The 144,179-nt window shown below is 43.8% G+C and overlaps 1 protein-coding gene across 1 annotated transcript; it reads left to right on the top strand.

The window, feature by feature from the left end:
- The first annotated feature begins 55,315 nt into the window (after nucleotides 1-55,315).
- LOC147725944 (uncharacterized) lies at nucleotides 55,316-140,050 on the top strand. Its single transcript, XM_086960070.1, has 4 exons — nucleotides 55,316-55,395; nucleotides 87,356-88,205; nucleotides 90,439-90,619; nucleotides 139,705-140,050. Exons 1-4 carry the CDS (start codon nucleotides 55,383-55,385, stop codon nucleotides 139,900-139,902), a joined length of 1,242 nt encoding a protein of 413 aa, XP_086816196.1. The 5' UTR covers nucleotides 55,316-55,382; the 3' UTR covers nucleotides 139,903-140,050.
- Nucleotides 140,051-144,179: the final 4,129 nt, after the last annotated feature.

Below are 144,179 nucleotides of genomic sequence, written 5' to 3'. Positions count from 1 at the left end.
GTGACAATCACAAACACCTTTTCATACACTAGTAAAATCTTTCAGCACTCTTTGTAAAATACAGAGTATCATATTTGAATCCATTGTCACAGCAATACAAGTATCTAAAAACCCACTCAGTGATTCATAGATCTATACACACATCTAATCACTTACCTATAGATTCACTCATACATGCTGCAAATAAACAATAGAACACTATCAAATATACTTATACACCTATATCGACATTACACACCAGCACACATCCTATTCACATATGAAGTCCTCCTACTCACTTATGCAAACAATGGATCATACTTACATATTTACTTAGCTACACACTTATACAAACACCACTTCATCTATTCATTTAGATAGTAAGTCATACTTAGTGAATTATAAAATCATTATTATAAGTATACAGTTAGCCATACAGTCACTCACACAATCATTGAGTCTTCTGTATACTTATTTATATACAACAATTGACACATACACTGCCTTTTATTTTTCTAGTTTGTTGGACATGTACCATTGAGAAATATATTTGCTCATCACCACACCCATAAAGAGATTCACTCACCTAAACAACTGTTAGAACATGTAGTTTTAACTTCATATATCTACTGAATCAACTATTCACACATCTTTGGACAGTCACACCACCCCCCCCCCCGAACCACACATACTTTCACTCTCCCATACAAATACTCAGTTAACTAATCAATAACTAATATAGACTTTCACATAGCTAGTAACCAACTGTAGAACCAGTTTACACAACTGACAAAGTGATACAGATATTCACACAGTTTAGTCACTATCCACTATATTTAGTGAGACACTATAAATTGGTCAAGTAAACAGTCAATTACACTGCTACTAAATCCTCCATCCAAATAATTATTTATTTATATCCACTCATTCTTCAATGCAAATTGCAATATATATAATGCATATTTAAATAACGAAGCAAACCACATTCACTGTATGATGTCATCAGTGATGTCATTTGAGATGTCATCAGTGATGTCACTGACCATGTCATGAATGATCTAATATGTGACATCCTCAGCAGTGGATTGCAGGTGCGCGAAATATAGTTAGTACAACTAACTATATAGGTGCAATTTCAATGGTTTTGTATGAGTGAAATGTCCAGCTAACTATAACACCCCTAAAACTTATAGTTTTTTGAGTTAATTTCAAAGGGGTTTTAAATGCTAATTCCTAACTATATAAGGCCTGAAACCTATGGTATTTTCAGTGAATATATATATATATACTTATATTACCTACTGGCGGTCGCCAGTAGGTAGTTATAGTTAGGACTTTTTTCAATGCAAAATCTCAAAATTCTATTTGGAATAACTTTGGCGCCGGTTGACGAATCTGCCTGAAAATGTCCTCGAATTTGCCTCAAGGAGCTCCGGTCCTTCCTTGAAAGTTTGGGGGGGATTCGTCAAGCGGGAGCCGAGATAAAAGGGGGGTCCTAAAACGTGTTTTCCCCATGTTAATTTCCATAGGGCGGTCGACCTCACTTTTAGCCCGAACGGCTGAATGGATTTCCACCAAACTTGGCAAAATTGTAGGGACTGGTAGCCCGATGTGCCTTTGCTATGTCTCAAGATATGTGCTCCAGTGGATTTTGAGTAATTTAGGTTCAAAAAAATATATATATCTATGGCAGCGCCCCGGTACGCGCACCGGGGAGCGCACCGGGCGCGCCATGCGACTTGCGCACGGAAAGCTGATTGGCTCTCGGGTGTCTGTAAACATTCGAAACAGTCGGGAGCGGCCGCCATCTTGTGTCTCGGTAGGATCGAGACACAAGAGGTGGCCAAAACAAAGGAGGAAATGACCATAAGGGGGCAGGGTAGACCCCCTGACCCTCTAAGTTTGATGTGGGGGCTATAAAAGGGCCCTGCGGGGCAAAATAAAAAATATTTTTTGTTCGATTTTTGCAGGTGGAGCGCCCAGTACGCGCACCGGGGAGCGTACCATGGGGAAAAAAGAATGACAGACTTTTCCAAAATTGTATGTTTATTAATTGTTCTTTTTGTTGTTTTTTTTTTATTAAGTACCAACATGTAGGTACCAATGCAGAGTCTAAAATTTAATATACACCGTCTCCTTTGTAGATATCTTGCATGTTGTTACAGAAGTTATTGCGGTATATGGAATTCATACCATAGTCTGTCAGGAAAGCAGAAACAACATGGAGGCAGGAGATTATAAAGAGATGTTAAATACACATTGGAGATAATATAGTGGGAGAAAGGAAGTAACTATGAGCAAACTTACTATGTAACACGAAAAAGTTGCACAGTATATTTTAAGTGTCACTTTATATTATATGTATTTTGGTACTATTTCATAATTTACATATAAAAAAGAATAATGTCTCAAACAATTTTTTATTTTAAAATAAAAATTTATTGCTGTGATTTTTCAAAATCTAAAAGAATTTCCAACATTAATTCATCAGGTATGTCCTCATTTGGATTCCATGATTCAATTTCTTCTGCACAATTAACTAAGTCTTGGTCCAGAGAGTGATCCAAAAAGTCTAATTCATCAATGTCTTCCTTAGGATTGTTTTCCATATCAATTTCAAATGAAATATTAATTCCATTTTGTTGTCCTTCCATTTTCTTGCTGTAAATTGCATAAAAAATAAATATATCAGTAGAGATAGGGCACTGTTGTGAGTTTTTAACAGTGAAGTTATCTTTGGGCAGTGTATGGTTTCAGGCAGGAAGTAGAACTATTAAAAAGTGCCTGTGATGAAGCCTAAGTAAATTCATAATTATACCAGAGAAGCCTAACTCAATCCATAATTATAATAGACAAGCCTATCTCAATATCTAACTCTTACCGAGGAACAGTATATAACTATCTGAAAACGTTTTCCCAAATTAACTTAAAGTGCATAACATAGTTCTCCTTTCAAATTAACAACTTACCTATTTCAAAGTAGTTGAAGTTTTCTGTCAAAATTCTTTCCAAATGTACCTTAGGTAGTGTTAGTCAAAATGGCTGTGTTTCCCTCTCATTTTTCATATATATTCATGTACTTAACCAATCAAATGTCAGCACATAAAAGTACAAAATGTAAGGAACATTTTAATTGGTTGAAAATTCAAACAGTTTTATATGTGTTTTTGTCATGTAATTTACCTCAGGATATTTAGACAGGGCTACAGCCCAAATGGCTCAATGGAATACCACCAAATTTGGGTAAATGGTAGGGACTGCTATGTAGTAGGGCCTATTCTATATTTGGTGTAAGTGTCTCCAGTGGTTTTTATGTAAATTACTTTCCCACATTTTTTTGAGGAGCGCTTACCGGTGCGCGCCCCGGTACGCGCACCGGCAGTCCCCCATTTTGTGTTTCGGTAGAATTGAAACACAAGATGGAGGACAAACAACGTTGGGAATGGGTAGAAGGGGGCACGGTAGACACTTCCTGACCCTCTAGGTTTTCTTAGGGGGGTTTAGATGGCCCATTTATGTCCCCCCCCCCCCCAAAAAAAAGATTTTAATTTTTCGCGGGGGGAGCGCCCGGTACGCGCACCGGGGAGCGTACCGGGGAGCGTACTTCGGTGAAAAAGTGAAAAAAGTTAGAAAAAGAAAATCATTTTGAGTGATCAGAGGTAAGGTAGCTCTGAAAAGAGCTTTTGGGTTCTGTGGCTGATTTAAGTACCTACAAGTAGGTTCCAATGCACAGTCTTAAATTCAGGAGGAATATTCTATTCCCCTCATCTGAGAAGTGCACACCATCTCCTCTGTAGATGTCTTGCATGTTGTAACGCAAGTTGTTGTTGTATAGTGAACCCATTCCATAGTCTCTCATGTAAGCAGAAACAGATTTATTCACATGTTTTCGTGCTTTCTCAAATTGTGGACAAAATTGGTTGGACCAGTTCCATTTCTGTCTTTGGCATATATTGGAATATACCAAGGCAGTTTGTGGAAAAAGTGTCATCAATTGATCAAAGGTGTCCTTTAAAAGCATTTCCAAACCAACCCGAGTCATAGTGCCCAAGTCATTTCCACCACAGTGCACTATTAAGAGGTCAGGGTTTGGCAGATGCAAAAAGGTTATCACCAATGGTATCAATTGGTGACATCTCAATCCTCTCTGGCCAATCCACTTGATTTCCACATTTGCTAAATCAAGGTTGTGAAAATTTCTGCTAGCTGCATACCTGTGAGCCCAGTGGATGTAGCTATGTCCAATAATCCACTCAGAATACATGATGAGAGAAGGTTCTGGTGCAGTCAGATGAAGTGTGGGAATGAAATGGCAGTTGGAACAGTAGGAGTTTACAAAAAAAAAAATTGTGGAGTTTCCCTGCTGTTGATTCACAAGCAATGATTGGTGGATTCAGATAGTTGAAAACTGAAAGTTAGGGTGCATGGTTGTGTTGTGTGTAAGAAGCAATTTGAATGGTTAAGAAAAAGTCACTAAAAGCAATAAGCAAAAGCGATAAGCTGGTGTATTGAGAGGTCAAACATCCTTGCTGACTTACTTTGCAACATTGTAGAATAAACTTTTGAACCTGAGAGTTCAGTTAGGAGGGAGTTGCTATGGTAACAGATAGAAAGGTCTGAGAGGGGGAAGGGTGTTGGTTTGAAAATAGTGAGGGAAGACTTTTGATTGGTTGAAATGAGGCATATGTGTGTAGAATTAGAGGTTTTCTATGCCAGTCTTGGTTTCAGTGTATTGAGTGCACACCTTTTGCTCTGCTAAAGAAAAATTGGTGTGTGTGTCTGACACTGTTCTCAATCTCCCAAAGCATTTGTAAAGGTAAGTAATGATTCATTTAATTTAGATAGAGACTTGTTTGCTCTATGGAGAAGATTTGGAAGCAGATAGTGAAGTTTCAGTAGTGAAATTGAATGCTTGTACATAGGACTTGTGCTGTGTTTGTAAAACGTTATTTAAAAAACGATTTTGGGGTAAAAGAATGGCTTTTATATTTTTGAGAATTAATTAATAGTGTCTGCCTCTGTAAAGAAATATATTTGAACCTTTTAGAATGATGTCACCTGCGTTACCTCAAATTAGGAAGCAGATTGAGATTCTTTCTTGTTGGTTTGTGGCATGTTTTTGGGAAATGCTTGATATTAAAATATGCAAGATAGAGGAATTGTCTTTTGTGAAATAGTGAAGTTTTAGTAGAGAAATTGAATGCTTGTACATAGGTCCTGTGTTGTGTTTCTTAAATGTTATTCCAAAAACGATTTTAGGGGTAAATAGATGGCTTATATTTTTGAGAAGAAATTAATAGTGTTTGCCTCATTAAATAAATATATTTGAAATTTTTAGAATGATGGATTCGTATTTTGTGAAACAGTGAGGTTTCAGTAGTGAAATTGAATGCTTGTACATAGGATCTGCGCTGTGTTTCTAAAATGTTGTTCAAAAAACGATTTTGGGGGCAAATCAATGGTATTTACATTTGGGCTTCATTTATGATTGCCTTGTGCTGCCGGTGCATCACTTTAAACATGGGAAAAAAGTGACGCTCTGGTGGCGCAAGGCTTTCATAAATAAGGCCCTGAGTTTCTTTGCTGTTGGTTTGTGTCTTGCTTTTTGATAATGTTTGCTATCAACATTTGCAAGCTAGAGGATTCGTATTTTGTGAAACAGTGAGGTTTCAGTAGTGAAATTGAATGCTTGTACATAGGACCTGCGCTGAGTTACTAAAATGTTATTCAAAAAAAGATTTTGGAGGTAAATCAATGGTATTTACATTTGGGCCCTATTTAGGATTGCTTTGTGGCACTGGTGTGTCACTTTTAACATGGGAAAAAAGTGACGCACCGGTGGTGCAAGGCCTTCATAAATAAGGCCCTGAGTTTCTTTGCTGTTGGTTTGTGTCTTGCTTTTTGATAATGCTTGATATCAACCTTTGCAAGATAGAGGATTTGTATTTTGTGAAACAGTGAGGGTTCAGTAGGCTTTTTCACATGGTAAAATCACCTTAGAACACACCACAATTCCTAAAATGAGTATGGTACCATCAACAAATGATTTATAATGTAACTAAAGTCCTAAAACCCGCTATTAACTACAATGCTTTTTAATGAGGTGCTATCATGTATATTGGTCCCAAGATGGCTGCCAACACTTCTTGGATGAAGTGCTGACAGCCAATCAGATCAGATGTGTGGTTAGGCTCTGCCCAGATATATATATATTTTTTTGAACCTAAATTACTCAAAATCCACTGGAGCACATATCTTGAGACATAGCAAAGGCACATCGGGCTACCAGTCCCTACAATTTTGCCAAGTTTTGTGGAAATCCATTCAGCCGTTCGGGCCAAAAGTGAGTCCAACCGCCCTATGGAAATTAACATGGGGAAAACACGTTTTGGGACCCCCCTTTTATCTCGGCCCCCGCTTGACGAATCCCCCCCAAACTTTCAGGGAAGGAGCGGAGCGCATAGAGGCAAATTTAAGGAAAATTACAGGCAGATTCCTCAACCGGCGTCAAAGTTATTCCCAATAGAATGTTGCGGATTTCCTATAGAAAACAATCCTAACTGTAACTACCTACTGGCGACCGCCAGTAGGTAATATATATATATATATGGAAAGAAGTTGAGACGAACTCGCTGCACAATTGATACCATCAATTTATTTTGAGCAGTTGAAAGGGCAATCCTGATGCGTTTCGTTTGTCATCAAACTTTTTCAAAGGTCAGCCCTGGCAATGGAAGGCTGTGCATGAGTCACAAGGATTGTTTTATATGCAGTGCCGGCCCTCTAGTGGACACCTGCTGTCTGGTGGTTGGCGCAGCATGCTGGTCTTTGTGGTCTCTCAGCCCTCCGGTAGGTTAATGCCGATATTTTAACGGTCTCACTGGGACAAAAGTTCCCAGTTATGTAGCTCCTCAGTGCAGCCCGTACTTTTAAAAGGTTGCTGAGGAAACATCCCAAACTCCTGTTTCTAAGAGTTCTGACCTTCATGAGGTGCCGCTCAGGTCCCTGGACCCTTGAAAAGACCTTCAGCTCTTTAAACAAAACTTTTGAACTTTTCATGACTGCAAACAGGGCCGTTTGCTCCTGGACCTTGTTGCTCACATGAAGGATCAGCACGAGCGGACCCCTGTTCCTCTCTTTGCAAAGCAGAATAGCCACTCATGATTGTTAGGCCCCAGCCAGTCTGTCTGCGATACCTGGTGGCTCATTGCACCCCATGGACAACTGCCAGTGATGCTCACCTTACTCCTGACAAACTTCTTTCCGGCAAACAGGACTTTTGGCACCAACCTTGAGAAGGTAAAACTTCAGCAGAACTTAACTGGAACTGTATCCGACCCACGCTCCATTGCGGTTGGCCTGAACCCGATGTCCCCAGCTCGCGATTTATGACTCTAAGCACTACACTTGGATTTAATATTTACGAATGTATAACTCCAAATATACTAATTGGTTTTTTGTTGTTTTTGTTTCGTTGTACTCACAAAAATGTAAGCTATTCCTCTAACCCTGTATGGAGTATATTTGTGGTATTTTCATTGTGTTACTGTGTATGTGTGTTTTAAAAATACTTTACACATTGCCTCTTTAGATAAGCCTGGCTTGTCTGTGCCAAGCTGGCAGGGAGTGAGCACAGGTTATCTTGTGTTGTGTATCTAGCCTACCCTGGTGGCTCCTGCTTGTACAGGGTGCATACTTTGACAACCAGAAAGCCCATATCTAACACTACACTATTAGAAAGTAGCCCAAAATCAGCAAAAGGTCTTCCGCAAAAAGCCAAAATTTAGCCCAGCCCTCAAACATCATTAAAAGCAATGAGACTCAAAGTATGACCTGGGGGCAGCATGCGGCCTCCTGACCTTTACTTTCAGCCCCCAGGTCAATAGCAGCCCTGGGTCGCGACTCAGAAAGAACATTAAGGCGCTAAATAAACGGGCATTCATTTATTTATTTCAAGGTTAATTTAAGCTTAAGAAATAAAGTCGTTAAGTTGCCCTCCACAGCCTAAATTTAGAAATACCTTTTAAAATAAGTATGATAAAGTCTGTTCAAAAGTGTATATCATTAACATACAGAACTGTTTCACCTTAGTCCATCAGATATTATATTGAGAAATATATTTATATATTTTTAAAGCGTTAGTTTTCATAATGATTTTAGAAACCTTTATCCTCCACTCCCACACCAACAATGCCAACAGTGAACTAAAAGGCAAGTCAGTTGTTACATGCACTCTTTGGGTGGGCTGGCTTTATAATATATATGAACAACATGATGGTTTATTTAGTCAAACACAGGAGTAGGTTTTTTACAGCACAAATCCTGAAGTTATGTATTTCGAGATCCTCATATGTGATAGTGAAAAAGGAAGGAAAGTATATGCTTTGCTTCTCCTACACCCACTTTATTGCCAAAGGCCAGAACTCCTGAAGGCTACGCTACTGGCATCAATGCGGCCCCACGTCACATCGGAGACCAAGCTTGGTGGACCCTGGGAAAATGTTTGTGAGTACCCATAATCAAAAGGATGATCATTGACATTAAAAAACAATGTAGTTTCATGAGCAAAGAAAACATTCATGTAACATGCATTAAAAACAAACTGATTTTACTATACCGCCAAATATTCCTAGGCTGCACCACAACATATCTCTGTGTCACATCATGAAGCTCTTAAAACATAAGTTTGATTTCTGCATTTCTTATTATAATATTTTACTCAAGGATTGGACTGGACTATAAAGGAATTGGTAGGGCTGGTCTGATAGGTCAGTGTTCTGGTCTTTTTTTTGGACATTTGTGCGCCTGTTCATGATCTGTTGGGCCGGTTTTTACTGTTGATTTCCCTATTAAAACAAATATTGCCTACATCAAGTTTAAATCCATGTACTCTTCCATACATTGCAAAATAATTACACAGTCTGTCCTTACATGTTCGAAATTCCCCTAATATACAAACATGGGCCCTTTCTTTCAGCTATCTAATTCATTTAAGTGGCACCACTTTTAGTTTTGGTGCTTGGGCCTACTTTCTGTCCCAATCTGACACTGATTATATTAACAGAAATGGATTTATGCAAAATTAATTTTACTGTATATTTGACTGCAAACAACTTAGCTTAATTAATGCACTTATATTTGTACATATTTCTGTGCATGTGTATACGCACTCACTTTACAATTACAAGCATTACTATTTACTAGATGGCCACGCCTTGCCATTGTCTGGAGTGATTTTCTTCTTCATGTCCAGCTAAATATAGACCTCTTACACAATGAATAGCTCTGTAATAGCTCTTACATGTATCTCTCTGAAAAGAAAGTAATAATTAATAGGCAACAGAGTTATGGTTCAATCCAATCGCCAGGTAACAGCGGTATAAAATAATAGTCCATAACATCACCACCACACTTGTGTCCTACATGAAGCCGACTTGGCAATCATCTTGAAAAGATAGCCTGCTGTGCAAATATTAAAGCATTTGCTGTTTACTGTATTTTCGGTATTGATAGATTTTACTGCCTCTACATTTGCATCACATGATCTATTTTGATGGAACCAATGATGACAATGGTGTGGTAAACATAATTTTCTTTATTTTTAACCTTATTTCAAGTAAACTCCACACTTTGATCTGTTCCGATCTTATTTTACTCAATATTTTGTTTTAAATTTCCTCCATTTTGCATATGTTATCCCAGAATCTTATATTTTTGCACACTTTATCTCAAATTCGTCATATTTGAAAGTTGATTTGCAGAGGTAGGCGTGACTTCAATGTATACATGAGAGGCCCATTAGACAGTCATACTAAAAGTCAAAGGTTAAACAGATGTTGTGGTGTCAGCAATAGGTGATGAGGAAGGCAGTCAAACAAAAAGAGTCTGAGGTGACGTAAAGCCCCTAAGGCCCAACTCTATCTTGAGTAGGCCGAGACTCCCATTTCTCGATTTTTGCATAATCATTGACATGTCCGACTTTTAGAATGGCATCTATACGACACCTGATATGCAAGCAATAACTCCCATAAGACACCTGATGTGACATCAGTCTGTAAAAAGTGCCTTGTTATCTCTATTTCAAGTTCAGATAATAATAATATAAAGAGAGCAGTCTAAATTCATGTATTTTCAGCTTGTTTATGAGAATGAGTCTAAGACTAGCATATTGATTCTCACAGGTTATTTCAGACATTTCTAAGGTTATCCCAGAAATTCCGATCTCAGGTAGTATAAAAGGCTCACCAATTGACCACTTGTGAGGGGAGGTATATCCCCCTAGATTATTGTGCAAGTTACTGCCAGAATCTTAGATTGCTGTGATGCTACTGCATCCTGTATTGCATGAAAGCTGATACCTAGCAAAGTCCAGGAGGAAAGAAACTGATGCCGATGTGTGCTTACCTTTTGAGGGTATTTTGAGGCTATACTAGCTCCCAACTAATGATAATTACAGCGTTTGCTGTAAATAGGTTAGTGTGGTGGATCTCCCAAGAAGCTCTAGATGCAAATTAGGCTACTCCATGCTCTCTGAGTATAGCAAATAGAAATTGGTTTTAGGATGGAAAGTTGCTAGAAGATTTTTAAACAATGGTAGACATTTTTATATTATTTTCGTTGTTTGCAAAGTGCATTTCTGCTGTTTCAATAACATTCTTTGTGGTTAGTTTAGATGTGCTAAGCAACAGCATGCGACCGCTGAAATAAACACTTTTTTAGTTAAAGGGTCCTTTTGTAGTGCAGTTCTTGTGTCGGCTATTGTAAAGAATGAAATTGGGCTTCTGGATTACCACTCTAACTGTAGACACCTGTTTAGGTGCTATTAGTAACCTAACGACAAGGACACCATTTGAACTATGCATTGAGTGAGGTTTTGTGGGGCTACAACAGCCTGCTTCTTCACATTCAAACGCTGGTGCATCAAACTAAGTTCACTCATGACACCTGTGGGTGTGAGAACAAACCTTGTATTGGTAAAACAGAGTCTTAGTTTACACAACAGTGACATCTAGAGTTCAAACATGTATCTCGGAATGTCTTGGAGTTAATGCATACATTTTAGACAGAAGAAGTCGGAAACAGAGAGGATAGCTAACCTCCATAGAGCTGATTACCACCTGACCTACTAGTGAGGTTACATCCGACATACATACATTTTAAACAGAGTGTAATTTTCTGAGCTGTTTAAGTCTGTGTGAAATTTGCTTCTGCTGGCATATTGTTGTGTAATTTCCTGAATTTTATTACACTTGCTGTGTATAATTCCTGAAATTACACCATTATGCCACTTCGCCTTCTTTCAGTTTAAATTATGTAAAAATCCCATTGAGGGACCACAGGAACAACGTAAATGAAGATCGAGTAAGCAGCTATTATCCCCATAAGTATGAGCACAAAGCTGTGCCAAATTTGAAAGCCCCACGCTATGCCATTTTCAAAACACTGGGATGTGCCACATTTACAAAAATACGGCCCACTCCTGTCTTTTTCCTAGAGTTGGTGCTAAGATTAGCTGCCTAGCGCCAGCACAGGCACCTTGCACCATAGTGCAAGGGTGCCTGTTCTGCAGGGAATGATTGTTGAGGTACAGGAAAGTGTACCTCCCTGCACATAAACAATCAATAAAGACAATTTTTTACTTCTATGTGTGCTACAGTCTGCAGCACACAGTGAAGTAGCATATTGTGATTATTTAATGATTGTTTGCATGCAGGAAGGTGCACCTTCGAGCATGGACTGATTGTTACCAAATAACAGTGACGAGTGATGATCATTGAGTGATACACAAATCAGAACATGTTATAGGATTTTGCAGTTAGGAGTAAGTGATGATGAAAATCTGAACATGCCCTCGGAATTACTGAGTGAAGGGACAAGTTGAACAAGTGAACATGCATAATGGTGGTAAGTCATAACATAACCTGTGTATTCCCATTTTGTTCAGGGCTCTCATCCCATTTGAGGCTCAGCCTCTGTCCCATCAGAGCCTCATCCTCCATCCCATTTCACCATCAGCGTTCATCCCATTTAATCCTCTGCGTTCGTCCCACTTCAGCCTCAGCCTCCATCTCAGCCTCCGTCCTAGTTCAGCCTCTGCCTCCTTCTCATTTTTCCCAGTGCTTTCATACGATGTAAGCCTCGGCCTCTGTCCCATTTAAGCCTCTGCCTCGGTCCAACTTCAGCCTCGGCCTCTGTCCCATTTTAGCCTCAGCCACCATCCCATTTCAGCCTCTACCTCCATTCTATTTCAGCCTCAAGGCTCCATCCCATTTCGGCCTCCACCTCCACCCCATTTCATCCTCGGCCTCCATCCCATTTCAGCCACTGCCTTCACCCCACTTCGGGCAGCCTCCATCTAATTTCAGTCTCTGTATCCATCCCATTTCAGTCTTTGACTCCGTCCACTTTAGCCTCAGGCTCCTTCCCATTTCAGTCAGTGCATTCATTCAGTCAGTCAGTCAGTCAAAACACTTTATTTGATTAATTAAAATCATAAAAGACAATATAACACATTTGTAAAACATTTTAAAACAGTTTAAAACACTCTATATCACGTTAAAAAACAGATATACCTAAAATCCCTACAAATACAAAAATTAAAATTCATGTGCGATCTTATCGGTGATAGAAAAAGGCATTAATATCTATTTAATATATACAATCATAGTTAGCTTACATGTACACCCCTTCTGTTTTTGAGCCTGGCAGCGGCCACTAGAAAGCTGGCCACGCTATAAATATCTCGCGTACTCCTAAGCATTTGTAAATACATCAGGGCCGGCCTAACTTGAACTAAGCCTTTTTCTCTCAGCATGGGGGTTAGGAATTTCCTGCGTGGCTCAGAATAGAAGTCACAAAGCATTACAAAATGCATGGAGTCTTGTTGCGAAAAGTTATCGCAGGCACATGGTTTTACCAATTCTGGTTTTCCCCAAGGGGGATAATCCCCCAGAGTTAAATGTATCAAATTAAGCCGGAACCCGACGAACAAGTAGCGATGGAACGGCTTTGTCACAATTTTTAAATATGGTTCCATATTCGGTGAAGTTGTTAACAAATATTTGGCTTTGACACATGGCTTCTCTAACTCCAGATTTTCCCGCTCCACTTCTAACATGTTCCGATAGCTATGCGTGATCCAGCTTATGTCTTTTTTAGTTATACAGTCAGGTGATGAGAACAGTTCAGGACACCCTAGTTTGATGCACGCCGCTCTAACGTACATCAGCCAGGGAATCCTGCTTACCATATCCAATTTAAGACAATCCCCCAATATTTGGTGATTTAGAGTAAGTTCATTAAGCCATATATTTGCCCAAGCAATCAACGGTGCCAATTTTAAAGAATCTGAAATGTACCCCAAACCAAGTTCAGTATGTAGGGAATAGGTAGGGGTCGAATGGGGAACTGACAGTAGAGATCTGAGAAACCTATTTTCCACCACTTGTATCTTGGATGTTGGCGTGTAGCCCCATAGAGAAGCACCATAGGATGCAATGGCCAAACATTTGGATTTATATATTTTTAATATTGCTTCCATTGGTCTCCCTCTAAGCCGATTACAAAACCCGAAAAGAGCCGCTGTTGACCTGGCTACCGTATTGCTTTTCAACTTGTGTTGGGGTCCCCAGGTGCCTTTTTCGTCAAAAAGGACCCCAAGATAAGTAAAAACTGGGACTCTTTATAATACAGAACCGTTACAGGTAAAGGATTTTGTCTTGACCTTCCTTCTGCTGGACCCTGCCACCATGACATGCAATTTTTTAGCATTTACTTTTAAATCTAAAGTATCCATAAAGCCACCGAAATTATCCAGCAGCCTCTGGAGACCTATGCCAGTACGTGAGAGTAAAACTGCATTGTCTGCGAATAGGAGGACCGATATAACCGAATCCCCTATACGCGGCACATCCGGTGTAACCACCCCCAGTGATTTCTCCAGGGCATTAATGTATATCGTAAACAGAAGAGGGGCCAGGATACACCCCTGTCTTAACTCCCCTTCTGAAATTAAATTGATTGGTACATCGACCTTCTCTAGTCACCCTGACTGCGGATAAGAGTTCCCTATGCAAATCGCTTAAGAAATTAACAAGTGGGGGGTCCAACCCTATATTAAGCAGAATAGCCCACAGTTTCGATCGGTTGACTAGGTCGAATGTGGACGAGAGGTCCATAAAACCCATATAAAAATGGCCCTCCTTCGCTCGAGTGTACTTGTTAATAAGGAGGTGTAAATTTAAGCATTGGTCAAGGGTGCCCCTATGTTCTCTAAAACCATATTGTAGATTGGAGAGGACCCCCCTGCCCTCAAGCCAATCCCTCAACCAATGTAGGATCACTCTGCCAAGGATTTTCACTGCAGAGTCCAGGAGGGAAATTGGCCTGTAGCAAGCCGGGTAACCTCTGTCCCCCTTTTTAAAAATTGGGACTATGATAGATCTAGACCAAGATGTCGGAAATCCCACTGTACTGGAGGCATTAAAAACATTGGTTAGGATCTATGCCCAGAAACCCGGATGGGAACAATATAGGTCTGCTGGTACCCCATCAGGACCCAGTGCCTTTTTTTTCGACATTTCTTTTATAGCTTTCTCTACCTCACTAGCCATAAATGTTAATGTTCCTACACCTGGGCCATCGGCTACCATATTATGGTTAGCCAGTGCATCCATGTGTCCTCCGCCATAAATTTCGCTAAAATGAATGACCCACCCTTGATCAGGGATGATCCAGTCCATATCAGCGTTATCTTGGCTAGAGAGGAAGGGTTGGTTTATGGTGGACCAAAATTTCTTGCTGTCACGCAGCACCTCAGTAGCGAGAAGGTTATCCCACGCTTCCTCCTTTAGTTGATTTTTCCTCGCAACTATGGCTAGTTTGTATGACTTACGGGCATTTGCAAACACTCTAAGGCTTGTATCAGGGCCCCATGTGCCTTTGTGCAGCTGCTATAGAACCATCTATACTCCTTTTTCGGGTTGCTTTTGGACTCTAACTCTAACTTCTTAGCAATCTGTCCACAGATTTCTTCATATGCCCCAATGATCTCAGAGCTGGGAGCCGTGCTATCTAGGCAAGTTTCCAAGTTCATATTAGCCTCTATAGCCAGTTCCTCCAAAAAAAACGCTGGTACCACTCTGTCCCATTTGATCCTTCTTCCTTGATCTGATGTAACCAACATTTCCACCCCCCCCTTACCAACCCATTTGAGCTACTCCAGTCCCCCACATCCATCTCCAATAGAATTGGGTTGCGATCACTAAATGTTGAGAGGACTGTCCTGTACACTTGGACCTTGCCTAATATCCCAGACGAAATGAAAATATAGTCAATAATTGTAGAGGACCCTCTTCCTACAAATGTGGGAACTCTTTCCAGCCCTTTCTGGCCACCGGGTTCAAATAAATTCATATTTACTAAAAATTCTTCGAGGGCCTCACCCTGGGGACTGTGCTCAAAGTGGGGAACCACTGCCCTAGGTGGGTCACAGGACTCACCCATATTGCACTCCCAGTTACATGGATGTATATTAAAATCTCCCATTAGGATCAACTCGAAAGCAGTGTTTTGATTAAGTCTATATACTGACAAAAATGTATCCAAAATGCCTATATGTTCATTACGATATGAACCGGCTATGGAATTATAAAAATGTATTAAAAGATACTTTTGTGAGTTTACACAACTCCACTCAAGTATCAAAATATTGGGGGTCTCTAATTCCAGCCTTCTAAACACACCTTTAATATTCAGTGAGATTAGGAAAAGTAAACCTCCCTTCGGTCTGCCCGGTAGCCCTCCCACCGCCAGGACGGCAAAACTTGAGTACCCATCCATATTAAAGCTAGTACTAACGTCCCACGTTTCCTGAAGGGCTATAATACTGCGTAGTTTTACAAACTTCACCCAGAGCTCATCTTGTTTCTTAGATCTGATCCCCGCCACGTTCCAGCTAAGGAATTTACAGGGTACCATGGATTTAACACCCTCCTCTATATCCCCCTGGCATTGCGTCAACGCTTCATGTCAATCATTTTGATCCAGATGTGACAGCGGGGAAAAACGATTTGAGAGCCCTATATCCATATCTACCTGGGGTGGGGGAGATCTAGCAACAATTAGGGCTGGGCGAACTATATCCGGCCTTTGTATCATCCCTCGTACTTCCCTAGACCAGATATGAGAGTTGCTTCTAGTGGGTCTGTATGTCTTTTTTAGTTATACAGTCAGGTGATGAGAACAGTTCAGGACGCCCTAGTTTGATGCACGCCGCTCTAACGTACATCAGCCAGGGAATCCTGCTTACCAAATCCAATTTAAGACAATCCCCCAATATTTGGTGATTTAGAGTAAGTTCATTAAGCCATATATTTGCCCAAGCAATCAACGGTGCCAATTTTAAAGAATCTGAAATATACCCCAAACCAAGTTCAGTATGTAGGGAATAGGTAGGGGTCGAATGGGGAACTGACAGTAGAGATCTGAGAAACCTATTTTCCACCACTTGTATCTTGGAGGTTGGCGTGTAGCCCCATAGAGAAGCACCATAGGATGCAATGGCCAAACATTTGGATTTATATATTTTTAATATTGCTTCCATTGGTCTCCCTCTAAGCCGATTACAAAACCCGAAAAGAGCCGCTGTTGACCTGGCTACCGTATTGCTTTTCAACTTGTGTTGGGGTCCCCAGGTGCCTTTTTCGTCAAAAAGGACCCCAAGATAAGTAAAAACTGGGACTCTTTATAATACAGAACCGTTACAGGTAAAGGATTTTGTCTTGACCTTCCTTCTGCTGGACCCTGCCACCATGACATGCAATTTTTTAGCATTTACTTTTAAATCTAAAGTATCCATAAAGCCACCGAAATTATCCAGCAGCCTCTGGAGACCTATGCCAGTACGTGAGAGTAAAACTGCATCGTCTGCGTATAGGAGGACCGAGATAACCGAATCCCGGCACATCCGGTGTAACCACCCCCAGTGATTTCTCCAGGGCATTAATGTATATCGTAAACAGAAGAGGGGCCAGGATAAACCCCTGTCTTAACTCCCCTTCTGAAATTAAATTGATTGGTACATCGACCTTCTCTAATCACCCTGACTGCGGATAAGAGTTCCCTATGCAAATCGCTTAAGAAATTAACAAGTGGGGGGTCCAACCCTATATTAAGCAGAATAGCCCACAGTTTCGATCGGTTGACTAGGTCGAATGCGGACGAGAGGTCCATAAAACCCATATAAAAATGGCCCTCCTTCGCTCGAGTGTACTTGTTAATAAGGAGGTGTAAATTTAAGCATTGGTCAAGGGTGCCCCTATGTTCTCTAAAACCATATTGTAGATTGGAGAGGACCCCCCTGCCCTCAAGCCAATCCCTCAACCAATGTAGGATCACTCTGCCAAGGATTTTCACTGCAGAGTCCAGGAGGGAAATTGGCCTGTAGCAAGCCGGGTAACCTCTGTCCCCCTTTTTAAAAATTGGGACTATGATAGATCTAGACCAAGATGTCGGAAATCCCACTGTACTGGAGGCATTAAAAACATTGGTTAGGATCTTTGCCCAGAAACCCGGATGGGAACAATATAGGTCTGCTGGTACCCCGTCAGGACCCGCTGCCTTTTTTTTCGACATTTCTTTTATAGCTTTCTCTACCTCACTAGCCATAAATGTTAATGTTCCTACACCTGGGCCATCGGCTACCATATTATGGTTAGCCAGTGCATCCATGTGTCCTCCGCCATAAATTTCGCTAAAATGACTGACCCACCCTTGATCAGGGATGACCCAGTCCATATCAGCGTTATCTTGGCTAGAGAGGAAGGGTTGGTTTATGGTGGACCAAAATTTCTTGCTGTCACGCAGCACCTCAGTAGCGAGAAGGTTATCCCACGCTTCCTCCTTTAGTTGATTTTTCCTCGCAACTATGGCTAGTTTGTATGACTTACGGGCATTTGCAAACACTCTAAGGCTTGTATCAGGGCCCCATGTGCCTTTGTGCAGCTGCTATAGAACAATCTATACTCCTTTTTCGGGTTGCTTTTGGACTCTAACTCTAACTTCTTAGCAATCTGTCCACAGATTTCTTCATATGCCCCAATGATCTCAGAGCTGGGAGCCGTGCTATCTAGGCAAGTTTCCAAGTTCATATTAGCCTCTATAGCCAGTTCCTCCCAAAAAAACGCTGGTACCACTCTGTCCCATTTGATCCTTCTTCCTAGATCTGATGTAACCAACATTTCCACCCCCCCTTACCAACCCATTTGAGCTACTCCAGGCCCCCACATCCATCTCCAATAGAATTGGGTTGCGATCACTAAATGTTGAGAGGACTGTCCTGTACACTTGGACCTTGCCTAATATCCCAGACGAAATGAAAATATAGTCAATAATTGAAGAGGACCCTCTTCCTACAAATGTGGGAACTCTTTCCAGCCCTTTCTGGCCACTGGGTTCAAATAAATTCATATTTGCTAAAAATTCTTCGAGGGCCTCACCCTGGGGACTGTGCTTAAAGTGGGGAACCACTGCCCTAGGTGGGTCACAGGACTCACCCTTATTGCACTCCCAGTTACATGGATGTATATTAAAATCTCCCATTAGGATCAACTCGAAAGCAGTGTTTTGATTAAGTCTATATACTGACAAAAATGTATCCAAAATGCCTATATGTTCATTACGATATGAACCGGCTATGGAATTATAAAAATGTATTAAAAGATACTTTTGTGAGTTTACACAACTCCACTCAAGTATCAAAATATTGGGGGTCTCTAATTCCAGCCTTCTAAACACACCTTTAATATTCAGTGAGATTAGGAAAAGTAAACCTCCCTTCGGTCTGCCCAGTAGCCCTCCCACCGCCAGGACGGCAAAACTTGAGTACCCATCCATATTAAAGCTAGTACTAACGTCCCACGTTTCCTGAAGGGCTATAATACTGCGTAATTTTACAAACTTCACCCAGAGCTCATCTTGTTTCTTAGATCTGACCCCTGCCACGTTCCAGCTAAGGAATTTACAGGGTACCATGGATTTAACACCCTCCTCTATATCCCCCTGGCATTGCGTCATGTCATAATAAAAAACAGAAAAGGAGGCCTCCTCAAGAAACCAATCCATCCATGATTTTTGAAAACAGATTTTATGATTCAAAGTTCATTACCCAAAAATCACCAAATTTTTCGTGAATACTGGTGACTGGACTACAGCACTTTATTCACATTTAAAATTATGATCTCTCTTGTTCAGTGGGTGGTACTAGTCACCCGGTGGTACATATTATTGAGAAATATGAGGTATAAATAAAGGTCGCACTATAGGAGAATGAAGTACAAATACATTTTGTCTTACAATAATGAAGTATTCTTTTTAAGATTCGCTCCTAATCCAGAAGCATACTTTATAAGATTCGTTCCCAGTCTTCTTTACTATTTAGCCCGGTTCTCACGGTATTAAATCGGGACATAAAAAATTGTTCCCGTTTTTTTCTTTTAAGGTCTATGTCACCTCCTCTTAAGTTCATTCGGATACTTTCCACTCCACACCACGCAAGATCATTGATTGTGTGGTTGGCTTCTTGCCAGTGTTCAGTTAAAGGTGCACCTCGTTTTCTTGTTCGGATCGCTGATTTGTGTTCCGTTATTCTCAGTCGTATCTCACGACTGGTTTCCCCTACATATATTAAATTGCATGGGCATTTGATCATATAGATGAGGTTTTTTGACCTGCAGTTAATAAATGAGTTTATTTTATGTTTTACCTTGTTGTGTTCTATGTGGTCTCCTTTAATGATGTTTGCACAATTGCAGCAATTCCCACAGGGAAACGTGCCAGTGGGCAGAGGGGCATTATTTATGCTTAGTTGTGTGGTTTTAGGTAACTCTCTGTAGGTGTGGACCAAGCTTTTCTTGATGGTTGGGTTGCGTCTGAACGCAAACATCGGTTTAGCTACTTTCTCTTTGTTTGGTTTATTAATCAGCTTCCAATTGCGATTTATTATATTTTTGATTTTATTGCTGATGTTGCTGTAATTAGTCACAAATATTAGGCGTTTTTGCTTCTTGTATATTGTCTTTTTTTGCAAAAAGATTCTCCCTATTAAAATATTTAGCTCGCTTATAAGCATGTCTAATCATGCGCTTGGGGTAGCCTCTTTCCTGAAACTTTTTGGTTAGTACGGCTGCATGTTTATCGAAGTCTCTCATATTACTGCAATTGCGTTTTAATCTTAAGAATTGCCCAAAGGGTATATTATCTTTCTGGCAGGGTGGGTGGTGGCTGGAATAGTGGAGCATAGTGTTCCTGTCTGTCTTTTTAGTGAAAAGCTCCACTAGGAGTTTTCGGTCTTCATGCTTGATAATGATGTCAAGGAATTCACATTTGTGGGCGTCATAGTTTGCAGTGAATTTCAAATTTGGGTCACCCAGGTTTAGCCACAAAATAAATTCTTTAAGAGTGTCCTGGGATCCTGACCAAATAAAAAAACGTCATCAATATATCTGGACCACTCCGATATATTTTCATAAAAAGGGGCTAAAGGATTAAAAATATGGACGTTCTCGAATTGTGCTACATAAAGACAGGCCAGACTAGGAGCGCAGGTGGCTCCCATACTGGTCCCCTTAGTTTGTTTGTAATATTCCTTATTAAAAATGAAGATATTATTTTTTAGAACAAGGCTAACACAATCAATAATAAAAGTTTCCTGTGGGTTTAGGTCTCTATCTGTTGGGCACAGAAGTTCTTTAATCATGTTTATTGTGCTATCTTGAGGTATGTTTGTATACAGTGCCTCAATGTCGAGGGTCACTAGATACTGGGTTTCTGGGTTGAATGGTAAGGTTTCTACTTTTTGGATTATGGCTCCTGTGTCTTTAATGTACGCCTGTTGTTTTGTTACGTAAGGTTGTAGAAAGATATCCGCGTATTTACTGAGTGGCTCCGTCAATGAGCCAATGCTAGCCACGATCGGCCTCATTGGAGGGTCATGGATATTCTTGTGGACTTTGGGTAGTCCATACAGAGCCGGGGTTACAGGGTTACTGTTCCATAGAAATCTATACTCTTCCTCGCAGATCACGGAATCTTCTTTTGCTAAGTCAAGTGTACATTTTATGACTTCCTTTAATTGGATCCAGTCATCCCTACTCACTTTTTGATAATGATCCTTGTTCTCTAGCATCAGGGTCATTTTTTCATTATACTGGGCGGTATTCATAATGACGATACTTCCGCCTTTGTCAGCAGGTTTGATGGTTAATTCGGGGCAGTTTTCTAGATGTTTTAGAGCCTCTTTCTCTTCTTTACTTAGGTTATATTGAATCCAATTTTTTTGGTCTAGAAGGTCCATTACACTTTTCTCTACAATCCTTTCAAAGGCCTCTATATCTTTATTAGTTTGCCCAATATGTGGGGTCCACGTTGATTTCAGTTTGAGACCTGATTTATTGGAGGATGGAGTTCTCTCTTTACCATCAAAAAATGTTAAAAGTCTAATTTTTCTAAAAAAAAATTGTAAATCTCTTTCCAAATTAAATCTATCTATTGGACATGCTATGGCGAAGCCCAGCCCTTTTTCTAAAAGTTTTGTTTCTGTGTCAGTGAGGATAGTATCTGATAGATTTATAATAGGGGCTTGCTTTACTTGTTCCATGTTTTCTGGCTCCTGGTGTAGGGGCGTTGATATGCTTGAGGTTGAGGGGCATAGCTCCCTCTCCCTCTGCCTCTCCCTCTCTGTTGTCCGTAGGATTGGCGCTGTGCTAAAAAAGGAAGTGTGTCTTTTGTATTGCTAGATGTTCCTTCTCTATCTCTATTAGTAGTTCTACTTTCATCTTGAATCTCGGCCTCGGAGTCCGTGCTTGAGTAAGAAGTGTCAAAAAATCTTACTTTTTTGTTTTTTTGAAAATTTTGATTCTGATTTTGCTGCCAGGGTCTACGATTGGCGAAGGACTCTCTCGGGCGATCATAAAAATCTTTTTGGAGATAGGGATACACATGTTCCGGGTTATACTTTTCTACATCTTTCACAAATTTATTGCTCTTTTTATTGAATAGGTAGTCCCTATAGCTATTTACATCGTTCTGTATGTCATCTAGTTTTTTTCGGGCGTCCTCTAAGGCTGTACTGTCAGAGAGTTTTTGTTCCAAATCTTTTATTTCTTGCCTCTCCATGACTAAGATGTCTGTCGCTGTTTCTATAATTAAAAGCATCCAGTCACGGCTGCACCTGTTGGCCACCAGGGTCCAGTTTTCTATAAATTTTTGATTATTTATAAATATGCCAGGTTCATTATTGACTTGGAGGCCTTTTGGAATTATGCCTCGTTTACAATAATCGATAAGAAAGTCTGAGTGTAGCTCAGTTCTTATCGTTTTCTTTTTAGCATTCCAGAGGTTTCGCCATTCATCCTCATTGGAGTTGTCTATCCTGACGGTAGAAATATTTTTAACCGTCCCGTTAATAATTTTGTTGAATTGTTCTTCGTTATAGCTAAGGGTTTTTATACCTTCCATAATGACTGAGGGGTATGATTACCCAGAGGTTACAAACACAACCTCCCCGGTTAACAAACCGTAAATACAATAAAAAACAGAAAAGGAGGCCTCCTCAAGAAACCAATCCAGGGACGAGGAGCTAAAGAGCAGAAAAACAGGGTGGTCCCTCTTTAGTAATTTAAGAAGAAGGGGATAGACCTTGTTTATATCGTGTCACCTTAGCTCAAGAGATCTACACAAATGAAGCCACTAATAACAATTGTCACAAAATACAAATACAATTCAAATAAAATATCTCACAAATTTATTACAAAAGATTTGTACAAAATAAAACTGCGTCATGTCAATCATTTTGATCCAGATGGGGACAGCGGGGAAAAACTATTTGAGAGCCCTATATCCATATCTACCTGGGGTGGGGGAGATCTAGCAACAATTAGGGCTGGGCGAACTATATCCGGCCTTTGTATCATCCCTTGTACTTCCCTAGACCAGATATGAGAGTTGCTTCTAGTGGGTCTGTATGGGGGGTAACCAAATTGAGAATCCACTAGGGGGTTACTTTGGAGGGCATATAGGGGGGGCCTTGATGGCGGGTAAAAATAACCTAGAGGGACCGGTCTTATGCCTGTATTGTCTAAATCTGAGCCGTCCCAAAATAATCTATCCGCTACTGAGCGTGAATTAAAATTGACCACCACGCAATCCCCAGTAATATGTTTCGGGCAACGCCCAATCCATGCAACTCTTCTTGCCATAATAATGGCTTTAGAGACATCTAAGCCCCCACTACTGTGCTCTTCACACCTGCGCCCAGCTGTCCTCATAAGGTCATGTGTTGATTCGTAAGCGCCTTCCCCCACTGGGGGGACCCCCGTGAAGATAGCTACAAATGGTGCCGCTGCTGGTGGTAAATCCAAGATAGAACCATGTATATTCCCCTGTCTTGGGTGGGGCGGGACTATGGTTTTAATGTTATTTGCTACATGATGTATGTTCCCTTCTTTTACATTATTTACCGAGCCAGATTGGCTGCATACAGTATGATTTAGAGTAACTCCCTTGGCTACCCTTAGATCATGTGGGGTCTTCTGTGGGTTTGCCGCCCTCAGATTATCTCCTTGGGAAACATTTGTCTGGGTTGGGTTACAATTATTGGCTCTCTACTGAGTAATGAATTGATCAATATTTTCACATTTTCTTAGAAAACCCACCACGCACTCTTTTGGTGTATCTACGATGTCATTGGCAATAGCAATTAAGGCTGGCTCCAACCTTGCAGTAAACAATTCCTCCACCACTTGAGCCACAAGATGCCTGCTAATAGTGTCAGAACGTACAGGTGTAATAGATTTAATTAGTCTTTTGTGGGGTTTCTTAATCCGCCTACGCTTATGCGCTTGCGTTTGCAAAGATATATCCTCAGTTTCATCCCTATGCTCCTTCGGTACAACCTCAGCAACAGTGGGAATAAGATTAGAGGCAGGAACTGATGGTGGTTTTACGATAACAATGTTTGGCTTCATCAGTAATCCAGGAGTCTGCACTAAGTCATTTTTGTCTAGATCACTATCTGCGCAACCCAGTCCAAGTTCGATTTCCGCATTAGCTATTTCTTTACTGAGAATCCCAACAGCAGAATTCAAGTAGGATATTATGGAATCGGTTCTCCTAGGGACCTTAGCATTTTTGCCCTTCTGTGCCCTGGACATCTGTTGCTTTCTCTTACCCATCACAGATGAAAGAAGATAGGCCCAGCCCGGCCTCTCCTGGCCCTGGATGGCCACGGATGGCCCCGCCCTTGACCCGGGGTTCTCCCGGCGCTGCCCGCGCGCGTCCCGCGAGGCGTTCCTTGCTTTTAATCCGCCTCTGGGCGCGTCGGGAGCGTCTCTGCAGCTGAGCCGGACCCCGGAGCAGCTGGGAATTGTAGTTTTTCCCGCTGCTACCAGGACCGGCGTGGTGACCCTGCAGCCGTTTCCCTCACGGCGCGAAGAAGGGTGAAGATGCCGTTGCCCTCACGGCAGGAAGCAGATATGATGAGCCGTTGCCCACACGGCTTGGAAAGAATCTCTTTCTGTGTCCCATTCATTCAATTTCAGCCTCGGCCTCCATCCCATTTCAACATTAGGCTTCGTCTCATTTCAGCCTCTGCCTGTGTCTCATTTCAGCCTCAACCTCCCTCCCATTTCAGCTTAAGGCTCCATCTCATTTCAGCCTCAGGCAACATCTCATTTCAGCCTCTACCTCCCTCCCATTTCAGTTTCTGGCTGCATCTCATTTCATGGAAAACAGGAAGAATAACTGTGGGTCTAAGACTATAGGAAAGCTATGTGAGTGGAAATGGCTATGTGTAGGCTTCCAAATGTAAGCAGACTACTGGACAATTACCTATTGTGAGTAAGTGTGCATCAGTTACTCTTCCTGTACTGCCCAATTCATCATGTGGTCTACTTCACAGTAGGTAGTCCAAGTTTACCGACTCCAAAGTTGTTGTTAGGAGATGGTTAATTATGATGATGTAATTTACAGGGTGATTGGTGGATGTTGTTTGTAACTGAAAGCAGTGCAAGTGTGATTAGTGAATAGTGATAAAGAAAGGTGTTTATAGTAAAATTGGATAGTGAACGCAATATAACTTTATTCTGGAGTCGTGCACTTCCAACGATAAAAACAAATAGAGTGCAAAAAAGTCAGATGGTTTAAACAAATAACTACTGACTGGGTTATCTGGTCGACATGTTTCTGCGGACATTTAAAGGTCCACATTGGTACCAGCCACTTCCTCAGGACCCATAAACTTAGTTGCTACTGCTCTTGTGATAAGTTAAAAAACAATAGTGAATGAAACTGGTAAATATCAACTGTTCACCTCTGGATTTCCTCCTGGTAAAATGGAAGAGTTCCAGATGTCGAGTCGCCATAACACACACACATAGACAGACATAAGAACAAAAATAGGATAACATACCATCATTAGTATGGGTTACCACCATAATTACTGGAGTATTGTTCTTACACGGCATTTGAAATAAATATTATCAAAATGTCATAGGCTCACCTTTGATTCAAGGAGAAAGTGTTTCTCCTCACCTGGCAAGCAGCTCAGGACAATGGAGAACTGCTCTATAGTACAGAAAATTTAAAAAGCTTATGATAACCTGTGTGGCCACTCTGCAGTTAGATACTCATAGGGTCAAACAGAGTTAAAAAGACCGGCCTGTAGTTAATTTGTCTTAATTATGATTAAAACGTGGGCCTGTTATCTCTTGAAAATCTGGTTTAGAATGGCAAACATTCTATTGGTGAGTGAAGCCTGTCTTAGCACTAGATGAAGTGATTATTGTTCATTCGTCAGAAACGGCCAACTCACTCAGATATTGATGCGCACGTTTTGTATTGTAATATAGAGTGCGCGATGCAGTTTCTTTTATTATTATTCATAGACTAACGCGTTGTAATGAGTTTTGCACGTCTGTTAAGGCTAGGACCTGTATACTCAGTTAAGCTCATTAATTTGTACAGTGCTCCGTGTTTGTAGCCGTGAAGCCAGCTCACATATTAAGTTCGCGAAGCAGTTTTTTTCTGTAATTGTTTATGGAATGGCGTGGTCCGATAAGTTCAGCGCCTTTGTAAGAGGCTGAGAATCGTATGTTGTGCCCTGGCGTCGATCCCCTGTGGAAATACGAGGCCAGTCACGTATCACACTTCAAAATCATAACTCAATTCCTTACGCGCATTTTTCAGACCGCATGTATCGTTACTGCCATTGTTTATAAACTATGCATTGAAGCACGATTCGCGCTTCTCCTGATGCTCGGATTTGTGTATCATGCCGTGTTGGCGGTTCACGATGAAACTTTAAGGTCAGGTTGCTCTCAGTCTTCAGAGCGGAAACTGCATTGCTTGCGCGCATATTGTAAACATTTGTACATCATTTCCCTCCTATGCATGGTCTCACCCTTACCTCTCCGTCGGTACTCCTGGCAGCCTTCTGGGCTGTTTGGGGAGGTACAGCTGGAAAGAGGCTTGCTACTTCCTTATTGACTGTGACTTGGTTCTCATTGGATAAAGAGGACCACATGTTCCCACAGCTGCTAGTTATGGGAAATGTAGTCCACAATTTTGCCCTTCTCAGGTTTATTCGGTCTGACCATGTATACAGTTAATTAAACACCTCTTTAATATCAAGTGGTGGCCAGTACTCTTGATTGTAATGATGCCCTTTTGGCATTTCAACAAAATGTAGGAAAATTAATTGTGAAAAGAATTTTTGATAAACTTTTCTAAAATTAACAAGCGGCTTATGCATGTGTTTGCGAGGCAGAGATCGGCAGGATTGTATACAGCACCTTAGCGAATACCTATATTATATGTAGTTGAGGACAAGTGTCTCAGTTTGGGAAGATGGCAACTTAGTTGATACACACTGGGGTTAATCATATTAAGGTGGTATGGCCGGAGGCTTACATAGATGTTTGGGTTCTATTGTGTTCAGATAAGGACAGTTTCTTGGGAACAGGTGTTTCATAGTGACATCCAAGGGATATCTTCATTAAGGCCAGCCTTGTCACAGTTTAACTTGTACACCCATTTTTGCTCTATCATGAACAGATGTTTGGACACGTCAGTTATATGTGCCGGGATATTTGGTTGTTCCAAAACGGTCCATTCGAATTCGGTTGGTTTGTGCCCTACTTCTATGAAGTGATTTGTTAGTCTGGTCGCCTGCTTTTTGCACCCGATTGTGCTTTTATGTTCGGAAATTCTTGTTCTTATTTTCCGAGTCGTCATCCCGACATACCTAAGTGAGCAGGGACAGGTTATTAGATAGATCAGTTGACTACTATTACAATTGGTGAAGCGTCTTTGTTCCCAGGGCCAACCTGTCCCTATATCAATGGTTGTGGAGCGTTTGGTCTGAGGGCAGGCAGCACAATTCCCGCAGGGATGGTGTCCTGTTACAGGAGGCATGTTCCAGTGTGCCTACTAGGTGGACCTCTCTCGTTGGTGGTCTGGTGTGTACCAATTGATCTCTCAAGCTGGTACCTCGCTTGAAAGCAAAGAGCGGTTGTTCAAGAGAATCAGTTCCAGTGTTTAGGATTCTCCAATGTTTTCGAATGGTACGCTGGATTGCATTAGATCTTGTACTGAAGGTATTGACCCATGTCATTCTTTTGTTTGTCTCCTTCGGGGCAGCAGGCTCTAGCAGGGCTTCCCGGTTATTGTTGGCTGCTCTCTTTTTGGAGTGTTTGATGAGTTTTTTGGGATAATTCCTTTCCTCAAGTTGTTCTTCCGAATCCTTGGAATGCTTATTGAAATCCTCTTTGTTTGAGCAATTCCGCTGTATCCGTAGAAACTGCCCAAATGGCAGATTGTCACGTAGTGACTTAGGGTGACAGCTGTTATATTGTAACAGGGAATTACGAGCCATAGGTTTCCTGTATAACTCGGACTTAAGACCTTGTGATGTTACTGTAATTAATAGGTCCAGAAAAGCCAATGAATGTTGGTTGTATTCAACTGTGAAGTGCAAAAAACCATTGCGGTTGTTCAGCCATAATGGTTTTTTTAAGTCCGAGTTATACGGGAAGCCTATGGCTCGCAATTCCCTGTTACAATATAACAGCTGTCACCCTAAGTCACTACGTGACAATCTGCCATTGCTGACCTGTTGGTGTGTGTGCTGAATCGCTGCCCAGACTGCCGTTCTTCCGTGCAGGTAAATGGTGTGGTAAACATAATTTTCTTTATTTTTAACCTTATTTCAAGTAAACTCCACACTTTGATCGGTTCCGATCTTATTTTACTCAATATTTTGTTTTAAATTTCCTCCATTTTGCATATGTTATCCCAGAATCTTATATTTTTGCACACTTTATCTCAAATTCGTCATATTTGAAAGTTGATTTGCAGAGGTAGGCGTGACTTCAATGTATTTTTAACAAAGAAGGGAGGTAGAGTACAACGTAGGATTCCTACTCCACGGGCACTGATAAATAAACAAGAAGAATCCTACTACCAGTGTGAAACAGAAGGGGGGAACACTCAGTGTTGTGTAAAATACCCCTCACACACCAACAGGCCCCTTGGTGTCATGCTTCATCATCGGGGTCTTCGCACCCCGCTAGAGGGATGCGGCACGCTGCGACCTGCGACTACGCGGGAGCGTTGACAAATTTAGACTATGTGTGGTGTGTGTTGAGTGTGAGTGAAAAGGGGGATTGGATGTGAGTGGGAGATGTGATGAGAAATTTAAAAAGTACCTGGCTAGTGGGTAAAATGAAAAAAACTTTATTTCGTACCCCTGGCTGGTGCTATTAAAAAGTGTGCAAAGAAAACGAGTTTTTTTGTCTTAATTAGGGACAGAACCTCTGGTGTGCGTCGACATGTTTCGGTACGTGTGTACCTTCTTCAGGACGGGGCACAACTTCCCAACCCTACTCACGTTTTTCTATAAAAAATGGGGATTATTTTAATTTTTCTAAAAAGTGATAATACTCATTAAAGATGGCTACAATGTGCCTACAGCGGTTCTCTGGATCATGTAATTACATGTCCTGAAAAAAAGAAAAAAACCATTAGGTTTGGTTACCATGTGGTATTGGCTCAGACAGGTGCAGTCACCTGGAGCCCCAAACAGTTAAATAAACCTGTAAAGGAAAAAGACATACTAAACACACAACATATAAGACACATTTAGGTTTTTTGTACTTATTGTCTTTGGACATACTCGTGGTCTTTGCTGTCTATTGCCTCATGAGCAAGTCCTGAGCATCAAGGTAGGTAGGTGGATCCACAATCTATAAAGATAGAGAGGTGGACTCAGTGTTGTTGCTTTTACTCACTTTTTAACTCCGCCATACACCTAGATAGGCTGGATTCTGTTTGAAAGAATACTCACGAAATCCGCCTCTATTGGCCTCCTTCTACCACCCTGTGCTGCTCCGCCGTAAATGAAATACGGACGAGTTAAGTGGTATATAAAGGGTGACTGGATGTGTTCCCATTGGTTAATTAGCGGAAATAACCAGAGACCATGTATGGAGAATACCCATGTTGCCGCCTCTGTGCATGTGGTCTCATCACATGTAACATGTAACCTCCTGTTATTTGTTCGTTGCCGGGATGTCCAAATATGGACTTTCCGCTCATTAGCCACTCACCGACTATTGTTATGACTCGTGCTAATCGAGGACCCATTGGACGCAGCTGCCGCTCGACTGTGTCTCATGCGCACATGCGCATAAGTGGATTCCCCGTTCGTTCTTCGCGCATGCGCGAAGCCGATTGACGGCAGCGCATGCGCAATGATGTTTTTGTTGGTAGCGCTGGTCCCTATGGGTGCCATGTATTCCATCATAGAGGGTGTATCGGGGTTCCGGTTGTCAGATAGGTTCCTTGACAATAAAAGCGAACGCTGGTTTTATGCTTGGTTATGTTCCTTTCCATGTTATACTTTTGTTTGGAGGGATATACCAATCGGATGTATGCTCTGCTGTGATAACTCGATATCCAGATTTTGGGTGGTACATCAATCGACCCAGTGGTTAGTGTTCTGATCACTGATGTAGTTTCCTAGGTGTCGAGGTTCCTGTTATATCCCGGGGATGATCAAGTGGTCCTATTACATCGCAGGGATAATCAAGTGATTTGGCTCCACGGTATATCATCATTCAGTCCTGTGACATGGGTTCCCAGGCGGAACACCCAACGTTGTTCCTTTTGGAACAGGCCTGCTTCTGAAGGTAGTCGTTCAATGATAGTCCAGCGTAGGTCGTTGATGCAGTGTTGTTGTGACAGAAAATGTGATGCCATCTTAGTTGTCGTTTTTTTACAGCGTATATTGCTTTTATGTTCCCCTATCCTTATTTTGACGGGTCTGGTGGTCATGCCTACATATTCCAGTCCGCATGGGCAAGTTATTATGTAGACCACGTTTTTCGTATTGCAGTTGGAAAATTGGCGCTGTTCCCATGTCATGCCATTTCTGAAGGTGAGGTTCTTGCTTTTCTGGGTTTGGTGACAGCAGCTGCAATCACCACATGGGAAGTGACCCTGTATACTGGTCAAATTTTGTCTTGCAGCCTGGTTTTCCCGTGGTCTAGTGTGGACCACGATGTCTTTTATGTTCTTGCCCCTCCGACGTGCATGCATCGGTTTCTCAAAATTTAGGTCTCCACAGTTCAGTATACCCCAGTGCTTATCGATGACCTTTGATACCTGGTTCGATATGGTGGAGTCACCGTCACCGTTTTTCATCATTTGGAACGGTGACGTCAACAGCGCCAAGAATTTTGTGACCTGGCTAAATAACCAGAATGAATATCTAAAATTCACCAGCACCGTTTCAAACAGATCGATGGTCTTCTTGGATCTGAACATTTACAGTGAGGAGGGAAGGCTAAAAAGCACTACCCACTTTAAGCCCACCTCCAGGAATTGTCTGTTACGCTACGACAGCTTTCACCCCAGGCACCTAGGAGAAAATCTGCCGTACGGACAGTTTCTGAGATTACGGAGGAACTGCACAGAACTGAGTGAATTCAATCGATAGGCAAAAGACTTAAGAACGAAACTTATGGAAAGGCAGTACCCCACCAGGACCATCGATAAAGCGATGAAACGCGCAAAGAACAATCACAGGGAGGCACTCATAGAAGAAAATCCCAAAGAAAAGGAAACAAACAGGAGACCTATCTGTGTGACAACTTACTCCACCATATCGAACCAGGTATCAAAGGTCATCGATAAGCACTGGGGTATACTGAACTGTGGAGACCTAAATTTTGAGAAACCGATGCATGCACATCGGAGGGGCAAGAACATAAAAGACATCGTGGTCCACACTAGACCATGGGAAAACCAGGCTGCAAGACAAAATTTGACCAGTATACAGGGTCACTTCCCATGTGGTGATTGCAGCTGATGTCACCAAACCCAGAAAAGCAAGAACCTCACCTTCAGAAATGGCATGACATGGGAACAGCGCCAATTTTCCAACTGCAATACGAAAAACGTGGTCTACATAATAACTTGCCCATGCGGACTGGAATATGTAGGCATGACCACCAGACCCGTCAAAATAAGGATAGGGGAACATAAAAGCAATATACGCTGTAAAAAAACGACAACTAAGATGGCATCACATTTTCTGTCACAACAACACTGCATCAACGACCTACGCTGGACTATCATTGAACGACTACCTTCAGAAGCAGGCCTGTTCCAAAAGGAACAACGTTGGGTGTTCCGCCTGGGAACCCATGTCACAGGACTGAATGATGATATACCGTGGAGCCAAATCACTTGATTATCCCTGCGATGTAATAGGACCACTTGATCATCCCCGGGATATAACAGGAACCTCGACACCTAGGAAACTACATCAGTGATCAGAACACTAACCACTGGGTCGATTGATGTACCACCCTAAATATGGATATCGAGTTATCACAGCAGAGCATACATCCGATTGGTATATCCCTCCAAACAAAAGTATAACATGGAAAGGAACATAACCAAGCATAAAACCAGCGTTCGCTTTTATTGTCAAGGAACCTATCTGACAACCGGAACCCCGATACACCCTCTATGATGGAATACATGGCACCCATAGGGACCAGCGCTACCAACAAAAACATCATTGCGCATGCGCTGCCGTCAATCGGCTTCGCGCATGCGCGAAGAACGAACGGGGAATCTACTTATGCGCATGTGCGCATGAGACACAGTCGAGCGGCAGCTGCGTCCAATGGGTCCTCGATTAGCACGAGTCATAACAATAGTCGGTGAGTGGCTAATGAGCGGAAAGTCCATATTTGGACATCCCGGCAACGAACAAATAACAGGAGGTTACATGTTACATGTGATGAGACCACATGCACAGAGGCGGCAACATGGGTATTCTCCATACATGGTCTCTGGTTATTTCCGCTAATTAACCAATGGGAACACATCCAGTCACCCTTTATATACCACTTAACTCGTCCGTATTTCATTTACGGCGGAGCAGCACAGGGTGGTAGAAGGAGGCCAATAGAGGCGGATTTCGTGAGTATTCTTTCAAACAGAATCCAGCCTATCTAGGTGTATGGCGGAGTTAAAAAGTGAGTAAAAGCAACAACACTGAGTCCACCTCTCTATCTTTATAGATTGTGGATCCACCTGCCTACCTTGATGCTCAGGACTTGCTCATGAGGCAATAGACAGCAAAGACCACGAGTATGTCCAAAGACAATAAGTACAAAAAACCTAAATGTGTCTTATATGTTGTGTGTTTAGTATGTCTTTTTCCTTTACAGGTTTATTTAACTGTTTGGGGCTCCAGGTGACTGCACCTGTCTGAGCCAATACCACATGGTAACCAAACCTAATGGTTTTTTTCTTTTTTTCAGGACATGTAATTACATGATCCAGAGAACCGCTGTAGGCACATTGTAGCCATCTTTAATGAGTATTATCACTTTTTAGAAAAATTAAAATAATCCCCATTTTTTATAGAAAAACGTGAGTAGGGTTGGGAAGTTGTGCCCCGTCCTGAAGAAGGTACACACGTACCGAAACATGTCGACGCACACCAGAGGTTCTGTCCCTAATTAAGACAAAAAACCTCGTTTTCTTTGCACACTTTTTAATAGCACCAGCCAGGGGTACGAAATAAAGTTTTTTTCATTTTACCCACTAGCCAGGTACTTTTTAAATTTCTCATCACATCTCCCACTCACATCCAATCCCCCTTTTCACTCACACTCAACACACACCACACATAGTCTAAATTTGTCAACGCTCCCGCGTAGTCGCAGGTCGCAGCGTGCCGCATCCCTCTAGCGGGGTGCGAAGACCCCGATGATGAAGCATGACACCAAGGGGCCTGTTGGTGTGTGAGGGGTATTTTACACAACACTGAGTGTTCCCCCCTTCTGTTTCACACTGGTAGTAGGATTCTTCTTGTGACTTCAATGTATACATGAGAGGCCCATTAGACAGTCATACTTAAAGTGAAAGGTTAAACAGATGTTGTGGTGTCAGCAATAGGTGATGAGGAAGGCAGTCAAACAAAAAGAGTCTGAGGTGACGTAAAGCCCCTAAGGCCCAACTCTATCTTGAGTAGGCCGAGACTCCCATTTCTCTATTTTTGCATAATCATTGACATGTCCGACTTTTAGAATGGCATCTATACGACACCTGATATGCAAGCAATGACTCCCATAAGACACCTGATGCGACATCAGTCTGTAAAAAGTGCCTTGTTATCTCTATTTCAAGTTCAGATAATAATAATATAAAGAGAGCAGTCTAAATTCATGTATTTTCAGCTTGTTTATGAGAATGAGTCTAAGACTAGCATATTGATTCTCACAGGTTATTTCAGACATTTCTAAGGTTATCCCAGAAATTCCGATCTCAGGTAGTATAAAAGGCTCACCAATTGACCACTTGTGAGGGGAGGTATATCGCCCTAGATTATTGTGCAAGTTACTGCCAGAATCTTAGATTGCTGTGATGCTACTGCATCCTGTATTGCATGAAAGCTGATACCAGGAAAAGTCCAGGAGGAAAGAAACTGATGCCGATGTGTGCTTACCTTTTGAGGGTATTTTGAGGCTATACTAGCTCCCAACTAATGATAATTACAGCGTTTGCTGTAAATAGGTTAGTGTGGTGGATCTCCCAAGAAGCTCTAGATGCAAATTAGGCTACTCCATGCTCTCTGAGTATAGCAAATAGAAATTGGTTTTAGGATGGAAAGTTGCTAGAAGATTTTTAAACAATGGTAGACATTTTTATATTATTTTCGTTGTTTGCAAAGTGCATTTCTGCTGTTTCAATAACATTCTTTGTGGTTAGTTTAGATGTGCTAAGCAACAGCATGCGACCGCTGAAATAAACACTTTTTTAGTTAAAGGGTCCTTTTGTAGTGCAGTTCTTGTGTCGGCTATTGTAAAGAATGAAATTGGGCTTCTGGATTACCACTCTAACTGTAGACACCTGTTTAGGTGCTATTAGTAACCTAACGACAAGGACACCATTTGAACTATGCATTGAGTGAGGTTTTGTGGGGCTACAACAGCCTGCTTCTTCACATTCAAACGCTGGTGCATCAAACTAAGTTCACTCATGACACCTGTGGGTGTGAGAACAAACCTTGTATTGGTAAAACAGAGTCTTAGTTTACACAACAGTGACATCTAGAGTTCAAACATGTATCTCGGAATGTCTTGGAGTTAATTCATACATTTTAGACAGAAGAAGTCGGAAACAGAGAGGATAGCTAACCTCCATAGAGCTGATTACCACCTGACCTACTAGTGAGGTTACATCCGACATACATACATTTTAAACAGAGTGTAATTTTCTGAGCTGTTTAAGTCTGTGTGAAATTTGCTTCTGCTGGCATATTGTTGTGTAATTTCCTGAATTTTATTACACTTGCTGTGTATAATTCCTGAAATTACACCATTATGCCACTTCGCCTTCTTTCAGTTTAAATTATGTAAAAATCCCATTGAGGGACCACAGGAACAACGTAAATGAAGATCGAGTAAGCAGCTATTATCCCCATATGTATGAGCGCAAAGCTGTGCCAAATTTGAAAGCCCCACGCTATGCCATTTTCAAAACACAGGGATGTGCCACATTTACAAAAATACGGCCCACTCCTGTCTTTTTCCTAGAGTTGGTGCTAAGATTAGCTGCCTAGCGCCAGCACAGGCACCTTGCACCATAGTGCAAGGGTGCCTGTTCTGCAGGGAATGATTGTTGAGGTACAGGAAAGTGTACCTCCCTGCACATAAACAATCAATAAAGCCATTTTTTTACTTCTATGTGTGCTACAGTCTGCAGCACACAGTGAAGTAGCATATTGTGATTATTTAATGATTGTTTGCATGCAGGAAGGTGCACCTTCGAGCATGGACTGATTGTTACCAAATAACAGTGACGAGTGATGATCATTGAGTGATACACAAATCAGAACATGTTATAGGATTTTGCAGTTAGGAGTAAGTGATGATGAAAATCTGAACATGCCCTCGGAATTACTGAGTGAAGGGACAAGTTGAACAAGTGAACATGCATAATGGTGGTAAGTCATAACATAACCTGTGTATTCCCATTTTGTTCAGGGCTCTCATCCCATTTGAGGCTCAGCCTCTGTCCCATCTGAGCCTCATCCTCCATCCCATTTCACCATCAGCGTCCATCCCATTTCATCCTCTGCGTTCGTCCCACTTCAGCCTCAGCCTCCATCTCAGCCTCCGTCCTAGTTCAGCCTCTGCCTCCTTCTCATTTTTCCCAGTGCTTTCATACGATGTAAGCCTCGGCCTCGGTCCCATTTAAGCCTCTGCCTCGGTCCAACTTCAGCCTCGGCCTCTGTCCCATTTTAGCCTCAGCCACCAATCCCATTTCAGCCTCTACCTCCATTCTATTTCAGCCTCAAGGCTCCATCCCATTTCGGCCTCCACCTCCACCCCATTTCATCCTCCGCCTTCATCCCATTTCAGCCACTACCTTCATCCCACTTCGGGCAGCCTCCATCTAATTTCAGTCTCTGTATCCATCCCATTTCAGTCTTTGACTCCGTCCACTTTAGCCTCAGGCTCCTTCCCATTTCAGTCAGTGCATTCAGTCAGTCAGTCAGTCAGTCAAAACACTTTATTTAATTAATTAAAATCATAAAAGACAATATAACACATTTGTAAAACATTTTAAAACAGTTTAAAACACTCTGTATCACGTTAAAAAAGCAGATATACCTAAAATCCCTACAAATACAAAAATTAAAATTCATGTGCGATCTTATCAGTGATAGAAAAAGGCATTAATATCTATTTAATATATACAATCACAGTTAGCTTACATGTACACCCCTTCTGTTTTTGAGCCTGGCAGCAGCCACTAGAAAGCTGGCCACGCTATAAATATCTTGCGTACTCCTAAGCATTTGTAAATACATCAGGGCCGGCCTAACTTGAACAAAGCCTTTTTCTCTCAGCATGGGGGTTAGGAATTTCCTGCGTGGCTCAGAATAGAAGTCACAGAGCATTACAAAATTCATGGAGTCTTGTTGCGAAAAGTTATCGCAGGCACATGGTTTTACCAATTCTGGTTTTCCCCAAGGGGGATAATCCCCCAGAGTTAAATGTATCAAATTAAGCCGAAACCCGACGAAGAAGTAGCGATGGAACGGCTTTGTCACAATTTTTAAATATGGTTCCATATTCGGTGAAGTTGTTAACAAATATTTGGCTTTGACACATGGCTTCTCTAACTCCAGATTTTCCCGCTCCTCTTCTAACATGTTCCGATAGCTATGCGTGATCCAGCTTATGTCTTTTTTAGTTATACAGTCAGGTGATGTGAACAGTTCAGGACGCCCTAGTTTGATGCACGCCGCTCTAATGTACATCAGCCAGGGAATCCTGCTTACCATATCAATTTAAGACAATCCCCCAATATTTGGTGATTTAGAGTAAGTTCATTAAGCCATATATTTGCCCAAGCAATCAACGGTGCCAATTTTAAAGAATCTGAAATATACCCCAAACCAAGTTCAGTATGTAGGGAATAGGTAGGGGTCGAATGGGGAACTGACAGTAGAGATCTGAGAAACCTATTTTCCACCACTTGTATCTTGGATGTTGGCGTGTAGCCTCATAGAGAAGCACCATAGGATGCAATGGCCAAACATTTGGATTTATATATTTTTAATATTGCTTCCATTGGTCTCCCTCTAAGCCGATTACAAAACCCGAAAAGAGCCGCTGTTGACCTGGCTACCGTATTGCTTTTCAACTTGTGTTGGGGTCCCCAGGTGCCTTTTTCGTCAAAAAGGACCCCAAGATAAGTAAAAACTGGGACTCTTTATAATACAGAACCGTTACAGGTAAAGGATTTTGTCTTGACCTTCCTTCTGCTGGACCCTGCCACCATGACATGCAATTTTTTAGCATTTACTTTTAAATCTAAAGTATCCATAAAGCCACCGAAATTATCCAGCAGCCCCTGGAGACCTATGCCAGTACGTGAGAGTAAAACTGCATCGTCTGCGTATAGGAGGACCGGGATAACCGAATCCCCTATACGTGGCACATCCGGTGTAACCACCCCCAGTGATTTCTCCAGGGCATTAATGTATATCGTAAACAGAAGAGGGGCCAGGATACACCCCTGTCTTAACTCTCCTTCTGAAATTAAATTGATTGGTACATCGACCTTCTCTAGTCACCCTGACTGCGGATAAGAGTTCCCTATGCAAATCGCTTAAGAAATTAACAAGTGGGGGGTCCAACCCTATATTAAGCAGAACAGCCCACAGTTTCGATCGGTTGACTAGGTCGAATGCGGACGAGAGGTCCATAAAACCCATATAAAAATGGCCCTCCTTTGCTCGAGTGTACTTGTTAATAAGGAGGTGTAAATTTAAGCATTGGTCAAGGGTGCCCCTACGTTCTCTAAAACCATATTGTAGATTGGAGAGGACCCCCCTGTCCTCAAGCCAATCCCTCAACCAATGTAGGATCACTCTGCCAAGGATTTTCACTGCAGAGTCCAGGAGGGAAATTGGCCTGTAGCAAGCCGGGTAACCTCTGTCCCCCTTTTTAAAAATTGGGACTATGATAGATCTAGACCAAGATGTCGGAAATCCCACTGTACTGGAGGCATTAAAAACATTGGTTAGGATCTTTGCCCAGAAACCCAGATGGGAACAATATAGGTCTGCTGGTACCCCGTCAGGACCCGGTGCCTTTTTTTTCGACATTTCTTTTATAGATTTCTCTACCTCACTAGCCATAAATGTTAATGTTCCTACACCTGGGCCATCGGCTACCATATTATGGTTAGCAAGTGCATCCATGTGTCCTCCGCCATAAATTTCGCTAAAATGACTGACCCACCCTTGATCAGGGATGACCCAGTCCATATCAGCGTTATCTTGGCTAGAGAGGAAGGGTTGGTTTATGGTGGACCAAAATTTCTTGCTGTCACGCAGCACCTCAGTAACGAGGAGGTTATCCCACGCTTCCTCCTTTAGTTGATTTTTGCTCGCAACTAAGGCTAGTTTGTATGACTTACGGGCATTTGCAAACACTCTAAGGCTTGTATCAGGGCCCCATGTGCCTTTGTGCAGCTACTATAGAACCATCTATACTCCTTTTTCGGGTTGCTTTTGGACTCTAACTCTAACTTCTTAGCAATCTGTCCACAGTTTTCTTCATATGCCCCAATGATCTCAGAGCTGGGAGCCGTGCTATCTAGGCAAGTTTCCAAGTTCATATTAGCCTCTATAGCCAGTTTCTCCAAAAAAAACGCTGGTACCACTCTGTCACATTTGATCCTTCTTCCTTGATCTGATGTAACCAACATTTCTACCCCCCCCCCCTTGCCAACCCATTTGAGCTACTCCAGTCCCCCACATCCATCTCCAATAGAATCGGGTTGCGGTCACTAAATGTTGAGAGGACTGTCCTGTACACTTGGACCTTGCCTAATATCCCAGACGAAATGAAAATATAGTCAATAATTGTAGAGGACCCTCTTCCTACAAATGTGGGAACTCTTTCCAGCCCTTCCTGGCCACCGGGTTCAAATAAGTTCATATTTGCTAAAAATTCTTCGAGGGCCTCACCCTGGGGACTGTGCTCAAAGTGGGGAACCACTTCCCTAGGTGGGTCACAGGGCTCACCCATATTGCACTCCCAGTTACATGGATGTATATTAAAATCTCCCATTAGGATCAACTCGAAAGCAGTGTTTTGATTAAGTCTATATACTGACAAAAATGTATCCAAAATGCCTATATGTTCATTACGATATGAACCGGCTATGGAATTATAAAAATGTATTAAAAGATACTTTTGTGAGTTTACACAACTCCACTCAAGTATAAAAATATTGGGGGTCTCTAATTCCAGCCTTCTAAACACACCTTTTATATTCAGTGAGATTAGGAAAAGTAAACCTCCCTTCGGTCTGCCCGGTAGCCCTCCCACTGCCGGGACGGCAAAACTTGAGTTCCCATCCATAATAAACCTAGTACTAACGTCCCACGTTTCCTGAAGGGCTATAATACTGCGTAGTTTTACAAACTTCACCCAGAGCTCATCTTGTTTCTTAGATCTGACCCCCGCCACGTTCCAGCTAAGGAATTTACAGGGTACCATGGATTTAACACCCTCCTCTATATCCCCCTGGCATTGCGTCAACGCTTCATGTCAATCATTTTGATCCAGATGTGACAGCGGGGAAAACGATTTGAGAGCCCTATATCCATATCTACCTGGGGTGGGGGAGATCTAGCAACAATTAGGGCTGGGGGAACTATATCCGGCCTTTGTATCATCCCTTGTACTTCCCTAGACCAGATATGAGAGTTGCTTCTAGTGGGTCTATATGGGGGGTAACCAAATTGAGAATCCACTAGGGGGTTACTTTGGGGGGCATATAGGGGGGGCCTAGATGGCGGGTAAAAATAACCTAGAGGTACCGGTCTTATGCCTGTATTGTCTAAATCTGAGCCGTCCCAAAATAATCTATCCGCTACTGAGCGTGAATTAAAATTGACCACCACGCAATCCCCAGTAATATGTTTCGGGCAACGCCCAATCCATGCAACTCTTCTTGCCATAATAATGGTTTAGAGACATCTAAGCCCCCACTACTGTGCTCTTCACACCTGCGCCCAGCTGTCCTCATAAGGTCATGTGTTGATTCGTAAGCGCCTTCCCCCACTGGGGGGACCCCCGTGAAGACAGCTACAAATGGTGCCGCTGCTGGTGGTAAATCCAAGATAGAACCATGTATATTCCCCTGTCTTGGGTGGGGCGGGACTATGGTTTTAATGTTATTTGCTACATGATGTATGTTCCCTTCTTTTACATTATTTACCGAGCCAGATTGGCTGCATACAGAATGATTTAGAGTAACTCCCTTGGCTACCCTTAGATCATGTGGGGTCTTCTGTGGGTTTGCCGCCCTCAGATTATTTCCTTGGGAAACATTTGTCTGGGTTGGGTTACAATTATTGGCTCTCTGTTGAGTAATGAATTGATCAATATTTTCACATTTTTTTAGCAAACCCTCCACACACTCATTTAGTGTATCTACGATGTCATTGGCGATAGCAATTAAGGCTGGCTCCAACCTTGCAGTAAACAATTCCTCCACCATTTGAGCCACAAGATGCCTGCTAATAGTGTCAGAACGTACAGGTGTAATAGATTTAATTAGTCTTTTGTGGGGTTTCTTAATCCGCCTACGCTTATGCGCTTGCGTTTGCAAAGATATATCCTCAGTTTCATCCATATGCTCCTTCGGTACAACCTCAGCAACAGTGGGAATAAAATTAGAGGCAGGAACTGATGGTGGTTTTACGATAACAATGTTTGGCTCCATCAGTAATCCAGGAGTCTGCACTAAGTCATTTTTGTCTAGATCACTATCTGCGCAACCCAGTCCAAGTTCGATTTCCGCATTAGCTATTTCTTTACTGAGAATCCCAACAGCAGAAGTCAAGTAGGATATTATGGAATCGGTTCTCCTAGGGACCTTAGCATTTTTGCCCTCCTGTGCCCTGGACATCTGTTGCTTTCTCTTACCCATCACAGATGAAAGAAGATAGGCCCAGCCCGGCCTCTCCTGGCCCCGGATGGCCACAGATGGCCCCGCCCTTGACCCGGCCTTCTCCCGGCGCTGCCCGCGCGCGTCCCGCAAGGCGGGAGGCGTTCCTTGCTTTTAATCCGCCTCTGGGCGCGTCTGGAGCGTCTCTGCAGCTGAGCCGGACTCCGGGGCAGCTGGGAATTGTAGTTTTTCCCGCTGCTACCAGGACCGGCGTGGTGACCCTGCAGCCGTTTCCCTCACGGCGCGAAGAAGGGTGAAGATGCCGTTGCCCTCACGGCAGGAAGCAGGTATGATGAGCCGTTGCCCACACGGCTTGGAAAGAATCTCTTTCTGTGTCCCATTCATTCAATTTCAGCCTTGGCCTCCATCCCATTTCAACATCAGGCTTCGTCTCATTTCAGCCTCTGCCTGTGTCTCATTTCAGCCTCAACCTCCCTCCCATTTCAGCTTAAGGCTCCATCTCATTTCAGCCTCAGGCAACATCTTGTTTCAGCCTCCACCTCCCTCCCATTTCAGCTTCTGGCTGCATCTCATTTCATGGAAAACAGGAAGAATAACTGTGGGTCTAAGACTATAGGAAAGCTATGTGAGTGGAAATAGCTATGTGTAGGCTTCCAAATGTAAGCAGACTACTGGACAATTACCTATTGTGAGTAAGTGTCCATCAGTTACTCTTCCTGTACCGCCCAATTCATCATGTGGTCTACTTCACAGTAGGTAGTCCAAGTTTACCGACTCCAAAGTTGTTGTTAGGAGATGGTTAATTATGATGATGTAATTTACAGGGTGATTGGTGGATGTTGTTTGTAACTGAAAGCAGTGCAAGTGTGATTAGTGAATAGTGATAAAGAAAGGTGTTTATAGTAAAATTGGATAGTGAACGCAATATAACTTTATTCTGGAGTCGTGCACTTCCAACGATAAAAACAAATAGAGTGCAAAAAAGTCAGATGGTTTAAACAAATAACTACTGACTGGGTTATCTGGTCGACATGTTTCTGCGGACATTTAAAGGTCCACATTGGTACCTGCCACTTCCTCAGGACCCATAAACTTAGTTGCTACTGCTCTTGTGATAAGTTAAAAAACAATAGTGAACGAAACTGGTAAATATCACCTGTTCACCTATGGATTTCCTCCTGGTAAAATGGAAGAGTTCCAGATGTCGAGTCGCCATAACACACACACATAGACAGACATAAGAACAAAAATAGGATAACACACCATCATTAGTATGGGTTACCACCATAATTACTGGAGTATTGTTCTTACACGGCATTTGAAATCAATATTATCAAAATGTCATAGGCTCACCTTTGATTCAAGGAGAAAGTGTTTCTCCTCACCTGGCAAGCAGCTCAGGACAATGGAGCACTGCTCTATAGTACAGACAATTTAAAAAGCTTATGATAACCTGTGTGGCCACTCTGCAGTTAGATACTCATAGGGTCAAACAGAGTTAAAAAGACAGGCCTGTAGTTAATTTGTCTTAATTATGATTAAAACGTGGGCCTGTTATCTCTTGAAAATCTGGTTTAGAATGGCAAACATCCTATTGGTGAGTGAAGCCTGTCTTAGCACTAGATGAAGTGATTATTGTTCATTCGTCAGAAACGGCCAACTCACTCAGATATTGATGCGCACGTTTTGTATTGTAATATAGAGTGCGCGATGCAGTTTCTTTTATTATTATTCATAGACTAACGCGTTGTAATGAGTTTTGCACGTCTGTTAAGGCTAGGACCTGTATACTCAGTTAAGCGCATTAATTTGTACAGTGCTCCGTGTTTGTAGCCGTGAAGCCAGCTCACATATTAAGTTCGCGAAGCAGTTTTTTCTGTAATTGTTTATGGAATGGCGTGGTCCAATAAGTTCAGCGCCTTTGTAAGAGGCTGAGAATCGTATGTTAAGACCTGGCGGCCATCCCCTGTGGAAATACGATGCCAGTCACGTCTCACACTTAAAAATCGTAACTCAATTCCTTACGCGCATTTTCCATACCGCCCCTGTAAGAAGCTGAGATGTATATGTTGTGCCCTGGCGTCGATACCCTGTGGAAATACGAGGCCAGTCACGTATCACACTTCAAAATCATAACTCAATTCTTCACGCGCATTTTTCAGACCGCATGTATCGTTACTGCCATTGTTTATAAACTATGCATTGAAGCACGATTCGCGCTTCTCCTGATGCTCGGATTTGTGTACCATGCCGTGTTGGCGGTTCACGATGAAACTTTAAGGTCAGGTTGCTCTCAGTCTTCAGAGCGGAAACTGCATTGCTTGCGCGCATATTGTAAACATTTGTACATCATTTCCCTCCTATGCATGGTCTCACCCTTACCTCTCCGTCGGTACTCCTGGCAGCCTTCTGGGCTGTTTGGGGAGGTGCAGCTGGAAAGAGGCTTGCTACTTCCTTATTGACTGTGACTTGGTTCTCATTGGATAAAGAGGACCACATGTTCCCACAGCTGCTAGTTATGGGAAATGTAGTCCACAATTTTGCCCTTCTCAGGTTTATTCGGTCTGACCATGTATACAGTTAATTAAACACCTCTTTAATATCAAGTGGTGGCCAGTACTCTTGATTGTAATGATGCCCTTTTGGCATTTCAACAAAATGTAGGAAAATTAATTGTGAAAAGAATTTTTGATAAACTTTTCTAAAATTAACAAGCGGCTTATGCATGTGTTTGCGAGGCAGAGATCGGGAGGATTGTATACAGCACCTTAGCGAATACCTATATTATATGTAGTTGAGGACAAGTGTCTCAGTTTGGGAAGATGGCAACTTAGTTGATACACACTGGGGTCAATCATATTATGGTGGTATGGCCGGAGGCTTACATAGATGTTTGGGTTCTATTGTGTTCAGATAAGGACAGTTTCTTGGAAACAGGTGTTTCATAGTGACATCCAAGGGATATCTTCATTAAGGCCAGCCTTGTCACAGTTTAACTTGTACACCCATTTTTGCTCTATCATGAACAGATGTTTGGACACGTCAGTTATATGTGCCGGGATATTTAGTTGTTCCAAAACGGTCCATTCGAATTCGGTTGGTTTGTGCCCTACTTCTATGAAGTGATTTGTTAGTCTGGTCGCCTGCTTTTTGCACCCGATTGTGCTTTTATGTTCGGAAATTCTTGTTCTTATTTTCTGAGTCGTCATCCCGACATACCTAAGTGAGCAGGGACAGGTTATTAGATAGATCAGTTGACTACTATTACAATTGGTGAAGCGTCTTTGTTCCCAGGGCCAACCTGTCCCTACATCAATGGTTGTGGAGCGTTTGGTCAGAGGGCAGGCAGCACAATTCCCGCAGGGATGGTGTCCTGTTACAGGAGGCATGTTCCAGTGTGCCTACTAGGTGGACCTCTCTCGTTGGTGGTCTGGTGTGTACCAATTGATCTCTCAAGCTGGTACCTCGCTTGAAAGCAAAGAGCGGTTGTTCAAGAGAATCAGTTCCAGTGTTTAGGATTCTCCAATGTTTTCGAATGGTACGCTGGATTGCATTAGATCTTGTACTGAAGGTATTGACCCATGTCATTCTTTTGTTTGTCTCCTTCGGGGCAGCAGGCTCTAGCAGGGCTTCCCGGTTATTGTTGGCTGCTCTCTTTTTGGAGCGTTTGATGAGTTTTTTGGGATAATTCCTTTCCTCAAGTTGTTCTTCCAAATCCTTGGAATGCTTATTGAAATCCTCTTTGTTTGAGCAATTCCGCTGTATCCGTAGAAACTGCCCAAATGGCAGATTGTCACGTAGTGACTTAGGGTGACAGCTGTTATATTGTAACAGGGAATTACGAGCCATAGGCTTCCTGTATAACTCGGACTTAAGACCTTGTGATGTTACTGTAATTATTAGGTCCAGAAAAGCCAATGAATGTTGGTTGTATTCAACTGTGAAGCGCAAAAAACCATTGCGGTTGGTCAGCCATAATGGTTTTTTTAAGTCCGAGTTATACAGGAAGCCTATGGCTCGCAATTCCCTGTTACAATATAACAGCTGTCACCCTAAGTCACTACGTGACAATCTGCCATTGCTGACCTGTTGGTGTGTGTGCTGAATCGCTGCCCCGACTGCCGTTCTTCCGTGCAGCGCCTCGCGGAACCCGCTTTGCGGGTCCCGCTTCGAGGAGAGTATTGCTGTGGACCTTTGGAGCTCTCTAGTGGTTTGTTCATCCAGGCGGAGACTGCTGTGGGGGTGCGAGTGCGTGGGCAGGGCTGCGAGCTGCAGGACCGGGACTACCTCTCCCAGGAGTCCCCGCCAGCCCTAATTGCAACCATCTGGGCCGCTCTCGCAGAAAAACGCTTATCGCTTGACTTAGTCATGGGTAAGCGCTCTTCACTAGGGAAAATTTGTGAGGCTGGTTCCCCTAACACAATTGGATTCTACAGTCAGTAATGTTATAGCTATAGATATTGTGACTGTTGACCATGAGTTGGAGTTGGAGGGGGGTGCTGATAAAATCGTCCTAGATTCTACATTGGAAAGTAGTTCTTTATACCACAACTTAGCTAATATTGAGACCGATGTTTCGGCTTACTCTAGTATTGTTTTAAGCCCAGAGCCCGAAACCGACCCCCAAATTTGGAGAACACGAACACACATCAATCTAGTAAAAGGAAACGGGTAGATTCGTCACAGAAGGGGGGCAATAAAAAGGTTCAGAGAATCAACAACACAACTTCTCCCCCAAACAGTGCATCAGTCCTGCTTTCAAACCCCCCAGTGAATAACAAAAACACAGAAAATGATGCAGAAGGTATCCTTTTGGATAAAATCGAGGTGTTGATTAAATCTCTTCTTTTGCCCCCATTTGAACGGACTAGGGTATTAAACGTTAAAATGGACCTCATGGAAACCCTAGTAAGGGAAAATGTGGGCATTTTGAAAAAGTTACAACAATCTACTACCCCCAAGGGGTCAGAACTAACGTGCGCACAGCAAAAAGCGTTGATTAATGGGGACAAGGGGAAAACGGCCAAACCTGTATCATCTTCCTTCAGAGCCCCCCAGCAGAAGCCTGCCACCGATAAAAACAAGCAGACTTCCGAGATGACTATATCACGTAAGGGAGATTTAGTTAACAATTCACGCGACCTCCAGAGGTTTACCCAAACCTACCCGCCCGATAGATCCTAACACTCAGGCCAGAAAAACTGTTCCGCCTAGAAAACCATGTGTGAACCTCCCTCCCGAGTCACTGCCCTATACTGTAATTCTAACTGGAGTGGCTCCATTGGGAGAGGGAAAGGTGGAAACTCATAGAGAATTACATAATAAAGTACATTTTTGGTTAAATAAGAACTGACCTCTTCCACCATTGTCCAAAACAGAAATAGAAATCCTTAATGTCAGGAGAGTGGACTGGGTGGGATTTAGTAAAAAAGACCTTGAAGGGGACTGTGTTGTCATTAGTTTTAGGAAGCCATGGGTAGCGGATTTTATCTGCAGGGAACCAAGATTCGGAAGAGTGGGTGATGTCCAAACTTTGTCCCTGCACTATTTCTACCCTAAACTTAGTTTAGTGAGAGATTATCCCCGACAAAACCATCCTAACCAAAACATCAGATTTAGAGGAAGACATCCCCCAGAAGTGGCTACTTACCCTATGTTTTTGCCCCACCTCTGGAATCGCTTTGCACCTTTATGTGGGCTGGACGGTGTCGACTGACTTAATAGGGGGTTAGCGGAACAAGATAATAGGATGTCCAGATTGTCCATTGGAGTAATGTCCCCTCATTCCTTAAGCACTCAGGTGATGGACAGTAGCACCGAAAGCCCAAGAAATAACGTAGAAGTTTTTTTGGGAGATCAGATAAGAAATGGCCCTAATGTAACAAATTCGGTAGATGAATGCATAAGTAGCTCCTTACTAAATGAGAAAAGTGACACCAGTAGTTCTTGTAAATACACTTAGGATATTATCCTGGAACATTGCGGGGCTGAAGGGGAAAATGGACCTGACAGATTGGGGGGCCTTTATGGAGCAATTTGATATTGTTGTATTTCAAGAAAGTTGGTCAATTGACGCAGTTTTACGTCTTGGTTATTTGAACTTTTTTAAACCAGCACATAAAGGGCCAAAGGGTCGCCCGTCTGGGGGGCTTGTTATTTGGATTAAACAATCATTATGCTATAGGACCCACGTGTTATCTGTCCCAAATGCCGACTTACAGGGACTTAAACTTAGCAGAGCAAATTATCGGGACTTGTGTTTAATTAATATATATGCAAGGGGTCAACCAGGAGGTAAGAGTCCCAGAATTATTGAGGACTTAGAACTCCTATTGAATAATATTGGTAGAGATAAGTGTGTAACAGTGGCAGGGGATTTAAACTGTACGTTTGAACCTCTACCTACTATGGAAGACAGTTGCTATGGCGAGGCAGACCAGCTATGGAATATTCCCAGCCTGGCCATATCACCAATAAAAAAAGTTACTGAGGCCGTTTTGCAGTGGCTTGGTTTATGTTTGGAGTGGGACTTAAGGGCAGTAAATGGGAGGTCTATATCTGATAAGGCGGGAAACTCCACTTTAGATAATGGCTACAGTACCAGCCGCATAGATTATTTCCTAATTAAAATGGAGTTTTGGAGCCTACTAGGGGATATGGAAATAATCGATAGACCAGAAAGTGATCACAATCCCCTATCAATAAACCTGAAAGTGGATGGCGGCCTGCTCAGAAAAAATGCAACAAATTATATCACAGCCGAGGCAGTCCTCACTAACGACTGTCGTAGGGTACGCTGGGGCCGGGTTTTGGAAGTTCCTGGCACCATTGAAAGAATATCACTAGAAGTAGCAGCAGCGACTAAAAAAGTGAAGCCACTACTGGATAATGTGGGGTCATTGGAGCAAATTAGCTCAATCCATGAGTCCCTTTTTGCTAAACTCAAATCTTTCCTAATAAAACCGGTCGGCTCGTCGAAAATTGATAGGAAATCCCTGGGTGCCAAATGGTATGATAAGACCTGCCGTAAGGCACACAGTTCTTTGATAGCGGTTATTAAAACCAGGGTGACATTGGACATCAAAATAGAGAGGGCCAAATATAACAAAGTACTAAAGCAAGCAAGGATAGCATGGGATGACCAACGTTGGCTGGAACTTTATGAGGCTAGCCTGTCCACTAACCAGCTTAAATGTTGGCAGGTAGTGAAGTGGGGAGGGTCATGGGACTTGCAAACCCCAGTTAACCATGTTTCAGCCGAGGACTGGGTTGAATATTTCTCCGCCCAGTTCTGTGGCATGGTGACAGGAAGACCTAATGTAGGGGAGAGTAACCCGCCTCCTACTCCTGTAGCTATTTGTGAGAGCATAGTTTTTAAAGAAAACGAGGCAGAGATTGCATTAAAGCAGGTCCAAAATGGCAAAGCACCTGGTATGGACTGTGTCCCTGCGGATCTCTTTAAGCATGATATAGAAAATTGGGTTCCTTATATAACCACTCTAGCTAATGCTATCGCCAGAGGCGCCAGAGTACCAGACTCCTGGAAAGGGGCTGAAATCCTCCCTGTATTTAAAAAAGGTGATAAGACCCTCGCGGGGAATTACCGCCCTATAAGCCTTATCGACGCCTTGCAGAAAGTTATTGCTAGAATGTTGTTGGGTAGAATTCAGTTCTGGATGAGTGAAGAAAATATACTATCCCCGCTGCAACCTGGCTTCAGGGCCAGTACAAGCACTGTCTACCAAGTGCTCAGATTTATTATGATCTATTGGAAGACAGTGCATTTAGGCGAAGGCACTATATACGCAGCGTTCGTGGATCTTAAATCTGCGTTCGACCTGGTCCCCAGAGAGAAAATGTGGGTAGCCCTAAGGAGAATGGGAATGCCACCCGAATTGCTTGAGCTTACCATCAGGCTACATGAATCTAACTTTGCCAGAGTTAGATGGGGCAGCCAGGGCCAGGTGACGGAGCCCTTCCCAGTGACCCATGGAGTAAGACAAGGTTGTGTCTTGGCACCAACCTTGTTTTTACTCTTTATTAACCAAGTAGTGCAGTTTTTTTCATCTACCCCGACAGATGCGCCAGTTTTGGGTGGGGCTAGGGTCCCCCTTTTAATTTTTGCCGATGACACTCTGATTCTGGCAAAAACACAGGTGGGTCTCCAGACTGCAATAGATAAGTTTGTGGAGTTTTGTAAAATAAATGACCTTGAAATTAACGTTTCAAAAACCAAATTCATGGTTCTGACCAAGAACAAACCGCTAAGGGGTCATGTAACTGAACGGTACCATCTTGGAACAAGTAGGGGTGATGACCTACCTAGGGGTGGTTATAGACTACAGGCTGCGCTGGAAGGAGCAGATCGAGGCACTTCGTTTAAAATGTGCCCGTTTATCTGGATGCCTTGTTAAAGAACAGCGTTGCTCCCAAACTAAAAGAGTTTTGCCAGCGCTAAAAATGTATAATGCTAAAATCAGCTCAGCCATCCTCTATGGCTCGGATCTGTGGGGTAATGTAGATCTTGCCCCATTAGATAAAATCCAGAATACGTTTTTCCGTAGTTTGGTAGGTCTCCCATTATCGACACCATCACTCCCCCTTATGTTAGACATGGGCTGCTAATCCATCAAAAACCAGGCACAATACAGGATGGTAGCCTTATGGAGACGTATTTGGTCCACTCCAGAACTTTCCATGTTCGCTAATGAGATTCTTGACGTGAGATCGATATTAGGGTCAGGGAATCTATCTTGGTTTAAAAACGTGAAGGCTATACTCTACAGAATGGGTCTTCACATGCAGTGGTCAGATCCGTGAAACCAGGCATTCCTGTCGAAAAAAGAATTCAAACTACTGTTTTGGGCTACTGTAAAAGAATATTTGGTTTTGCTCTCACAGAATCCCAACCTGACAGGTATTTTTTTACTATATAAAGTGGTTCCTCACACTAAGACATATTGGGACAATATTACCAAAAGTGCAGACAGGAAACTATCACCAATTTAGAGTTGGCACGCTGCCAATAAAGAAGTTTACCAACAAATGGCATAACCAACCGTCTTTGCACTGTCCCTGGTGTAGTTAGCTAAAGGAATCTATGGGCCACTTTCTTTTTGCTTGTCCATCATACTGCGCACCACGTCAGAAATGGCTAAAACCCATCTGCAGAAGGGTCAATACACGGGTGTGGGAAGAAGCGTTGCTTATATTAAGATCTAATACAGCAGAGTGGATTTCCATAGGTATGGCGAAATACCTCGGATGGGCGTGGATCATCAGAGCTAGGCACCTTCAAGGAGATAACTGAGATTAATGAGTTAATTGTATAAGTAGGAACATACTCACTGTAGCTGCTTATTGATTGAATGAATGAATTGTGAACTGTAAATTTTTTATTGACCTTCAAAAACGTCTTTTGATGCTATTTAATCAATTTTTTTTTTTAAAGTAACGATCGGTTGTAAAGAACCTTTTTAAGATCTGTACTAACTATGTTGTATTTTTGTATATATTCTTATCTGTTGTCTTTTATGAATAATAATAATTCGAAATAAAGCCGTTAAAAACTGAAACTGATAGAGCAAAAATGGGTGTACAAGTTAAACTGTGACAAGGCTGGCCTTAATGAAGATATCCCTTGGATGTCACTATGAAACACCTGTTCCCAAGAAACTGTCCTTAACTGAACACAATAGAACCCAAACATCTATGTAAGCCTCCGGCCATACCACCATAATATGATTGACCCCAGTGTGTATCAACTAAGTTGCCATCTTCCCAAACTGAGACACTTGTCCTCAACTACATATAATATAGGTATTCGCTAAGGTGCTGTATACAATCCTGCCGATCTCTGCCTTGCAAACACATGCATAAGCCGCTTGTTAATTTTAGAAAAGTTTATCAAAAATTCTTTTCACAATTAATTTTCCTACATTTTGTTGAAATGCCAAAAGGGCATCATTACAATCAAGAGTACTGGCCACCACTTGATATTAAAGAGGTGTTTAACTGTATACATGGTCAGACCGAATAAACCTGAGAAGGGCAAAATTGTGGACTACATTTCCCATAACTAGCAGCTGTGGGAACATGTGGTCCTCTTTATCCAATGAGAACCAAGTCACAGTCAATAAGGAAGTAGCAAGCCTCTTTCCAGCTGTACCTCCCCAAACAGCCCAGAAGGCTGCCAGGAGTACCGACAGAGAGGTAAGGGTGAGACCATGCATTGGAGGGAAATGATGTACAAATGTTTACAATATGCGCGCAAGCAATGCAGTTTCCGCTCTGAAGACTGAGAGCAACCTGACCTTAAAGTTTCATCGTGAACCGCCAACACGGCATGGTACACAAATCCGAGCATCAGGAGAAGCGCGAATAGTGCTTCAATGCATAGTTTATAAACAATGGCAGTAACGATACATGCGGTCTGAAAAATGTGCGTAAGGAATTGAGTTATGATTTTGAAGTGTGATACGTGACTGGCCTCGTATTTCCACAGGGGATCGACGCCAGGGCACAACATATACATCTCAGCTTCTTACAAGGGTGGTATGGAAAACGCGCGTAAGGAATTAAGTTACGATTTTTAAGTGTGAGACGTGACTGGCATCGTATTTCCACAGGGGATGGCCGACAGGTCTTAACATACGATTCTCAGCCTCTTACAAAGGCGCTGAACTTATCGGACCATGCCATTCCATAAACAATTACAGAAAAAAACTGCTTCGCGAACTTAATATGTGAGCTGGCTTCACGGCTACAAACACGGAGCACTGTACAAATTAATGCGCTTAACTGAGTATACAGGTCCTAGCCTTAACAGACGTGCAAAACTCATTACAACGCGTTAGTCTATGAATAATAATAAAAGAAACTGCATCGCGCACTCTATATTACAATACAAAACGTGCGCATCAATATCTGAGTGAGTTGGCCGTTTCTGACGAATGAACAATAATCACTTCATCTAGTGCTAAGACAGGCTTCACTCACCAATATGATGTTTGCCATTCTAAACCAGATTTTCAAGAGATAACAGACCCACGTTTTAATCATAATTAAGACAAATTAACTACAGGCCGGTCTCTTTAACTCTGTGTAACTGTTTGACCCTATGAGTATCTAACTGCAGAGTGGCCACACAGGTTATCATAAGCTTTTTTAATTTTCTGTACTATAGAGCAGTGCTCCATTGTCCTGAACTGCTTGCCAGGTGAGGAGAAACACTTTCCCCTTGAATCAAAGGTGAGCCTATGACATTTTGATAATATTTATTTCAAATGCTGTGTAAGAACAATACTCCAGTAATTATGGTGGTAACCCATACTAATGATGGTATGTTATCCTATTTTTGTTCCTATGTCTGTCTATGTGTGTGTGTGTTATGGTGACTCGACATCTGGAACTCTTCCATTTTACCAGGAGGAAATCCAGAGGTGAACAGGTGATATTTACCAGTTTCGTTCACTATTGTTTTTTAACTTATCACAAGAGCAGTAGCAACTAAGTTTATGGGTCCCGAGGAAGCGGCAGGTACCAATGTGGACCTTTAAACGTCCGCAGAAACATGTCGACCAGATAACCCAGTCAGTAGTTATTTGTTTAAACCATCTGACTTTTTTGCACTCTATTTGTTTTTATCGTTGGAAGTGCTCGACTCCAGAATAAAGTTATATTGCGTTCACTATCCAATTTTACTATAAACACATTTCTTTATCACTATTCACTAATCACACTTGCACTGCTTTCAGTTACAAAAAACATCCACCAATCACCCTGTAAATTACATCATCATAATTAACCATCTCCTAACAACAACTTTGGAGTTGGTAAACTTGGACTACCTACTGTGAAGTAGACCACATGATGAATTGGGCGGTACAGGAAGAGTAACTGATGGACACTTACTCACAATAGGTAATTGTCCAGTAGTCTGCTTACATTTGGAAGCCTACACATAGCCATTTCCACACACATAGCTTTCCTATAGTCTTAGACCCACAGTTATTCTTCCTGTTTTCCATAGTTTGTAAGGGGGATTATAACTGTGCCGAGGCCGGTAAACATTCCCCCGGACCCTCTTCCCATCCTTTTGTTTGTTGCATCTCATTTCAGCCTCAGACACCATCTCATTTAAGCCTCAGGCACCATCTCATTTCAGCATCGGGCACCATCTCATTTCAGCCTCAGGCTCCATCTCATTTCAGCCTCTTCCTCCGTCCCACTTCAGCTTCCATCCCCTTTCGGTCAGTGAATCGATCGCACTTGAGGGTCTGTCTTAATTCTGCCACAGCCTCCATTCCATTTCAGCTTCTGCCTCCTTCCCATTTCAGCCTCTGCCTCCCATTTTAGCCTTAGGCTCCATCTCATTTCAGCCTCAGGCTCCCTTTCATTTCAGCCTCAGGTTCCCTTTCATTTCAGCCTCAGGTTCCCTCCCATTTCAGCCTCAGGTTCCCTCCCATTTCAGCCTCAGGTTCCATCTCATTTCACCCTCTACCCCTTCCCAATTCAGCCTCAGGTGCCATCTCATTTCAGCCTCTGCCTCCCTCACAGTTCAGCCTCAGGTTCCATCTCATTTCACCCTCTACCCCTTCCCAATTCAGCCTCAGGCTCCATCTCATTTCAGCCTCTGCCTCCCTCACAGTTCAGCATCAAGCTCCATCTCATCTCAGCCCCAAGCTCCATCTAATTTCACCCTTTGCCTCCCTCCCATGTCAGCCTCATGCGCCATCTCATTTCAACCTCATGCTCCATCTCATTTCAGCCTCAGGCTCCATCTCAATTCATCCTCATTCTCCTTTCTCCATCTCATTTCAGTCCCAGTCTCCGACCCATTTCAGCCTCTTCCTCCCTCCCAATTCCGCCCAGAGCACCACCTCAGGAGTTGTGGATCGAGTCTCGGCATCGGCTCAACATCCCGTGATTCTGGGCCAATAACTTAATCTCTGCGTGCCCATGGAGAGCGCCTGCAAAATGCATACCCTCATAAATTAACTAACTTCAACGTACACCTCGGCCTAGGGTGACCAACCGTCCGTAAATTTCACGAACTGCCCGTAATTTGGGCCTCCTGTCAGTTGTCCGTAAGGGTTTCTTCCACGGACTCCTTTTTGCCCGTAATTTCAGACATTGGCGTGAGCTGTGATCTGTGGCCTGCAGCAGCCCCTTTCCGACCTGGCACAGACTGATATCATGCCCATTATCATTCTGTATGTTGGTCTAATTATCACACACAGAATGATAATGGGCTTCTCTGCCCATTGACAGCTTTTCGGATCCCGTGGGTTTTTTTTTCAGTGGGGGAGAGGTGGCAAGTTAGATCCGAGAAGCCTTCAGCTTTGATCTTTTTCTTCACTTTTTTTTTTGAATATGCAAACACAGGTGTTTCACTCGCATACACAACAGATGCATTTAGTGCAAGGTTCTCTCAACCTAATAGACACTTATTTTGACTTGTGCTTGCGTTAGTTGTCGATTTACTTATGCACTATTGTGCGACTTCCTCTGATGTGTATGCAAAACGTACCTTTTGTTCCGAATTTTCGTCCTGAATTCTGACCTTCTGTCCTGAATTTTTGTCCTGGACTTTTGCACTCACTGTCCTGAATTTGCACCCATGCCAGTTGGTCACCCTACCTCGGCCCCCATTTCAGCCTAAGCCATCGCCGCATTTTAGCCTCGGTCTCCCTTCCCTTTCGGCTAAGACATTTATCAAATGTCATGCTCGGCCTCCTTCCATTTGGGCCTCGGTCTCATCCCACTTCAGCCTCTGCCTCGGGCTTCGTCCCCTTTCAGCCTCGACCTCTATCTCATTTGCCCACAGAGTTCATCCCAACAGTTCTCTGTGTTGAAATCTGTGATATTATTTCCAAAATCCCCATCGGTGTCCTCTGGGAGATAGGGGGTCACCCCTCCGAAGCCCCGCCGTGCAGAGCCGGGGTCGCCGCCTTCCCATGCTCGCTCTCCCGGTCTTTGCAACGGACGCGTCATGGTCAATAACTCTGGATGCAAACAGCTTTCGATGGCACGAGGGGCTCCGTTTCGAGGAGGGGTATCGAGAATCACACGCGGTGATTGTGTGTGCGCCACACGGGCCTGGAGGCGCGCGCCTCGTGTGAGGCGGTGTCACCGTCCGCCCTCGCCAGGGACGGCAGCGAACGGGTGGCGCAGCTGAGGGGAGAGTCAGGTGGACGCCGGCGGCTGTTGACTTTATGTAAATGTAAGAGTCAGTGTTAGGATAAATTCGGGCGCCCGCCTTCCGTCGGTACCTTCGCCTGCCCCTCCTGCCAGCGTGAAGCCTCCGAGCGCGGCCTCCCGTCGCCATGCCGAAAGCAGGTAGAGTAGACGCGCCGCGGCTCCCTCATAGGTCCGACAGGCCCTGTGGGCCAATCAGGCAGCAGCTGGAGGACTAGTCTGACAGGTCAGTGGACCAACCAGGCAGCGCCTGGAGGGCTGGTCTGACAGGTCAGTAGGTCAATCAGGCAGGGCCTGGAGGGCTGGTCTGACAGGTCAGTGGGCCACTCAGGCAGGGCCGGAAGCGCTGGTCTGACAGGTCAGTGGGCCAATCAGGCAGAGCCTGGAGGGCTGGTCCCACACATCGGTGCCTGGGCACGTGTTTGGCTGTTTGTGGGTCTGATTTATGGTCTGCTGGGCCGGTATTTACTGGTAATTTCCCTGATGTTAAAACAAACATTATCAGCAACCAACAATGAAGAGAAACATATAGGTCTAATTTTGCATAACCACTTTGCTTAGCGCTGCACTTTAAAATACAGAGAAATGCTCAGAGCTGGCAGGGATGCAGCACCGTGAGAACCTCGTCCGATTTATCAATTCTTTGCGGTTGGGTAAAGCTACCAAAAGTGAGACACAAGACGCAAACGGTGGCACAGTCTTCAATTGAGTTTTACTTTCCAGCGCAAATGTGTTGTGCTGGAAAACAAATTGTCTGAAATGAGAGGGATACCGAGGCTGAAATTAAATGGAGGCTGAAGATGAAATGGTGGCGTTTCATGGATCACATGGGCATTGCTCTGCTTACCTTCCTTTGGGGCATATTTATAAGCCCAGTGTGCTGCCGAATGTCAATTTGTGTGATGTTCCAGGGGCGCACCAGGCTTGGCCATATCTACAAGGCCACATAACGCCTGCATGGTTTTTCATGGCATTGTAGATATGTAGTAAAGTGAAGCAGCGTAAGTTGCCGCCTTGCCTTACTCTGCATGAAAGAGACATTCCAAGGGTGTTGCTGTGGGTGTTGCCACCCATGTACTTTTAACACCGGCCCAAATTTATAACATCTGGTAAACCTGAGGCAGCTCCAAAACCTTGCGCCTCCCTTGAGGAGACCTTGTTTTTTTTCCCTTTCCATGTGTGATACATCCAAGTATTCTGCATCACACATAAAGAGGAAAATATTCTACTGATTGTTTGTGTGCAGGAAGGTGCCCCTTCCTGCACAAAAACCATTGTGTCAACAACACAGACACCCTTGCATCATGGTGCAAGCGTACCTGCATTGGCGCACTGCTGGAAAATGTGCGCTGGCTGGTAGGGCAGGAATACACTGCATCTTGTAAACACAGTGAATTCCTGTCCTTTCGAATTGGCGCAGGGTTGTGAAGCAAAATGATTTGCGACCCTGCTCTACACCAATTCCTTAAAAGTATGCCCTGTAGTTTCTGTCACAACTTATTATTAACTTTTATAGCTAGAAATTAGCACCACAAAATTACACCATCTTAAGGCACACCGCGAGTTGGACAAATAGTTTTATTTATTCAAACTTTTCAAAATGTCCATGTGTGCTGCAATGTACAGCACACATACAATGGTTGCAAAGTTTTAAAATGTGTTTAATCTGAGGCCCAGATGTAATAAGGGCTTGCATCACCCTGGCGTCATTCAAGGCAACACAAGCCAACGTAAGCCCTTATGTCAGACTTACTAAGCCACGCAAACCAAAGGTTGCTTTTTGTTGGTTTCATAAATCTAGAATAATACAACGCAGCACAAGTCTCTGCCTTGTGTTACTCATACGTTGCCAATGCAATCCATGAGTGGAGTATGGGTGTCCCACGCATCGACCCATGGATTTTGGCACATTCGCAGATTTACTAAAATAGCAGACCTGAGAATGCGTCAAAGTGGTATGCCATCTTAACAGAGGCGTAACGAGAATTTGTTTTTCTCCATTATTTAATCGTGCTTTGAGTACCACATTCTGCAGGAAAAAGGAAAATGCCAATGAGAACTGTTTTGGTGCTGGAAGGTGCCCCTTCCTGCACATAAACAAACCAACCTGTAATTCAGACATCCTTGCACCATGGCACGAGAATGCCAGTATTGGCACTAGGCAGCAAAGAGAGCAGGAAAGCACCATATCCTAGTAAATATGGTGCATTCCTGCTCTCTCCCATTGATGCGGTGCAGCAATTATTCTTGCTGCGTTGCACCAAATGTTAGGAAAGTTGGTAAAGCTTTCGTTTTTTGTACTGGAAGTATATTAAAAACGTACGCTAGCCATGAAGGAACGTTCATTGCTGTGCTGCATTGCATTACTATTTAGTAAATGTGCCCTTCTGTTTGAATGTGGGATACAAACGCTTAGTATATCTGGCTTATGCCTCTGTGTTCTGCAGGACGTGTGTGAGAAATCTAAGGTAGAAAGTCTCTAATATCATCATAAAAGATCATACAGATTCTAACACTGCAGAGACCAAAAAATGTAATTACAGGTGTAAGATTTATATATGTGCTTCCTTTAAATTCTCTTTATGCAAAATGGCACGGTGTGTCTCCTGTATGTAATTTCTGCCATAATGATGTACAGAATCGCAATCATGTTTTGTTTGTATGTAAGGTATTGCGTCCTTTTCGCCTCAAATGGCTAAAACCAATTTGTCTACAGCTAGGAATTTTAAATGTACATACTTTCCTCCATGCACTTTATAGCCCACCTAATGAAATATTTTGCTACAGAATTTTTAACCTTTTTAAATGCTTTTTAGATATTTATTAATAATGCACAAGATTGGCTGAGGACTGCGAGACTAATGACTGTATGTTCTACATTGCTTTTTTAAGACTGTAAGACGTTATCTTGTTGACTTTTTTTGTGATGTATACTGTATGTTTTATTTTATGTGGCCCTCATTGAGAGCCAAAACATAATAAACTTTGACTATATGTCTCAATAACTTTTTTATACTGCGAACTGTGACTGAGGAATTGCCCCATATACTCTGAATCAGAGAGCATCTTTTAAGAACCCCTTAAATCACCATTCTAATATTTTACTTAAAACCAAAAGGGCAGTTCCTGAGGCTATGTTCAAGCCTTACTGCTGGACAATGTTGCTGTGTCTGTGGTTGTTCAAAAATGTCTGTGCTACACGTTTAATGTCCTCAACTATAAGGTAATAATCCATTGATTGAATGTCAGCAGGTGTGGAAGGGTGGGGCTTCAAGATGCCCAGTCAGAGGAGAGGCTAAGGGATGTGATGCCAATTTTGTCAGTGTATATAAAAAAGTAAACTCCAGGAGCATTTGCTAGAGTTTGAAAACCATGCAGCAATTTTGGCACCATATATCTTACAGCTAGGTGCTCATTCCCAAGTTGTATGTCGACCAGGAGCAAAGAAGTACGAATTGTACAGAAAAGATGCTCAGTTCATAAGTTCCTAACTTTATGCTTAGTTAGTCAAAGTAATTCCTTACATACACTTTTACAGGGTCGCAAAACTCACTGGAAGTTTTCTTTCTACGTGAATGGTAAAATGTTAAGTTGTGATGTATGTATGCGTAAGTTACGCTTGTGTAGACTCGGTGTTAATGTAGTGTATGTAAATTAGTAAAAAAAAAAAAGTCATAGATCGCTCTCTTGTTTACCAAAAACCATACTAATCATGGGACTGAATTTCTAAACTAGTTTGTAGTTGCAAATGCTGCAATTCGCAAAGTAAGTGCATTTATGTGTGCACAATAAGTTTTAACTTCATACTAATTCCATTTTAGGAGTCAGTTACCTTTAGGCATCACCTAAAATGGAAGTGAGAATTAGTATGCAATATATAAAAGTTTTGCAGCTGTAGTCCATTAGCAAAATACTGAAAAATGACAGACTCCTGCGTGTGGTGGTGAACCATTTGCAAAAGGGAAAGAGTCGTTGGTTTCCCTTCCATTTTGTGAATGTTAAAAAAAAAGTGCGGGAAGCAGGCAGGGGCTCAGGGGACCACTGCAAACTCTAAAACAAATTTTGAAGAAAAATTAGACTTTTTTTTAACGCAGGCCTGTTTCCGTATAGGAAAATGGACCTTATATAAAAAATTCTGATATATTTAAAGGTAATTACAGACATTGTGGTCAGCTTACTCTATCAGGCCATCATCCATGTGTTTGTGACCAATAAAAATGAGTCACAGATTTCAACCTCCATACAGATTCATTAGGCTGGGTGGTCTGTGACACCCTACAAATTCTTTATTTTGTGAACTGACCTATAAGTCAGTAAGTTGGCTTGCAAAATGTGATTCCATTCTCAAGACGCTGGTGTACAATTTGCAAGCACTTTTTTGCTAATGTATGTTGCATGTATTTGTAAGAACATTGATCTTGTATGTCCGAAGAGTACGGTGCCGCGGCACTGCTTTCAACATGCACTGCTGTGATCTTTCTATCTTGCACAGCTCGCTCTGATCTACACAGCTGCGTGTCATTGCTCGTGTGGTGTCTGGGGGACCATTGAGGTGGACATTCGAACCATCTAGATGCTAGAGTGCGAGGGCTTGAATAGCAGTCCTGGCATGGTATTTGAAATGTACAGATACAACTTTCTTTCGCCACAGCACCCTCTTTCATCACTTTTTTCCTGAAATGTCTTTCATTGATGCACCTTTTAACATAAAATAGCATAACGTTTATTCGTAAAGAACACGTTCACTCAGAAGGGTATCTTGCTGCTGAATAACATATTTTTATTGTACCCACCTCAAGGCTACTCATTATATGGACCTCAGAAGGATGAAAGGCTGAGCAGACCCACCAGGTTTTGAACCTATGACCATATGGTCAAACACAGGCTCCTACACTGGTAGCATTAATCCACTAAGCCACCAGTGCTGGCTTTTACCCGAACAGTACTTTGTGAGTTTATTTATCAACACAGCTGCATTGTACCCAGGTGGAGTGTTATCAGTCTACATTTCGCTTGCACTGTTGCAGCTCAGCACAGTCCACTAACGCTGTTGCCACTCACACAATCTCACCATTGAGTGACAAAATGTCTTTCTGTACTTGTATTTGCTTTATGCCAAAAAGAGATCAAGTTGCAGATGCCCCATTCACAAAGAGTATTTGTGCATGTGTGACCTATGCTACCCACAGCCATTTGCTGTTTCTTCAGGTTTTGAGAGGGATTGCAAGAACCTTTCTTCTGGAGTTCTAGGGCAATCAGTATTTGCTTGGCTTAAATTGTTACAAGCACAGCCTTTTGCCACTGGTGTCTTGGGACTTAACCCTACTTCATGACCTAAAATGAGCACAATATGCACACCTTTAGCAGTTGTCCCTGAGCGTAACAAAGTTCAAGACTAACAGACTCAGAACCCACTACAGGCTACACCATCCATCGTAATTTATAACTCACTAGCACCCCTTCCCGACATTGTCCGGGTATGAATTGCTTCCGGCCAGTAGTATATTGTTTTGTAGGATTTCATTTTGATAGCATTTCTTAACTGTGACAGGCCTGTGAAAAGCTCCGATTCACAGTGCACTGCTGATGCACTTAAGAGTGCGCGTTCAGTAGTGTGTGAACTCGAGTTTCCCTACTTTATTTTTCCTTGCAATATTACATAGCGCGAACTCGACAACATGGCATGAGCACAATTTACATTACAGAAGAACACATTCATTTGTTGTAGGCACGGGGAGACAAAGCAATTTGCCTGGAATCACAGGATGTTGAGCTGATGCCGAGATTCGAACGTAGCTCCCCGGCCAGCTCTAAAGTTCGCAATTCTTAAACTTGTTGAAGGAGGTGTGTCTAAAAGTGTATGTCAGTGCTGGCCATCAATGAGAGAGACCTGTGCATTTTTGAAATGGGTGGTGAAAAAATATGAGTATGTTGCTGGAGATGTGGGCCGCCGTGCCACCAATGTACTTACCGGGGGAGGGTAAACATCCATTATTACTCAACTTTCTTTCCGCATACCATCACTCCGCATACTTTCATTATGAAAGTACCATGACTCCGCAATGCCATTATAACGCATGGCATTACATTTATATGCTTTTTCCACGCATACATTTACAAGGAAATTCGTTGTAAATGCATGAATGGTAAAAGCATGTTTTGTTAATGTTTGGATAAGGTAAGTATTGGTATAGGGGTATATGTTTTGGGGTACTGAGGTATATGTTTTGTGGGTGTTTGGGTATTTTAAGCGTTCAGATATAGTTTTGGGTTATGGAGTACAGGGGTAGTTTTAGGGGTTAGGGATAGGTATTGGTTTTGGGGTATAGTGGTATTTTTAGGGTTCAGGGCTAGGTTTTGGTTTTGGGGTATAGGGGTATTTTTATGGTTCAGGGGTATGTTTGGGTTTTGGGGTAAAGGGGTACACGGGTGTTTTAAGGGTTCAGGGCTAGGTTTGGGTTTTGGGGTACAGGGGTATTTTTAGGGTTCAGTGCTAGGTTTGTGTTTTGGGGTAAAGGGTATTTTTAGGGTTCAGGGGTAGGTTTGGGTTTTGGGGTACAGGGTTATTTTTAGGGTTCAGGAATAGGTATGGGTTTTGGGGTACAGGGGTATTTTTAGGGTTCAGAGGTAGGTTAGGGTTTGGGGGTACAGGGGTATTTTAAGGGTTCAGGGCTAGGTTTGGGTTTTGGGGTACAGGGGTATTTTAGAGTTCAGGGGTAGGTTTGGGGTTTGGGGTACAGGGGTATTTTTAGGGTTAGGGCTAGGTTTGGGTTTTGGGGTACAGGGGTATTTTAGGGTTCAGGGGTAGGTTTGGGTTTTGGGGTACAGGGATATTTATAGGGTTCAGGGCTAGGTTTGGGTTTTGGGGTACAGGGGTATTTTTAGGGTATAGGGATAGGTTTGAGTTTTGGGGACAGGGTATATTTATAGGGTTTAGATGGGTTAGTGTTTAAGGGTGTTGGGGTATTTTAAGGAGTAAGGGTGGGTTATGATTATGGGTTGCAGGGGTATTTAAAGGGAGGAGGGTGGGATCAGCACACGATATGAGACATGGCATGAAGGGCGGAACGTACCGCACGCCCCCATATTTATCATGCCCCCAGCACACGCCCACAGCACAACGCAGACACGCCCACAAGGGACTACTTTGCTGGCACAGTTCTTTTACCTTTTAAATGTATATGGTGGGCGTCTGCATAGCCTATGTCCTTCTGCTGCAACTGCCCTTTCCAACGCTGTATTGGGTGTTGTGATTGGTACTGTGGTTCCTGAGATTACCCGCCTCAAAGGTTTGGGCTCTCTCTTTATTATATTTGTATAGATTGTTCAGACAGCGCTTAGCCTAAAAAAGTATTTTACTATTCATACACAACATAAAACTGTGTATGTATATATACATATATCCATACTAATAATATAAAGAGAGGGACCAAACCTTTGAGACGGGTAAGCTCCGGAACCACTGCGCCAACCGGAACATTGCATACCACATTGGAAAGGTGAGGCAAAGCAGATGGACATAGGCTATACACTAGCGCCACATATGCTTTGGAAGGGACAAAGCACGTTGTGGGGCAAAGTAGTCCGTTGGAAGTAGCACTAGCTCTGAGGTGGGTGTGTGAGTACGTTTGGAGCGCGAGAATAGCGTTCTATCGCGTTGGAAATGTGTGGCGGCTGAGTATGCCGCGGAGCGTGAGAATAGAGTTCTATCGCGTTAGAAATGTGTGGCGGCTGAGTACGCCGTCGGATGATGTTGACGCGGCGTGTGGCGTCTCAGTGCACCACGCCATGTTGTTTAGTACGCGCCATGAAGTGTGTGAAGAGGCCAAACAGAAGACACCCGGGCACGATAAGCACGGCAGGACGGCTGTGCAGCATTTGCAGACTGTGAGGCCAGAACTTCAGAGCAGGTACACGCGCGTCAGCTCCTTAATCAGCAGATGCACAATGTGCATGGCAGGACGTCAAAAGGCACATATCGCTGGGGCGCTTTCGAATTGCAGACATTTCTGTCATACCCGGACATCACCTTCAGAGCTTATCATGCACAAGGACCTAGATATCTTTCCAACAACTTCAAATGACATCTTCCAACTCGGAATCTGAGATCCTCCCACCTTAACCTGCTAGTGGTCCCAAAATTCAGACTAGCGACCAAAGGTGGAAAATCCATCGTGGTGTTAGGCTCCAGAGCCTGGAATAAACTTCCTCCCGCACTTCGTCAAATCTCAACAGAATCTCTGTTTAGGAAAGCCTTAAAGACCTGAGTTTTTACGCTCACTGACACTGCCTGTGAGGCTTTGGTGTAATGATTCATCTCTGAGAGCTGTTCCAGCCTACTCACCCTTTTCTATTCTGGGGTGGCTCACAGCGCCAAGATGCTCCTTGGAGTGATAGAATGCGCTATACAAAAGGCATTTTACATTACACTACATTACATTACATTACATTACATTACAAGTCGGGATGGGCCGCTAGTATATATATAAATACACACACACACACACATATATATATATATATATATATATATATATATATATATATATATATACATATATATATATATATATATATATTCACTATTCACTGAGAAAACCATAGGTTTCACACATGTTATAGTTAGCTGGACATTTCACTCATACAAAACCATTGAAAATCCCCCGTTATAGTTAGTTCAGCTAACTATAACTCGCGCGCTGGCAATGCACTTCTGATGACGTTACATATTACATTACTTATGACATGGTCAGTGACATCACTCATGACATCACAGATGACATCTCAAATGACATCACTGATGACATCACTGATGACATCATCCAGTGAATGTGTGTCTTTCTGAAAAATGCATATTTTTTATATATGTATATCTAAAGGTTGATGGAAGAATAAATGGGTAAATACGTGTCTAAATGTTTTTTTGTTGTAAAATTGATTGTATAACTGACTTATTAAGTATATCTTAGTGAATACATAGATTAGCGAGTAATGTTTAAATATGTAAATGTCTGTATCAGTGTATCACTTTGTGTATACGTGGCTGCATGGGTTAGTGAGTAGCTACATAAGTGTCTATATGGGTTATTAGTTGTTTTTTGAGTGTCAGAATTAGTGACTGTATGGTTTGGTGGTGTATTACTTAGCGCACAGATGCATGATTGACTGACTCACTGTTTGTATGTGTTTTAAAGACAGCATGTGTGCAGGACTGTATGGGTGGATGAGTGTGTGTATGGGTGTGTTAGTGAGTGAATGACTGACTCAATAGTGTCTTTATGAGTAAGTATATATGTTTTAAACTAGTATATGTGAGTATTGATGTATATAAGTAAGGATATATGACAGTGACAGATTGGAAGAGTTCCTGTATAAATAGGTATGTGTTTCTGTAACTGATTGTTTAAGAGAGTAAGCATGTGTACGGTTCTGTAGAAATAAGTGTAGTGGTGTCCCTAGAGCTGTATATGCAAGTAAATGGATGTTTGATAGTTTATTTGCATGTGTGAGTATATGTGTGAATAACTCTATGTTTAAGTGTAGGTGTGTAACAGGATGTATAGGTGTATGAGTACATGTATTCGTGACTATATAGCACTATTGGTGAATGAGTGGATGTGTATGTAGATTTTGGAATTACTGAATAAGTTGTTCTAACTGGTATTGGTATCTCCATTTTTTGGTGAACATTTTAGGTTCTATTTTTGAATGTGTGTATCAAAGGTTATATTAGGGTGAGAGGAGGTCTGCCACTCTTTCACAAGGATGATGTCATCAGTGATGTCATCAGTGATATCATGAGTGATGTCACTGTCCATGTCATGAGTGATGTAATATGTGACGTCATCAGCAGTGCATTGCGGGTGCGCGAGTTATAGTTAGCGGAACTAACTATAACAGGAATTTCAATGGTTTTATATGAGTGAAATGTCCAGCTAACTATAACATGTGTGAAACCTATGTTTTTTTTCAGTGAATTTGAAAGGTTTTTGAAATGCTAATTCCTAACTAAAACATGGCTGAAACCTATGGTTTTTTCAGTGAATTTCAAAGGTTTTTTAAATGCTAATTCCTAACTATAAGGTGGCTGAAACCTATGGTTTTTTCAATGAATTTCAAAGGTTATGTAAATGATAATTTTTAAATGTATTAATTGCTATATTTTTATACTAATTTACTACATTGTTTTAAAGTATTTATTTTTAGATATTTTATTTTTTAAATTACATTACATATTTTAAAGATACATTTTTTTTAATATTGAAATTGTAATATTTATTTTTTAAATTAATTTTTTTTTAATGTATATATATTTTATATAGCAGGCAATGATATCCTATTGAAGGAAATTCAAGTTACTGGTAAGTACAGTTAAATTTACTTTTCAGGAATAGTAGTGAGCTGAAAGATGCAGCACTGAGGTATCTCTTGATAACAGGTGAGTAAATTGGAATTCGTAGTTCAACTGATTTTTTAGGAATTTTTTTAAGTTCCAAAACTCCACACTTAGAAAAATTTCCAAGTGAAGCCAGTCAATATTAGCCTATGGAAGGAAATTCAAGTTACTGTAACTACGATTAGAATTACTTTTTAGGGTCAGTAGTGAGCTGAAAGATGCATCACTGAGATCTCTCCTGATAACAGGTGAGTAAATCGGAATTCGTAGTTCGGCTGATTTTAGAGGAATTTTTTAAAGTTCCAAAACTCCACACTTAGAAAAATTTCCAAGTGAAACCATTCAATCTTAGCCTATGGAAGGAAGTTCAAGTTACTGTAAGTTTGGTTAGAATTTCTTTTCAGGATCAGTAGTGTGCTCAAAGATGCAGCACTGACGTTTCTTGCGATAACAAGTGAGCAAATCCGAATTCGTAGTTCGGCTGATTTTACAGGAATATTTTGCTCAATAGTGAAGGAAGGGGGCGTGGCCTGAGGTAACATGTGTGCAAACACGCCCTGTGGCACGTTTTAGATTGGGTAATTAATTCCTCTTCAATCCTGAGGTCCCCTTTGAGCCAACTAGCCCACCAGGTACCTCCAGTATGCGCCAGGCAGCTGTGTTGCAGAGAGGTGTTCAGAGGGCACCCCCCTTTTTACAACACTCTGCAACACAACTCTGTGGAGCTTACTGGAGATACCTGTTGGATCAGTTGCCCCCTAGGGGACCTCTGGATTGTAGAGGAATTAATTCCCCAACTTAAAACCCGCCACAGGGCATGTTTGCACTCACATCACTTCAAGCCCCGCCCCCTACCTTCACCACTGTGCAAATGCGCCCTGTAGCATGTTCTAATTTAGGGATTAAGTCCCCTTGCATACTGGGGGTCCCTGGGGGCCAACTAGCCCACGAGGCACCTCTAGTATGAGCCAGGGGGCTGCGTTGCAGAGAGATGTAATGAGGCCACGCCCCTTTTTACAACTCTCTGCAACGCAGCCCAATGGTGCGTTTGCAGAGGGGGAACTAATTCCCTTTGCTTACTGGAGGTCCCTGGGGGGCAACTAGCCCTCCAGGAACCTCCAGTATGCTCCAGGGGGCTGCCTTGCAGAGAGGTGTAATGAGGCCACGCCCCTTTTTACACCTCTCTGCAACGCAGCCCCCTGGCGTGTTTGCACAGGGGGAACTAATTCCCCTTGAATACTGGGGGTCCCCGGGGTCCAACTAGCCCACCAGGAACCTCCAGTATGCACCAGAGGGCTGCATTGCAGAGAGGTGTAATGAGGCCACGCCCCTTTGTACACCTCTCTGCAACGCAGCCCCCTGGCACATTTGCAGAGGGGGAACTAATTCCCTTGCATACTGGGGGTGCCTGGGGGGCAACTAGCCCACCAGGAACCTCCAGTATGCACCAGGGGGTTGCATTGCAGAGAGGTGTAATGATGCCAAGCCCCTTTTTACACCTCTCTGCAACGCAGCCCCCTGGCATGTTTGCAGAGGGGGAACTAATTCCCCTTGCATACTGGAGGTCCCTGGGGGCCAACTAGCCTACCAGGAACCTCCAGTATGCGCTCAGGAAGGTACAGAGTACAGTGCAGAGTACGGTACTTCATACCCCGTGATTTAAATAAAATAAAAAATTTGGGGGCCTTGTTGGACCTCCTGAGCAGGCCTAAGGGGTCAGGGTGTTTCTACCCTGCCCCCTTTGCGTGTTTTGCACATTTGTTTCACTGCTTTCCTGTGCCTTGGTTCTACCGAGGCACAAGCTGGCTGCCAACACTTCCTGGTTTGGAGTGTTGACAGTTGACAGCCAATGACCATGCAGCTCGTGCTCGGGAAGGTACAGAGTACAGTACAGAGTACGGTACTTCGTCTCTAATTATCACTATTATTTTACATTTGATTTTCTCAGGAAATACTGAACGGATTTACACCATTTAACAAAAAACACAATCTGCAAACCGAACTCTACCTTTTTGCCAAATTTGGTGTAATTCCGTTCAACCGTTTGGGCTGTAGCCCTGGCTAAAGGTCCTATGGAAAATTGCATGGGAAAAACAAGTTTTGGGACCCCCCTTTTTTCTCGGCCCCCACTTGACGAATCCCGGCCAAACTTTCAGGGAAGGAGCGGAGCTGGCCATTTTCTTGGAGAATTTCGCGAAGATTCGTCCACCAGCGCCAATGTTATTCCAAATAGAATGTGGTGGATTTCCTATGGAAACTAGGTTCTAACTAAATCTACTTACTGGCGACCGGCAGTAGGTAATGTGTATATATATATATATATATATATATATATATATATATATATATATATATATATATATATATATATACACACACACACATTACTTACTGGCGGTCGCCAGTAGGTAGGTATAGTTAGGAACTCATTTCTATTCAAAAAGCATTTTTTCTTTTGTCAATATCTTTGGCACCCTTTGATGAATCTTCGGGAAATTTTCCAAAAAATAAAAAGTTTTACTCAGGTCATCTCCTGTCTTGAAAGTTTCGGGGTGATTGATTCATTAAGCGGGGGCTGAGAAAAAAAGGGGTCCCAAAACGCGTTTTCCCCATATTAATTTCTGGAGGAAATTTTATGACAGGCTGCAGCCAGAACTGCTGATCGGAATTACCCCAAATTTGGCAAGAGGTAGGTCTTGGCCCAGAAAGCGATGTTTTTTTAAATTGGTGTAAATCCGTTCAGTATTTCCTGAGAAATTAAAAAAAATATATATCAATAGCTGAGCACCGAAGAGGGTTTACGACCCCTCCCAAGCACAAGCTAAATTCTGATTGGCTAAGGTCATCTCCTGTCTTGAAAGTTTCGGGGTGATTGATTCATTAAGCGGGGGCTGAGAAAAAAAGGGGTCCCAAAAGGCGTTTTCCCCATATTAATTTCTGGAGGAAATTTTATGACAGGCTGCAGCCAGAACTGCTGATCGGAATTACCCCAAATTTGGCAAGAGGTAGGTCTTGGCCCAGAAAGCGATGTTTTTTTAAATTGGTGTAAATCCGTTCAGTATTTCCTGATAAATTAAAAAAAATATATATCAATAGCTGAGCACCGAAGAGGGTTTACGACCCCTCCCAAGCACAAGCTCAATTATGATTGGCTACTAACATTACAAACTAAAATGTGTTGGCAGCCATCTTGTGACTCGGTAATCGAGGCATAAGAAAACAGCACAAAATAGGTGAAAACAAGAAAAGGGGGCAGGGTAGAAACACCCTGACCCCCTAGGCTTGCTAAACAGTCCAAAAAAACATATAAAAAAAACTGCTGAATTCGCGCTGGATTCGGAAAGCTGGACAAAAAAAAAACCGAAGCACGGGCTTCCGCGCTTTGTTTTCTATAAGCACGCTGGTGGGCGAGGTCCCGGGGGCAATGCCTAATTAATTAGCGGGAGCCAATGGGGGCCCCAAAAACACCAGGCACCACCACCTCCATGGGGCTTAGTTAATTAAATGCGGGGGGCACGGGCCCCTCTGCAGCACCGGGGACCGCCACTTCCCCGGGGCTAAGTTAATTGAATGTGGGGGGCATGTGGCCCCCCTGCAGCCCCGGGAACCGCCACCTCCCCGGGGCTTTGATTATTTATAGGCGTGGACCTCGTAGGCCCCCCAACCCCCTGGGACCACCACCTCCCGGGGGCGTTTTACTTGAAGGGAGTGGGCCACGGAGCTCCCGTCATGGAGCCCTCAATGGCCCTGCGGACAACCACCCCCAGGGCCGGCTCCTGCAATGTCCCGGGGTACCCAAACCCAGGTCATTGCCATTTGCTACGACAGGGCAGGAGCACATCTCTCGCCCTGCCATAGCAAACCCTGCTTTGCTTCATTGAAGCGAGAGCAGGAAACCTGCTCTCTCTTCAATGAAAGAAAGCAAAATTGATTTTGCCCAAGGGGAGCAGCATGTCAGCAGCTCCCCTTGTGCAAAAGCAATGCCGGCTCCCACAGGAGGTGGGGTGCCGGTGGGACCATGGGGGCAATGGGGCTCTCACACGGGTCCCAAACCTTGAGGTAAGGCCCCGGGGGATGGGGTCCCCGAGGCCAGAAGTGGCCTGGGAGGGGGGTCACGTGCCCCCTCTCCTGCAAAAAAAAAAAAAAAAAAAAAAAAAACGGAATGGCCGGCCCCGGGAGATGGGGTTCCCTTGGCCAAAATTGGCCTGAGGACGGGGGCCATGCGGACCCCTCCAAAGAAAAAAACATAAAAAGTGGAAAAAACAATGGCCATGCCCCGGGGGATGGGGTCCCCGGGGCTGAAATTGGCCTTGGGAGGAGGCAATGCGGCCCCCTTCCCATTTAGAATAAAATATTTTTAATAAATAGGGGTCAGGCCCTGGGGGATGGGGTCCCCTGGGCCCAAAAATGGTAAAAGAAGAGGGGCAGATAGCCCCCTTCTAAAAAATAAAATAAACAAAAAAAGCTGGTGTCTCGTGGGAGGTCCCGCCCCCTTCCTGCACCACTCTGAAACGGGCCCCATGGTGCGTGGTAGGTTGGGAATTAATTCCCATTAAATACTGAGGGTCCCTGGGGGCAACTATCCCACCAGGTACCTCCAGTAAGTGCCACAGAGCTGTGTTGCAGAGAGGCGTTCTGAGGACCTAAGGGCACAAGTGGACTTCAATCTCTGAGCAGCAGCATGCCAGGAGCTACGTTTGCAGTGTGGTGTAAAAATGGGCATGGCCGCAGTACACCTCCCTGCAACGCAGAAACACACAGTCACTGGATGATGTCATCAGTGGTATCATTTGAGATGTCATCAGTGATGTCATCAGTGATATCATTGACCATGTCATGAATGATGTAATATGTGATGTCATCAGCAGTGCATTGGGGGGCGCGAGTTATAGTTAGCTCAACTGACTATAACGGCTGAATTTCTCTGGTTTTATGAGTCCCTGAGAATATGCCCCTGCTTTTGCTAAAAAAATGCATAGTAATACAAATCAAAAGCCAGAAAAAAAATGGTGTCCTCTTCCTCTGAGAAAGGACCTGATGCACTCCGAGGCTGTTTATATACGTTGCATCTGAATAACCTTCTAATTCTATTTGAAGCTAAATTGCACATGGGAAATCATCATTTTTGCAACTAATACATACACACAAACAACGAATTGCTATTAAGAAAGCCTGTTAACAATTCCTTATGGGATTAAAAAATTAACGTTTCTGTATTTTGTTGGTTCGCTGAAATTAACAACCAAATGCACAAAGGCTATTTTGGTTGGTAACCAGTTTTTTCACATATTACCAAATTGCGAAACCTTGGTACATCTGGCTCCTACTCTTTGATTGCGCTTTAACTTTGAACAGAAACGGTAGTGGCCCAACTTTGTGTGTTTCTCATTCCACGCACGCAACTCTATGAATTCTCAAGTGCCTGCTACGTTTCTATTCACTGGGAAAATATTCATGTTGTTTCCTTCTGAATTTTAATTATTGTTATGATGCAACATTGTGTAGGTCCCTTATCTCGCAGGACATACCATAACAGTTGCAAGCATATATCTCCTCCCTTTATAATTGTATTTTTAAACCAGTACATTTAATGACTCACCACACTCAAAGATCTATGTAAAGCCATTTAATTTATAACAGATAATTGTTGAATCTAAATTACCTAAATATCTTGGGGTGCCAGTGTGCTTCATAGTAACATGAAATATATGGGATAAAGTACCTGTTGCTGTATAGTAACAAGGTTCAACCATTGCCTTTCCCTCAAACCACTTAAATCCTTGATATCTTGATATCTTGCTTTTTCAGGGTCATTGCAAACAAGAATAATATAAGAAGAATCTGTGTTATGTAATTTAAAACTCCAAAAAGCAGTTAGCACTTTGCCATAAATATCTGCCTTCTCTTGATCTTTTCCTTTTAGAAAAAAATATCAGAAGAAGTAAAAGCCAGGTATTGTTTTCCTTGTTTAAAATGCAGCTGCGATTATGTTCCATGTCCTCCTTTTACCTCTGGCTGCAGGCACTGTGGTATCAAAAGTTTGTAAGACTTTAGGAAATCGACCTTTTCTCCATGGTCATCCTTGATGTTTTGCTTTCTGCTGGACCCTATATTTTTGCTGGTTTTAGAACTCCATTCACCCCTCCTAATCAGTAGAACAGAACATGCGCTCCTCCTTCAAACATAGTTAAACGGACCCATTTCTCATTAGTATATTTTACTTGCCAATATGTCCCTAGTATATGGTGTATAAATTGCAAGCCCGGCCTGGAAGTTATCTGCCACTAGTGGATTGCAGCACCTATCGTATTGTGCAATCCACTATAGTGGCTGTGGAAACATGACTTCAGGCGTAGAAGGGGAAGCCTTATTATTGAAGGGTAAGCTTACACCGTGGCCTGTGAAAATAAACCCAGTTTGGCACGTAAGGACTTTGCTTTTAGATATTAAGTTACCCCTATTTAAGCCTTTAATCCCAAAAGATAGGATGCATTGCAGGACATGAAGAAAGTACATTTTACCCTGTACCTACAGTGACAAAGCTCCTAAAGCTATTTTCACTATGGCAGGCCTAGCTGCACTATGTAGAAAAACAGAGTACAGCTTGAAATACTAATACTATATCTCAGGAAAGGGATCAGCAATACAAGAAATCACCCAACTGTTTTTTTACAGTTACTTACTTCCAATTAATTGATGAAGTCAGATTTTTCATAAATATTAAAGAAAAGTAACTTTAAAAAATTAGATTACGTCTCTGCCAGCTCTAAACCTTTACTCAGCCTTGATAGGTAAAGAAAAAGGTGTGAGATGCCTCCTAGGACCAAGCAATAGGCTGTCGTGAGAACAGAATATGCAGGGTGGGGGCTCAGCACACTGTTAAGTACTATTTTACAGGTTTGGTACACCACATGTAGCACTTGGGTTTTCATGAAAGCAGAAAAACAGGAATGCAGGGTAATTGTGGATCCCGGTCAGGTTACTGAAGGACCCTGCTTTTGACCTGGCAGAAATCTGTCGCTGGGTTTTTGTGAGTACAGTGTCTGTCTCAAAGTAGAGTTTAGTATTAGATGTGAAAGGACACTGGTGATTCCCCTATGACACTCACAAATACCCCCGCAGCATTCAGAGCCTAAACTTTGTGTGGCTTTTGCCATCTTGAAATTTTGCTGCTGCATCATATTTTGGGGCTGGGTTCACTAATGTATAGAGGAACTACTGAAAAACTGGGTAGAGTTGAGCCCAGAAACTTTTACCATGCTGTTTATGGTTTGCCCGGGTGTCACCTCCACCCTCAAGCTGAGAATAAATGTTGCACCCGAAAAAAAATTGGAGCTGGGAAGATAAGAAGAGGACTAGACCTATGGTCTGTGATCTGAGAGGAACCATGAAGAAATGGACATGCTCCCTCTTGTATCCAGGACAAAGAAGTGCACTCCAAGGGTCAGTTGGCCGGTGCCTGTATGGCTAATGGGACAAAACACGCTTCTAGGGGCCTTTTTCCTCAAGTACCCAGCTGACCTGCAGCAACTGGATCAGGACTAAACCTTGCTTGTGACCTCTGCTACAGAGTGACACCTGAACCCTAGGTGCTGTCACTGATGTCCTAAGAGCCTTAAAAGAGCCCGAAAGGAACTGTTCTAGAAAGCATGTCAAGTTGGGAGTTAGAGAATTTATAGTCTTCTAACACACCTGTAGCATCAGCAGGACCTTGTGACTTCATCAGATAAAGATGTGACGCTTGCCCCACTGGAGGAATTTGAGCCAGATTATGATGCCGGACAGACCCGAGTCCATCCGGCATCTCTAGTAACTTGAACCAAATGACCTCCAGTCATCGGTCCCAGCCCAACAAGAAGGATGCGACCGAACCCTGTTCATTCACAATCCTATACTTTACAATTGGAGCATGCATTCCGAGCAGAGGTGCAGTTCATTCTAAAAGTTCCTGCTACGGGTGCAGGGATCAACAGGTGGGTACCATAGGTGCCTCATAGACTGTGTTGGAAAAGCAGGCACAGAAAGGCTGAATCTTCCATCGTAATTCCTTGACCAGAAAGAGCCGAGCGAGGGATTGCTAAAGGCTTTCCAAATTACAGACTGGCTCTATGAGCCCATCAGGGGCCATTCAGAAACCAAATTTGATTCCCTTCCGACCGACCCCATCAAAATGGGTCATTCGGGAAAGAATCCGACTAACCAATTATGATGCAGACTGAAGGGCTACAAATGAGGGTCATAGCCATTTCAGCCCGCATCGTAATTGTGCCCTAAGTCTTAAAGTAGAAATCCTGAACAGACAGAGGTGCATAGACAAGACTTCTGCAACCACTAATTTTGCATTTCTTCCAATCTGATTTTTTTCGTGCCAAAACCAGCCCTTAGCGTGGCCTCATGCAATGGCTATTGGACTTTGAGAGGACATCAAACACAGTCTGTAATCTTGCCTCACTGGAGGATTTTTTATCAAAATAATTCAAATGTAATCTTAAATGACAAGAATGAGAGATACACCACACAATATACTTATATTCACACAAAGATATATTTTTTTAACTTCTTGTCAAAAATATATATGGCTGCTATATAATCAAATTCATAACAACAAACTTTGAAAAGGACTTTTTAGAAAAACCAGATAAATGGCCTTCAGGTCTTTAGTCACTCCCCCTATTTAAAATTATTGTGAAGGCATCCTAGGGAGCTAGTTGAACCATATTGTAAATCATTTTGCATATGTTTGTCAGTTATGTCACTAATGTTTTTTGGTTTGTCGAAAAAGTCCTTTTCCCTTCCCTTTTTGCCAGATGTAATCACTGGCACCCATCAGGCCATGGCCTTCCCATGTATTAACTCATGTCATGCTTTCACAGGCTTTCCTGCCACTCCTAGTTCTCACTCTAGCTTTGCCTACTGCACCCTATCACTCTTACTTAGTCGCAGCTCAGTGCTGGTGCTTGGCAGATGCACACAACAGGTGCCACACTGGTATGTCAAAGGCAAGCCTGCCTGAGCCCGTTCGTACCCAGTGCTTAATTCCTGGTACTCTACATACCCACTGCACTCTCAGACACTACTCTACAGCAGCTCTCCAAGCCCTGAACACCAGACTTTTCTCCCAGAACAGCACCCTGGCCTACCTGTCCAACACAAAAGGTGCATTCTCATGCACTTCCTGTCACTTCTCCTCCACCCCAACCTTATCCACCCCCTGCCACCATCCTCATATGCAACAGTAAAATCCACATCACCCCCACGCAACTCTCAGCATTCTATGACCTGCCTCCTCCTCAACACCGGCTTGATTGGCCAACATGCCATTGAAGAGCTGGACCTCCTGCATGAAATCTCACCAGACCTGTTCTTCCTGATAGAAACTTGGCTCATTTCAGACAATAGCACCTAGCATCCCATAGATGCAAGATCTTAAGCCAGGCCATAACTCACTGAAAGGTACATGACTAGCCATTATCTTCAAAGAAAGGATACACTCCTCAGTTACCTCCACTAGTAACCATCTAGAACACCAGGGCTCCTGGCTCATGATCCGACTCTGGCTACTCCATCTCAGACTTAAATTCTCCCATGGTGCTGAACTCCAGCTCTTAGATCCTCCTCAGTGGCCTCAATTACCACCAGGAGAACCTCACCAGCAACATCTTGGTAGACCTGACCAATGAGTGAAAGACCCTACCTACACCACCAGACATCTCCTTGACCCCATCTTCACTAACTTCAATGAAATCTTGGTGAACAAGCTATTGTCTGGACTGACCACGCAGTCATACACTAGCGCTGACCAAAACATGCAAAAATCATGCAAAGAAAATGGAACAAGGAAGAAAAAAGGACCACAGAGCTCTGAATCCACTGATCACTACACCATGATGATCTCTTGCAATCCAACAATATTTCAACACCTTGATCACCTCTGTCACTGACACCCTAGCTCCGCTCAAAACCGCTAACTCTATCTAATCCAGGATGAAGCAAGCTGGGCCATGTAAGAACCAGCACTCACCAAACATCACTGAAAGCAACTTGAACATAGATGGAGAGAGACCCACAGTGAAACATAAAAAAGCAAATACAAATCAGCCCGAGATTCTGCCACCAGCAAAACAAATCCACCAAGCAGTCAGTACTGACTGAATACATCAAAAACAGGACAAACACATTTTTGCATCATAAAGGATTTCACCTACAGGTCTAGAACTATCACCCAGCTCTCCCACTATTTTGGTTACAGCAACATCTACACCAAATTAAAACACAAGCTGGACCCGTCTACTATTACAGTCTACCTGCCCGTTGAGACGTGTTTTGGTGCAGAACAAAGTGAAGAGTTGACATGGCACACATACCTGTGTGCCATGCCTACAACCCACTGTCCTACATTGATAAGCCATACCTCTAGCTGGGTACATTACACCAGTGGTGTGGGTACAGGTGCATGAGCCATGTACCCAGACAGTGCCTAAGCCAATTCTTAGACACTGTAGGTGCAGTAATGCCATTAAGAGTATATTATGCTGGGAGTTTGTCATTACAAACCATAATTGCTTTACTGACAACTGGGAAGTTTGGTAGCGAACTTCTCAGCACATTAAACACCCACTGATGCCAGTGTGGGATTTAATGAAAATGCCAGTTGAAAAATGGCCTAACACCAGTGTACAGGCTGAGTGGCTGCTCCCCAGATGGCACCATCAGACATGTTTCTGGACCCTTGGGTCTAGAGCCTGCTGCTCTCAGGGGTCTTAAACAATGCACATCCTGGGATGAGGTGCCGCCTTTGTGATCTTCCCCAGGCCTTTTGCTGCTTCCAGCAACTGGTCACCACCGGTTCTGACCCCCACTTTGGGAAGGAGAATCGGCGTGAAAACCAAGTGAGGAAGGGAGGAATGCCCACCTCTGCCAGCCCCATCCCTCCAGTGGAGGAGGCGGGGTGAAACACAATGCTCAGTCCCTGCCCTTACAGGTGGGGGCCAAGCCAACCAGAGTGAGGCATATGCCACCATCCCACTGGAGGATGGCATAATACGGGATGTTCCCACCCCAAGGAAGGGACCCATTGGTCCCAACTTTTTACTTACCTGTAACACCCCTAAATCTAGTATTTTGGGGCACCCTTGAGCCTTACCTCCTGAGACAAGCAACAACCAAGAAAAAAAGAAGAAGGACCAAACAGCCGTGCCTAAGGTAAGAAGATGAGAGCGCTCACTGACTTGGCCACAGCCCTACCAGCCGGTCCCCACCTCGAACCTGCAGAAGCAAAACTCCGGTTTGTCCTGCAGCCAGAAACCTCAAGAACCCAGAGGACATGACCCACGTTCCATAGAAAAGACTATGTCTCCTGCGAACACTGGATTTGTTCACCCACAGACTCCAGCTCTGGCGGAATCCTTGAGTCTGCACCACTCTGCACCCGTCGCCCATAGCTTGAGTTCTAGTGACCCAACACCACGGGGAGGTCTCCCTGGTGATCCTGAGCCCAGTCCCAGTGATCCCTGACCTGCTTCAAACCTCAAGCCAACACCTGCACCTCAATCTGGAGGGTCCCGCTAACCACTACCAGGAGCTAGTAAGAAGATCCTACCCTAAAAGACACCTCTGCACCTGACGCCCCACGGCCTTAGGTAGCCCAACCGTCGGTGTCTAGCCAACCCCAGCATCCCAACTTACATCTCCAAGAGGTGGTTGCTCCCCAAAGTCTTTTACCCCCAAGTCTGCAGTGTCTTTACAAACCACAGAATCCCCAATAAAAGTAACTGGGCACCCGGCGCCAAAAGAGCACCCTGCAGCCGGCCGCCATAGTGCCGCTGAGGGTGTACTTTTGGTGCTAACTTGAACACCCGTATGCCCTGAGCTAATGTCCAGGAGCTTTGTTCCCACAACCTTGTGGCCTGTGCTTCAGAAGCCACCAACCAGAGGCCCCCTGTCCTCCATTGGAAAAAAAGGGGCCTCAGCACTTTGCACCCGGCTGCCCTAGTGCTGCTGAGGGTGCTTTGAGAGTGCATCCTCGACCCTGGGAGACCCCTGAGTCTAACCCCAGAAAACCAATTCCCCCAACAAAGTATTTACCTGTTAACCGATAACTCTATTTCCTCCCATAGGATAACATCAACCGTTTTTTATGAAAAAGTTTCTAAGTTTGGAGTTTGAAAATCTATAAAAGTTTACACAACTGTGTACAAATAACCAAAACGCATTTAGGAACCTTTTTACAGGAAATGTCCCAGTGCAGTATCCAGGTATACTACACAGTGTAAGAAAAGTAATCTGCAAAGTAATTTATATGACCTGCTGTTGAAAAGTCATTATAAAGTGTATGTACAATATTTCAAGGTATTGCATTTCCAGTAATTCTACTGTCACCAAACCAAAGTATATATTCAGCTGCAATTCAAACTGTATTGTTACTGCAAAGTATAAATCACTTACCTGTGCCAGGCTTGCTTGGTTCTAAGAAGTAAGTATAACTAAATAATATTTTTTTTTTTTTTTTTTTTTTTTTTTTTTATTTTTTTTTTTAAATTTTTTTTTTTATCCTCATTTGCCTGGCCACCTCTTATTTAGCCTCCAGCTGCCAACCACTCTTTCCAGGTGCAGAGTTTCCTCTGCATCTTGTATTGTGTTAGGTGGAATTTGGCAATAGATGGCCCGAAGAGTATCGTGGAAAAAGACTCCAAACTTGAAGTTCTATTCAGTTGAACTAGCCATTCTGAGCCGACTGGGGGGAGGCCTAGTTCTTGGAGTTTCAAGGCATAATCATAGGACCGGGGGAAAAAAAAAAAAAAAAAAAAAACCCCGGTTATTGTCTCCAACGAACCAGAACGTCCCAAAAGATACGACTACGCTCACCGCCTGATCTCCTCATGTCAGTTTTAGAGGTTGCGTAGAGAGACGACAGCCAGCTTGCATGGGATGGTGCTGAATTTTCAATCCAAACCTTACATATCTCTCTTCTTGCAAGCAATATGGCGAAGAACAGAAATGTCCTAGCGTGGCCCTTTATGTTATTGTCCCAACCAAATATAATCAAGGAAAGTGTGATGGAGATTGAAGTATTAAGGATGGAGTCTAGGGTTGCTTTAACTTCATTCCAAAATTGTAAAATGTTGGGGCATTCTTTAAACATGTGGACGTCTGAGGCTGCGATATGGCCACATTTATTGCATTTCTTCCCTGGGATAAATTTAGAAAGTTTTAGCGGGGTAAAATATGCACGGTGAATTGTAAAAAAGTGATTGCGTCTTAGCCATGCAGGTTTGACACACTTATATAATAGGGTACAGGAATTCTGCCAGGTTTCGATGCTCTGGGCCCCCAGATCTGAGCCCCATAGTTGTTCCGGGAGGATGAAATCTCCATCTATCTCTTCTAGCAGGCACCAGTACCATATCGAAACCTCTTTACCTCCTGCAAGTTGCGCTACCAATTTCTCTTCGGTGGAACTATGCTTCCCTAAAGGAGGCCCAGATCTATTTGTTGCCTTAGCCCAACTATTTAATTGTAAATACTTAAACCTCGAGAGCTCTATCCCCCGCTGCTCCCGCAAAACCTCCCAGGGCCTCAGAGAATCACCTGTCAACACATCGCCCCATGTTAGTATCCCTCCTACTCTCAACGGAGTAGTAAGCCGATCATCCCAGCATGAAGGGAGCCCTGGGGAGTCCCAAATGGGCGCAAGGTTGGAGTAGTATGACAAGCCCAGGTTCCTCCTTATATGTGACCATAGCTTCGCTTGGGACATAAGAATTTTTAATTTAACTTTTTTGAAGTATTTCTGTTCTCCAAACTTGAACATGAAGCCGTTAGTTGGTAAGCCAGCACCAATCAGCATTGCCATAAACATGAGGCCTATTGATGTATTGGATGGCACTTTTAAGAGCATCCTCGAATGGGAAAGTTGGAATGCCCACGCATAGTATTGTAAATCTGGTAGGGATAGGCCCCCCTTTTCCCTCCTCCTCCTCAGCTTTTTCCACGATATTCTTGCTGACTTGTATCCCCAAACGAAGGAATTAAGCTCTCTCTGGCATTTCTCTAGCGCTATTTTATCAAATGCCAGGGGGATCGTATTGAATAAAAAGGTGAATTTGGGAAGAATTGACATTTTTAGCAAACTTACTCTACCTAGAATAGTTAGTGGGAGATTAGACCAAGATTTTAAAGATTTTTTTATTTCCTTAAAAATTCTCTCAAGATTGACTTGGGCGATTTGTGCGATATCTTGCACTATCCGAATTCCCAAGTATCTCATTGAGTTTGATGTATTTAGCGTTAGGTCAGGTATGTTCCATGCCATAATGTCTGTTTTGGAGGCGTTTATCTCATAGCCCGAGATGCGGCCGAAATCTTCGGCTCTCTCGATGACTGCCGGTAGAGCGATCTCCGGGTCTGAGGTAAAGACCAAAATGTCATCTGCATACAAGGCTACTCGCTTTTCCCACTCCCCGAACCTAAAAGATGGAATAGAGTCATCTCGTCTGAGAACTTCCGCAAACGGTTCTATGTATAGGTTAAAGAGGAGGGGGGAAAGCGGGCAGCCCTGTCTTGTGCCTCTAGAGATCTTAAACGATTCAGACAGGTTGCCATTTATTAAAAGCCGTGCTGTTGGCGATTTGTATATAAGTTTTATTGATCGACAGATTTTCTCCCCTAAGTTGACCCTCTTTAACACGTCGTTTAAGTAGGACCAGTTTACCCTGTCAAAAGCTTTAGCTGCGTCTAGGGTGAGGGTTGCCAATGGGATATTAAAGGCTGAGGCGATGTCGATTGCCCCCACTAGATCATATGTTAAGTCAGAAAGCTGACGCCCTTTAATGAATCCCTTTTGATCTTGATGGATTATTTCCCCCATTACTGATCCCAATCTGGCTGCTAAAATAGAGGCATATATTTTGTAGTCATTATTTAACAATGATATAGGGCGGTAAGACCCACATAGTGTTGGGTCTTTTCCAGGTTTTAAGATCAAGACTATAGTTGCCTCACTCCATGATTGAGGTGGGTCATTACCGTCCTTCAGAATACTGTTAAAAAGGGCCGTCAGTGTAGGGACAATTGTATCGGCCAAGACTCTATACAGTTCTCCGGGGAGTCCGTCAGGACCTGTGGCTTTTCCATGTTTTAGTGCGGATACGGCCTTTTTAACCTCTGCCTCTGAGATGTCCAAATCCAATGCCTCACTTTGCGCTTGTGATAACTGTGGAAGAGACATCTTATCTAGCCATGTCTTCCTTGCCTGTTGGTCATCTATAATGTCATCCCTATATAATATTTTTAAACAAAGCAAATTGGTCTCAGTTTAGTCTGAGTGTGTGCAATCATTTGCTCATTTAGTGTGTGCAACAAATGCTTAACACTACCCTCTGATAAAGCCTTACTGCTCGCCCACACTACCACAAATAGAGAGTATGGTGCTATCTACTTTTACCTCTGCCTACCTTTGGTGTTCCACTGGACTCTGTGCACACTATACCTCATTTTTGTATAGTATATACAGAGCCAGCTTCCTACAACAAGGCCTCGCCATTGACTGGATCTGGTCTTTCCTCGCTGCACGTACTCAGTCAGCGCTGCATCCTACATCTCAGCTGCCACCAAACTAATCTGCGATGTACCCCAAGGATCATCACACATTCCCATGCTGTTCAACTCAAACATGGCACTGCTCACTAACATCATCCCATCCAACTAAATCAACATAATTTCCTAAACCAAAAACACCAAGCTTATCCTGTCACTTTCTGACAAAACATCCAACATCTGGACTACCTTCACCTCATGCATGTCCGGAGTCTACAGCTGAATGAAAACCAACCACTTGAAACTCAGCACAGACAAAACAGAAGTGGAATTCTTCAGCTAGAACACTTCCCTCTGGAACTCTATCTGAACCCAGATTGTCACAAACCCAGAATACAGCCCAACTGTGAGAAAAATTACATGGCTGAATATTACCCTTAGTAAACACAGCCATTAGCAAATCACATGCTGAATTATCATCTGCATGTACCTCAGTATACTGCAAACTTACTGTGGTATACCACAGCACAATATCTAACTATGTTGTTTTCAGACTTATAACTTTAGCACTACTTACACTTTTCAAACATACTAACACAAATTAAAATATAAACCTCATAATGTATATTCCTAACACATTAAATCTGCATCCGTTCAAACACTTTCATAATAAATCTGTTTCAATTACCACACTCCACTCTACGCCACTTCACTCTATGCCACTCTACTCTACACAGATCCACTTTATTCTTTTACAGGCTACACCACTGCACTCTACATCACACTCTACTCTAATCCAATGTATGCCATTCCACTCCTCTCCATGCCACACCACTCCACACCACTCCACTGTAAGCTATTACACTCTGCGTAACTCCATTCTAAGACACTCCTCTGTGTGCCCCTCAACTGTACGCTACTCCATTGTATGCTACTGTACACAATTCAACTCTACCACACTCCACTCTATGCTTTTCTAATCTATGCTACTCCACTGTACGCCACTTCAGTGTACACCACCCAGTATTCAAGTGTATGCCACTCCACTCTACTCCACTCCACTTTACGACAATCCACTGTATGCAATTAAACTGTACACCACTCCATTCTTTGCCACTCCACACTACGCCATTCCACTCTAAATCCTCACAGTCCATGCTACTACACTCTATGCTATTCCACTGTAAATCACTCTACTCTACACCACTCTACTCCGTGGTACTCCACTATACACCACTCCATCATACATCCTTACACAGCATGTCAGTAAACTCAAAGTTTTTCTACTCTATACCACTTCACAATATGCCATGCCTCTCTATGCCACTATTCTCTACGCCACTACACTATGCTATTCCACTGTTTGCCACACCACTCTACAACACTCCACAGTACTTTATACACTCTATGCCACTCCACTGTACTCCACTGCACTATGTGCTGTTTCAATCTACGCTCCTCCACTCTGAGTCACCCGGCTGTGTTCTATCCCACTCTATGCCACTCCACTGTATGCCTCTTCACTACCCACCATTCCACTTTACACCACTCCACTCTACAGCACTCCAATCTACGCTATTCTACTGTATGTCACTATAATGTACCTCATTCCACTGTACACTGCTTCACTCTATGCCACTGCAATCTATAGTATGCCACTGTATGCTACTACACTCTACCACACTCCATTCTACTATATGCCACGCTTCATCACTTCATTGTATGCTACGATATTGTACACCACTCTACTCTGCACAACTAAACTCGACATCACACCACTGCGCCCCCCTCCACTGTATGCCACTCTACTTTAAACTATTTAACTGCTCACAACTATACTTTATGCCACTCAACTCTACGTTATTCAACTGTTTGCCACTCCACTCTACCAAACTCCACTATTCGCCACTCACTGTACACTATTCCACTGTACGGCATTCCTCTATGCCCCACTCTACTGTATGCCACCCCACTGTATTACACTGCACTCTTTTTCACTCCACTATATGTTATTTCAATCAATGCCACTTCAGTGTTTGACACTAGAGGTAGTGCCATTTCTCTGTATGCCACTCCACTCTACACCACTGCACTATACACTATTCTACTGTACAGCACTGCACTGTAAACTATTCCACTCTAGGCTATTCTACTGTATGCAACTACACTGTATCCCACCCCTCTGTAAGCCACTCCACTGTATACCACTGCACTCTAAGCCACTCCACTGTATGCTATTCCAATCTATGGCACTCTAGTGTAAGGCACGCCACTGGATGCCTCCCAATGTATGCTAGTTCACCATATGCTACTCCACTGTATATCACTCTACTCTACGGCACAATTCTGCTCTCCACTTCACTACCTCACTTCACTCTACACCACTCCACTCCATGCCATTCCACTCTGCGCTATTCCACTGTACACCTCACTGCCACTCCACTGTACGCTAATTCACTGTATGCCACCTCAGTCTATGACACTCCACTGCACTCTACTGCAGCCCACGGCAATCTACTCTGCTATTCCACTGTAAACAACTCAGCTCTATGCTGCTCCACTCTATGCTATCTCACTCTACCCTACTCCACTGTGTGCCACTCCACTGTATTGTACTACAGTGTACGCCAATGCCACTCGACTACACGTTACTGCTCTGTTCACTATTCCATCCTATGGCAGTGCACTGTACGCAGCTCCAATCTCTGCTATGCCACTGTATGGCACTCCACTCTACACCACTCACCCTCCAAAAAATTTGACTTTATGACACTCAACTCTATGCTAATCCAAAGTACCCCACTCCACTGTATGCATTCCACTCTACTCCACTTCACCGTACACCAGTCCAGTCAATGCCACTCCACTATATGCAACTCCACTGTACCAGGCCCGGACTGGGAACCCAAAGCAAACCTGGAAATTTTGTCGGACCAGCCAACAAGTGGGGTGGGTGCAAGTGTAAAGCACTGCTGATTTTGTTACTAGGGGATGATATTGCAACACTGCTGCAAAACTGGCCTTGACCGCTACAAAGCCGGCCCCCACTCTTCCATTCTACCGGAGAAACACTGGATGCCCGCGATGGCCAATCCGGCCCTGCACTGTACTCTTCTCCACTATACGCCACTACACTGTATGCTATTCCATTGGGTGCCACTCTACTCTATGATACTCTACTCTACACTTTCCCACTGTATTCCCCTCCACTCAGTGCCACTACACTCAACGGCGTTGTATGCCACTACACTCTTCAACACTATATTCCTCTCCACTATAGCACACTGTACAACACACTCTACCTCACCACACTATACAACACATTACTCTATACCACTGCACTGTAATCCAATGAATGACAGTTCCACACACTCTACAACATGGCATACCACTCCACTGTATGACATGCCACTCCACTCCACTCTATAACACTTTACTCTACTGTGTACTACACCACTAAAGTGTACTACACTCCACAGCAGTGGAGAATACGAGACACCGCTCTACTATATAATACTTTAGTTCACTTTATGCTTTGCCACTCTACTATACTGTATGACAGTTTAGCCCATTATACACCACTGTATTTAATGTTATGTTATGTTATGTAAAAATATTTATTAAGTGCGACTAAGACGGTTTCTTGGCGCTGTGAGCATGAGATAGCAGATCAGGAGGGAACTCAGTTGTGTGCTTTACGGAACAGGTGGGTTTTAAGAAGGGACCTAAAGTGGATGTAGGAGATAGTAAACCTAATTTCTGAGGGGAGTGCATTCCAAAAGGATGGGGCTAGAAAGGAGAATCTAAGCCCTCCATGTTTCTTGCGTTTAAAAGCAGAGGTCTTAAGTAGGGCCAGGTGGGAAGAACGAAGGTTGCGGGAGGGAGCAATATGGTGAAGTAAAGAAGAGATGAATGACGGGCCAAGACCAGGTAGGGCTTTGAAGATGATACAGCCTAGTTTAAAACAACAGTGTTCTGCTACCGGGAGCCAATGGAGGGTCTTCAGCAGGGGACGCACATGCTGATGACTGGGCTGGTGAAAAATCAACCGTGCAGCCTGGTTCTGAACCAGCTGTAGTCTATTCAGTTGATAGGTGGGAATGCCAGCATAGAGGGAGTTGGCGTAGTCTAATCTAGAAATAACCAACGCCAAAAGGGTCAAGGTGAGGGCATCAGTAGTGAGGAAACGGGCAATTTTACGAATTTTGCGTAAATGAAAGAAGCTGGAAGAGACTACATCATTGATCTGGGGCTTCTTTGAGAGATCGTTGCTGATGATCACCCCAAGACTTTTTGCTGAGTTGGTACGGAGGGGGGGAAGACCCAAACTAGTTGGCCTGAAATGAGACCTCCATGGGTTAGAAGCACCCCCGATAAGAACCAGCTCGGTCTTATCGGGGTTAAGTTTGAGGTGATTTGCCCCCATCTAGTCACTGATGTGACACAAGGTGGACTGAAAATTATAAACAGAATGTTCTGATGGGTTGATGTCCAAGATCAGCTGAATGTCATCCGCATAATTAAATGCGGTGACCTTGCTGCTTCTTAAAGAGCGGATGAGGGGGGTCAGGTACAAATTAAAAAGGAGAGGGGAAAGGGAAGAGCCCTGTGTGACACCGCAAGTCATCCCAACTTTCTCAGCAGAGAACTGGGAGAGACGGACAGCCTTGTAACGGTTGCTCAAAAAAGAGCAGACCCAATTAAGGGCCAATCCCTGGATGCCGGCCTCCCTGGCACGGTCGACCAAGATATCATGGTCGACCGTGTCGAAGGCGGCCGACAAATCCAAGAGTACCAGGACCTGACTGATGTTGGAGTCAGCTCCCCTCCGCAGTTCCTCCATCACTGAGAGAAGGACCGACTCAGTGGAGTGGGCGGGTCTAAAACCGGCTTGTTGGGAATCGAGGAACTGTGAACGCTCGATAAAAAGGCTCAGGGAGTTAGTGAAATGGGACTCAAGGACTTTACTAAGATAGGGAAGTAAAGAAATGGGGCGAAAATTACTCATAACAGATGGATCAGCGTTGGGTTTTTTAAGAATAGGCACCACCTCAGCGACTTTAAAAGAGCTGGGAACCAGGCCCAGTTTAAGAGAGTTATTCAGGAGTGTCAGAGGGGGGGAGGGATTTAACTCGAATGTACTCGGCTCCACTCTACAACACTCAACTTTACAGCATAAAACTGCCCCAGCACCACCCTACTGCACTCTATGCCACTGCCAGACACCGTAGTATACTGTATGCCCCTGCACTGCACTGTACATCACTCTACTCCACTCTATGCCATTCTATGACACTTTACTCAACTCTATGCCACTTGATATCACTCCTCTCCATGACACTCGACTCCTAGACACTACAGTTGAAGATACCCCACTGAACGACACTCAACTGTACTGTACAACATGCCACTCAACTGAACACACTACTCCACTTCACTATAGGACACGCCACGCCAGTCTATTATAAAACACTTTACTCCACTATATGCATCGCCACTCCCCACCACTGTATTCTACCCCAGAAAACTAACTTTATGACACTACGCTGTACCACACTGTCCTTTACTATACTCTATGACAGGGCACTTAACAACACTCCATTTGATGACTCTTGACACTAAGAGTTTTATTACAAAAATAAAAACCATTTCAAATGAATGAAAATAGCAAAGGTTAAAGCTAAGTTATAGTTAAGAAAACGTTATTCTTTCTATACAAACCCAACTTAAACTAAACAAACTTAAGAAATTATACAGTTAACGCAAGTTCTTAGAAAATCTGGGCCGGAGTATCCAATATTAGAGAAAAAATATAGTTGTATTATAGTCATGCCTACATTAGAATAGCTTACAACAAACAGCCAATCTATGACATATGTCCACTGTAATAAACATTAAGATACCAACGTTCTTCAGAAGAAAGGCAGAGGCAGTGTATGGCAAGGAAAGGTCTGGCAATGCCAGAAAGTAAACTGGAGCGAAATCCAGTCATGTGGTTGTCAGTGTACTTCTGTATTTGTATTTACTACTCCTGACATATACCAGAGCAATGTGGTTTCAAGGGGAGGTGCTATGAGGGGGAAGGCCGGGTGGATTCTCTATTGCCACACCAACTTTTCCAAGCTGCTGGAAGGGTGAATGAGTAACAGGTGTTTATATTTTGCTTCCTAGAGACCGTCCTGTTCACCATTGATAATGACAACAACTGCAGAATCGGTCTGCCTCCCCTTTCAAGTGAGGATGATTACCATAAGCGAGCCAAGCTCCTGGGGAAGCTCGAGAATTCCAGCCATGTCTTCTTCAATCCAAAAGGTCAGATGTTTGTTGTGCGGGGAGATGAGCTCTTCAAGGGACCATCACCTTGCACGCCATGGAGCGACTGGTTTTCTCAGGCCAAATGTGTCGGCAAAGGTGGGTGGGACCAGTGTAAGTTCCTCTATTTCAGTCCCACTGGTAAACTCTTTGCGGTGACCAAAGCCGGTGCCTGGTACACGGGGCCTGAGCCTGAACACGCAGAGGTGCCCTGGATCTTTCGCAAGGCAGCTAAGATATGTGGCAGCGGATGGCAACTGTTTGATGCGCTGTGCTATGACCCAGATGGCAGCATGTGGGGTGTTTACGAAGGATCACTTCGAAGAAATCAACCCCTGTCTACCACGGACGGCAACTGGGTGGCACAGAGCATCGTCGTTGGAGCCAGTGGTTGGGATCAGATAAGCTACTTCATGGGATTCAGCTCTGATGGGAATCTGTGGTGTGTTTCTCGAGATGATGGGGTCATATACTCAGCCCGACCACCCACCAACAAGGATGAGCCCTGGTTGGCAAGAGCGAGAAAATTGGGTTGCGACTACCACAAGTATAAATGTTTGGTGTTTGCAGACGATAAAACCATCAAGAAGGTGCTGAGTGTCGAATTCTTGACGGACCTCGGGAAGGTCCTGGAGATGCAGCCGGAGGTGGTGACCGAGAAGGTCTATGACAACAAGGGCAGCACGACCCCCCTTAAGGCAACCTTTGAGCAAGTATCACACCTTTTCATTTTAGGCTGATTTAATGAATGTGCTTAGAGATCATACTTGATCCAGCTCTGATACCCATAGCTTCACCACTTACATACATGTCTTGTCCACGAGAAGCATAATTTACAACAAAGTCGATACAATGCATGCCATTACAACGTGGTCATTATAACAACTGCGTTGTTACATCGCATACCGTTACAACGCAAGCCGTTACAATGCAGAAGCTGATGGTTTTTAAATCCAACTCCTTCCCTTCTGTTGCACAACTGGAGTTGGAATAGTAAATTATACTATTCCAAACTCCACCGCCCCCTACAGCAAGTTGTTGTAATGACTTGCTTTGTAATGCTATTCATTGAAACAACCCAGTCGTTGTAATGACCGCGTTGTAATGGCATGTGTTGTAAATGTGTGCGTTGTATTGTGTCCTATTCCTTGTCCTTCAACCATGCAAACCCTTTGTGTGGCCAGCCGAGAACATTTCCACAGTGCAACAGCCAGAACGCTACCACATACGTTATTCGGCTGCACTTCTGCTTCACAACCTGTAGGTCAGTTTCAGAGGCTTACTCTTCTCTACAGTCTTCAGTGGCTACTCAGGTGAGTACCACTGAGCTTGGTAAACGTCACCATCTGTTATCCAGAGCTATAGTACGCTTGTAAGGTTTAGGCGAATCATAGATGATCAATTATTGTTATAATAACTAACGCTTACACCAGTTGTCACATTCCATTCCCCAGTAAATTTGGGCATGAAGAAGAAAATAAATATAGTTGTAGCTATATTTCCAAGATACACAGGGCCATATTTAAAAAAAACTGGTGGAGTGCAGTGTTACTCCAAAAACGGCGCTCTCCAACAGTTTTAAAATGCTGGGATGTGCTGTATTTACAAGAAATACAGTGCACCCCTGCATTTTCCCTGATGCTGGCACTTAAAAAGCTGCATAGCGTTAAGTGGCTTAACGCCACCTTGTGAATACGTCAAATGACTTAATGCCACCAGAACGTCGCAAAAAGTGATGTTCTGGTGGCATTTACTCCTTGTATATATGTCCCATAGTAATACATATTTTGAAGCGCTAAGAAACAGAATCGTGTTTGAAGCGCTATATAAAGTTATTATTACTCCTACAATCGTTAGTATCATTAGTTTTATCACATTTCCACTTGCAGATACTTGATTGAAGGCAAGTGGAGCCATGTTTGCGCATGTATGGATTGCGGATTACCACGGACTGCCAAGACTATATAAAGAGCAATCTTCACTTTACCTGTAAATCTGTATGATTTACTTACATAATGAACACAGTTTACCTCTTGCAACCTCTGACTTCGGTGCTTGGGCGGTGGTTGCAGGTGGGGCACACTGGCACTCTTTTTTGAGGACTGGAACTTGTATTTCCTCATCAGACTTTGACCCAAAACAAGAAGGAGAAAAATACAAAATGGGGAAAGATGGGAGGAGAAGGATGCAAAAACAGTGACAGTGAAGGGAAGCAGAGTGAGATAAGGGGGAGGAGGCATCTGCTGGGGGGGCAAAGAGGCATATGATCACACTTAAGACCAGTCATAGATAGCGACAGCCCCTGGGATTGGCAGAACAAATTAAGCTCTGCCTGGTTGTATCTGGGCTTGTGGAAAACGCTCCCTCAGCCTATTGGTCCAGGACTGCTAGCTGGATTTTTTCTACAGGCCTGGCCTGTATTTTTAAGTCTCTGCCCAAAGGAATATGGGAAAAAGCAGTCAAATCGGGCATTTTTCATCACTTGAAATTACTTAAAAGTGTCTTCAGGCTTCCTGAATAATTTTCAATGTTTATTAAACAATTGGAGAAACGCTAGCTTATAAAATTCTATTGAACATATTCACTCATTCTTTTTTCCATACCAGCCCTTGTGCCTTTCACTATGGCACAACGCAAACATACGGCTGATATTAGTGTCGAAAAGTAATGAACAGTAGTTTGAAGGACGGCCAGATTTGTCCAGGGCTCTACTTGGCAGATGTGCCAGGAAGCCCCAGGGTACCCTGCCAGATGACAGAGCGCTCTATAGGTACACATCACATCACATCACATTCATGCCCAGTATTCTTTCTGCCTCACTAGCATTGTCTCCATTCTTTCCTTTGTAAACGTTGTTTGGGCTGCAGGGGGCTTGTGCTGTACATTTCCTTTCCTTTGTGACGTATTAGACGCCTAGAATGTTCTCTCTTTCCTCATTTCAGGGTCAATAAGGTGTACTCAGCCGAGAGCCACTTCACCCACGACCATGGCTTTGAGTGTAGCATGGAGGCTGAGACCACCTTTGAAACAAACGTTCCAACAGTGGGCAAAGCAGGCATCCGTATGTCCTCGATGGCAACTACGTCCAATGTCTGGAATTTTACAAAAGTCAATACAACTGAGGTGAGACTTCTTTTACGTTTTCCAAAGGTATCTTAGCGATTTTGAGGACCCCTGTTTGGAACAATGTTGAATTTTATTATTTTTTCTTACTGATTCTAGCCCTATATTGCACAATATTGTGTGAGCCCTTAAGGGTTACAATACAAAAATACACAGAAGTCAGCTAAAGAGAAATTTCCCTTTCCCAGGGGGCTACTTTACTTGTGCCTAAAAAACATTTCTGTCCTTTTCTTTCATTTTTGAAGCCCAAGGGATAGGTTACCCTGCACTGATCAGAGAGGGGTGCAATTGTAAGTCAAAGGGAACCTTCACTACCTGTGCGTCCATTAAGCAGCATGTCAAATATCTTTAAAAGGTCACCCTAATGTATTCATTTGGTTGTCTGCTCCTACAAATACCGGGGCATGTTTACAGGGGAGTAAAGCCACTTAACGTGGCTTAATGGTGCCTTGTAAATAAGGCCCCTTTTCACGCTTTACTTAGCGTGAAAGGGGCGTGCAATGGGTGTTGCAGTGGGCGTTCCTCCACAACACCCATTGCTTTTTGAGGCTGCCCCGTATTTACAAGGCTGAGGCAGCGCCAAAAACTAAGACCAGGGAATACCTACTCTTAGACTGGAAATATGAGGAGGAATTATTATTTTCTCCTTGTATTTTGCTCTTTCTATGTGTGGTGCTATCTGCAACCCACAGAGAAACAGCAAATTACCTTTAAAGATTGTTTATGTGCAGGAAGGCATCACATCCTGCACATAAACAATCACCACAGGGGCGCAGACACCCTTGCAACATGGTGCATGGGTGCCTACACTGACTTTAGGCAGCTTTTTTAACAGCAGCAATAGGGAAAACGCAAGGGTGCACCATATTTTTTGTAAATACGGCGCATCCCTGTGTTGAAAAAATGCCGGAGTGCAGCATTACAAATGTTGCTGTAACACCTCGCACCAACATTTTATTGTAAATATCCCTCAATGTGTCAGCATGGTTTTGAAGGCAGATAATAGTTTGGGTCTTTTTCTCCAGTTTCAACTATGTACAAATTCTACTGTCTATTTTTTTTTTTATTGATACATTGTCAGTATAATTTTGTAGATTGGTCTTGATGTGTGTCTTTATAGATCATGCTGTGTAAAAATTGCTTCTATTGGCAGTGCATAGCCAAATGCTCAGTCGAAAGTAGGTGTGCTTCTGTAGCCTGTCAGCTGCTTAGAAGGAAGTTCACAGAAAATGTTGGGACGTCAAACTGTACTGCAGAATATTACTGATTGAAAGTTGTAATGTGGAGCTGCGTGCTTTAATGTTATAATTACAGAAGGGACGTTGCCCCTTATGACTGACATTGAGCACGAAAAACTCAGCAATAGTTCAGAACTAGTACAAGTTGTATGTGCAGAACGTGGATGCCACACAAACCACATGGCAATTGGAATCCATGGAGCTGCATTTCCAGTGGAGGCCAATGATCTTTGAATGTGGTAGGGCGTAATACCTACCAGGAGTTCACCCTTTTTCTTTTCTCAAAATTTGCCCCCATCATACCCATTCCTTCTCACATTTACTCTCTTTCTCCTCGTTCACTCAAACTCACATTAGCACCCATTCTCACATCCACTCACTGTTATCACAAACAAACATACGCATACTCACTTGTTCTTAACCCTTTCGCTGCGGCGGCTATTCCGCCGCAGCGCTAACAAGGCGGGGCGGCCGCACGGCGGCCGCATGCTGGTGACAGAACCGCTCCGTCACCAGCCGCGGTTGAGCTGTGCTCGTGACGGAGCGGCTCCGTCATGCCCCGCCCCGCTCAATAGAACGCGCCGCGCAGGCGCGGCGGCCGGGCCATGACGGAACTGCTCCGTCATCAGCACAGCCCAACCGCAGCTGATGACGGAACGGTTCCGTCATCAGCATGGAACGTGTTAATCTCACTTACAAATAAATTTACACACACTCTGACTCTTTCACACTCACTGACTCTTGGCCTTGTTGCAACTGCACCTGATGCATAGCTATATTCTTGACTCAATTCCATTTCTTTGCATAACCTATAATCACATACTCCTTGAAATGCACTCTGTAATTTTTTCATACCCACTCAAACTCGGATTCTCACTCACTTTCACTTTCATTGACACTCGCAAAACACTCACAAATGCACTTTTACTCAATCCTGCTCACTTCCAATCACTCGCAAACTCCAAATAAGTAATCTTTTAAAACTAGTTTAGGGGCTCAAAATAATAGTTTTAAGGTTGGACCTGAAATATCTTGCAGCCTGCCTGTTATTTGCCATTGTTGACTTTATTGTCACTCTGATTAATTGCTCCTTATTTCTTATTCCATGCTCCTTACACTTCCACTGTCTCGGAAAACAAGATCAAATCCAACGTATGCACATGAACAGGCCAATGACGTCTACATGGAACCCACAGGCCTACATCACTCTGCTTCTCTTACAAGTAGAATGCATATACTACAATAGCCACATACACATATAGGCAAAACATATCCTTGGAAGGGATTAGGCGACTAAACATGTTATAAATCTGACTGTTCATTTGCGAGACACTCTCAGCCAGTGTCAAGTAACCCATTTCTAGTAAGTAAGTAAAAATAAAATTAATTTACAAAATAGTGAGAGAAGATCTTTAAAGGAGATTTTTCTTTTTCTGTGCAGGCCAGCTCACCTTGTGCAGCATATATGCCCTGTGCCAAGGTTGGTATACTCCAGACTGTGGGCCCGATTCACAGAATAAATTTAAGACTCAATCCTAAACATACTACTATTTTGGTATTTACAGAATGCACTTACTACTTTTGGCATTCACAGAAAGAACTTACTACTTTTGGTATTCACAGAATGAACTTACTACTTTTGGTATTCACAGAAGTTAGGATTTTATCGTAAGTTTGTCTTAAGATAAACTTAAGACAGACTTAAGGCAGACTTAAGACAGAATCCTAACTTCTGTGAATACCAAAAGTAGTAAGTTCATTCTGTGAATACCAAAAGTAGTAAGTGCATTCTGTGTCAGGGAGGCTGGCAGCCGGGGCACCGCTCTGGATTGGGTTCGCTCCTTTCTGTCCAACCGCCACCAGGCGGTCCGGCTCTCTCAGTTTACCGCTGACAGGGTAGGCCTAACATGTGGCGTTCTGCAGGGTTCCTCCCTATCCCCTCTTCTTTTTAATTTATACCTGAACCCCCTTATCTGGTCCTTACGAGGCAATCATGTCACCGCGTTTAACTACGCAGATGACATCCAGTTGATCTTCAATATTGATGGCTCGGGGGAGTCCATCTTTAATTTCCAGTCCACTCTCTGCCACATCAGCGACTAGATGGGGGCTAACCACCTTAAGCTTAACCCCGACAAGACATAACTGGTTCTTGTCGGGGGAGCCGCCAACCCATGGAAATTCACCTTTGGGCCTGTGAGCTTAGGTCTTCCCCCTAGCCCAGTCAACTCAGCAAAAAGTCTGGGAGTCATCATCAGTAACGATCTTACGATGAAGCCCCAGATCAATGCTGTAGTCTCCTCTAGATTCTTTCAGCTCCAGAAAATCCGGAAGATTGCCAGTTTTTTGACCACTGAGGCTCTCACCTTAGTTCTGTTAGCTCTAGTCATTTAGAGGATTGACTACGCCAATTCACTCTATGTAGAGATTCCGTCCTATCTACTGAAGAGGCTGCAGCTCGTTCAGAACCAGGCTGCACGCCTCATTCACCATCAACCTAGGCACCAACATGTTAGTCCTTTGTTAAAGTCCCTTCATTGGCTCCCCGTGTCCGAGTGGTGCAAATTTAAGCTAGGCTGTACATCTTTAAGCCCCTCGCCGGCGTGAGCCCTCTCTTTATTTCCTCACTATTAAACCCTTATGTTCCCTCCCGCAATCTTTGTTCCTCCCACCTGGCCCTACTCAAGGTCCCGGCTTTTAAACGTAAGAAACATGGAGGATCAAGATTTTCATTTCTTGCCCCTTCCTTTTGGAATTCACTCCCCCTAAGCAATAGAGCTGCCTCTCCCTACGCACGTTTTAGGTCTCTTCTCAAAACTCACTTGTTCTGTAATGTCTATCACTAACGCCTTTGTCTTGCGGACTGTTTACCCCCTGATGCTCGAGCGCCAAGAAACCGCTAGGTGTTAGTTGCGCTTTAGAAGAAATTTTTACATTACATTCTGTGAATACCAAAATAGTAGTAATTTTAGGATTGAGTCTTAAGTTCATTCTGTGAATCAGGCCCTGTGTTCAAAAGACCTTTTCTAGGCTTGGTGCACAACAGGCTCTTAAGGTTTAAAGATGTGTAAGCTCAAAATTACACATGTAATTCTGCCCTGAATATGGAGCACTATGTATAACATTGTTTCTTTCTACAGCTTACATTCACTTTTTGCTTACAAACTCAGAAAGCCTTCTCCCACTGTACTCCCAAATCCCTGCATTGAAAAATGGCCTTAACGTACTGTCTTTCTTCAGAGTGACCCTCTAATTACATTCCATCCTCTGCATGCCTTCTATTTCTGAGTACATACTCCTTTCAGTCTCATGCCTTTTTGCCTTAAACCTTGTTATTGTAATTCTGCAATTGCCTGATACCTAGTTTCATAGATCACAGCATCTCTTCCTTGAAACCCTATCTCTATAACCTAACTTTAGCAAATCCTCCATCCTATCTATCTCACCAACCATTCTCCTGCAACCAAGAAGCCCCTACGATTGATCTCACCTAACTGGCATTAATATAATCCATCACAAAGTGACTGGAGTAAATGCATATACTTTTTCAGGAGAGCACATGAGTAATCACTATAACCAACAATACCTACTGGATTAACCTTTAACCTTGAGTTCGGAGTAGCATGCTACTTAATGTTGGAGGGAGATTTATTTAAGGGACAAGAGGGCAGGGGGTCTGAGCACAGAGCTTGGGGAACCGAGTGAGTTAGGGACAAAAGGGGCACCTTAATTTGAGCCGGGGTGTCCGGGAACGCTTACCCTAAAAATGGAGAAAGCAAATATGTCAGCCATGGAAACCAGGCTGAAAGTTTAACAGTTTTATTAAGAAGATGCAACTTCAAGAAACTTCAAGATAAGGGCATAAAAATTACAAAGTTCTGAATCCAGTGCTCTGCATTCTCAGATAGCCACATGGATTAGTTTGCATTTACTGAATGAAATCTTTTAAACTGTTAGAGAAAGAGGGTCTAAACCTCTGAGACACAAATGCACCATGGAGACAATATAAACATTTTAAATGTAAAAAAGGAGAAAACAATGGTTAGAAAATAACATTGCAAATATATAGCATTTCATATGGCAGAATATAAAATAGAACAGTGCACTTTAAAATAAATGAACATGAGCTCTTAAAGAGCTCTTGGGGAAAACCTACACAGTCTGTCACCTACATACAAACGAGAAGGTAGCCCAACAATGTCTCTGTGGATACCCTTTTTATATTTATTCTTTAAGGTGGTGAGAAGTCTATGGTAACGTCATCTCAGGCCACTTCTACCTACATCACTTATAGCATGGTTCGCACTTTTCGCCACATATGGTGGCGCCTTTTTCTGTAACAGTGGCACCTAAGCTAGGTGAAAGTTTATATCTCAGGCCACGCGCATGTCATAAAATTGCACCGGGCAAGCAGAAAAATGTATATTGTAAAGGAATTTTATATATACATATATAAATCTGCACGTCCTGTTTTGCCATATTCATTGCTTCAGCTTGACACATCTGCTGTACTGGCCCAGGATGCAGTCTGCTGTATGTCGAAAGAACAGGGGGTTGTTGAACTTTTGAGACAGTGAACTTCGCACAGGGGTGGGGTGGGGACTCTTTGTTTGGAGTAGGAGGCCTCACAGAGAGAGGAGCTGGATAAGATTTTGATCAGACATGCCCTCAGCCTGCTATACAGAAAAGTTGAACTATGGTCAATTTAACAAAAGGCCTACATATTGAACAGAAGGGTCTACACAGGGGTTTATGCTGGCTGAGTAATAAGGATGTCCCAGGGTATTTGTTATATGGAAAAATTGGTCCCTCTCTCATTTCCCTCCTCTTGTTCATTTTTGAACACCGTTTGTACAGCATATTTAGCTGGCGGTGGGGGCAGTGGCCAGGGTGTGTCATGAAGAAGCGGATTTTTGGGCCTCTTATTCAGGTCAGCTCCTAAGTGTCTATGTGGTCCCCCTTCTTGGTCAGTCATTGGCTCATATGGGTGTACCAAGTCTCTCCACAAGGGAAGTGTGGGGCTACCAGGCGCCTGGGCCTGGTAGTGACTATCAAGAGGAACCTGTAATGTGTTGGAGTCAGGGATGGTGAACTCTACTATATTTAACATAGCTATTTCTTCTCTGTCCCCTTGTTCCTTGCGTATTCCTGCGTATACTCCTGAGTCTGCGTAGTTCATCCCAACTATCTTAGAGCTGAATCTCTTAATACAATGGATTACAATCTGTGTACCGCAACATAACAGCAACAACACACAACAGATAGGCATTATAAATGTTAGTACAGCAGACAGCCATGAAGGCATCCAGTCCAAGTTGAACCAATTAGGAAAATGTCTGCTTCAGCACCGCCCTCCTCATGCACCTGTTTCCCCAGATTGTCCAAGTCCTTAAAGGCCTTTGTAAGTGTTCCATTGTCTGCATCAATGGCCAAAATGAAAGTGCAGCAGGATCTCCCCTCTTTGGCACAAACACCACCTTTCATTGCAGTTAACTGATCTAGAACATATTGGTGCCCTTGAAGCATAAGTTGCAAAGGTCGTAGTACTTCTTTCTCGGCATTGAACTCATCACAGGTGTTATTGACGAGCTGCATTAGCTCATATCTGGTCACCTGCAGCCAGCAGGCATTGGCTTTGGTCTGGAACAGAGGGACAGCGCCCCCGAAGAAAGTTTCAGCATTGTTGAAAAGGCAGCATTTTTGTGAAATCTCGTGAAATGGGCCATCTGAGAAATAATTCTTGACATCCCTTTTTTGGTGGTGGAGCAGGGTGACATCACCTGCGATCGGGTGGGTATGGATTTTTGGGAAATGTTCGCTGCTGGAACAACCAGATGTAGTTCATGCATCATGACAATGGAGCACAGTCCTTGCCAGTGGGGAGGCAGCTGCAGATAAATGTGTTCTCCGCAGGCCCAATGGATGTCCATGAGGCTGGAGGCGCCATACTGAAGGTCTGAATTAAAAAGTGTTTTGCTGCAATTAGTGTTCTGACCCACAGGAACTGTACCGTTACCTAGGAAGCAAAGGAGAGGAAATGTTTGCTTTTATGCTCTTTTTGGTTTGTATGTTGTACCCTCATTGAAAGTGTATCTTCTAGCTTCCTGTGCCCATATCTCAGCACAATCCCTCCCAATCCCTGATTGATATAATGTTTGTGCTCTTGTCCTACAATTGGGCTTCCTAAGGAGGCTGCCTTACATATCAAGTCATGTGGGCCATTCCACTTGCTGTTGAAATAAATATTGGCCTTCAGGTGCAGAATTGGTCTCCACTGACAAGGGAATTTGGCATTGGTATGGTTGGCTTGGGGATGTTAGGGCGAGTGGCATTTTGATGGGGGCGTTGGGAAGGTGAAGTACCGTAGTCTCTTAAAGTGATAGTCCCGACCTGCATTAAATTGGAAGGCACTTTCATACCATGGTAAACCTACTTTACCCTTTCAAACTCCAATGGATCAGTAACAACAGTAAACGTAATATACTTGTTATCCCACTCTGTGGCTTTCACAAATGCATCATCTATTTCGGCTGACTGTAGCTGTATCTGACCATGTATGCGGCAAAGAAACAGGTGTAGGAGACATTTGGCGGTGGGCCTTCTCTGGGAAAGATCAATTTATCTGCACCTACAGCATGAGGAATGTGTGAACTCACAGAGCGGGACTCATTTGTGACCTTTCTTCCAACCTTCCTCATGTCCCTGTACCACATGTTGTCTAATAGTGCGTTGTGAACCCCATTATCCTCTCCTGGCTTATCAGGGCACTGGGAGTGGAAATCATGCATAGAGTGCTGGTCGAAAGTGTAAAAAACTGTGTTTGGAGATCACTGACCCAGTCTGAGATTGGCAGGGCCGGTGCTTTCTTACGTTGGGTATGTGATGTATACCTGACTGGTACTTTCTTGCGAACCATTTTATATCTAACGCTTTGTTTATTTTGGCAGGAACGTTTAGGGGTATCTGGCACAGGGGGATTCAGGGTGAGATCAAGAACCATGTCCCATTCTGTAGGGTCGGCATTGGGTGTGGAACATGTCAGGGTGGGCTGTACATGGGTGTCATAGCTACTGCTGGTGCTTTTCCTAGTTCGCTTGTTACCAGGAAGTGTCCTGGATATGGGATGCCCTGTGGTGATAGTAGGTCTAATATTGCTAGCAGCACCTCTCTCACTTTCTGAACTTACTGCAAACCAGTGGAATACAGCTATTGAAACAACAAATGTAACAAAGAAAATAATGGCGACTGTACATATCTTTTTAAATGAAAGTTCAGTATGAGGGATGGGTCTGTTACTGCGTCTCAGTCCATAGACCACCATATCTCCATGCTTATGTTCTTGGATAGTCAGTGGAAACACGATTACCTCCTCTTGCTCATCCTTTAAATCTTGGATGGTGCCGGATGGATCCTCACGTGGATCCGGTGCATCCATGTCCTTCGTTCGGCTATTCGTACAGCAGTGGGTGAAGAGTCTATCACTTGGAATGGTCCTTCAAACTTGGGGTCTCTCCACTTCCGGAGTTGTTTCTTTATGAAGATCTGTGTCACAGGGCAGATAGGTGGAAGTTCATCATAAATAGGGCCATTGTTCTTTGTCTTTGATATCTGAATAGAAAGAAAGTTAGCAGCAAGAGTTAGGGCACACAAATAGTCAAACAGTTCAGCTTTGAAGCAATCTCAGAAAACATTTCAGTGTCTACTTCAGGTCTGGTGGGAGAATAATCACATTCATTGATCTGCCAGTGACAAGCTGGTGAGGTGTGAGTTGATGATCAGAACTGGGAGTGTTTCTGAGTGTAAATAGAGCAATGGGAAGGCAATAGAGCCATTTCTGTCTAATTATGGCACTTATCTTACTTATTTTGGCTTTGAGCAGGCGGTTGAGGTGCTCACAAATACCATTGCTTTGTGGGTGATATGCTGAAGTCAACTTATGGAGATGGTGAACAAGAACTGGCTGTCAGGGTGCAATGGGACACTGAAGAAGGCATTCTTCAGGCCTATGATCAAAAAATATTACATATCTTGAGTTCAGTTTCAAGAAACTTTATTCGGTTAAAAACAAATAACCATAAAAGTGAAAGACATAAAAACAAATTACAATGATTACAGTGATTACAGCTCATAATTGTGAGTTCAGTGAGGGAGATCAATAGAAAATTTAGACCATATCAGTTACCATTTGTTTCCTTAGTTTAAAAACACGTTTTAAATAATTTAAAACCACAGTAACAGTTAAAACCGTATCCATTTTCTGGACTTCTAAAAAAGCTGGGCGGCATCTGGTAAAATTCATTTCTTTTAAAAAAAGGGACAATAATTTTTCTACAGGAGGCACTATAAAATCTGCAGAAGAAAAGGATATGGATATCTGATTGTTGTGACATACCATCACACAAGCAAGTGGGCAATATACGCTTCCATGAGTTCATGCTAGGAAAGGACACTAATCTAAAAAATATACAGAATCTAAAGCGAGTTAAAAGAAAGCGATCATAGTTTGTCATGGGCAGGGATAAATATGGCTGTACAGAGTTAATCTCACAGAGAGTAAGGAGGTGGGAATGTACTGAATGTTTCAAGATTTCAACTCTCTTCCTCTTATCCACAAGGTGGTCCAGGCAAAGGGTTTTTAGTGTACTCCTAGAAATGCTATCCATTGAAGATGGGTCCGAATAATAGGAATAGCATCCGATCTCAGTCAGGAAACACTTTACATATCCCAGCCATTCTGCTCTGTCCACGTGATCCAAACTGAGGGTGAGAAATATTTGTTTGAAACCCTGTGTGTTTGCGCTCTGATTGGAGATGATTCAGAAAAGGGGGTGGTGATGAACAGAGTGTCTGAATGGTGCAGTGAGCTAAAAAACGGTGATGGATCAAGCCCTGATCTTTGGACTGGGTAAGAGTGGTCTGCTTAATTCAGACACTCTGTTCATCACCACCCCCTTTTCTGAATCATCTGATTGGAGATGGGCAGTGCTCCTTCCCTGATACAGGAATGTGTAGCACCTGTGTCAATTAAGAAACTATACGTGTTGTTAATCGTGACATACACAACTGGGTCCTCTATAATATTTGTGAGGTATGATAACACTGGACACACTAGAGTAATCTGTGGGCTGTCCTAACTTGAATACCCTCCAGCCTGGTACTGCAGGATGGTCCCCTGTGAAAACGAATTGGTGGGAGGCAGTTCTGTGGCTCCCTGTGGTACACGTGTTTGTTTCTGCCGCACCATTTTGTACACAGGCATTTGGGGCTGAAGCAGCTGTGGCTGTGCTTTTTGAATTGGGGGCTGAATTTGAGCCATCACAGGAGTCTGTAAATGTACCTGCTGCTGCATTGGTTGTTGCTCAGCTGGAGAAGGATAGGAGTACACTACCTGGGGCTGAAGTAGCTGTGGCTGCCGCTGAAGTTATTGTGTCGGCACCTGAGCTTGCTGTGGATGTCCTCTGACTGTTAACCTCTCCCCATCTTGCATTTTAGTATGGCAAGCCCTCACAAAATGTCCTGGTTGTTGACAGTAGAAACAATGTTGTGCTCATGGCTGTGGTGTAGGTCTTTTGAAGCCTAATCCTCTACCTCTTCCCCGCATCCCAGTATTTGTAGGCCTCATCTGCTCATTAACATAATACTGCTGTTGTTGCCCATTGGTGCATATCTGTTGTTGTGCATAGTCATTGATGCGCTGTGCCTGCATGGGTGGTGCTGCTACCTGTGGGTCACCTCCTAGTGCATTCTGGGCACTTTGTGGAAAATTTGTGACAGCAGTCATTTGACTCACTGGTGTGGCTACTATAACTGCATCAGGAGCCTCTCTTTTCTTAAGCTTTTGCTGTACTAATTTAGCAGCTGCATTTTCAATTGCCAGTTGCCTCTTGTTCTCCTGCTTTTTGTTCCTGCTTCATTTTGCGAAAATGAATGATGTGGTGTTGTATTTCTGGCCATGGTTTGTATTCCATCGCTACTATTCCTTCTAATTTGTCCTGTACTGCGGTTGGCAGTCCCTTTTTAACTGTGTGGTAAAAGAATCTACCATTACCCCAGTCACCTTTCATTTCTCTCCTAACTCCTAATGCCATTTTTCCTTCATTCTTGAAATCTACTGCACTGGATCCTCATTGCTTTGCATTGTTTGTGACTTCAGAGATCCGATGTCTGGGACATCAGGAAACTTTCTGCGCAGTTGTTGCCAATTTTTAATCCTATTCGTCAATTCTTTGGGTTCTCCTCGGGTGGCGTTTTCCGTCCTGAAAAACGTCTATTCAAATAACATGATGTGCTTCCAATCTAAATTGGTCGCATCCCCATGGGTACACCTGTGTTCCTATTGTGTAGGACTTCAATGAAGTTTTGTCAAAACAATTGTTTTGAAATCTGATTTGTTTTATTCCATAATTTGTTGATCCAAAATTTTGTTCATTTCATTATCCACAAATTCTTAAGTATATACGTTTTCTTTATCATTGCCCTTTAAGCCCCTATACATTTCGGGCTGAAAGCCCTTCTTCAGGGAGCATTGAGCGCTCCTTCTGTTACGGTCTCGTCATCGCTATAAGTTTCCTCAAGGGTTTCCCGCACGTAATCACAGTGTTGGCGTTTCGAGTGCCGACATACTCAGGCATACTGAGTATGCCGACACTCAAAACACCAAAACTGTGCTGCAACCACCCTTGAGGAATGGGCCACAAACCTACTCAAATCAATTCCTGCCTTCCCCATAACATTTCTAACCCAACAAGATAAAGTAGGGTTGGAAACAGCTCTAAGGGGATGTCTATATGAAATTAACAACTGAGAACCCAAACTGTTCCTCACACTCTAAGTCCTTCTCTCATACTCACGAATACACCTCACAACACACAATTTCCTTCACTCATCTAAATTCAGATAAAAATAGTACTAGACATAGTCTTGGTCCTTTAGGTGATTGTTAGACCTGGCACCATTGGTGTGGGTCTCCTTTCCATTTTTGCTGTTGCCTCATGTGTTTTTGCTGGTGTTAGATGCTTTGGGCTCTGTGCTACTGCTATCCAGTGCCACAGTGCAAGTGCTCCCTTTTGTAAATTGATATACTAATCAGTGGTTCCATGTTTGGCTATTTGGTTTACTTGTCAGACCCTAGTCTAGTGCACTGAGTGTGCGCAGGGCGTGTAAATCCAAATGCTGCTGGTATGCCACCCACAGAAGCAGCCTTGTAAAAAAAGTCTAAGGTCTGCCATTACAGAGCCTGCGTGCAGTCTGGTACTGTCATGCTGACTGGGCATACCAGTCACCCCTATAGTAGGCCCAAGGGCAGGGTGCATTGTAAGTATAAGGTAGGACAAGCCCTGATGTGTATGGCATGTCCTAACCGTGAATTACAGCCATTTTCGTTTTTCACTATTGCAAGTCTACCTGTTCTCCATGAGACAGAATGGGCTGTTAGAATTGTTACCTTTTATAATCCTAACAGACTCAGAGAACATGGTGGAAATTCGAGTTTAGTATGCCTGAACTCAGAATAATAAAATACATATTTTAGTGAAGTTGGTGTTAATATTCTGTGTTTGCAAATATCACTTTTAGAAAGTAGGTATTTGCTTGCCTAACCTTTCAAGCCTGCCTCTGCTAGGTTGTGTATTCCTTTGTCTGGTTTTGTGAGTGACAGGGCTGGGGGATTCCAAGAGACAGGATGAGTCAGCCCAGTGGTAAATAGAGAGACCTGCATCTAGATGGGAGGGAGGAGTTGCACCTGAACCTTGAATAGGGCTGTGCCTGTCTTGCACATTGCTGGCTCCACCTCCTGGGGAGCGGCTGATGTCTCTGCCCTGCACACTGAAAGAAGAGAAGGAGTACTGTCAACAAAGTGCTCCAGCACTGTACTTGCCTTCCACAATGCTGACTCCACCTCCTGTGGGGCATCTGATGTTTCTACCCTGCACTGTGAAAGGAAAGGAGAAGTCCAGTAAACAAAGTGCTCAGGAACTCGTTTGGACTTGGCACATGCACCTCTACCCTCAGAGAACAAAGGATTTTGGGGTATAAATATTGGTACCCTGATCCCATGAAATTCGATCACGTTGGACTACAAGAAGAAACCTTTACTGAGGAGAGGAACCTGAAGAAACTGAGGAGAGACTATTCCCAAGCTGATGTGCTGCTTGGGGGATTGGCCTGCAGTGGTTGCCTTACTGCCAAAGGAAGGAGAAAGGAACTTTGTGTACTTTGCTTTCAACTTGTGAAGGATCTCCAAGGGCTTGGAAAAGAGATTGCCTCCTGCTGAAGTCTCAGGGACAACAAACTTCAACCCAGAGCTCCCCAGAGTTCTTTTGGAAGTGCCTGCTGCTGTATTGGGCTTTCTGAGGAACTGTTGCAAGGAGCTGTAAGCGCCACTCAAGGAGAAGAAGCGTTTCGCCGTCGCTGTGCCTGCCTTCGCAACTCCGAAGGAGGGTGTCAGCGCTGGAATTGTTGCTCTGAACCACATCGCAGAGAAGCGTGCCCCAACGAAGAGGAAGAGTGTCGCCGTCGTTGCTGCTGCCGTTGCAACTCCGAAGGAGGGTGTCGCCGCTGTAGTTGTCGCACTGCACCACATTAGGAGAAGAATCTCGCAACGAGTTTGGAGCGCATCGCCCTCACTGTGCCTGCCATCGCAACTCCGAAGGACAGTGTCGCCGCTGGAACTGTCGCACTGCACCACATCGAAAAAGAGCACCTTGAATCCCGAGAAGCGCGCCACCGTCGGAGCTGCTGCTGTCGCAACTTGGATGTCGCTGCTGTAATTGTCGCATCGTGCAGAAGCTTCACGCATCATGGGAGAAGAGCGTAGCCACTGGAGCTGTTGCCGTTGCATCGTAAGGGTGTCGCGGCTGCAGTCCACGCATCAAACCGAGAACTTCTTGCATCCCCGTGAAGCGTGCCGCATCTGGAAGATCTTCACGTCTTTTGTTCTTTGCACCTCAACTTTTCTGCATTCACAGGTGTGGTGTGGCGCCGCGGCCAGTGTGACTGACTCCAGAATCTGGGGATCAAAGTTCGATCCCCGGGGCCGGTGGCAGATTAGTTCAGCACCATGTGACTCTGGGCAATAGCTTGCTTAATCTTCCCAATGGCCCCCAGCGCCTAGAGACCCTAACGGGTGATGGTTTGCGCTTTACAAATGTGGATGATTATGATTATGATTATGATCACTGCGAAATTTCTTTTCATGGAAGCGCAACGCAACCTAAGGTACATTGACGCAAAGTGTGGCATATAACAACTGAGCTGAACTAAGCTTAAATCTACCATCTTAAAGTAATAGTATTGGGTATTTTTGTCGTTTATGGTCTTGTGGTAACTCTATATAAAGTATACTCATTTTTAATGCTGTCACTGGGTTACTATATGTGGTCACAAATGCTTAACTTACAATGCCTCTGAAGTGTTGAGCAGGGGTTATTTTAGGAGTGTAATCCCCTTGTCCTGACTAGAAGGTCCCTATTTGTCACAAGTACCTACCTGTGCAAACTAGAGACCCCCAAATCTAACATTCGTGGTCAGCGGCATCCACCTTCATGACCAAATCTGGGATCTCCCAAAAAATGTTCCTTCCATTCGAAGCCTCTAGATTTTCATGCCACAATCCCAATTCCTCCCTTGTCTCTGAGTCTGTCTAAACTTTGTCTGAGTAAGTCAATCCCCCGTTTAAAAACATGGTCTTCAACCTCCGCAATGCCCGATAATGTTGGGGAGCTGGGAAGACAGCTTGAATTGAGACCTAGTATCCTCGCAATCTGTCTCAGAGTTAATCACTCGCTTACCAAAGCTCTCTTCACCTCCTTGTGGATATTTTTCACTTCGTCCATTGACAACCTCAATACACAATCCAAGGTCCAAATCTGAAAACCTAAAAACACTGTCTCCTGACTCGGAATCAAACATGACTTTCTCTCATTCACCACAAACCCTAAATCCTCTATCATTCGCACATCCAGCGTATGCTTGAGGGCTAGATCCTTGCTCCTTGCCACAATAGGAATATCGTCTAAATAGACCATGAGCCTAAGACCTCTTGTCCGTAACCAAGCCACAATTGGTCAAAATATTTTTGTAAATCCACCATGGTTTCAGAGGTTAAACTGAAAAGGAAGGTCTTGAATCTCCACATGGAACTTTAGAAGATCTCTTTGACTCTGACAAACTGGGACGGTTGGGTAAGTGTCTTTCAAGTCTAAACGGGTCAACAAATCTCCTTTCCTTAGGAGGTGTCTTAACATGTGAATTCCCTCCATTTTGAAGTGGTTGTATTCCACCCATTTCTTTGAGATTAATGACAGGTTCCATACCCTTGTCTTTCTTTTCTACAAGAAATATGTTGCTTACAAAACCTGCAGAATAATCATCTGACCTTTCTATTGCACCCGTCTCTGCTAACCTTTGAACCTCCTTTTCTCCTTTTCTACCATCTCCTCTACTTTTTTTGAGAACCTCAAAGGGATTCGTTTTCTCTTCTGAACTGGAGTACTCACAAAGTCTATCTTGTAACCACTTACCGTCAGTAACACCCAAGAATCTGAAGTTATCTCCTTTCACCTGTCTAGAAAATGAGCGAGTCTGCCACACCAATCCCCGCAGGGGAATCGACCACGCAGTCTCTCGTCCATTCCAAAAACCGTCTTAATATCTTTTTGCACCTTCTGAATTGAATTAAATGCCCCTGCATAACGAGCCATCTCCTTCACAAATTCCTCCCCAAATAGGAGACCCTTATCCTATTTGCCTGACTTTCCTGACAACTCAGCCATCTTAGGATCAATTTTCATCAGTAGGCTCTTCCTACGCTCACAGCACACTGATGCGTTTGCATTTCCCAGCAAACACACCGCCCTCTGCACCCATTGCCTTAATTATAAAAAAATCTACTGATCCCTCTTGAAGATACGCTTCTTTACAGATGTCACAGATTTTGGTCAGATGTCCAAAAACATCAAGAATGTTATCCTGACATCTGTTCAATCCTTTATCAAGACCCTTTCTTGGGTCTCTTACCAGCTTGTTCAGGAAAAGTCAAAATTTTTGCATATAGTTTTGGAGTGAAAGACAACTTATTAGCCAATAAAGGCCTAGGGCATTCTGAACGTAACCTCGTAGGAACTTCTTTTGGCATTTTTCTTCTAATCCAGAACTCCACAAACTCTGCAACATGCTTAATCAGAACACATTGTGGAGATAATGGGTGTTGAATAGTACTTGAGTCAAACATAAGATCGCCCGGGGGTTATTTACTTGATCCACATTCTCACTCTCTCTCCTCTCCTTTTTTACCCTTTTTGTTTCAATGACCTCATCATCCGATGAATCAAACTCGGAAGAGCAAGATATAACAATGTCCCCACTACTCGAGGACTCATCACAGGCAATCACTCTGTGATCCCCTTTTGTGGTCTTTATAGCCTTTCCATACACCTTCTTTGAGGCCCCCCCTTCCTTTGACTTTATGATAATAGGCCCCTTTTTCTTTGCCTATCCTTAGGCAAAGCTTCCTTTTCTTTTAAGCCTTTTTACCAATGCCTCTAATCGTCGGTATCTCCTCCACCAACCAGAACTGTTCCTCATCAACTTTCTTTGCAAATCTTCAATACAATCATCTAATTTTTTTTTCCCTAACTGAGTAGCCAGGATAGCATCAGCCTTATCCACAAATTCCTGGACTTTCCCTTCAAAATCACCTTCTAAAGTCCTTTCTTTATACATTTTATGAATTGTATATTCAGAACAAAAATACCTGTAAACCAAATTATTTCTCAACTAAAGTGTCAAAACACAGCTAACTACACTTAAAGTAGCCCAAAGATACAAAAGTAACCGACCTCAGCAAAAAATGAACTACCTTGAACTGTCACACAATGGTTACTGACTCCCTCAGTGAAAAAAAATTAATCATAACCTAAAATACAACCCAAAAAATGTCCGCCAAAATCCATTGGATTTTCCCAATCCAAAATGGCCGCCACAACACATGACACCCTACGGTGGCTCCTGTGGCTCTTTAACAATGCAGATAACTGCCCTGGTGTGAGGTGAATCCAAATTTGTTCATACATTTCTTAAAAAGCTTACATTTTTCTCAAAACTATATTTAAATTAGTAAATGTCCAGACTCGTGAGCTAATGCCAAACAGTAAAAGAAGCATGTCGCGCGGCTCTAGATATCGCACGACACATTCCACACACAAACACAAGAAAAAATAATTTGCGCCGCTCAGAGTCACGCTTTACCTCACAAGTAGAAGGGGAGTCATTTGCTCCAAATACAACCATGGACAAATGTGGGGAAAGTACATTATTGGGCTAAAGAGAAATCCTTGAAGGGTATTTCTAATCACAACCATTGGGTTTAAGCCAACCATATATTGGAAGGCTGGGAATAAAAAAGGGAACAAACCTGTAATTTATGGTAGATGAAGAAACCTGCATAAGACTGTAGTCTATGTAGACGGTAACGGTCAAAAAAACATTTCCAGTACTAAAATTTATAGATTACAAATAATCACACAGTATGAGGAATTATTAAGCGATACCTGCGCTCATTTATAAGTAATGAAAGCATAATAGAAGTAAAACGTTATAAATATAAGGAAGACAAAAGAATGCTATACTTGTCATGTTGTGATAAACTAACAAAAGAGGAAGATAGCGCTGTGAACTGGATAGTCATAATTCTTCACAAACATTCTATATGTTTATGATGTACTAATGATCTTTAAAGGGCTGCATGTTGGGGCAGCAAATAAAAGTATATACATAATGGTACTATCTGGTCTTGTAATGAAATCTTGGCTATAAAAATTAATGAATAATACAGACATCAGCATTTTTAACAGAAAGCAAATTGATTCTTATTTGCGCAACATCCAGTTATATCGGAATACTGACCCTGTCCTCAGTAATAGGAAAGCAAGCCAATGTTGCAAAATCTGAACTTTATAAAAAATCAAAAAGATCTAAGTGTCCAAAAAGTGATCAGAAGGGAAAATGCGCCACTGTGTTAAATGCTTTCATCTGATTTAACATCTGAGTGACCACAAAAATATTCTGAAATCGAGATAGAACTCAATTAAAACTGCAACTCTGAAAACAGAAAGCTGTGTATTGGTGCTCCAACAACATGCCCAAAACAGTTGCTCATGTGGATGCCAATTTTTTTTTGTGGAGTTTTATATCGCTCAAACTAGACCCGAAGGTATCAGAGTGCTTTACATGAGCACCCATTACTTTACAAATGGAAACTTTAATTTCTGTTAGGCACAGGGAGATTAAGTGATTCGCCCAGAATCACAGAATGTTGAGCGTCCCTCCAGAGACTCGAACCTGGTTCCCCAGCTCTGAGGTCGACCACCCTTGCCGTTAGGCCACATTCTCTCCCCATGTATTCCCATTTATAAACTACGTATGATTAAACACTTACTGGCTCCTGAATAGTCACCTAGTGCGAATATCTATCAAATAAAAATATGAGAAAGCGTAGTTAATACCCGACAGATTTCCGGCTGTGTTTATAGTAAAAATGTGCTCTAGTGTCTGATGTACCGACACTCAACGAAATGCTGAACCTTTCAATGACCAATGGCACCCTTTAACCAAAGCGACGACACTCTCCGATCAGCTGAAATGGTAATCTCTAAAAATATACATATTCACAAACTCAACCATCGAACTGTCAAATCCCAGTAATACTAGCTCCGTTCAATGTTCCAAACAAATCTTATCACCTCGCTTCCTGGCAAAAGCTGACGCTCTCAGTTTATCACGTGTCATCGAGTTTACAGCAACTTGCATTCAGGAACTAATTTTGAATGCCTAACTTGAAAGTAGGACTAAACCTGCCGCACTCGTGAATGAGCCATTATAATGTAGTTCTATGGTCCCATCTTTAGGGAGGCATCCTCTGCTCTGTAATCCTATTAGAGCAATTATAAAACAGATGGTTTCCATCCACTTTGTGCACATCTACAATAGTTTTATAAATCTACAACTTCATTTATCTGTGCTAAACTGGCCAATGAACCTAATCATTGTGGACTAGGACTTCCTCTTAATGACTTTGACTATTTCCCTCTATTATTATCTAAGTTTCTATAACTAATTGCTCAACGAAGCAGTTGAATAGTGGAAGTCTACAGGTAAAAACTAATAAAAGAATCAGAAGAATAAAAATAAAAAGTTCTCAAATCAAAATGAAACCTGCTCCTGTACTGAAAAGTGTATAACCCATATCTGATAAAATGTGCAGCAGTCAAAATGCTCCCAAAATAATGTGCTTCCATGCTGGAAAGACTATAACCCAAATTTGAAAAAATGTGCTTCAGTCAAAAAAGCACCCAAAATAATGTTTGATGATAGATGAAGAAAAAGAAGAAAAGGAGGTCTCTCTACATGTTGTGGTCATTTTTGTCTTGCTGTGCTATAATGAATACATGGGTTAAACAATGTACATTAACTTGCAGTTGGAAATTGTGTTTACAGGAAACATGACATGCCTACTTGATCATTCAAACCCCTAGGTATTAGGGTATCTAACCGTTGAATCCAATGGATTTCTTGTTGAGATAGAATTTGAGCATTATTAAAACCTGAGCATATTCTACCTTTTTAATAATTTGAAACCTAAACTGTGATATCGAATGATGCAATTCTGTCCAATAATTCCTAATAGTACTCTTATGTTATGTGATTCAGATTTTTACTAAGTATGGGCGAATTTTTGCGAATTCGCGATTCGCAAATTCGCACGAATTCGCAAACAAATCCGCAAATTTGCAGATTTCCCAGCGAAATTGCGGATTTTGGGCAATTGCACTATACTCAACTGGGGTAAATATATTGTGCTTTTCCTGCACTACAGCTGGCCTGGAAGAGTTGTCTTGAGTGAACATGTGCGTCTGTAACTTTTCCACCGCGCCCATAGGCGCCGAGGTCCCACCAGTGAGCTGTCCATCACAGTGGGGGAAAGGGCAGGAAGAGGTTGCATAGCCTAGTGTGTGTGGGGCCGGGCTTCTGTGCGAGTTCACATGCCTCTTGTTTATAAAGAGTCAGAGACTGATCAGAGCAGCAAATGAGGAGAAAGCAGTAAGTGCTACCTCGTTGGGTAAATGTATCTTGCTTTTCCTGCACTACAGCTGCGTAAAGGCCCAGAAGAGTTATCTTCATTGACCCCATGTGTCTGTATCGTTGCCACCGCGCCCATAGGCGCTGAGGTCCCTCCAGTGAGCCGTCCATCACAGCAGGGAAAGGGCAGGAAGAGGTTGCATAGCCTAGTGTGTGTGGGGCCGGGCTTCTGTGCGAGTTCACATGCCTCTTGTTTATAAAGGGTCGAGACCGATCAGAGCAGCAAATTAGGAGAAAGCAGTAAGTGCTACCTCATTGGGTAAAGCTGCGTAAAGGCCCAGAAGAGTTGTCTTCAGTGACCCCGTGTGTCTGTAACTTTGCCACGGCGCCCATAGGCGCCGAGGTCCCTCGAGTGCGCTGTCCATCACAGTGGGGGAAAGGGTGGGAAGAGGTTGCATAGCCTAGTGTGTGTGGGGCCGGGCTTCTGTGCGAGTTCACATGCCTCTTGTTTATAAAGGGTCAAGACCGATCAGAGCAGCAAATGAGGAGAAAGCAGTAAGTGCTACCTCGTTGGGCAAATGTATCGTGCTTTTCCTGCACTACAGCTGCGTAAAGGCCCAGAAGAGTTGTCTTCAGTGACCCCATGTGTCTGTAATTTTGCTACCGCGCCCATAGGCCCCGAGGTCCCTCGAGTGAGCTGTTCATCACAGTGGGGTAAAGGGCGGGAAGTGGTTGCATAGCCTAGTGTGTGTGGGGCCGGGCTTCTGTGCGAGTTCACATGCCTCTTGTTTATAAAGGGTCAAGACCGATCAGAGCAGCAAATGAGGAGAAAGCAGTAAGTGCTACCTCGTTGGGTAAATGTATCGTGTTTTTCCTGCACTACAGCTGCGTAAAGGCCCAGAAGAGTTGTCTTCAGTGACCCCGTGTGTCTGTAACTTTGCCAACGCGTGTCAAGACTTGTCTAGCAACTATTCAACGTGGTGGAAAAAACCCTAAAATCATGTTAAGAGGTCAGACGCGATGTAGACACTCGCGTTTGAAAAGACATCATGTGATACCAGTAATCTTTCTTAAGCGTTATTTGATTGAACTCCAAAGTAGCAGTACACACATGGCGGAAGAATCAGGATGCGGCAGAGTCCAAGGTTGCCGGTCCAGTGTTTCTCAGCTCACAACAGATGCTGCAGGTGAGGCGCACGTTCCGATAATGAACTGCACACTTCAACTGAATCGTTCACGAAGTCAGAGTGAAGTTCCGGAGTTCCGAGTTTTCAGAGAAGTTTTCGATTTCTTCAACCGAAGGTATCTCAGCATTCGCATGCGCAACGTGGGACAAGGAAGTAAGAATCTTCAAGCTCCATTCTAGACTGTATTTGTATCGCATTCGATGCATCTGGGCGTCTCAATTCAAGTGGTTAATGAGTGACTGAACTTGTTCGCCAGAAGCGTTTTCTTTCTTTATAGCTTACTCATAGTTAGGGTTTTAGAATCTTCATGGAACTGCAGAATTTATGTTGGTGAACCACGGAACACTACGTTTATGGACTTACGTTACAGAGCATTCCTCAACTCTGTCAGGTATACTTTTGATAATAAGGGGCATCATAGAGTCACGTTAGATAATTCATGTAAAGTATTCTTGAGAGCTAATGATACTGTGTTTCACGTAGGTCATAAGAAAACCTGAGTTTCTGTTGAAAATTAGTGAGAGAGAAGCAATTGCCTAAGGTCCAGGGGTAAGCGTTATGATAGCATTGAATATGACTTCGAATGTTAAATAGATTTGCATGAAAATTAATTAGGGTTTCCTTACAGGTGTTACCAGAAGACCCAGAGGACCAATACAACGAGTGTATGCTATCACTCGAAGGCAGTCTCTCTTTTCTTTTGTTATTTTATCCACTTCCCCTTTCCCTTCTGTTTTAGTGGTTACCTGGACATTGTAGTGTTGGGTGGCTCCTGAGGCAGAGGGGCGTTGGGACTAAGCGTCGACTCCTGTGGATTCATCAGGCCGTCCTGACAGATTGAAGTGCCAGTCATCCACCTGAGTCGACATGGCAGAGGGGTTAGATTTAAAGGCGTTGGCAGGAATCCTGGAGGGGTTGCAGAATCAGTTAACTCATTCAGTTGCGGAAAATAGAGCCTTAAGAGAGGAGGTTAAGCGTTCCCAACAGGAGACTCACCAAATGAAATTAAAAATGGAAGAGTTGTTGGCAGGTACTACCCCATTGCCAGGAATACATTCTAGTATGGGTTCAGCTTCGGAAGTAGCCACACAAGTAGTTCATTCAGTAGCCCCTGTAGTGCCATTGGCAAACCCAGAGAGATTCAGTGGGGATCCACACAAGGCTCAGATTTTTCTTACCCAATGCTCATTACATTTTTTATGTCGGGCAGTGGTGTTTAAAGAAGATCAAGTTAAGGTTGCTTTCATGCTGTCATATTTGAGTGGTGATGCCGCTGCCTGGTCCATGCCTTTGGTCTCCCACAATGACCCAGCTCTGTACAATTTCGATCTTTTCAAAAGAGAGTTTTTGAGAATATTTGACAGACGAACTGCAAACCAAGCTATCGACAATGAACAGTTAGACCTCAAACAAGGGAATCGTGACTTGGTGGCTTATATTGCGCAACTCAACAAATTGATTGTGGAGACGGATTGGCCAGAAGAAAAGCGCTCAGCAATTTTCTATCGGGGGCTTAAGGACGAGCTGAAAGACGCTCTGGCTCAGAAACCGAAGCAGCCACAGGACATATCAGAATTGATTGACTTAGTCCTCCAACTTGACCACCATCAATTCGAAAGAAGGTCCGAGAAAAAGAAGGATTTCAAACCCTACGTCCCTCGTTTAGACCAAATCAAACCAGAGGGCAACAAGACTGAAGTCAACTCGAGTGAAGAACCTATGCAAATTGGTTCTATCAGGGGGCCCTTGTCAAGAGAAGAGAAGGAGAAGCGGCGTACAAATCAGTTGTGTTTGTATTGTGGAACTTCGGGGCATTTTGTGAAAGAATGCCCGAAAAGACCAAGGGGTAAAAGACAGATCCCATCAGTAGAAGGAGTTGCCCTGGTGGGATGTTGCAATGAGTCAACTCAGGAACCTCAACAATTGATCAATACCTTACAATCGACAGCGCCGCATCTTACTATCTCGTTCTCTGTGAAATTTGGTTTACAAGAAATCCTGGGAGTTTCAGTCATGATCGACTCTGGGGCCACAGGGAATTTTTGTGATTTGCGTTATGCACAGGAAATTGGAGTCAGAACTATCAAGAAGATGCATCCAGAAGTAGTAAAAGCTGTAGATGGCACTAATCTTACCTCCGGTCCCATCATTAACGAAACAGAAACTTTGGAATTGGTTGGGTTGCACCGTGAATTCAAAAGATTCAATCTTATAGACGCCCCACAATTCCAACTCATTTTGTGGTTACCATGGTTGTCTGAACACAATCCTTCTATAGATTGGGAATGAAGAACCGTGAAAATGAATTCCGAACATTGCCTGAAGAATTGCTTTTCGAGAATTAAGCCTAAAAGTGAAGAATCACCAGCTTCTCAGCTCGCTCAACTTGGCAACAGTATTTGTGCCACCATCACTCAGGAAATCCCCCAGGAATATTGTGATCTTGCCAGTGTGTTTGACAAAAAAAATGCAGAGAGACTTCCACCTCATAGAGAATATGATTGTAAAATTGAACTTGAAACCGGGGCTGTGTTACTGTGTAGTCGCATTTATGCGTTAACAGAAGCCGAGAATGTATATCTGAAGGAATACTTGGACGAATATTTGAAGATTGGATTTATCCGGCCGTCCCAGTCCCCTGCATCATCGCCTCTGTTTTTTCGTCCCAAAATGGACGGCACTCTTCGAACCTGCATTGACTACAGAGCGCTGAACCAAGTTACCGTAAAAAACAGGTACCCCCTTGTTGGAACTGGGGTAGCCTGGCCTAGGGCAAGACTAGCATATCAGAGGCTCAGTGTAAAGGTTGCAGACCACCCAAAAGTAACTCCACGCAATAGCACTCAAAAAGAAAACACTACACCAAAAATGTGTGAAAATACGTACTGCTTTATATAAAAATAATATATTCTCTGGTCTCAAATATAAATAGCTCAGAACATTTCAGGTCACTTTAGTATCAGCAAATATATTACTAAACTGCTAAGCAATTCATCAATTAACTTGTCAGTACTCTCACATTTATTATACTGTCACCTTTAGAAAGCAACTCCTTTCTTCTGTCAAACAATTGAGAAAGTGCAACAAGTCAGCTTCAGTTAGAATCACATTACAATGCCTATTAGATTCAGAAGGAACCACAATTCAGAGCATTACAGTTGATCTAAGAGGGCTCAATTAGGTAATGACTGTACACAGCTTACTTTAGAATTTAGCAAGATCAACTCCTAAATCAGGCCAGAGCTTCACTCTCAGTTGCATGAAATACCTTTAGATTTTCTACTACTACTTTGAATACCATTGGTTTAGACTTCACTTACATCAGCATTTAATTAAGCCCCAAAAGTAGTTGAATGGGATTATTTTGTAGTACACTACACTTAAAATACCCCAGTCACTGAGGGTTTCCTCAAGTTAATCACCAAGAAGAATAGCTGGATTCGCTCTTCCTAGAACCCTTGTCATTAACTGTGAGGGTGTTGGGATTCACCTCAAATATCAGTAGTTATCTTTGCCTAATAAGGCTCCCTGGCATCCGCTTTCCCACACCCCCACTCTCCTTACTTTTGCTTCAAGGGGGGGTTTGGGGTCGTCCTGCGCCAGGCCACTGGAAGAACAGCAATGAAGGGGGTCGAGGAGCTGAGGCTAGGGAGGCCCTCGCGCCTCACAACACTCCGCAATGCTTTTTCTCCTGCTCTTTCCTTCCCACTCGGGCCAGCTCCTCTGCGTGGCGCTCGAGGGGAAGGTTTGCCAAATTCAAACTGCTCTCAGGCCTCTAACGGGCCTTTTCGCTTCCCCCTCTCGGCTCGGCCAGCTCCTCTGCGTGGCGCGCGAGCAGAGGGAGAAGGCGGGATGCTCACGGGACTCTCTGAGGCGGCCGGCGCTCCTTCCGGTGCTCGGCGGGGCCGCTTCTCTCTCTGTCCTGCGCAGTAGCGCTCGCCTTGACACTGCTCTGCTCCGCTTACGCTAGTGGAAGAAGGCGTCCACCCGGGCCTGCTCGACCATAGGCCCCTCCTGCACTCGGGATACTACAGCGCTGGGGGCATGCGCGAGGGAGCAGCGTCTCCTTCCTGGAGATCGCGCACTCGCGACAGCGCCTCCCCTCACTCCCGGGACCGGGGCAACCACCACAAGCCGGCTCCTCACCTCAGGGCTGGCAGATACGGATCCACAGCAACGCCGCTCTCCACACTGGATTGGGGGGTGAAAGGGCGGAACAGCCCGTTTTCTCCTGGCTCCCTCAGTGCCTGCTGCTCTCCTCAGTGGCGCTCCACCACAGCAGGTGAGAGATGACGCTCCAGGGGATTATGAAGTAGGGGATAGTCTAGAGCATTTACCAGTCTCTGGACTGAGGCTGAGGATAAGGGTACACTTTCTACCAGTCTCTCCAACTGGGCAGAGGACCGCACTCCGCAGGCTGCAGTCTCCTTCTCCTTAATTCTTCCCCTCCCTGATTTAGAAAAGGGGCAAGCTAGGCGCCCAGGGTCCCCAGTAACTTCCCACAGCGGGGCCAAGACAAGTAACTAAAAGGGGAGTTGTGGGTTGGACCAAATAGGCAGCTTCCCAGTCCAGAAGGTCAACCCTAAGTCTAACCTTTTCCCACCCTTAGCTACCACCTGTCCTCCAGCTGACTTCCACAGGTAGACAAAATGGCTGCCCCGCATTCCGCCTTATATAGGCTGCCCTTCAGTGGTCCAGAATGGACCAGAAGGTCCTGGAATGCCCTATGTTAGGCTATGGCCAAGTTCTGTTGGTGACAGTTGGGGCAGTTGGTGGCCACCATTTTAGGTGGTGCCAACTTTCCTGTCAGAACAGGCCTCTGGGCCTGAGGTAAAAGATTATGAGGGGGAGAGAGAACACCTATCCAAAAAGGGGACAAAATAAATAAAAATTAGGAGGGACTTCGCCAAAAAGCCAGACAGGTCTAACACGCGTCCCCCCCAGCTGAAAGTGGGGAGAACTACCCAACCCCTTGGGAGTCCTCATCACTAAGGCGGAAATACCTGGAGAGACCGTCTGCATTGGCGTGGTCCACTCCAGGCCGATGTTCCACCCGGAAGTCCATTCCCTGTAGGGAGATGGACCACCTCAACAACTTGGGATTTTCCCCCTTCATCTGCATCAGCCAACGAAGGGGTCGGTGGTCAGTCTGAACCAGGAAGTGCGAGCCAAAGAGGTATGGCCGCAGCTTCTTCAGAGCCCACACCACCGCAAAATCTTCCCTCTCAATGACACTCCACTTCTGTTCCCGGGGAAGCAGTCTCCTGGATAAGAAGACTACGGGTTGATCCAGGCCCTCTTCATTCAGTTGCGATAACACTGCCCCAATGCCATGTTCTGATGCATCTGTTTGGACAATGAACTCCTTGGAGAAGTCTGGGGCCCTCAGGACCTGTGCCGCACACATTGCCTGTTTCAACTTTTCAAAGGCTTGCTGACAAGCCTTTGTCCAAACTACCCGTCGAGGTTGTTTCTTGGAGGTGAGCTCTGTGAGGGGCGCTACAATAGTGCCATACCCCTTCACAAAGCGACGGTAGTATCCTGTGAGGCCCAGGAAAGCTCGGACCTCAGTCTGTGTCTTGGGGGGTTCCCAGGCCATGATTGCCTCAATCTTCGCCTGCATGGGCTGCACAGTCCCCCTACCCACCAAGTGTCCAAGGTACACAACCGACCCCTGCCCAATCTGGCATTTGCTGGCTTTGATGGTCAATCCAGCTTGTCTCAGGGCCTGGAGAACGGCCTGCAAATGCTGCAGATGGTCCTCCCAGCTGCTACTGAAGACAGCAATGTCATCCAAGTAGGCAGCAGAGAAACTCTCCAATCCAGAGAGGACCTGGTTCACCAGCCGCTGAAATGTGGCAGGGGCGTTCTTGAGCCCAAAGGGCATCACACAGAACTGGTAGTGTCCCTCAGGCGTGGAGAAGGCTGACCTTTCCCTTGCTCCATCTGTCAAGGAGATCTGCCAGTACCCTGAAGTGAGGTCAAAGGTACTCAGATATTGGGCAGCTCCTAGCCGGTCAATCAATTCATCCGCCCTAGGGATCGGATGAGCATCAGTCTTGGTTACTGAATTCAGTCCTCGGTAATCCACACAGAACCTTAGTTCGGGTGTGGTGCCTGGTGGTGCGGCTTTTGGCACGAGCACCACCGGACTGGACCAAGGGCTGTTGGAAGGTTCAATTACTCCCAGCTCTAGCATCTTGGCAACTTCTCCATGGATGCTCGCCTTCACCTTGTCAGACAGCCGGTAGGTCTTGGACTTCACTGGTGGGCTGTCTCCTGTGTCCACATCATGGGTACACAGGTGGGTCCTTCCCGGGACAAGGGAGAACAACGAAGAGTACTGCCCCAGGATCTGGCGGCAGTCCTCCCGTTGCTCAGGAGTTAGAGTAGGAGAGAGAATCACTCCCTCCACTGACCCATCCTTCTCTTGGGACGAAAAGAGATCTGGGAGAGGTTCGCTTTCCGCTTCCTCTTCCCCGTCAGTCACCATCATCAGCATGACTTCGGGCCTCTCATGGTGGGGCTTGAGTCGGTTGGCATGCAGCACCCGTAGGGGCTGTCGAGGGGTCTTAAGGTCCACCAGGTATGTGGCCTTACCCTTCTTCTCCAACACCTCAAAGGGGCCTGTCCAGCGATCCTGGAGGGCGCTAAGCTCTCCAGGCTCCATCACCCACACTTTCTGTCCAGGCTCCAATTCCACCTGGTGAGCATTGTGGTCATACCACTCATTCATGACTGCCTGGCTGGCCTCCAAGTTGTCAGAAGCTTGCTTCCACAACTTTGCCATTTGGCTCCTGAAGGCCAGCATGTAGCTCACCACATCCTGGGGGGGGTTTCCTGGGAGATTTCTCCCAACCCTCCTTCACCAGTCTGAGAGGACCGCGTACAGGGTGCCCATACAGAAGCTCAAAGGGGCTGAAGCCCACTCCCTTCTGGGGTACTTCCCTGTAGGAAAAGAGTAAACAGGGTAGGAGGACATCCCATTTCCTCCGCAGGCTCTCGGGCAGACTTCTGATCATGCCCTTCAAGGTCTTATTAAACCTCTCAACCAGTCCATTCGACTGGGGGTGATAAGGAGTGGTGAACCGGTAGGTCACATTGCCCGCATGTAAGCTGACAGGAAGTTGGTCCCCCTGTCGGACACAACTTCCTTGGGAAATCCCACTCGGGTAAAGATTCCCATTAGGGCTCTTGCCACTACAGGTGCAGTGACTGTCCTCAGAGGTATGGCCTCTGGGTAACGTGTGGCATGATCCACCAGTACCAGGATAAACCTGTGACCAGCTGCGGTTGGTGGATCCAAAGGCCCTACAATGTCGATGCCCACCCTCTCAAAGGGGGTGCTAACGACTGGAAGTGGTTCCAGGGGAGCTTTTAGCTTCACCCCTGTTTTCCCACTGGCCTGGCAGGTTACACATTTCCTACAGTATGTGTTGGACGCCACTTTCATCTGAGGCCAGTAAAAGTGGAGGACAAGCTGTGCAAAGGTCTTGTCCTGGCCTAAGTGTCCTGCCAGGGGTATGGCATGAGCCAATTCCAAAAGAAAGGCTCGGTACTGTTGCGGGACTACCAAGGCCCTCGATGAACCAGGCGAGGGTACCTTGGGTTCACTGTAGAGGAGTCCATCCTCCCAGTAAATATGGTAATGTCCCGTAACATCACCTGCTGCTTGGGCTTCAGCCTGTCGCCTCAGTCCCTCAAGGGTGGGGCACTCCCTCTGCCCCTTACAGAATTCCTCTCGGGTAGGACCTCCCTCCACATGCCACTCCGCAGGGATGGGTAAATCCTCCAGAGAGTCTACTTCCCCCTCCACGGACTCCTGGTCCACCACCGCAGGTGGCCGATCTGTCTCATGGGGTGTGGAAGCCGAAGCAGGCTTTCTCTGTCTCCGGGTCTGTCCCTTCTTAGCAGCGGGTTGGGCCATTGTTCCAGGCTCCAACCCAGGCGAACTCCCTCTCCGGGCAGTCGCAGACCATGTGCTGACACAGGCCCAGTCAGGTGTACCCAGCATCGCAGAATGCGTCCGGTATTCCACCTCTCTCCAAGTGTTGTGTTCCATGTCATTCCCCAATAGACAATCGACTGGCACGGCAGGGCTTACGGCAACTCGAAGTGAACCTGCAACCCCCTCCCACTCAAAGGGAACCTCAGCCACTGGATAGTGGCCCATTCTACCGTCAGCCATCGCGGCGGGGTGGAGTACATTAGGAACAACCTGCTCTGGAGACACCAGCTGACTTCTCACCATAGTCATGCTGGCTCCTGTATCTCTCAGAGCCTCCCCTCTCTGGCCATTGATGGTAACCCATTGCCCATACTTTGTAGTATTTGGGGGCACCTGGATCTTTGGCACCATCTCCCGCTCTCCCAGGGACACTAAGATGACACCCGCCCACTCACCCCCCTTATCTAAGGGCAACTCCTCCCCGAGCGCTACACTAGCTACTCCCGGTGACTTTCCTCCGGTGGGAGGGGGTGGTCTCTTTGGGCATCTGACATCTCCCTTATAATGTCCAACGCCACCGCATTCAAAACAGTGGAGAACCCTGGGCTGCTGGCTTTGGCCAGGATTAGGGTTTCGGGGCGGGTTTGCCCTAGGGGTGAAACCTGCTCCCTTCCCTTGGAAGTTATTTTGGGGACCTTTAGAGAACTCTTTCTTTTTCTCCCCCCCCTCCTTCTTCTGGGGGGCGCCCTGTCCGGCTTTTTGAGATTCCCCTCCAGTCCCCTTGGAGGACACCCGGGTACTTGCCCAGATGTCCGCCTCCTCTGCAAGCTTCCGGGGATTGGTCAGCTTGCTGTCCACCAGGTGTTGGCGCAGCTCAGGAAAACATTTCTCGAGGAGGTGTTCTCTCAAAAATAGATCGTACAGCCCCTCATAATCTTTTACCTCACTGCCCTTGACCCAACCCTTTAAGGCCTTTCTGGCGTAGTCAAGGAAGTCCACCCAGTTCTGAGTGTTCAGCTTGTGGCTCCCCCTAAACTTCTGTCGGTACCTTTCTGGGGTGAGCCCGAACTTCCTTAACAACGCCAGCTTCATGGTGGGGTAGTTTGTCTGTTCCTCTGGATCCAGGGCCAGCAAGGTGTCCCGACCAGCAGGAGGCATGTACTTATACAAACTACCCCCCAGTGCTTCTCCTGCACTCCATGAACCCTCAGGGAAACCTCATAAGCGGCCAGCCACTTATCTACATCGTCCCCCTGACTGAAGCTCGCTATCAGGTCCTTTGGTATGTAGGGTTTGGTCTCCCTGGCTGACTCTTTTGGTTCGCTGCCACCATTCCTACTAGGAGAGGACCCCCGTCGCAGACTTTGGAGCTCCAGTTCCTTCAATCTAAACTCGTGGGCCATCCTCCTCTCCTCTTTCTCCTGCTCCAACTTAGCCAACTCCCACCTTAACTGTCTTTTCTCCCTCCTATCGGTGAGCTCGGCTTCTGTTAGGCTTCCCCCAGAGATGCTACTGCCCCTTCTGGAGTAGGACACTGGTCCGGTGAGTAAGTTTTCCCCTTCAGTGTGGAATAACTCTTCTACCCCCCCCACCGTGTCCTGGTCGACCCCTTCATCCTCCTCCTTCTTTCCTTGGTGTGCCTCCACCCAAGCCCTAAGACTGGTCTGGAGCTCCCCCTTCCTGGCACCATGTTTGAAAAATACCCCCATTTGTTGGCAGAACATTTTCAATTGGGACACGGAATAGACTTCCAGGTTTTCCACAGCGAACTCCATTGTGAGTCAGGCAAACCTAGATACACACCAGAAATTTCAGAGTGGCAAGGGCAACCTAAAGCCAACTCCACCCACCACCAGGAATAAATTTGGAAAAAACAAAAAGACTAATTGGGAGGGCCCAAGGAGAAAACTCCTGGTGTAGGTTGGGTGTATTACGTCAAATTACTAGTAAGTAGCTGCAACCAAGTCAGGATCCCACCGCTAGGCACCAATATGTTGGAACTGGGGTAGCCTGGCCTAGGGCAAGACTAGCATATCAGAGGCTCAGTGTAAAGGTTGCAGACCACCCAAAAGTAACTCCACGCAATAGCACTCAAAAAGAAAACACTACACCAAAAATGTGTGAAAATACGTACTGCTTTATATAAAAATAATATATTCTCTGGTCTAAAATATAAATAGCTCAGAACATTTCAGGTCACTTTAGTAGCAGCAATTATATTACTAAACTGCTAAGCAATTCATCAATTAACTTGTCAGTACTCTCACATTTATTATACTGTCACCTTTAGAAAGCAACTCCTTTCTTCTGTCAAACAATTGAGAAAGTGCAACAAGTCAGCTTCAGTTAGAATCACATTACAATGCCTATTAGATTCAGACGGAACCACAATTCAGAGCATTACAGTTGATCTAAGAGGGCTCAATTAGGTAATGACTGTACACAGCTTACTTTAGAATTTAGCAAGATCAACTCCTAAATCAGGCAAGAGCTTCACTCTCAGTTGCATGAAATACCTTTAGATTTTCTACTACTTCTTTGAATACCATTTGTTTAGACTTCACTTACATCAGCATTTAATTAAGCCCCAAAAGTAGTTGAAGGGGATTATTTTGTAGTACACTACACTTAAAATACCCCAGTCACTGAGGGTTTCCTCAAGTTAATCACCAAGAAGAATAGCTGGATTCGCTCTTCCTAGAACCCTTGTCATTAACTGTGAGGGTGTTGGGATTCACCTCAAATATCAGTAGTTATCTTTGCCTAATAAGGCTCCCTGGCATCCGCTTTCCCACACCCCCACTCTCCTTACTTTTGCTTCAAGGGGGGGTTTGGGGTCGTCCTGCGCCAGGCCACTGGAAGAACAGCAATGAAGGGGGTCGAGGAGCTGAGGCTAGGGAGGCCCTCGCGCCTCACAATGCTCCGCAATGCTTTTTCTCCTGCTCTTTCCTTCCCACTCGGGCCAGCTCCTCTGCGTGGCGCTCGAGGGGAAGGTTTGCCAAATTCAAACTGCTCTCAGGCCTCTAACGGGCCTTTCCGCTTCCCCCTCTCGGCTCGGCCAGCTCCTCTGCGTGGCGCGCGAGCAGAGGGAGAAGGCGGGATGCTCACGGGACTCTCTGAGGCGGCCGGCGCTCCTTCCGGTGCTCGGCGGGGCCGCTTCTCTCTCTGTCCTGCGCAGTAGCGCTCGCCCTGACACTGCTCTGCTCCGCTTACGCTAGCGGAAGAAGGCGTCCACCCGGGCCTGCTCGACCATAGGCCCCTCCTGCACTCGGGATACTACAGCGCTGGGGGCATGCGCGAGGGAGTAGGGGATAGTCTAGAGCATTTACCAGTCTCTGGACTGAGGCTGAGGATAAGGGTACACTTTCTACCAGTCTCTCCAACTGGGCAGAGGACCGCACTCCGCAGGCTGCAGTCTCCTTCTCCTTAATTCTTCCCCTCCCTGATTTAGAAAAGGGGCAAGCTAGGCGCCCAGGGTCTCCAGTAACTTCCCACAGCGGGGCCAAGACAAGTAACTAAAAGGGGAGTTGTGGGTTGGACCAAATAGGCAGCTTCCCAGTCCAGGAGGTCAACCCTAAGTCTAACCTTTTCCCACCCTTAGCTACCACCTGTCCTCCAGCTGACTTCCACAGGTAGACAAAATGGCTGCCCCGCATTCCGCCTTATATAGGCTGCCCTTCAGTGGTCCAGAATGGACCAGAAGGTTCTGGAATGCCCTATGTTAGGCTATGGCCAAGTTCTGTTGGTGACAGTTGGGGCAGTTGGCGGCCACCATTTTAGGTGGTGCCAACTTTCCTGTCAGAACAGGCCTCTGGGCCTGAGGTAAAAGATTATGAGGGGGAGAGAACACCTATCCCCTTGGCCAACACCTACAAAAAGTCAGTAGACACAAAAATGAATAAGGGTATGAGGGGCAAAAAGGGGACAAAATGAATAAAAATTAGGAGGGACTTCGCCAAAAAGCCAGACAGGTCTAACACCCCTTCCCTTAATTACTCAGCTGTTGGATCAAGTTAAGGGGGCCAAAATATATACCAAACTTGATCTTAGAGGCGCGTATCATTTGGTAGGAGTGGCCGAGGGCGACGAGTGGAAGACGGCCTTCCAGACCAAATACGGCCTGTTCGAGTATCAAGTGATGCCCTATGGATTGAGCAACGCTCCTGCAGCGTTCCAGCACTTTGTTAACGATGTCCTGTGGGAATTTTTGGATCGAGTTGCGGTAGTTTACATCGACGACATTTTGATTTTTTCAAACAGCGTCCAGGAGCATGTGCAGCATGTTCGTGCGGTGTTACAGAAGTTGCTCGAGAATCACCTCTATGTTAAGCTTGAAAAATGCTCTTTTCATGCTGATCGAGTGGAATTCCTGGGCTTTGTGTTGTCAGCCGACGGAGTGGAAATGGATGATTCTAAAGTTCAGGTCATACAAGAATGGTCTTCTCCAAGATGTGTGAAGAAAATACAAAGTTTTATTGGGTTTGCTAATTTTTATCGCAGATTTATACCCAATTTTTCAGATAAGGTTTCACCTATCACCCGACTATTGAAGAAAGGGAAGAAATTTGAATGGTCGGAAGAGGCAGAAAAATTGTTTCAGACCCTAAAGAAGGCTTATGTTACCACTCCAGTTTTGAAACACCCCGACTCTGAACAACCATTTTATGTGGAAACCGATGCGTCAGACTTCGCCACAGGAGGCATATTATCTCAGAGAGACAAATTAACTGGGCAACTACACCTGGTAGCCTACTGATCAAGAAAATTATCTGAACCAGAAAGCAATTATTCCATAGCCGACAAGGAGTTGTTAGCAGTGAAAGAAGCGTTCCAAGATTTGCGTCACTATCTGTTGGGGGCCAAACATTGTGTGACTGTATTCACAGATCACCGCAATTTACAGTTTCTGAAGTCCGTAAAAACCCTCACGCCACGACAATTGAGATGGTCACTGTATTTCTCGGAGTTCGACTTCGTGATCACCTACAAACCGGGATCTCAAAATGGCAAGGCTGACGCCTTGTCAAGATTGAATTCTACCGAAGAAACTAAACCACCACATCCAGAGTTAATTTAGCAAGATCAACTCCTAAATCAGGCAAGAGCTTCACTCTCAGTTGCATGAAATACCTTTAGATTTTCTACTACTTCTTTGAATACCATTTGTTTAGACTTCACTTACATCAGCATTTAATTAAGCCCCAAAAGTAGTTGAATGGGATTATTTTGTAGTACACTACACTTAAAATACCCCAGTCACTGAGGGTTTCCTCAAGTTAATCACCAAGAAGAATAGCTGGATTCGCTCTTCCTAGAACCCTTGTCATTAACTGTGAGGGTGTTGGGATTCACCTCAAATATCAGTAGTTATCTTTGCCTAATAAGGCTCCCTGGCATCCGCTTTCCCACACCCCCACTCTCCTTACTTTTGCTTCAAGGGGGGGTTTGGGGTCGTCCTGCGCCAGGCCACTGGAAGAACAGCAATGAAGGGGGTCGAGGAGCTGAGGCTAGGGAGGCCCTCGTGCCTCACAATGCTCCGCAATGCTTTTTCTCCTGCTCTTTCCTTCCCACTCGGGCCAGCTCCTCTGCGTGGCGCTCAAGGGGAAGGTTTGCCAAATTCAAACTGCTCTCAGGCCTCTAACGGGCCTTTCCGCTTCCCCCTCTCGGCTCGGCCAGCTCCTCTGCGTGGCGCGCGAGCAGAGGGAGAAGGCGGGATGCTCACGGGACTCTCTGAGGCGGCCGGCGCTCCTTCCGGTGCTCGGCGGGGCCGCTTCTCTCTCTTTCCTGCGCAGTAGCGCTCGCCCTGACACTGCTCTGCTCCGCTTACGCTAGCGGAAGAAGGCGTCCACCCGGGCCTGCTCGACCATAGGCCCCTCCTGCACTCGGGATACTACAGCGCTGGGGGCATGCGCGAGGGAGCAGCGTCTCCTTCCTGGAGATTGCACACTCGCGACAGCGCCTCCCCTCACTCCCGGGACCGGGGCAACCACCACAAGCTGGCTCCTCACCTCAGGGCTGGCAGATACGGATCCACAGCGAAGCCGCTCTCCACACTGGATTGGGGGGTGAAAGGGTGGAACAGCACGTTTTCTCCTGGCTCCTTCAGTGCCTGCTGCTCTCCTCAGTGGCGCTCCACCACAGCAGGTGAGAGATGACGCTCCAGGGGATTATGAAGTAGGGGATAGTCTAGAGCATATACCAGTCTCTGGACTGAGGCTGAGGATAAGGGTACACTTTCTACCAGTCTCTCCAACTGGGCAGAGGACCGCACTCCGCAGGCTGCAGTCTCCTTCTCCTTAATTCTTCCCCTCCCTGATTTAGAAAAGGGGCAAGCTAGGCGCCCAGGGTCTCCAGTAACTTCCCACAGCGGGGCCAAGACAAGTAACTAAAAGGGGAGTTGTGGGTTGGACCAAATAGGCAGCTTCCCAGTCCAGGAGGTCAACCCTAAGTCTAACCTTTTCCCACCCTTAGCTACCACCTGTCCTCCAGCTGACTTCCACAGGTAGACAAAATGGCTGCCCCGCATTCCGCCTTATATAGGCTGCCCTTCAGTGGTCCAGAATGGACCAGAAGGTTCTGGAATGCCCTATGTTAGGCTATGGCCAAGTTCTGTTGGTGACAGTTGGGGCAGTTGGTGGCCACCATTTTAGGTGGTGCCAACTTTCCTGTCAGAACAGGCCTCTGGGCCTGAGGTAAAAGATTATGAGGGGGAGAGAACACCTATCCCCCTGGCCAACACCTACAAAAAGTCAGTAGACACAAAAATTAATAAGGGTATGAGGGGCAAAAAGGGGACAAAATAAATAAAAATTAGGAGGGACTTCGCCAAAAAGCCAGACAGGTCTAACACCCCTTCCCTTAATTACTCAGCTGTTGGATCAAGTTAAGGGGGCCAAAATATATACCAAACTTGATCTTAGAGGCGCGTATCATTTGGTAGGAGTGGCCGAGGGCGACGAGTGGAAGACGGCCTTCCAGACCAAATACGGCCTGTTCGAGTATCAAGTGATGCCCTATGGATTGAGCAACGCTCCTGCAGCGTTCCAGCACTTTGTTAACGATGTCCTGTGGGAATTTTTGGATCGAGTTGCGGTAGTTTACATCGACGACATTTTGATTTTTTCAAACAGCGTCCAGGAGCATGTGCAGCATGTTTGTGCGGTGTTACAGAAGTTGCTCGAGAATCACCTCTATGTTAAGCTTGAAAAATGCTCTTTTCATGCTGATCGAGTGGAATTCCTGGGCTTTGTGTTGTCAGCCGACGGAGTGGAAATGGATGATTCTAAAGTTCAGGTCATACAAGAATGGTCTTCTCCAAGATGCGTGAAGGAAATACAAAGTTTTATTGGGTTTGCTAATTTTTATCGCAGATTTATACCCAATTTTTCAGATAAGGTTTCACCTATCACCCGACTATTGAAGAAAGGGAAGAAATTTGAATGGTCGGAAGAGGCAGAAAAATTGTTTCAGACCCTAAAGAAGGCTTATGTTACCACTCCAGTTTTGAAACACCCCGACTCTGAACAACCATTTTATGTGGAAACCGATGCGTCAGACTTCGCCACAGGAGGCATATTATCTCAGAGAGACAAATTAACTGGGCAACTACACCTGGTAGCCTACTGATCAAGAAAATTATCTGAACCAGAATGCAATTATTCCATAGCCGACAAGGAGTTGTTAGCAGTGAAAGAAGCTTTCCAAGATTGGCGTCACTATCTGTTGGGGGCCAAACATTGTGTGACTGTATTCACAGATCACCGCAATTTACAGTTTCTGAAGTCCGTAAAAACCCTCACGCCACGACAATTGAGATGGTCACTGTATTTCTCGGAGTTCGACTTCGTGATCACCTACAAACCGGGATCTCAAATTGGCAAGGCTGACGCCTTGTCAAGATTGAATTCTACCGAAGAAACTAAACCACCACATCCAGAGTTAATCATTCCGTTGGAAAAGGTAATAGGAGTTATCCAGCTAGAAGAAATTACAGAGGAAATTTTGAAGAATCACTCCACGGAGCTCACCAATTGGGCTACGTCCGACGACAAGAAAACTCTGGTTAATGGCCTCCCCTTTTATGATGGCAAGCTGTACCTACCGTCCAAAGAAATGCAGGACAAGGTCTTGAAAAGTTTTCATGATGATCGTCTTGCTGGTCATAAGGGAGTTAAAAAGACTCTGGAACTAATAAAACAGCATTTTTGGTTCAGGTAGGACAGTATGTTTCAACCTGTGAAGTGTGCATTAAAGGGAAACCTAATCGAAGTGCTCCTCAGGGGTTACTACAGCCTTTGCCTAATGCTCCAGGCCCGTGGCATGCTGTGTCATTAGATTTAATTGTAGAACAACGGACCCTCGCGGTGGGATGCCTGGCTTTCACCTTGTGGATACCCTGCCAGGGTTATCTCACAGGGGAATACCAGGACGGGTTCCCTAAGCAAGCGCGGAGATGCCCCAGGGTAAGTCGTGCGCTATATAAGTTTCATTCATTTCATTTCATCTTCCACCTAGTTTGGGGCATAGGGTCATTTTGGTGCTCGTTGATTCCTTTTCTAAGATGGGACACTTCATTCCCTTAAGGGCTGTTCCCACTGCTCCTCAGTTAGTTCAACTATTTAATCAAAATATAGTGCGGGCTCATGGGATTCCACAAATCCTTATATCAGATAGGGGTACTCAATTCATATCCAAATTTTGGAGAAAATTCATGCATAGCATTGGAATTGACACGCGATACTCGACCAGTTAACACCCAGAAACAGATGGTCAGACAGAGAGTGTCAACCAGGAGCTAGAACAGTATCTTCAACTCTTTTTGTTGGAACAGGAGGGTAATTGGTCCGAGTTGTTGTGGTCTGCGGAATTTGCCTATAACAATGCTGTGCATGACTCCACTGGGTATTCCCCATTCTATCTAAATTCAGGAAGACACCCGAGACTAGTTTTGGGCAAAATGGATGAAACAGTGCCAGCAATTACTGAAGTCATGACCGATTTAAGAGTAGCTTATGATAAGGCCCAGAAGAACTTAACCAAGGCTAAAGAGTCGTACAAAAGGCAAGCAGATAAAAAAAGAAGATCAGGGTCAAGTTTTGAGGTGGGTGATGAGGTATGGTTGTCTACTAAACATTTAAGATTACAAGGCAACAGGAAGTTTCAACCCCGATTTATTGGTCCATTTAAGGTGTTAAGAGTCATAAACCCGGTGGTAGTCAAATTACAACTTCCAAAATCATTGAAAATACATCCAGCCTTTCATGTTTCCCTACTTAAAAATAATCCAAAAAATGTTAGGCTTAAGGTGGCTCCTTCCCCCATAGATGTAGAATCAGGAGAAGAGTTTGAGGTTAGCAGGATTCTAGACTCTAAAATTTCCAGAAAGAAGTTATATTACTTGGTTGAATGGAAAGGTTATGGACCAGAGGAGAGATCCTGGGAACCTTCTTCAAATGTACATGCTCCAAGATTAATTCAAACCTTCCACAGAATGTTCCCTACAAAGCCAAAACTGGGGGGCCCTATTTTGGAGGGAGGTACTGTCAAGACTTGTCTAGCAACTATTTAACGTGGTGGAAAAAACCCTAAAATCACGTTAAGAGGTCAGACGCGATGTAGACACTCGCGTTTGAAAAGACGTCATGTGATACCAGTAATCTTTCTTAAGCGGTGTTTGATTGAACTCCAAAGTAGCAGTACACACATGGCGGAAGAATCAGGGCGCGGCAGAGTCCAAGGTTGCCGGTCTAGTGTTTCTCAGCTCGCAACAGATGCTGCAGGTGAGGCGCGTGTTCCGATAACGAACTGCGCACTTCAACTGAAATCGTTCACGAAGTCAGAGTGAAGTTCCGGAGTTCCGAGTTTTCAGGGAAGTTTTCAATTTCTTCAACCGAAGGTATCTCAGCATTCGCATGCGCAACGTGGGAAAAGGAAGTAAGAATCTTCAAGCTCCATTCTAGAATGTATTTGTATCGCATTTGACGCATCTGGGCGTCTCAATTCAAGTGGTTAACGAGTGACTGAACTTGTTCGCCAGAAGCTGTTTTCTTTCTTTATATCTTACTCATAGTTAGGGTTTTAGAATCTCCATGGAACTGCAGAATTTATGTTGGTGAACCACGGAACACTATGTTTATGGACTTACGTTACAGAGCATTCCTCAACTCTGTCAGGTATACTTTTGATAATATGGGGCATCATAGAGTCACGTTAGATAATTCATGTAAAGTATTCTTGAGAGCTAATGATACTGTGTTTCACGTAGGTCATAAGAAAATCCGAGTTTCAGTTGAAAATTTGTGAGAGAGAAGCAATTGCCTAAGGTCCAGGGGTAAGCGTTATGATAGCAATGAATATGACTTCGAATGTTAAATAGATTTGCATGAAAATTAATTAGGGTTTCCTTACAGGTGTTACCAGAAGACCCAGAGGACCAATACGACGAGTGTATACTATCACTCGAAGGCAGTCTCTCTTTTCTTTTGTTATTTTATCCTCTTCCCCTTTCCCTTCTGTTTTAGTGGTTACCTGGACATTGTAGTGTCGGGTGGCTCCTGAGGCAGAGGGGCATTGGGACTAAGCGTCGACTCCTGTGGATTCATCAGGCCTTCCTGACACCGCGCCCATAGGTGCCGAGGTCCCTCGAGTGAGCTGTCTATCACAGTGGGGGAAAGGGCGGGAAGAGGTTGCATAGCCTAGTGTGTGTGGGGCCGGGCTTCTGTGCGAGTTCACATGCCTCTTGTTTATAAAGGTTCAAGACCGATCAGAGCAGCAAATGAGGAGAAAGCAGTAAGTGCTGGTCACTGGAAGTACAGGGGGATTGCGCTCGAGAAACTTGTGGATGCCTAGACTCCCATCACGGATTACAGCTAAGTGTAGATGGTAGATCTTGGAAAAAAGTACACCTGCCTAGCATCGACCGTGTTCACTAGATTCCTGGGCTGATTAATAATGCGTTACTGAATTTGAGCTTCAACTCGGGCACCTGCTTTATTTATATCTGTAAGTGCTTCCTGCTGAGGTTTAATTTTTGTGACAGGAGCCTCCTTGCCTAATTGTAACTATTCTCTGACCCTGCTTCGAGGGTCAGAGCAGGGTCAGAGAATAGTTGCAAGTAGGCAACGAGGCACCGCTCAGGAAGCATTTACAGGGTTACAGCAGGTGCCCAAGTTGAAGGTATTTTCTTTGTAACCATTTTGTAAATGGTTTCAAAGAAATTAGCTTCAACTTGGGCACCTGCTGTAACCCTGTAAGTGCTTCCTGAGCAAAATTCATCCCGCTCGCGGATTCACGGATTTTGCCGTGATTTCGTGTGATTCGCGGATCGCGAAATCGTCGAAAATCTGCAAATTCCGCGAGCGGAACGAATTTTCCGCCCATACTTAATTTTTACCTTGAGCTCTGTTTTACCTATGTATAGTAAACCACAGGAACATTTGATGCTGTATATTACATTTTTTGGGTCCCAGGTGGTTCAATGTCGTAATTTAATGATTGCCCCTGATCTGGGATGTAAAATGTTGTCTCCAACGATCACTTTGTTGCAATGTATGGAATTATGGAAGTGGTTCATTCCAGTCAAGTTAGTTGTAGAAATTTCTCAGGGTGGTTTCAGTCTTTCTTTCAGGTTCTTCGATAGGGTGGATGCAAATAAGGGTTTTTTGGCAAATAAACCATTAAAGTCTGGTTCATGGTGCATAAGCTCCCATTTCTGATGAATGATTCTTTTAATGTTCTTTGATTGTGTTGAGTACTTTGATACAAAAACGTGTCTTTGTCGTTTCTTCCTTTTTTGTTGTCATGGCAGAGAAGGTCATGGCATTGGATAGACAGAAGTATCTGTCTGTCCAATGCCTTGACCTTCTCTTCTGCTTCATCTAACATTTTATTTGGATAGTTCCTTTGTCTGTATTTTTCTTTTTCTTTTTTGTTGTTTACTGAGCACTATTATGTCTCACTTGCATAAACCACAAAGACCGAATACCTCTACCAGCCATGTGCTCCTCCACAATGATTCTAGGCAGTTCCAACCTGCCGTTGACTTAGCCAGGTAGGGAACAGGCAGTCCCCCATGTTGCTGGTGTCCTTGTGGTGGTTGTATTATTTACCCCAAAGTCAGTGTCACCAGTGGGGCCGGTGTCTCCTAACCTGAGGCCCCAGACTCTGACTCCCCCACTGCCCTGAGGACATTGCATCTTGTGCCCACATTTGTGGTTTGTTGTCGGTGTAGCACCTTCACCAATGTTGCTCTCTTAATCTCCGCCTGGTCCCTGCACAGCCTTTGGGTCAGTCTCCTCCGCCGCTTGCGTCGTGTCTTTGCTTTTCTCAATTCTGATGTGAAGCGATTTTCATGTTCTCCTGGAAGGATTCGATACACTCAGCTCTCTAGCCACTCCCAGACCTCTTTTGAGTTAGAGGAAAACGTAAATTTCACCGTCTAGTATGACAAAGAGCCTGGTGGGGGAAAAACAACACAAATTGTATATCCAAACTCCGTAGCTGTCTCTTAATTGCTTTAAATGTCTCTCTCTGTTTTTGAACCACTGCAGTATAGTCCAGACAAAGAGTAACCATGGTCCCCTCCACCTCCAAGGGCCAGTGTGATAGAGCCCTCTGCAGGATCACATCTCTGTCTCTGTAGTTTTGGAGTCTTACAACCACTGCCCTAGGAAGGGCCCCGGCTGCAGTGGTTTGCCTGGCACTCATAGGGCCTGCTCCACCGTCCTCCAATAACAATTCCATAGATGGGCCCTCTGCTCTCTCCTGTAAATCTCCTGTAACTCTCACCCTAACTCTATTTCCCCGTGAGCAGCCCTCCACATCATTAACGTTCCCTCGCAGCAGCAACAATTCTTTTTCAAGTTGTGAAATGCGATCGCCCTGGCCCAGAACTGAGGGTTGAGTTTGCACCAAGTTGATTCTATTTCGGCAACTATGTTGATCAGTCTTCCCTAAGTAGGATAAAAAATGGACCATAAAAGTATTAAATACATAAAAAATGAATAAAATGTATGTAATGATATGTCACTTGACTCAGACACTCATCAACAATTTATAAAAAGTTTAAAATTCAAGTTTCTAAAAAGGAAAGCACCTATTTCATTTACATTTCACACCATTTCCTTATTAAAAATAAAATTCTAATAAAATATGTTACCACAGTACCAATAACTGCAGTGGACAAGGAGCGTAAGAGATTAAAACCCTCCTGGTAATTACGGGTCGTGTTTCACTTAAAGTAGAATAAGGAACCGTGCCCATGTCTCTTTGTATAGTGTGCAGAATAGAGTATAGTACAGGGTGCTTTGCAGTGCTGAACTATCACAAGGGCAGGGGGTGAGGTTATTGCACCATCCAGCCTGTTTGGAAAAGGCCACTAAAAAAGTGCACTGTGGAAAGCCAAAGCCTCGTGGTAAAGGACAAGTAAAACTGCTGTTGCAAAAGAGGCTGATCTAACTGAGGATGCAGCCCTGATTGCCACCGGCGATTATCAAGCTCCGAAAAAAATGCATCTTTTATATTCAGTTTCATATTTATATCGATGCTGGCAGGATTATTATAATAATGCCCTAGGCCTATTTCATTGAATTTTCCTTTCACATAATGAAGCCATGAGATAGCCTCAGCATTATCCAGCTTCATACAATCCTTGATAATTTCCCATGTGAGCTTTAAGTCTTCTGACAGCCAGACTTCAGCCCAGAGAATCAGTGGGGCAATATTAATCCGATCTGCAATAAAATCCATCCCTACCTCAGAGTGGCAGAATGCTGTAGAGGCGCTTATTGGGATCATCAACAATCTTTTTAAAAACGTGTTTTCTAGTGTTTGCAGTTGTCTACTTTTATGATCTCCCTATACTCCTGCCCAGTGAGCAGCATTGGAAAAACATTTTGATTCATATAAAGTAATCAATTCTGCTACTGGCTTGTGGCCTAACTTGCATGCAAAGCAAAAAAGGCCTTCCACAGCACGACTAGTGTTCAGCACCCTAAGAAGTACTATGTTGATGATCATCTGTTTGTTGCTTTTGCCATTGTGAACCAGTCTCCCTCTGCAGACTTCTCCACTATTGAAAACTCTGCTCAACAGGAATAGGACCCCAAGGGAAGAGACCAGCTCTGATACACAGTGCAAACCAGAGGGACATGGATGTTGTATGAGTCTTTACACTATCTATGTTTAGCAGGATGAATGTTGAGAATATGTGTTGTGCTTGACTGTTTCAGCCCTTGAATCAGTTTTGGATAGCCTATGTGTAGGTGGCTCATCATACATGCCAGAGAAAAAAAGTGTGAACTTGCAAAAAAGTGTGAAATTGCAGCTCTAATCTAAAGAATTCATTATATCTTTTCAAAAGCACAATACTCAAAGGGGCGTAGGAGATAAAGTGTCTTTTTGAAATGTAGGGATGATCTTAACTACCTTCTTGTTCCATTCTTTCTCATATGTGTTAACCCCCAACAGTTTGGGGAATTACTAAGTGAGGAAGCCTCTCTCTATTATATTTTAGGTCTCCCTGACAGGGAGCTTGCAGCCCACCCAGCATTTATATTCACTCCATAGGCACGACTAGTGTTCAGCACCCTAAGAAGTACTATGTTGATGATTTTATGTTTGACTGACTGTGGAAGAAATGCTTCCCCAAAACACAGGACTATGAGTCACAACTAAAGTTGGAACATTATAGCAAAGAGAAGGATCTGCAATGCCAATCTGTGTGGTGAGACTTTGTGACACTGGTTCTCCTTCAGTGTTTCACATGGCAATACAGCTTGCTCATTGTATCTATGAAAATGCTTTTCTTTTCTCTGTGAGATTGTTGAGCCCGCATGGAGAGAGCGGTCCAATGAGATCACATAATCAACACTGATGATATAGTTACAGTGTCTACATGGCGAAGTCATGGTGGCTGGCAACAAATAATAAACTAAAAGAATAAATAAAATAAAAAATAAACAAGCAGGTGCACTTTTATTTTGTGTGAGGGAAACAACTGAGAAGTTAGCAGTCCTGACATCAAACCCCAAATCCACAAAAAAGACTCAAAATCACCTCATGCTTGCACATACCAACTGTAATGTAATGCTTTTATTCAAATGTGGAGTCTTTGATCTGGATTTGGAAGTTCTTCCCTACAGCAGGCTCCACTAATGTTGGTTTACATTTGTCTGTAGGTTCAGAGTAGCTGATCACTAATTGCTACACACACCTTACTTGGAAAGTGCTGGCTTCAATTATGCCCTGTACTAACCAGCCTTTGTTCTTCAGGGTGTATGAATCTGAAGCTGATGTACTGTTCCCTCAAGATGATTGTCCTTGGTTAAAACTCAAATTTCCCCTAGAAACTAAAGTCTCACATACAAGTTACTTCTCTCAGTGTGACATAACAAGTTTCTAGTTTCATGATTTAAAGAGTGCTTCTGATTGAAAGCGAACCTAATCTTTATAGCTTCAGAAAACATCTGCTTTCATTGGGAAATATTCTTTCCAAAGAGTGCACATTATTCTGTATTCAAACACTAAATCAGTTTATCATCGGATTGTATATGATGCCGAAAGTTCTGTCTCAAACAGCTTAGGAGTCAGCACTCAATGACAATAGGTCACTTCTTCTTTCTCAAAGTATTCCTCTGATTTCTAAACACACTGTGTGTAAATCTCCATGAATACCACAGGGTCAGATGGAAATTCTGAGAAGAACGATCTGCCTTCTCATTTAGAATCCTCTGAATATGAATTGTTGTAACCTTCGCTTAATGTGCCTTTGCCCCCTGAAAGATGTGTTTTACACACTTCACCAAGGAGTTCAATCTTGGGTCCCCCTACTAATTAAGCCTTTGTTGACATACTGTCTGTCCTTAGGAGTACAGAATTGTTGTCTATTGTTCTTGAAAAATGTTTGAGAGCTTGATACGTCACTTCCATTTGAGTTCAGTTAGAATATAGTCTTTGCTCCATAGGACTCTTTCTTGCCTGAGCAATCTAGGAGCCCCTCCTGGCTCCCCAATGATTTGATGATATGATTTGATATGATATACAGTTTATATTGCTCACAGCTACTTCAAGGAGTGTCCCGGCGCACTACAAGCTAAAAGTCAGAGAGGAAAAAAGCTAAGTCTGTTGAAAGAACCAGGTTTTCAGGTTTTTAAATAAAAGCCCTGGATACTTCCAGATGCAACCAATGGAAGCAGTCCAGCCCGAACTGCCAGGCCAGGTCCTCTCTGGACTGGAAACAAGCATCCTAGGACCGGTTTCAGGGATTCACTCCACATCAGAAGTATATCCAGTCAAAATCATCAATACTAAATCAGACACACGGGCAACTAGAGTTGCAGAAAACTTTCACAGCAAGAAACATTAAGTAATACACTAAGGGCCCGATGCACACAAGCTTCTTGCTTTTCTTAATGGGCTGAATCACAATTTGGGCCTGTTATGAAATACAAAACAGCCTTTTCTCTTTTATTTTAATGTTCTTTTTATTAATAACAAATTAAACATAAATAGCACATTACAGACAATATCATGTACTATATTGCAATCGACAACTTTCCACTTCAAAGTCTTATCCCCACCGGGGTAGAAGGTAGCACAAGACGTCAGACAGGTAAGCTTTACTTAGCGTTTGATAGTGGTAGGTCTCTTGGTGGCTCACAGATGTCCCCCCTGTAAGTGTTCCATTTCTGCCATATTTGCGACCATTTGTTAGGCCAGGCTTGTGAGAGGTATACAGTCTTTTCTGTGAACATACAATGGTCCACGTCATTCTCTCAAAGCCTTAGGGAAGGGTTTTCACTTAGAAAAACAGCCTTTTCTAATGTACCAAAGCTGATAGGAAATCTCAAAATGCGATTTCTACTTAATTTGTGATTCCCTAAACAGGAAATTGCAAAAAGGGATTCCGTATATACAATTTCTTAGCACATGTACAAATCATTTCTTAAATAAGAAATGGGCATCTAGGAAATACAAGTCGCTGGTAACCATGTGCAATTTAAAAAAAAAACACTCCAAATGCTTTTTTTGAAGTACCATAATGCACACACATGCCCCTAGGCCCTGTGTGTGCTTTTCATGTGCACCACTTTTTTTGGGGTGTTCATCAAGTGGTAGTTACTCTTGGCTTTGAAATTCTACATTTGCGATTTCGAATTAAGAAATTGGAAATTTGGCAATTGAAAACCATTTCTACCTATGGGCATTTGGGGCCAGATGTACGAACATTTGATTTTGCGATCTCTAATTACGATTTTTTTGCGGCTTACAAGAGACTCTTAAAATGAAATTTCTAGATCAAAGGGCCTCCCTTAGCTCAACTTTAAGGCTCATTTCTGGATCTAAACAGGATAACCACTGCACAACGGATTTGAAATCACTAAACTGGCTCCCTTTCAAGGCAAGAATTTGGTTAACAATTGCCTGCATGACACACAAAGCCGTACAATCCAAGACCCTGAGGTACATTGCACATAAATTGAAGCTATCTGGTGGGGCTAGAACGTCAAGAAGCTCTAAGTCCCTACAATTAAAACTGTTGAAATTTAAGAAAATCTACAATCGGACCTACTCTGGCAGTGCCTCGAGAATCTTCAATGCCCTCCTTCTGAAATTAGAGTTAACCCTTTGCCTGCATCTTTCAAATAACAAGTGAAAGTGCTATTGATGAACAAATGCCTGCTCGAGCTCTCAGGATCTCTACGCCCCAATTGCTGAGATTTTGAATACTTCTTTAAGCGAAGGTATTCTGCCACCTGACTGGAAGACCGCTCAAGTGATACCTATTAAGAAGAAAGAGCAGCTGCCTGCTGAAGTGCTCTCCAATTATCGCCCCATTTCGCTCCTCCCGTTGATGAGCAAAATGACGGAGTGCTATGTTAACACTCAATTAATGGTCTACCTCGACACCCACGCCATTCTTGATCCTTCTCAGTCAAATGCGCTAGTCTTCTACACTTCCGGAAACTCCTAAAAACTGAATTATTTAGGGCTTTATCCTAGTCTGTTTTTGTCTGCCTGACTTCCTCTCTATGATAGCGTGGAGATACCCCTACGGGGGTGATTCCTGCGCTTTACAAATTCCATACATACATACATACGCCCTGGCACTAATAAATCACATGAGTTGCACTTGTGATCTGCCGCCTGTCACTATGACCTGCACTGTTTATCCCTTTTGGACTAGAGGGTCCCCTCAAACGACTATTCATGTTGTGTTGTTTTGTCGTTATTATGATCAAACGCGTAAACGTTGGATAACCCCAATGTTGCGCCAGATGGGGTTGAGGACCTGTCACCCGGCATTTTTAGCACTGCAACAACTAGAAACACAATATGTGGCAAAGAATGTAGCGATGTTTCTGAAATCTTGTCTAACAATCCGTAAAGCTATAGGAACAACGTCTAACTGAATTTTTGATTAACTGTATTAATTTTGTACATGGATTTAAAAGAATCTTTTTTAACATTTTTAACTTGCAATGTAATAACGTGATTTTATGATGATGTACTTTTTATGATTATCAAAATGATCAATCGAATAAAAGATTTTGAAATGAAAAACAAAATGAATGACTAGAGGGTGTTCTTCACCCGCCTTAGTTCTACTACTTCCTGTATTGTTATTGTGACTGCTATTATAGCTTACTTTCATTTGCTGTATATGTTTCTCTCACCCTGGTGTCTACTGTAACGTCCCCGATACCCACTTGGGTAATGTTCGCTCAAAGTAAAAGTCTAAATAGATAAATAATTACTAATGTGTTTCAGACACATTAGCAATTCTCAATGGGGTTGCAATTGCCTTGCGACCCATTGGCAATAACACATGGATGGTGGTCTGCTGGGGACTGCAGACCACCATGTCCGAGTTTACTTTTCAATAAAGCAACTTTAAAAAAAATGCAGCCCCATTTTTTAAGGGTAGCCAGTGATCCGTGGATCCCTGCCTGCCGAATCTCTGTTTGCGAGAGCTATAATGGTTGCAAATCTGTCCCTTAGGCCCATTGGAACAAATGGTTTAACATTTCCTCAATAGTGATATCCTATTGCAATTCCTACCAATTCTATATAAAGGGAGACAAATACACTGTTCCATGAAACCAGTGTATTGTGCATGAATCCCATTGTATTATACAAAGACAGGTATTTACCGTGCATACACCAATGCATTAAGCTAGTAAATTAGTAATAGAAACTAATATGTTGTGTTTAAAAACTGTATTCTTTAAACCTAATGCCTTATGATGCAATTCAATACCCTTGAGTTGTGTACCAGTAGCATAACCTTAACCTTCATACTGATGAATGAAACCAGTGTTCCTGTATATCAGCCAGTATAGTGCATACAAAGCAATACAACATATGTTAACCAATGCAGTGCACATAAAGGCACATTCAGCATTCTTCATATATAAGCTGTCTATTTGATATGTGAACCACTACAAATTCCACTACAAATTATATAAACCAATATGTCTCTAATTAGGTAATTCAATTTTGGCTATCTGGCACCTCATGCAAGTCATTGTAGTATCTCCTCACCAACAGGAAAAAGGGTTAATGTTGTTTGCAAAATCTAGTACAAACATGTGATACAACTGTGTAAAATGTATTTATGAAACAACTCTTTTTTTGCAGACAAACTTTAAAATGGTATCAGACTTTGAAGTTGAACCTGGAAAGGCTGTCCGTCAAATTGCCAAAGCCAAGAAAGCCACTATAGACGTGCCCTACACGGCTAAAGTCTGCACAGTCTTTGGGCATGAAACAGTTGTCTCGGGCATTTGGAAAGGAGTCTCATTCTATGACCTGAGAGTCAAACAAGTTGATGAATAAAGAATATAGCACCTTCACTGGATACACACAGGTCACTATATGGGAGCACAGTAAAACATGAAATATTACTGTAATGCCAAGCAGATTTGTTGCAAAATACAAATGTATCTTAGTGACTAGAATATGTATTAAAGATCTTTACAAAGAACATTTTGTCTTATCTTTTTTATAATATTTTTAAACTTGTATACAAATGTGTCAGGTTAGGAGAGCAGAGAGAGAAGGAGAACAAATAAATACACAGAGGAAAGTGACACGGGATAGCCAAATAAAAAGCTTAGGTAGGATAACACTGCTGAAAATGGATAGATGTTTATGAGTCTGGTGCAATCGTGATCTACCAGTAGCTCCTAGACACCTTCAGAGTAGCTCACAGCCTTGAGATCATTTTTAAATAAGCACATAGTTATATTTTCCTTTTAAAGTTAAGAGAAAGCTGTGTTTATTTTACAATATTATCAACAGGCTGCAGATAGCTGGGCCTGATAATAGGCAGTGCTCAGTCAGATTTCAGATGGGTCTCAGAGGTGAACAACTGAAGCACTGACGTTTTTAACTCTTAGTAAAGGTCCTTGTCAATTCAATACTGGAGCTGTGAACAAAATAATATTTCTGAATGCTTTTAAAAGGAAGATAATTAAAATGATTAGTTACCTTAATGATCAAGTTAACTCTTTATTTTGATTTTCTCCCATTTAAAAGTGTTGCTTTTACAAACAGCAGGCTCCTTACGCCCACTGACCAGTAGACACTGTGTCATAAGTATAACTGAAGAAGACAGCCTTTTATGAAAAATAGACAATTTTAAAGTGCAGAAAACTGTTCTATAGTATGAAAAGTTTGGCAGAACGTTTTTCTGCAGTCATGGTTGGTGGCATTTGATAGTGGTGGGGCGTAAAAGGGTGGGATGCGTGCCCTGTGAGCATAGAGAACAAACCTGACAGTAATAAGGGGGTTCTCTCCCTGGGAAAAGTTTGAAAAAGATGTGGGCAAATGGTGCAATTTCGAACAAATTTGAGTAAGCAAGAAGGTTTATAAAGCAATTGTGAAAGTGTAGACTTACAATATTGAAACACATAAAAATGTTCCGTATTTTACTAAATTAAAATTGTTCTTGTTCATCATCTTATATATTACCTGTATATCTTGCAAGTTATACAGACAATGCCTTCTATCACTGTCTGTACAGTTCCCAATGAAGCTCTCCTTAACACACACAGTACAGGGCAGCAGATGTATAACAGATTTAGCCAGTAAAACAGCAATTTCAAGTGACATTGAATGTATATCACCCGGCATATTTGATTATTTCTTTGGCTTAGGAAGACTAAACCACCAATGCACAGGATGGCAGTGAAGATGGGAGGAAATGAGGTACACAACCAATGTGGCAAGTCCGCCCGATAAAAACAAATAAATGGAGAACAAACTTTCAGTGAAAATCAAATCAAGCAAACAATTAGAATACTGCTCTAGGTCAGTGAGAAAAACTAAAGTAAACACTGACAGATTAACACTTGAGGATGCTACACCACTGTGCACTCCTTCTCAAACACAGTTCACCTTGCTTGCTGGATGTTGTGCCTTATGTCCTGGCTTTGGGGTGTCATGTGCCCGAATAAGCCAGCCACCACTGCTCAACTGCCAGTTTTAACCATTACTCCAGGTAGTGGCTAGAGAGCTTTTGGACAAAGAATAATATTGTAAGCAACATTGATCTACCACCCAGGCCTGGATCAAGAACCAACATCTTGCAGCATCCACAGACACCTTAACAAAGGGGTCACCCCCTTATGCTATTTAATGATTTGCTGCAGTCCAACCATCATGAAAATCTCTTGTGTGAGAATCAGAGAGCAGGATGCAAAGGTCTTCTACTTTAGAGACAAAAGTAGAAGCACCTAGTGCTTTTACTAAGAAGGATTCCACCTTCTTAGGCATATCTTCTGGATATAATGTGATCTGACCTTCAGGGCTTTGAAATAAGGATCCCCTCGCATGATATCAGGAAAATTGGTTTCAAATCTTTGTCAGTGTGAGCATAATTAAACTGAAATTATTAGGTTTGAGCTAAAGCAAAGTACACATACACTAGTGGGAAGACAACATATGAATGAGCAAGAAAATAAAGTACCTGGGTATATTTACAACTCCCACAGTACCAGAGATGTGTAAGGGAAATTACTGATAGCAATTACTAAGGGACCTTAACAGTGGTTTCTCTGTTGTTATCTCCTGGCTGGGTAGGGTAGCTACAGTGTAAATGAGTTTGCATCTCAGTCGTCTGTATACATTTCAAGAACTACAGGTACCCATTCCAAAACACGATTCGTTACATCAACAAAAGTCGTGGTTATTTTGTATTGGAGAGCATGAGATCCAGATTCTCATGAAAGGTGATGTAAGTACTGTGGGAGTCCATGGGGGATTGGTTGATTCGGACGTGTTCTTCACATTATAGGACCGCGCTGTAAGGCTTCCCAGTTATGGGTAGTAGTTGAGAGTTTCTTGATAGCCTAAAAAAAAACATTAGCCCCACTTTGAAAAAGCCCTATGGCCACCCAAATCAGGATCTCCTCTGCTATCAAGGAAATAGAAGCCAGCTGGGGCTTATGTGCCTGAGGTCATAGGTTGTTTAATAGACATCTTGAATGATGTGTCAAAACAAACCTGGATTACAACATTTCTATCTCTTTTCATCCTCACATGCAGTAAACCTGACTTTGCAAGCTATGTCTTCATATAATGGAGAGATGGGCAATAGAGCTTTTTGGAAGACCTCTTTCACTGGGGGGTGGTCAAATCTTTCAATACATGTAAAAAAGAGTTCACCATTGGAGATTCATGAGGCTTCAGTGTTTGTAGACAATGCATTGAGTGACGTTGTCCACTTATAAGCAGTACATATCAGGAACTTAACACCTCTTAAGAAACTAGTCACCACGTGCGACTTAACAAAACATCCTTATTCCCTCAGTCAGGCAGTGATATCAAATATGCAGAGCTTTACGCAGTAGACCTACAACTGGGAAGCTCTAGAAAAAGTTTTAACACAAGAACAGTGGCAAACACAAAGACAAAAGGCCCTAAAAAGTGTGCAGAATCAAGAAATGCTGTATGTAATAATGTAAAGAACACAGTTAATGGACAGAATGTAGAACAATGTCATACATTCACCCCAGTACAAGGATCTGGGCCTAAATCCATCATTTTTTTGCACTCCAGACCACCCTGGGTTAGACAATGGCTATATGCAAATCAGCTCTGACCCTGTGCCTCATGGGAACAGTCCAGTCCGAACTACCAAGCCATGTCTTTCCCAAACTGGAATCAAGCATCCAAGGACCGGTTTCTGGCTATTAGCCTTCATCAGCCTGGATAGCTTGACTCCAGTGGTGTGGAGAGCCTGGGACTCACGTCTGAGCATACCCAGCCCACTCGGGGTGAAAATTGCAAAAAACACAGTTGATGGACAGAATGTAGAACAATGTCATACATTCACCCCTGTACAAGGATCTGGGCCTAAATCCATCGGTTTTTTGCACTCCACACCACCCTGAGTTAGACACTGGCTATATGCAAATCAGCTCTGACCCTGTACCTCATGGGAACATTCCAGTCCGAACTACCAAGCCATGTCTTTCCCAGACCGGAATCAAGCAACCAAGGACCGGTTTCTGGCTATCACCCTTCATCAGCCTGGATAGCTTGACTCCAGTGGTGTGGAGAGCCTGGGACTCACGTCTGAGCATACCCAGCCCACTCGGGGTGAAAATTGCAAAAAGCACAGTTGATGAACAGAATGTAGAACAATGTCATACATTCACCCCAGTACAAGGATCTGGACCTACATCCATCCTTTTTTGCACTCCACACCACCCTGGGTTAGACACTGGCTATATGCAAATCAGCTCTGACCCTGTGACTCATGGTAACAGTCCAGTCCGAACTACCAAGCCATGTCTTTCCCAGACCGGTATCAAGCATCCAAGGACCGGTTTCTGGCTATCAGCCTTCATCAGCCTGGATAGCTTGACTCCAGTGGTGTGGAGAGCCTGGGACTCACGTCTGAGCATACCCAGCCCACTCGGGGTGAAAATTGCAAAAAACACAGTTGATGGACAGAATGTAGAACAATGTCATACATTCACCCCAGTACAAGGATCTGGGCCTAAATCCATCGTTTTTTTGCACTCCACACAACCCTGGGTTAGACACTGGCTATATGCAAATCAGCTCTGACCCTGTGCCTCATGGGAGCAGTCCAGTCCGAACTA

The sequence above is a fragment of the Lissotriton vulgaris genome, chromosome 3_1 (assembly GCF_964263255.1).
Source record: "Lissotriton vulgaris chromosome 3_1, aLisVul1.2, whole genome shotgun sequence".
NCBI classification, from domain to species: Eukaryota; Metazoa; Chordata; class Amphibia; order Caudata; family Salamandridae; genus Lissotriton; species Lissotriton vulgaris.
The sequence above is the reverse complement of the archived record's forward strand: the minus strand, read 5'-3'. Positions and strand labels throughout refer to the sequence as shown.

What these genes read in the sequence shown, in the direction of transcription:
- LOC147725944 (XM_086960070.1), top strand. An exon ending in CCCCTTAAGGCAACCTTTGA is followed by an intron (nt 88,206 to 90,438) that starts GCAAGTATCACA and finishes TCCTCATTTCAG; the next exon opens with GGTCAATAAGGTGTACTCAG. An exon ending in CAAAAGTCAATACAACTGAG is followed by an intron (nt 90,620 to 139,704) that starts GTGAGACTTCTT and finishes CTTTTTTTGCAG; the next exon opens with ACAAACTTTAAAATGGTATC.